The sequence below is a fragment of the Enhydra lutris genome, unplaced genomic scaffold (assembly GCF_002288905.1).
Source record: "Enhydra lutris kenyoni isolate GAN:26980312 unplaced genomic scaffold, ASM228890v2 scaffoldscaffold26, whole genome shotgun sequence".
Taxonomy (NCBI): domain Eukaryota; kingdom Metazoa; phylum Chordata; class Mammalia; order Carnivora; family Mustelidae; genus Enhydra; species Enhydra lutris.
Genome location: NW_019154110.1, coordinates 14,595,250 through 14,717,504, shown reverse-complemented (window position 1 = coordinate 14,717,504; position 122,255 = coordinate 14,595,250). Strand labels below are relative to the sequence as shown.

The window sequence follows — 122,255 nt, the reverse complement described above, 5'->3', positions numbered from 1 at the left end:
TTTCTTTCTTTCTTTCTTTCTTTCTTTCTTTCTTTCTTTCTTTCTTTCTTTCTTTCTTTCTGTCTTTCTTTCTTGATTTTATTTATTTATTAGACAGAGATCACAAGTAGGCAGAGAGGCAGGCAGAGAGAGAGGAGGAAGCCGGCTCCCCGCTGAGCAGAGAGCCCGATGTGGGGCTCCATCCCAGGACACTGGGATCACGACCTGAGCTGAAGACAGAGGCTTTAACCCACTGAGCCACCCAGGCGCCCCAAGGCGGTCCCTTTCTATCTGCTTGCCTCTCGTCACCATCTCCAGCAGTCAATGGGTCAACTGCCCCAGAGACCAGCCAACGGGGCTGGGTCTAGAGTCCAGGTTCTGTCCCGAGCTTCTCCCGGGAACCCACGGCAGCCCGTAGCTATGGCAGACCCCAGAACTCATGACTGCTGGAGAGCTAAAGTCCTCTCTGGGGGGACAGCGGAACTCACTCCTAGCCCTCTTTAGGGGGATCCTAGAGAGAGGGCAACCTGGGTGACCTCCAGCCCACCCTGGTTGCCAGTCTCCCATGGCCGCTGGCTTCAGTCTCCTGTGGCCGCTGGCTCCCTGCGTGCAGGGAGGTGAGGTGCGTTTGAGGAGCACTCTATGACTTTGCGATTTACCCCAGGCTGTGCAGGGGCTCAGCACCAGGAACGCCGTGTGCTTTTAGCCACTACACTGTGACTTTCCTTCTAGGCTGCCTTGTCACAGGAGAGGGGCAGCTGCTGAAGAAAGGGAGATAAGATCAGTAGGGCCCAGGCCTTCAATGGGAGCTTGTGAAAGACATTGCTGAAGGGGTGTCTCAAGGGCAACGGCCGCTGCGGCCTGGGGCGCTGGGGTGGGACGGGGGGCCATGGAGGGCGGGTGACATGGGGCCTCGGAGCAGGTGAGGAAGGGGCTGCTCTGGAGCAGGAGCAAGGACAGGCAGGCTGTGGGGCGTAGGGGGCGGGATGGGATGGGCTGGGGTGAGGATTCTGGAGCTCAGCAGCCTCGGGTGGACTGGGATGTGGTGGAGCCAAGGCCCAGAGGGGAGGCCGCCCAGGGAGCAAAGGCAAGGGTATGAGAATGCGCCGCCCTTGAGGGTCTTCTACCCTTCCCATGTGGAAATGGAGGCCCAGCCAGAGTCACGCAGGTAGTGCTTGAGCCAGTCCAGACCCAGGCCCACAGCTCGGGTACAAGCCTGTCAGGGAGGCTCACTGAGGAAACCTGGGCAGCAGCGTGGAGCCCTGGACCGCCCTCTGCCTGCATGGAGTCCCGCTACCATCGTTCTGCTGGCACTTTCCCTGTGACAGCTCACCGTGTCCCACGGGGGGCCCCTGATGCAGTACCTTAGTTTTCATGGCTCAGCCCTGCCTCCACCATTGCCTGGTCCTCTCCTGCATCTTAGAGAGACCTGGCAGGGAAGGGGAGTAAGGGGGAGGGCTAGAATCACTGATCGGACACCATTCGTGCATTCAATAAACATTTATTGAGCACTTACTGAACACCTGGCCTAGTGCTGAGGCCTCTGGGGAGATACAAGAGCAAGGCAGACCCATTTTTGCCTAGTTAGGGGGATGAGAGAAGCCTTTCTAACCATCAGGTCCAAGTATCATTTAAGGATGTGGGCTGGAGAGGGGAAGTGACTTGCCCAAGTCCATACGACTAGTTCGTAGCAGGTCCAGGCCCAGGCTCCTGAGGCACACTGCTCCTCAATCTTCCAGCAAATTCTCACTGAGTAACACCTGTGTTCCAGGCCCTGCCCTGAGCCTCGGAGAAATACATCTGTGAGCTCAATAGTAAGGAGGGTGGGGGTGGGGTGCTTCAGTCTCACGCTTCCCCTGAAAATGAGAGGGAAGTTCCAGAGCCCCGCCTCAGGAGGCTGGACTTCCCCTCTCTCACCCTCAGACAGGATATAAAAGACCCTTCCTAGCTACTTCCAGAAACGAGGAGGTGAGAGGTGTCGGCTTGCAGATCTCCAGGTGAGAGGCGCGCAGGGGACCTGCCTGTGGCAGGATGCAGGTGTCGATCCCTTGCCCCGCTGTTGCCAGGGGCCTCACTGCAGAGAAGAAGCTGTTCCTTGCACTGGCAGGGGTCCTGGCCGCACTCATCTTGGCCCTGCCCTGTGAGAGCACTGGCTCAGGTAACAGCCCTTTGGACAGCCAAGGAGGAGGGCAACAGAGGGGGGAGGTGTCCAGGTCTGGGAGGAGCCCATGGGTCCCCTGGACCCTGAGTCCCCTTCCCTCTGAACAGCCTCCCCTGCGACCGTGGAGACCTCGGTCCTTCGGGACTGCATAACAGAGGCCAAGCTGCTGGTGGATGCTGCCTACAATCAGACTCAGAGGAGGTGGGTCTGGGAGGGTCAGTGCAGTGGGTGAGCTCCAGCCATGGTCATGTCAGCCATCACCCTGCCCCTGGGCACTTGGGACAGTGCCATGTCGGTAGAGAGTCTCCCTTCTGTCCATCCTGTCGGTTACACTGCCTGGGCTGGGGCTCTGCTGGGGGCTCTGCTTCCTTTCTCCAGCCCTTGCTCTTCCCCCGCAGCATCACAGAGCGCCTCCGCAGTGGCCTGGCCAGCCCCATGGACCTCCTGTCCTATTTCAAACAACCGTTAGCAACCACCAGGACAGTGGTCCGGGCTGCCGACTACATGCACGTGGCCTTGGAGCTGCTGGAGGGGAAGTTACAACTCCAGGGATCCAGTTCCCTCAACGTCACTGGTACTGTGCTCCCCACTGAGCCCCAGGGCCTGCCCTGGCCTGGGAAAGGAGGGTACACAGCCTGGACTGTTGGGAGGGAAGAGGCTCCGGGGATGGGAGGTATGGAACAGGCCAGCTCAGGAAGGAGCCAGGACCCTGCCCCCTTGTCCCACCCCAGATGTACTGACAGAACCCCAGCTTCGGCTGCTGTCCCAGGCCAGTGGCTGTGCTCTCCAGGACCAGGAGGAGAAGTGCAGCAACAAGTATCGAACCATCACCGGGAGATGCAACAACAGGTGGGTGTGGGGGCCGCACCTGACCGAGGAGGCCTCCCTCCCCTCTGCCACCCCTCACCCCACGGTGAGTGCTCTCCAGGCCCAGAACTCCTGCCGACTAGAGCCAACTCTCTGCTGCAGGAGAAGACCCTTGCTGGGGTCCTCCAACCAGGCCCTGGCCCGCTGGCTGCCAGCTGAGTATGAGGACAGGCTGTCCCTCCCCTTCGGCTGGACACCCAACAGGAGGCGCAATGGTTTCCTCCTCCCTCTTGTGAGTAGGGGCTGCGGGTCCGGGTCCGGAGGGCACTCCGCTGCTTCGAAACAATAAGAGCACAGCCCCCAGCCGGCTGGAATCCTGGCTCTGCCACTGGCCAGCTCTGACTCTGAGCAACTCATACAGCTGAGTCTCAGTCTCCCCATCTGTAAAATGGCAGTAGAATCCACTTCGTGTCTCTGGTGTGTGAATTATAAGGTCCCTAGTATGATCATCTACATAGGACGTGATCTAGTAATGCCAGCCGGTATAGTGCCAAAAGAATTAGTATCAAAGTATCTATCCAAGTAAAAGAGCAGCATGTCTTACTCTATGTCTATTGATTGAAATGATTTCACATTTATCAGTTTATCAATTTTCTATTCATATATCAATATTACTCCTCCATCAACATCTGTGTATTAATTCTTCCATCTGTCTGTCCAATTCCTTCTATATTTGTTATCCATCACCTACCAACTGGTCCATGCATCTCTCAGTCACTACTGTCGTCTCATTGGTCTATAAACTGATCTATCCATTCGATCTGTTTACCTCTTTGGAAGAGCTGGTCAGGTCTCAGCCAGCCAACCTGGCCTCTGCCTTTCTCTACTCTTGGAATCCTCAGGAGCCACACCTGAGGCCATGAGCACCCCACAGTGGGTGGGACAAAGTGCAGCTGGGGAGGGAAGGGCAAGAGAGGAGGAGAGACCGTGTTCATGCCAGCAGGGGCAATCTGCAGAGCTGGCCTGGGATGCCTCACGCTGACCTCTCTTCCTACCAGGTCCGAGCCGTCTCCAACCAGATTGTGCGCTTTCCCAGTGAGAGGCTGACCTCCGACCGGGGCAGGGCCCTTATGTTCATGCAGTGGGGCCAATTCATTGACCACGACTTGGACTTCGCCCCTGAGTCCCCAGCCAGAGTGGCCTTCACTGCGGGTGTGGACTGTGAGAAGAGCTGTGCCCAGCTGCCCCCCTGCTTCCCCATCAAGGTACCTCCGGTGGGCCCCAGGCCAAGAGCTGGGGGGTGGGGGTGCGTAAGGTGAAGCTCCCGGTTGAAGGAGCTGTCTGTGGTGCTGAAGGGTCAGACAAAGGTACATAACCCCGGGGTTCTGTGTGTGTTTGGAGGGTGAGGATGGGGGTGGGGCAAACTGCCAGCAGCTTTAGTGCAGGTTTCACAGAGGAGGAAACACTGGAGACTAGCCCTGACCCATGGGTCTGATTCCGACAGGGGAAGCCTCCGGACTGCTGCTTTTGAGAGCCTTTAGGGACTCTTAGCTCTTGCCCTTCTCTCCTTCCTGAAGAGGTCCAAGGGCCCTGCAGCTCTCACCAGTTCCTGGGGTGCTGTTGTGAGCAGGGTGCTATCATTCAGGCTGAGAGGCAAGGAACACTGGGGAAGGAAAGCCGGACTCCAGGGAGCAGAGCCTCTCTGGGGATATGGGCCCAGGGAGGCGGGGGACACACGTGCATACACTCCCACATTCATTCACCCCTAACAGGTAGGGTGACATTCATGGGGCAACCTTACCCATTCCTCAAGCTCTGGTTCAAGAGCAGCTCCTTGAGGGAATCTTCCTATATCTTCCAAGCACACCTTTTGTTTTTGGCTTTTAGATCAAGCATAGCAAGTAGCGCCTCAATTTAGAGTCACATTCCCTACTTGTGCAGCTGTTTTCACTGAACACCAGCTTCCTGCAACCTGTGCTGGGTTGTGCTGACCTTTGTTGGTTTCCAAAGCGCCCAGCATAGAAGGGTGCTTAGGAAATGTCTGTAGAATTAAATGGAATGAGAGCAGCACAATCCCAAATGTCAGGAGAACTAGGTCATAATCCTTCCTCTCCTGCTAACGAGTTGTCACTTCCTTTCTCTGAGCCTCAGTTTCCCCATTTGTGAAATGAGGATCCTTTCATGACTCTCTGATACAAAGCACTAAGGATGCTCAGATTGACCTGCTGAGCAGCATGAGTCTGGGTGAGTCAAGGAGGGCTTAGAGGAGGAGAGTTTCAAGAAAGGTTTTGAAGCAGGTGAGGAATGATCCAGAGGAGTGAGCTTGCTCTTGAGGGCCTCCCTTGTCACTGGCTCCTTTTCCACCTCAGATCCCACCCAATGACCCCCGCATCAGGAACCAGCGTGACTGCATCCCCTTCTTCCGCTCGGCACCCGCATGCCCCCAAAACAGGAACAAAGTCCGAAACCAGCTCAACTCGCTCACCTCCTTCTTGGATGCCAGCATGGTGTACGGCAGCGAGGTCTCCCTCGCCCTGCGTCTTCGCAACCAGACCAATTTCCTGGGGCTGCTGGCTGTCAACACCCGCTTCAGCGACAACGGCCGGGCCCTGCTGCCCTTTGACAACCTTCGTGATGACCCCTGCCTCCTCACCAACCGCGAAGCACGCATCCCCTGCTTCCTAGCAGGTCAGCCCCTGGTGGTCGCCTGAAGAAGAGGTTAAATAAGACCTGGTACAAAAGGTTTTGTTCAAAGACAGCAAGTGACTGTAAAGCCCAGGAGTTTGCTTTCCTTCCGGGCCTCCAGAAGAAGCTCTGTCTATAGGAATGGGCTCTGCCCAACCCTCTTTCTCTTTCCCCTGGGCTCCTGGGGAAAGCAGTCTGCTCCCAAGTCCACAGCTGGGGAAAGGTCTAGCTCTTGGTGGAGAGTGTGCTGATGGCTGCAGTTCACCAGACAGGTGGGCTCGCAGTCCCAAAGTCGAGGTTCCTAGGGTCATCCGGGTCCCTCCACCAGCTGTAGGCCTGGTCACTGGTAGAACAGAATCATGCCCAAGCCCAGCAGCTGCTCTGTGCTTTCCCACTTGCGTGAACCTGTTTCAGTAAATTTGGGACCTGAGACCCCACTGTCTCCCCCGTCCTGACCTTTTGTGTGGGGTGGCGGGTGGCAGTCAGTGAGGAGCCCCATTGCCCAGCTGAGGAGATGGAGGTCCAGTGAGGACCGGGAACTTGGCCCGGCTCATAACATGCTACCACCTCCTTCTGGTCCCCAGAGCTCTGTCTGCCTTAGCAGAAAGACATTTCTCTGGGGAGAGTTGTGTTGACTCTGAACTTGGGGTTTTCAAGGTGACTCCCGATCATCGGAAACCCCCAAACTGGCGGCTATGCACACCCTCTTTATGCGGGAGCACAACCGGCTGGCTACGGAGCTAAAGCGTCTGAATCCTCAGTGGACGGGAGACAAGCTGTACCAGGAGGCCCGGAAGATCGTGGGTGCCATGGTACAGGTAGGGAGTCCTGGGCCCAGCACCCTCAGAAGACAATCTGGCATGAGACACCATTTGGTAGAGTGGCTCCCACTTCCCTTAATACATCCTTTGGGGCTGTGCCTCAAATCAGCTGGGTCTGGGTAATGGGGAGTGTACCTGAGATCTGACCTGTGTGGCAAGCTCTGCCACTAACTTGCTGTGTGACACTGTCCTTGTCACCCCGCTCTCTGTGCTTTGGGACCTTCATCGGCCAATGGGAAATGCATATTTCCACATTTGACACGATGGCAATAAAGAATTGGTATGTCTGAGGGGCCCTTCAGAAAGAAAAAGTTTTGTCCAAAGGCAAAGGAATGGGGTGGGCGGCTGCTAAGGTAATGTTCCTCCTGCCTTCTCTTGTAGATCATCACCTACCGAGACTTTCTGCCCCTGGTTTTAGGCAAGGCCCGGGCCAGGAGAACGCTAGGACCCTACCGTGGGTATTGCTCCAAAGTGGACCCTCGTGTGGCCAATGTCTTCACCCTGGCCTTCCGCTTCGGCCACACCATGCTCCAGCCCTTCATGTTCCGCTTGGACAGCCAGTACCGGGCCTCAGCTCCCAACTCGCGCGTCCCACTTAGCACGAGCTTCTTTGCCAGCTGGCGAGTCGTGCATGAAGGTGACCAGGTCTTAAAAGCAGATGGAAATGGGGGTGGGGCCAAGCTTAGTGCCAGGAGGCCGGGCTGCTGCTCAGGCCACTGCTAACCATCTCCCCAGGGCAGTACAAGGCAGGTACACCAAGACCCTCAGGCCTGGGCCTCCTACCCCCTCAGGGATCAGAGAGTTTCCAAAGGGAAGGAGACTCATGTCAGATGGGCTTGTGGGCCGGGTAGGAGGTTGTCTTCTGCTCCTTCTTCAAGAAGTAAGGGTGACTTCTTTTCCTGCCAACCTCAGCTCCCTTCAAGTCTACCCAGGCCTTTGTTTCCTGATACAAACATTACCGAATGTAAGCCACTGACTTGTCCCCCTCTGAGCTAGCTTGGCCTCCTAATGACCCAGGGTCTCCCCAGAGTCCCATCCGGTCCTTGCTGCTCACATTTCCCGCCACTAGGTGGCATCGACCCCATCATCCGAGGCCTCATGGCCACCCCTGCCAAGCTGAACCGTCAGGATTCCATATTGGTGGACGAGCTTCGGGACCGGCTGTTTCAGCAGGTGCGAAGGATCGGACTGGACTTGGCGGCTCTCAACATGCAGCGCAGCCGGGACCATGGCCTCCCAGGTGAGGGCTCTGCTTGGCCTGGGGCTGCCGCTGGGGGCGGGGGCATGTTTCAGAGGAGACCCTTGGGGCATCCTTTCTGGCTGCAACCATGTACCCCGTGCGCTGTGGTTCAGAAGCACATAAGGCCGAGCTCGGAAAAGGAAAGGAAAGCATCCCTGGGACCACCCTTTGCCATCCTGCCACATCTTCGCCCCCTGCTGTAGGTCCTCTAGCTGTAGGTTCACAACATGGCCACGACCTAAACACGATCTGCTTGTGGACAAAGCAGATTAGGACATCCTAGGTGGAGAAAACAGTAGGGTCAAAGGGCAGGGAAGAAGTGCCCCGTTCCCTGCTACCCTGGCGAGTTCCAAGGAGGAAGATTCTAGTTCTGGGGACATAGGAACTGGCTCCTTGCTCTAAGTGCAGAAAGGCAAAGAGCCCAAGAGGCAGGAACCCAGGTGGAGTAAACTTAAGACAGCCTTGGCTGTTTCCTGAGGACACAAAAATCGCAGGAAAGAAGAAAAGTGTATCCCAGGAAAGAAGAAAACTTAAGCACTTTGCCAGGAATTTTCATGGCTATTAATCATTTTGTTCTGCCAATGACCCTGAGAAGCAATTATTACGGCCGTTTTTATGGATGAGGAAATAAGTTCAGAGACAGCTAGTCATCCTCTCGAAGCCACATAACTAGGAAGTAGTAAAATCTGAATCAGGTTCAGGATGTCTCCTTCCTTCCTTCTGTGCAAGCCATAATGTTAGGGGAAGGCTTTGTTCACCATCTTGTCCCCTCTCCCCCTCCCCTACTTTCCTGTCTACTACCTGAATCCCCATCTGCCTCCGCTCATCTGTGGCTCTGTGTAATGGGATGGGGGCAGTCTCCACTTCACCTACCAGAGCACCTGGTAGGCTCACAGCTGGTGCTCAAGAACCTGTTCTTGCCTCCTTACATGGTGGGGGGGGGGGGGGGGTTCCCACCACTAAAGAGCCGTGGGCGCCCCCTGCTGGAGAACTGAGATTGCCAGTTACCCAGGTGCCACACCTTGCCCTCCAAGCTGTCCCAGAAATACTGTCCAGACACTAGCTCCCACAGTCTCCTCCAATCCCTTCCCAAGTTCAACACCAAATTTAGAATTGGAAGAGTTTGTATGAAATTCACTTACTGATGGGGTGACCTGAAGAAAGTCACAGTTGCTCAAGCTGGGCAAATACCCATTGATACAATGGAGATTACAAAGTGCCTCACAGAGGTGCTGTGAGGACCCTAAGATATGATCATGACCAGTGCTTAGTGAGGTCAAGCATTATATCATCTTCCTTTGCTCACCCTGAGGATGGTGTTTGTGAGTTGTAGTTCAATGGACAATATTGGGCAGGTGTTTCTTCAAGGTTAGGGCAAATCTGTCTCCTATTCTTCATGGTCCCCGCCCCATCCTCTGGCTTGGTCCTGGGTGGGATCCTAATAGCAGAGAAATCAGAAGACCGGCCTTGGTAGTGAAAAAAAATGTTCAAATGGCTTTGTTGAGATATAATTAGCATATCGTAAAATTCCCCCATATGAAGTATACGATTCTATGACTTCAGTATATCTAGAGTTGTGCATTGATCGCTCTTTTTGCGGGGTGGGCATCTGTTAAGGTCTTCGGCCCACTGATCACCATTGCTAATGTCAGCACATTTTCCTCACTCACAAAAGAAACCTTACAATAACGGTCACTGCCTGTCCCCACCCCAGCCCTTGACAATCACTGATCTTTCTATGTCTACATGGTTGCCCGTTCTGGACCTTTCATGTAGATGGAATCATACAGCATGTGGTCCTTTTCTGAGTAAACTTTAACCAGGCTCTTCATTTCTTCGTTTGTTCACCTATGTATTTGTTCATTCTTTCCTTCTCCAGATCTGAGTAAGAGTCTTTTATGTTCTGCGTCTGTCTCATTTGCACCTAAGTGATGAACTTGAGCCCAATAGCCCTGGGGTATTAGGTGTTGTATTAGGACACACTCCTCAGTTTGGTGCACACAGAGCATGGTTGTCTACTCACTTTGGAAACTAGAGGGCAGTGGTTTGATCTCTGGAAGGTTCAGTCTCTTCTGTCAGCAGGGATCTTGCTCTGCCTGACATTTCCTGAACCCAGAGCTCTCTCAGGAGAAACTGTGGAGAAGCAGAAGCTAAGGGGAAGTCAGCAGGGTGAGACTGACCTTCCTCCACCCCCTTTCCCTACAGGGTACAATGCCTGGAGGCACTTCTGTGGGCTCTCCCAGCCCCGGAACCTGGCACAGCTCAGCCGGGTGCTGCAAAACCAGGGTTTGGCGAGGAAGTTCCTGAATCTGTACGGGACACCTGACAACATTGACATCTGGATTGGGGCCATCGCCGAGCCTCTTTTGCCAGGGGCCCGAGTGGGGCCTCTTCTGGCTTGTCTTTTTGAAAACCAGTTCAGGAGAGCCCGAGATGGGGACAGGTAAGGGACCCTCCCCTGAAGAGACCAGCCCCAGAGACAGGGCAGAAAAGCACTAGCATGTCAAGACTCAGCAAGGGGGAAAGCGCCCTTTCTGGATTTGTTTCTTCTGAGCTCACAGGGTCTGAGGCCAAGAGGCTCCTCTGCGGAGAGCCTGGTCAGAGTGAGAGAGACCATGGGCTGGGCAAGGCTGATGGTGCCTGAGCTGTTTGGCCAGTAGGTCCCAGAAAACATAGGCAGAAAGGACTAAATCTGGTTTCCTTCCAATAAAGCTCATCATTTACAACCTGAGTCCAGGTTCAAATCCAGCCCTGGCCGCTTAAATTACTACGCCCTTAATACTGAGCAATTTCCTTGACCGCTGTACCAGTTTCTTCATCTATAAATTCATTTGTGAATTTCTTCATTTATAAATTTTTGCGGGAATTCTGGAGAAATGAGTGAAATAATGTGACGTTCGGGGCATTCCGCAGGTACTTGTTATGTTCATTCCTCCCTGACCTTCACCTACATCTCTTGACTTGTCTTGGTAGGTTCTGGTGGGAAAAACGGGGTGTTTTCACCAAGAGACAGCGCAAGGCATTGCGCAAGATTTCCTTGTCTCGAATAGTGTGTGACAATACCGGTATCACCACCGTTTCGAGGGACATCTTCAGGGCCAACACCTACCCGCGGGGCTTTGTGAGCTGCACCTCCATCCCGAAGCTGAACCTGTCAGCCTGGCGGGGCACATGAGGCCTCTACAGGTAAGGGGCGGCCCTCCTCCAACATCCTTCCCTGACCAGATGGCTGAGTCCTTTTAGACTTCCAAGCAGAGACAACCAAACCTGTCACCAGAGGCAGGGTGGTCTTCCCTGCTGGCTTCCGGCATGCTAGCTTCTGGACAGAGAGTTAATCCAAGGCCTAGGACGTTGGGGGGCAATCGGGAAGCCTTAGCTTAGTCGTCAGCACCCTAAAACAGCCCCGTGTCTAGACCTCCAGCAAGTTCCTCACTTGCTCATGTCTGCTGTTCCACAGGACCCCACCCCAAGCCTCCGGCCACAGGCACAAGGGAACCTGGGGGAGACCACGAGGAGGCCTCCTCCCCTGGAGCAACTGCACCTGCTGACGCTTTTGCTGGCTCTGGCTCATGGCTGGCTCTGTGGCTGGGAGCGACAGCCAGGGCAACAGCCAGGGCTCCTGGCAGCAGTGAACTCGCCCACCTTGGGAGCCTCGTAGGTCTTAGGTCTATTGGCTCTGGGTGCAAGAAGGTCTTGAGGCCCCGGCAAGAAGAGTCATCTGGTTGGTCTCTGACCTTTTTGCTATTTCCCAGCCTGTCCCCATCCCCCGGCCATGACTGCAGCCCACAGCACACCCGGACCCAGCCGCCCCACCAGCCTCTGCTGAGCCTGCAGGCCGGGCAGTGAGCTCCGCTTGTACCAATAAAAGACTGCTTAGGGCAAGAGGTGGTTTCTGCGTTAGGCTGGGGAGGGCACAGCCTCAGCCTCGTGCTTTGCTCCAAACATTTGAGAGGAGCCCTGCCAGGGCCCCACTGGGACTAACCCCTAAGTCTCTCTTGTGGCTGACTCCAGACACTCTTGAATGGGGAAGGACAGAAAAGGGAAGGTTCAGGAAAATATCCTGGCCACGCCAGCAACCTGAGCAGAAAAACAGCCAACATGTTAGTCAGCACAAAAAATTTTTATGTACAAAAAACACAATAAAAGATAGTACCCGGCTAGCAGAAAGGACTGGGCACTGCCTTCAGCCTTCATTTCCTTGTATCTCAAATCCAACAAGCCCCGAGTGGCAGAAGGAGGCTACCCTGGAAAGAGGAGGCCGAGTCTCCCGGGCCAGGCATTCAGGATCTTCTCCTCTTCCTTTCTTTTTTTTTTTTTTTTTTTGGAGAGAGTTCATATTACAGAAGTTTTATTTTTTATAAACATATATTTTTATCCCCAGGGGTACAGGTCTGTGAATCGCCAGGTTTACACACTTCACAGCACTCACCATAGCACATACCCTCCCCAATGTTCCTCTTCCTTTCTTGAGCCTCCACTTGTAACGCAGGCTCTGAGGCAGGAGGCACCTGCAGCTCTCTGCTCCCAAGACAGCGAGACAAGCCAGAAAAGAGGCTGTGTGAGGACAGGACTAATGGTGGGGTCCCCGCACCCTGGGCTAACCCAGCAAGCCTGCCCTGGCGTGACAGCCGCTTGCAGGAACTGAAATATGCAGAGAGGGATTGCAGGTCTCCAGTGGTACCGCTGCCCGGCAGAGGGAGGCCCTGCCGAAGAGTAGGCAGAGGCACCGGCCTGGGACTCTCTGCTCTTCTGGGTCTCAGCAGGCTGGTGGGGTCGCTGGGGAGAAAGATGAAGAGGCAGGACGACACCAGCCTCAAACATCACCCATCTTCTCCTGTTGCACGGGGGGAAGGGGGACAGGGCCACTGCGAGCTAGGAAACCGTGGTCCCCGAGGGGCTCACGAGGTCCTGGGGAAGGCTTTCTCGGGCCTCCTGCATGCGGCGCCGGGCGCGACGGAAGGCCTCTGTGAGGGGAGCAAGTGCAGTGGTCAGCCACCGTGGTGTGGGGAGAGGTGGGGCTCGTGTCGATGCGGGATGGCCAGCTAAGGGGTGGAGGGAAACCTACCCAGCACATTGTGAACGGAACTCTGCTGGCTGAACCCTTCCAGACGGTCCAGCACGCTCCGCATCCTTTTCCGGAGGGAACTTGACTCCATGAAGGCCCTGCACAGAAGCCCAGCACATGGTCAGGGCTGCTGCCCAGCCATGGGGTAAGGCTCCCCGAGGTGGAGGGCCGGGGTCACTCACCTGGACTGCTGTAGGCAGTGCAAGCGGAAGGTGACGCTGCCAGTGGTCTCGGTGCGGAAACCAAAGCGGCTCAGACGCTCCCCCTGAGGCATGCAGTTAAGACAGCGTCAGGTTTCTGGGGGTTCTAGACCCCAAGCACTGTGCAGACCCATTCTTACTCCCACTCTTGGAAAAGAGATCCACTGGGGGGAACTTCCTCCCAGCACCCAGACTCCATCACCTCAAGGCTAACGTGGGACTCCCAACCGTACATCAGGGGATGCCCCAACCTCAGCTGAGAATAAGCAGTCTGAGAAGAGGCCTGCCAATCCTCACCGCCTTTGGTGACTGAAGCCTCAGTGATGGTCTGGAAGGAGAGGCCAGTCACTCTGACAGGACTTTAAATCTACTCATTTCCCGAGATCTCCCAGGATAGCAGTGTAGATGTCTGTACCTGGTTTAAGATGTGGCCATGACCTCCAGCTGAAGCCACGGGAAAGAAGGGACTAAGTAATAATGAAGCAACAAAGGGGCCTTAACCCTGATCCCACCTTCTGCAGAAGAGATAGGAATCTAAGCTCCCAACATGAAGTCTGCCCTGAGACAAAAGGTACCTTGAAGGTTCCTGGTATCCGCACGTAGGAGAGGTCCTCCAGTTCCAGAGAGCCGCCGATGAAAAACCTCCTCAGCTCAGCCAGCGTGCCAAGCTCCATGGGCCTCCACGTGGGGACTGTCAGGGTGTGCGAGCCTGTGTCGGGAGAGTGGGGCCTCAGCCAGAGAGGGCATGCGGTCCCTCACTAGACTCCCAGCAGTGACACAAGCCTAGCCACCACTGGAACACCTTGTCTGGGGACGACCTGACTTCTGATGAGGGGATCCTGGTGGTCTGGGGTACCTGTTTGGAGGTCAGTCAGCTAGAAATTCACACGTCAGCTCTGCCAATTATTACCTGTGTATCCAGCAGAAGTTTCTTCACTCCTCCGAGCCCCATGCCCCTCACTAGTAAAAGGGCAATGGTAATACCTCCACTTCGTGGAGTGGCTGGTGGGATTACCCGGGAAGTACGTAGCACAATGCCGAGCACCAGACAGGACACAGCGGCTCTTATTTCAGAATGAGTGCCAATCCATTCAATACACGGATGCCAAGAGCCCACCCTGCCTGAGCGCCTCCCTCTAGGCTGCTAGTCAAAACAGAGGTGCTCGGAGCAGATGCCACAGACGCCCGGGCTGCTCGGCTTCCGAGTCAGCTGCAGGCTCGCTCGGCTGTCTCTCAGGGAGCAGGGAGAAGGCCTCAAAGGAGCAAGGAATCCAGCAAATTCAATGCTTCTAATTCCTAATTGTGCCTCCTCCTCCCTGGGAGAGGCCAAATGTTTGAGAAGTATTAGTCTCAGTCCTTGGAGCTGGGGCACGTGGGCCACGTGGAGGGCGAGGACGAGACGTCACCTGGGGTGGCAGGCAGCACCACAGCGCCATAGCCTTCCACACGATACCTCTGCCAGAAGTCCAGTGAGAGGACCTCACAGTAGAGCACAGGCCACTCCGGGAGGGCATCTGGGAAAAGTGAGAGAAGCAGCCAGGTCACAGGAGGCCTTCCCCCCACCAGTGGACAGCCTGGGCCCAGGATCTACTGAGCTACTCACCAGCAGATTCGTCTTCATGGAGGAAGGAGGCCTCAAATGTGAACGGGTAGGAGAAGTAAGCCACCTTATCCTAAACAAGAGAAGTGTTATTTTATACTCAGGGTCATGGGGTAGGCAAGGCCTCACTGAGAATCTGTTCTCTCTGAGGCCAGTGACACCTTCACAAGGGAGAAAGAAAAACTATCCCCCCCCAACAGGGGAAATAAGAGGCTGAGAGGGGACGGGGCACCCACATATAAGCTGCTACCATCCTCAGAAAGACAGAGAGGGAAGCCCTGCACCAGGCGGCAGCCTGAGAGCCTGCAGAGAAGGGCCGGACGCAACTCTGACTGCTCCCCCCGGCTGGCGGCCTGATAATCTCCAGAGTCCCGCTCCTGGCCAGAGAGCCCTCCTGTCTTCCGTACCATCCCCAGGGATTTGGTGGCACAGGTCTGTGTTATTCCTGAGAGCTGCTGGAATGTTGGGCTTGACCAATCTGAAAGCCAAAGACCATATATGGTAAACTGACCTGGGAAGGAGGTAGGGAGTTGAGAAAAGAACAAAGTTCCTTCACCTCTTCATGCGTTCACACACACCATCGTTCATCTAACATTTGCTGAGTGTCTCCTATGTGCCACGACCAGTCACTGGGGATATAGTGGTGGGCAAACAGAAGTGATCCCTGTCTCTCAAGGAGCTACCATGCCAGCTTGCGGGGAACACAGACAACAAACCAACAAGAGGCTATCAGGTAGTGACAGAGGCCATACTAAATACAGAGCAGGCTCTTAGATCAGGTGGTGAGGGAGGACCTCTCAGAGGGGACACTTAGGCTGAGACCTGAACTCAGTCGTGCAAAGATATGACAGAAAGGGTTTTAGACAAAGGAAATGACCTCCAAAAGGCCCTAAGGAGGAAATGAACTTGGCATGTTCAAAAACAGAAAGTATGACTGGAATATTGTAAGGGAGAGATGGGCAGGGGCCAGCTTGCTCCGGCTTTGGAGCTGGGATTTTACTCTAAGTGGGAGGGAAAGCTGTTGGGGTTTAAAGTTCAAGAAAGATACAACTAATTTACATTTTTCAAAGGTTCCATTTGGTTGTGGTGTCTGTGGCAAATGAACTGTAAAGGAAGCAAAGGGGTAAGTCAGAAAGTTAATTCATGGGCCTGGGCAGGAGGTGGAGGAGGCTTGGTATAAGGCGCTTGATGGAGGAGCCGGGGGCGTCTTTGGAAGATAGAGCCGACCGAGACTGTTGAGGGAATGACTAGCTGTGGGGGGCTAGAGAAAGTGAGGAATCGAGGATGTCTCGATTGTTGGTTGGCAGCAGCAACTAAGTAAATGACAACATCATGTCCCTTAGGGAAGACCATGAAGGCCGGTTTGACACAGGAGGGAGAATCAAGAGTTCTTTGGATCATGTTAGGCAGGAATGACAAGCGGATATGAGCCTGAAGCTCGGGGGAAAGGCCAAGGCTAGAGAGAATACTAGGGGCCTGAGACATACGTAGTAGACAAGCCATGAGAAGGATGGAACCACCTAGAAAGACTACAGAGAGGGAGTAATAGAAGGCCCAGGCCCAGCCCTGGACACTCTACAGCTCTGAGACCAACAGATGAGCCAAGAGCCAAGGGGACTCATGAGCCACCAATGAGAACAAAGAGAGGAGCGTGGAGCCAGAAGCCAAGAGGAGAGTTCGAGTGAGGAAACGTGAGCTGTGCCACTTGCTTCTCAGAGGTCATGTAGCAGGAATGCAAAGATGTCACCACAGGATTTGACCACTTGAAAGTGATCTATGACCTTGAAAAGAACAGTCACAGTTTCTTTGAAAAAAGTGGGGAAGCCTGGGGCGCCTGGGTGGCTCAGTGGGTTAAGCCTCTGCCTTCGGCTCAGGTCATGATCCCAGGGTCCTGGGATCGAGCCCCACATCGGGCTCTCTGCTCAAACGGGGAGCCTGCTTCCCCCTCTCTCTCTGCCTGCCTCTCTGCCTACTTGTGATCTCTGTCTGTCAAATAAATAAATAAAATCTTAAAAAAAAAACAAAAAAAACAAAGTGGGGAAGCCTGACTTAATGCCTCTACAAAACTGTCAGAATGGGTATAAAAGAAACTTGGGAATATTACTTACTAGTAGATGGCAATTCCACAAAGAAGTGAACGTAGAGATTGTCATACTCATAGCCTTGTGCTGAAACTAAGAAAACAAGAAACGATTTTAGCTTATTCTCCTGTAGCCCTTAGCACTCAACCCTGTCCTAAAGGGCCTATGCACTTCGGGAAGCAAGGCCCTTGAGGGCGAGGAACTCCCTGCGCTTCCAGGAAAGGCTCACGACTGAGTTTCCCAAGTAGGGCAGACAAGCCAGCACCTCCACCAGGGTGGGGCGGATTACCTCACAGCTGTCCAGGCCTTGCCCAAGCATCAGGGGATCCCTGTCTGGCAAGGCACTTACCCACCTCTCCATTTACAAAGAGCCGGAGGGCACCTGGTACAGTCTAAAGAAGAGAGAAGTGGGACAGGATCAGGAGCCAGGGAGTCCAGGGGAGTCAGCACTCGTCCTCCAGCCCGTTCACCAATCCCTGGAAGACCTGACACTGGCAGCGGCCATATGCACTGCCGTTGCTTCCTCCCCGCGCCCCCCTCACACGAGCGAGGCTGGGGGGTGGGCGGGAGGTGTAGAGGGAGAGGATCTCAAGCAGACTCTGCGCTGAGCATGGAGCCCAACGCGGGGCTTATCTCATGACCCTTATCTCATGAGATCACAGCCTGAGCTGAAATCAAGAGTCAGAGGCTTAACCAACTGAGCCACCCATGCACCTCTGCTATATTTTAAAACACATAACAAGAACTGTGTTCTATATGCTAGTCTCTGATTTCCTTCTGGCATGAAGCATATGTCCTTTAAGAGACACGCTGTTACTCAGCCACAGTCCGAATGCTCTGGCTAAAGCCGGCTCGTGGTGGGGCAGGAAGCCAAGCCACTCACCATCTCAAAGTCTGTGCCCACGAGGCTGCTGAGATACTCCTTGTGCCGGCCATAAAGCTGAAGAAACAAACCATAAGCAAACTCAAGATGCAAACCCAGCCAGACCAGGGTCAGTTCTGAATGGGAGGGACAAAAGACACTGTAACAGGAAATGCCACAGAGAGCCCAGGCTGAACCATCCACACCGCCAACTTTTTCAAGTAAAGCACAGAGGCTCCAGAGTCTGCTGGTCTGGGGCCCAGTCCTGTCCCTGGCACTTATAAGCCCTATGACCTTGGGCAGACTTCTTAGCTTTTCAATCTCAGTTTCCTCGTTTATAAAATGGTAATAATAAAAGCATTCACCTTAAAGTGAGGAAATAAAGTATGTGACAGGCCTCACAGAGCATGGTACATGCTCAAATAAATGGTCATTGTTATTATTATGATGTTATGGTAGGATCAAAAGCTCAGGTCTGATATGTCAGCAATGCTTCCTATGTCAGGAGAGGGCCAGTAAGAAAGACCCTGCAACTGTGGGCATGAACCTCAGACATGCTCTCAGCTCCCAGGCACCCAGGCTCATCCCTGCACTTGGAAGGAGGTCACTCTTACATCCTTGAACACACGCTGTTCCCTCTCCTCCTCCTCTGGCTGCGCGAGGGAGGACACATTGTCCACTGTATACTTCCACAGCTCCTGCTTCTCCCCCTCGGTCTCAATTCTGTAAAGTCAAAGCCACAGAAAGACCAGCTCTGATGAGATCTCTCCAGACCTAGCCCAGGAATGAGCCATCATTGGCCACACACCTTGCTCGAAGCAAATGAGGACGAAAGTGGCCAGAGAGATGAGCAGGTGAGGGAAACAAAATGGAAAAGCAGAAAGAGCATTAGAGTGGACATGGAGCGTGGGTTGGGGGCCCATTTCTGCCTCAAAGTCATGTGGAAACCCTAAAGCATGACATTCCTGGCAACCAGTTCTCTCGCCTGAAAAACAAACAGGTAGCCTTAGGTCATTTCTAATTTATAGCTCTTTTACTGTAAGACAGGGAGGTAGCAAGAGTCAGACCAGAGGAAGAGACCTGGCTGAGCTCGTCCCACCCTGCTCTGGCTGGTCCCTGCAGGCAGCAGCACAGAGAATTATTTTCACTTAACTACGCCAATGAAGTTACTTAGCCCTTTCAAACTGGTACAGCTGCCCACTTTCCGAGAACAGGGTCCCCAGGATGCTAAAGGTCTCTTATAAAACAGAATATGAACCATTACCTGGGAATTTAGAAACCAGGACAAATGAAGGACTTTCTCAGAATCTCCTCAATTTGGGGCAAGAAGTGAAGCCAAGAAAAGGAATGCCAGTCCCCATGCCCCCTCTCTTCCTCTCCTCACCTGTAGGGTCCTTTGAGGCCAGTGAAGTCAGGTTTTACTGTGATCACACCATTGCTGTCCACTTTCAGAGTACAGAGGACATGTTCATACTTCTTATAGCCAAGCCTAGAAACCAGGAAATCAACACCCGGTTCAACACTGCTGGTCCCACTAACCGGAGAGAGGAAGAGGTAGTCAGCCCACGTCAGGGGAGAGGACAGAGGCTGGAGTGAGAATTGTCATGGTCAAATGCCTTCTTCTGAGTACGACTAAGAAAAAGAAGAAACAGTCCCTCCCTTCTGCATTCCCCAGGGGGACTATAACAGGGTACGTGATGGGTGATGAGGAGGAGGATCTGAGCTGGGCAGTGAGGGCTTCACTCACTTCCCGTAGGGTCCCAGGTCTGCCATGATGTACATTGTCTGAAGAGGGGTGTTGATGACATGGTTGTTCCTGATAAACTCTTCTGAGGGTTCCCAGGTGACAATCCGTGACTTGAGGATGCCGCCCTCCCTGGAAGACACCACAGGAAGGCAGCACCCCCTGAAGAGCCCAAAGGAAGCACCTGGGGGAGCACACCCGGAGGAGGCCTCCTGCAGAACAGGAAGCTCGAGGTGGCAGACATACCCAGACACTGGCCTGGAAGGACTACAAAGCCCCCCGCCCCAACCCCCTACTTATTTGTACTCACATCCCTCGCCTGTCCTGCCGTCGCCGCCTGACATTGGCCATCCGTTCAACCAAGAATGATGGTGCCTCCTGGGCTGCGGTGGTCATTTTCTGACAGTGCTAGGGAAGGAGAACAGCCCTGTGTGACCCATCTGGTCAGGGCCACGTGGGATGAAGTGCTGAAGGCAGCCCTCCTTTTGAAACCTCATCTGGAACCTGTATCTAAGGGGTACACCCACCTCACAGTTATAAACGTTAGGGGAGGGGAGCAGTGGCACAAAGAAGCCAAAGAAGATTCCTACCATGCCTTGGTTTGTTCCAAGATTTTAGCAGCATATCATCCTTCAGAAATGAGTTTATTTATGCTAATATTAAAATGAGTCTGTCTGCAGGGGCGCCTGGGTGGCACAGTCGGTTGAATGTTTGATTCGTGGTTTTGCCTCAGGTCATGATCTTTGGGGTCCTGGGATCGAGCCCCTCATCGGGCTCTACGCTCAGCACCGGAATCTGCTGGAGATTCTCTCTTTCTCTCCCTCTGCCCCTACCCCACCATGCACGTGCTCTCTCTCTCAAATAAATAAATCTTTTAAAAAAAATAAACGAGTCTGCAATCTCTAAGTACATACCAACAAAAAGTTGGGTGAGTGTGCCTGGTAGATGCTGATGTTACCAGGTACTTGGAAGATGCCAAATGGGATATAAAGTATCCTGTGAAAAGTCCTCCCATGGGTAATTCAGCACTAACTAATTTCATTTACTTTTCTAAAACAGAAAACCCAACTTTTGTATGCTACCTAATATAAGCATCAGTCTTTCAAAAACATTCATTTAATACCTGCTCCTTACAGAGCTACAAAGGTCATAGGCAAAAATCAGAAAATACAGGCTTTTCTCTCAAGGAATTTTAAAAATCTCCTGAGAAGAAAGAATATGTCATACAGGGACTGAGGCAAACGTAAGGGTTTGTGAGCACTGGGGAACGGAGCACTAAGCCACCCCCCACAGCTGTACTGAATCCTTCTTGAAACCTATAGATTCAGAGTTGTGGCTGCATTATTTAGATGGTTCAAGGCTCCACCCACCTGCCTCATCTCATGATGCAGGGAGGAAGTCTTCCCCGGGTCTCTAGCCTGCTTATCATGAGAGACACTGCCCGTTCCCCCAGGCCCTCCAGCAGGTGAAGGAGCAGCAGCCAACCACCTGAAGACTGGGCCCGGACTCCAGCTTGGCTACCAGCAGCACAAGGCAGTTTCTGGAGAGGCTGCCTGTCTGAACAGGCTTCTGGTTTAACACACAGAACCCAATGAGGCCAGAAAGCTAGGGGAGGGAAAGAAGGAAGCTATGGGAGCCCAGGAAAAACAATACCTCCTCCACATTGGTGTATCTATCAGAGTCTGTGTAGGTAAAAATTCGTCGGTTCTTCCTGCCACCCGAATCCTCCAGTTTCAGGATCTCTTGTCGGTACTGATGATCCAAAGGGCTCTGACAAGCTGCTTCGTTTTGGTACAGATCTACTTCAAACTGAGGTCACAAGGACACAGAGATCTACTGAGAATATGTCAAACTTTTGTTTCTGTAACTGTTTCGTCAAATCAGTCCTATAGAGCCAATGCAATTCGATATGTTCCCATAGCCAACTTCCACTTATCTGAACTAACTGAGGGCAGGGGATCCAAAGAATGTTAGAGCTAAATGGAACCAGAGTGAGGGTCTAGTCCAATTAGACCCTGGTCTAGGTCTGGGTCCAGACCCTGTTACAGACAGCAGATTTCACCCAGAAGTGACAAGTGTTTTACCCAGGATCACAGAACTGGGTAGTGTCATTCACTATGTTATATTGCCCTTTAAACACAATGGGGGCTTAGGGGGGCGGCACCTGTGTGGCTCAGTCGGTTAAGCAGGTCTGCCTTTGGCTCAGTTCATGATCTCCAGATCCTGGGATCGAGCCCCATGTCAGGCTCCATGCTCCATGGAGAGTCTGTTTCTCCCTCTCCCTCTGCCACTCCCCCCACTCATGCTCTCTCTCCCTCCCTCCACCCAAACAAAAGGATAAAATCTTAAAAAAAAAAAAAAAAACAGGGAAAAGTATAAACTGCTATAATTTTCTGGAAATCAGTTAGGCGATATGTATCAGGAAGGCTTCCCTGCTACCAGCCAGGTGAAGGCGAAGTAGGTGGATGTAAACTGAGTGGAGAGGTGGCATGGGCTCACCTGGCTGAAGAGCTTCTCCTGCCACCCAATCACGACCTCTTCCTCTTCCTCTTCCTCTGAGCGGTGTCCACCTCCAAAGACCACAGAGTGAGTCAAACGTTTGAGTCAAATCAGCCCCACCTTTCGCTCTGTGACTGGTTATAACCCAAGTCCCTGCTCTAATATTTGCCACAAAACCAGCTGGAGTTTGGGGATTTATTAAGCGCTCACCCTAAACAAAGGTTGGAGAGGCTGAGGATGTATATAGAAGCCAAGACTAGGACCTAAGCAGTCTTAATTATCACTGTAATTTGAATAAAAGGAAAGCATGGCTCCCAGGAATTATTTAATCTAATTCAATGTCAGGAGTCAAATTCAGAATATAGTCTGGATAGCTCTTCCTCAATCCCAACTGTCCACATTTGCTAGAAAGGAGCCCTGGCGTCCTTGTCTTTACTGTTCCTGAAGCCATACGTCTAGAACCACAGGCACTGTAACCTTAGGAGGCAAAGCACCAGAAGAGAAGAGGAAAAGCAAATAAGTTATTATTTAAAGAAACAAACCGAATACACTCTTGGCTGAGTATGCCTTTTTGAGACATGTGCTTCAAAACACACCAGCCCACACTCATGCCTGGGAATATATCTGAACAGATACAACAAATGCAGAGAGACTAGTGATTTAACACAAACACACTGTCCTCTCTTTCTCATTCTTCTGGCTTCTGAGATAAGGAAACTGCAGAAGCACAGTTGATGTTAATATGTACGTTTTTCAAGCAGACCCCAATTTTAAAATTGTTTTAGGTAGTGGGCATAAATATACATATAAATATATATGTATTTAAAGTATACATTTATACACTATATACATGTATGTAGTACACACACACTATGTATATATGTAGGCATAGTACAGACATTTATGTATAGTATACACATACATTAGGAGTTTGGAGCATATTTTCTCTTAGCAAAAAATGCCACAATCAGTATCTAGTTTGCCAGCAGATGTTTAACATATCAAAAGTGTAGTCTTCTGTTATTTTACAACATCTGGCCATAGTTCAGTTCAGCTCTTGATGGCAAGAATCATGTCTTACTCAATTTTCTTAACACAACATAACGGAATAGTTAAAATTGCTTGAGATAAAATCCTTGCTTCAACATTTACCAACCACGTGACCCTGGGCAAGGAACACAACCTCTCTATGCCTTTTCTCAGTCTACAGATCTGGGCCTACTCTGTCTTAAAAGGCAACTACCGCTCCAGGCCCTTCCCCAGGTCCCCAAGGGGTCGCATCACCACCATACACCCACTGGCAGTTGGGTGAGGCCTAAAAGTGGCCAAGTCTATGAGGTCCTTCCCAGGCTGGGCAGCAGGCTGGTAACGGAGGAAGTTGCTGGATGTGATTCTTTGCAGGTGGACTCTGTCAGGAAAAGAAAAGCCCAGAACACTCATTACAAGACACACAACCTGAAGATGAACACAGAGCAAAGATGGGAGGAACAAAATAAAGAAGAGGGTGGGGCTCCAAGGTGTGTTGTGTGCGCGTGAGCACGGCCGGGGGTCTTAAGGGGAAGAGTGCGGATAAGTGCATTGGGTACAGAGCTCTGAGGAATTTGAGAAGGGCAGAGGCTTGAAAGGGTTTGGGTAGGTCTGGAAGCCGTAAGTGGAGCGGGTTGAGGGTAGTGTGGGAGACGCCGGGAGACCAGGAGGCAGAGTCGGGATTGAAAGCGCAAGTGGGGACTCAGCAAACAAGAAGTGAGGTTCAGGCTCGAATTATCTGAGAGCATAAAAGCACAGGGCTCTGGGACGATGCGACTACCGGAGGCGCAAGTTGCGCACGGGGTCCCGGGAGCGATACACAGCCTCCCCGGTGTCAGTGCTCCAGACCGTCTCCGCCATGACAGCTGTGACTCGCCGCGACAGCGCCGGAAAGCGCACCGCCCCCAGTTCCCCTGGCAACAGGGACGCGGGGCTCGGGAGGCGGAAGAGATGCTGCGCGCGCAACCTAAGGTTCCCGGCGCTGCGCCATAGGCGCGCGCCCGAAGCGGGTTGGACCCTGTTGGAGGCTGTGAGCGCGGTCCGTTTGGGGTACTGCGGGGTCACCGCTTACCACGTGTGCGACAAAGCTCGCTCACACCTAAGACTGCACTTGATGCACTTTACAAATGAGGAGACCAAGGCATTGCCATCGGCCCCTTTCAGGTAGATTCAGAAATGGTGATGGGGGACCAGACCCAGGTGACCTGAGTCCCGGATTCGACTTTTCTCACCACGCCGCACTGCCTTCCACAGAATGCTCGGAAACTGTCCTGAAAATCGGTGGACGTGACTCACAGAATGCACCCATTCTTCCCAAAGGAGTCAGGGAAGGCGTTGGCACTTACTCAGACAAGAAAATATATTCTTGGAAGAAAACCCAAAAAAGTGTCAGAAGAGTTAGTAGTCCTTGTGTTGGTATTCACTGAGCCGGAGAAGGAAGAAACAAGGAAGCTGACAGTAAGGAAGGAAAATTTGTTATTATTGAACTGGGTTTTCCCCTGTATGTGTTATTTCCGGATTTTTAAGCCACCTTAAGATATTCTACTGGCCTCCTGAAAAGTCAGCAAAGTGCTATCCAGAAGTTATGCTTCATTGGACGATCAAAGCAGGGACACATCTTAACCAGGAGTCTGGCTCCCTGGCACCTTGGGTTAGGTCAACAGTTAATCAACCTTTGACATTTGCCACTCCCCCAAAAGAGTAAGCAGTTGTCCCCTGAACTCAGTAATCTCATGCCAGTTTGATTATATGGCACTGGGAGTCCTGGACAGCATAGCTGCTGTTGTGTAACACCAAGGACTCACCATAATAATAGTGCCACTTATTTAGTATCTAATACAACCTGGGCACTCTGTTTGCATTGTCCCTAATCCTCATAGAAAACCCTTAAGTAGGCATTGCTACTTCCATGTAATGGATGAAGTCAGGGAAGGCCAGGGCTTCATGGGCTTACTAAGGTTGAACTCTCGTTAAGTGGTGAAGGAGCTGGGATCCAGGTCCTTCTTTCGAAGCCTAAACACCTTCCATTCTGCCTTGCAGCCTCTCACCAACCACTGAGCTCATTAGTCCATAAAGGCACACAATCTCCAACGTGGAAAACAATTATTTCAACAGATGGAACTATGGAGGCTTCAGAATACTTGCTCTTAAGAAATAGTCTCATTTCTCCTTTTAAAATTGTAAGTAGACAACACTATGCCTCACGAACAACAAATGACAAAGGCGGAGCATGCAGCAAGAGTTTAGTGTAGGGGCACCTGGAGGGCTCAGTGGGTTAAGCCTCTGCCTTCAGCTCAGGTCATGATCTCAGGGTCCCGGCATCCAGCCCCGCATCTGGCTCCCTGCTCAGCGGGGAGCCTGCTTCTGCCTCTGCCTGCTGCTCCCCCTGCTTGTGTTTTCTCTCTCTCTCTCGCTCTCTCTGACAAATAAATAAGCTAAAAAAAAAAAAAGGCAGAAATTAATCTGGAAAACTCCGAATAGTTGGTATTTAACATCTAAATAATCAATTTTTCAAGAAAGAAGTCATAATGGAAATTAGGAAATATCTTGAACTGAATGAAAAGGAAAATACAATGTATCAAAATGTTGGGTATGCTTAGAGAGAACTTTATAGTATAAATGCTTCTATAAGAAAAGAACTCTCAAACCAATAATCTAAATTTCAGTTTTAATAATCTAGGAAGAAAATAAAACCAAAGTAAGAAGCAGGGAAAGAACAATAAACCTAAGAGCAGAAATCGATTAAATAGGAAACATAAAGACAATTTTTTTTTAAAAGCCACATCTAGAATGGTGGAGGAAGAATCTCAAAAACTGCCTTGTTCATAAAAGCAGTGAGAACGCTGGCAACACTTATCATCAACTTTTTCAGAAATTTAGAAGTTAACCAAAGGCATGCGATAATCCAAGGAGCATTTATTCAAGCAAAACAGCCATATTTCAGTAGGAACCGAGAGATATGCGGCATTTTAATTGTCCTCTTTCCTCTCCCCAGCTCAAGCTTACTGTGAATAGCCATTTCCCCTTGGGGGAATGTCAAAAGCAATGACATTGCTTTTGTTTATCATTGCAGTTTCTTAATACTGCAGCTGCTTGAGATGTTGATAATATGTGAAACAACCAAGAAACTAACCAAAGCCTCGAAAGGAAAAACTGGGAACTGATATGCCCATTGGAGTTTTCCAAAGCTCTGATATTATCCTGGAAATCTAGAAGACCACATACATGTGCAGGGTGGTGTGTATATCCAGGAAAGACATGAGTTGCTTGACTCTATCATATCTATATCCATATATGAGAAATAGAGACCTTATAAATGTATAATGTTTATATGAAAAGAATTTTTATATAAATATGTTCAAAGAACTAAAGGAAACTATGTCTGAAGAATGAAAGGCATGTAAGAGAGTGATGTCTCACCAAACAGAGAATATCAGTAAAGAAATATAACTTATTTTTGAAAAGAAACAATAGAAATTCTGGAATTGGAGAGAACAATAAATGAAATGAAAATTCACTAGAGAACCTCCGTAGCACATTAGCACTGGCAGAAGAATGAATCAGCAAACTTGAATACAGGCCAATTAGTTAATCCCATACCCAGACCTTGGTTTCTTACTACCATACCATTCTACATTACAAAGCCATCAGGGCTCATTGGAGAAATGATTGATTCCTTGAAAGAAGCAGAATGGAACCTCTTAGGCACCTCTGGGCTAGGGAGCACCCATTAGAGCAATCCTGAGGTAGGTCATTGTATGAGCTGTTGACAGCGTGCTTAGCAGCTGGTCAGGGGGACCTGGGCAGGGCACCAACAGCATCTGTTACAAGTACGTTTGAGGGAGGTGATCCTAGGAAACACCGGCATGTGAGTGGGGCTAAACCCAGGCCAACTCATTCAGGGCATTCCTTTCCCTTGCTTTTTCCAGGCAGTGTATGAACAGGTGGAATAGGTGGGACAACATGGGTGTTTGCACACTGACATCACCAGAGTTGGTAGGAGAATAAAATAGGTCCGCAGTACCCAGAAGCTCAGCTTCTGAAGATGTTCCTTCATATGCCCTAGTCAGATCTCAAGTGCCTTTGCCCAAGAAGTATACCCTGTTTCTGATAATTAACTGCTTTTATCTTGGGCAGCCCCATTTTCCCTACAGTGTATCCCAACAGGTTACCCCAGGTCTTCAGGGACATGTCAAGACTTGGAGCAATAGGAGTGTTCTAAATAGTAGAACTCTGATGACATTGGCTTCTACGGCCCCTCCCCCCTCCAAGAAGTTTCAATTTTTAGAAATACAAGGACTTGGGGCACCTGGGTGGCTCAGTGGGTTAGGCCGCTGCCTTCGGCTCGGATCGTGATCTCAGAGTCCTGGGATCGAGCCCCATATCAGGCTTTCTGCTCAGCGGGGAGCCTGCTTCCTCCTCTCTCTCTGCCTGCCTCTCTGCCTGTTTGTGATCTCTCTCTGTCAAATAAATAAATAAAATCTTTAAAAAAAAAAAAAAAAAGAAATACAAGGACTTTAAAATTCACCTTCCGTGCTCCTCTCTCCCTTGGTATCCTCATAGTTCTTTTAATTTCCTCTGGGGGCACCTGGGTGGCTCCTTTGGTTAAGCATCTGCCTTTGGCTCAGGTCATGATCCCAGGGTCCTAGAATCAAGGCCCACATCGGGAGTCCCAGCTCAGTGGGAAGCCTGCTTCTCCCTGTCCCTCTGCTGTTCCCCCTGCTTGTGCTCTCTCACTCCCTCTGTCAAATAAATAAAAAATTTTAGGGGTGCCTGGGTGGCTCAGTGGGTTAAGCCTCTGCCTTCAGCTCAGGTCATGATCTCGGGGTTCTGGGATTGAGCCCCGCATCGGGCTCTCTGCTCAGAAGGGAGCCTGCTTCCCGCTCTCTCTCTGCCTCTCTGCCTTCTTGTGATCTCTGTCTGTCAAATAAATAAATAAAATCTTTTAATAAATAAATAAAAATTTTTTAAAAAGAAGAGGAAAAAAAAAAAGCACCGAGCAAATAAGCAGGTTGCTACCGAAAGCAATGAGCTCCCCAACCTGGAGGTTGTAAGCAGTGACTTGGTGGCCATCTGTCAAGGATGAGGACGAGCAGTGCCTCTTCGGCTTTGATGTAAATGATCTTATGAAAGATGCAGATTCTGAATGGGCAGTCCGGGATAAGGCTTGGGATTCTATACTTTTTTTTTTTTTTTAAGATTTTATTTATTTATTTGCGACAGAGATCACAAGTAGGCAGAGAGGCAGACAGAGAGAGAGGAGGAAGCAGGCTCCCTGCTGAGCAGAGAGCCCGACGCGGGGCTGGATCCTAGGACTCTGGGATCATGACCCAACCTGAAGGCAGAGGCTCAACCCACTGAGCCACCCAGGTGCCCCCAGATTCTATATTTCTAAACAGCTCCTGGGAGATTACAACGCTGCTGTCCTTGAACCTCACTTTGAGTATACAGGATGCAGTGGGAAATCCTATGATAGGTAGAAAGTTCAACTAGATTAATAGTTTTCAAACTTGCCTGCATGTCAGACTCACCCAGAAGATTTATTAGAAATAAGGCTTCTTTAGCTCAATGGTAGAGATTTGAATTTCTTGGATGAGGAGCAAGGCCTAGACATGTGTATTTTTAACAAGCTTCCCACTAATTCAGACAGTGTTTCGAAACCACTGAACCAGAAGTTTCCTAAATGTATTTCAAACTCTAAGCTTCCTTTTCTCAACAATCTGACAAATATCAATCAGGATGGGACAAAGGGAGGCCGACAGTGATACATGGTAGCCAGTACAAGGTCAAAACATTTCCCTGTTATAGGAATCTACATTTACACTCACTCCCTTTCCTAGGAACTTGGCATTTTCCATCCTTTTGCAGAGTGACTTCCATTGTGCTCCCAAAATAGCTACGTTATTGATTTCTTGAGCTCCATCAACCCGTGGTGCTATAACATAAGTATGTTAAAAAAAAAAAAAAAAAAGGAACTTCCACCATGAGTTTCTTGGAGAATTTTTCCAAAGACAAAAATAGCAAGGAAATCTCGGCCCTGTATGACACATTCAAAATATCCCATAAACATGAATAACCCAAATGGAGCTTGTTAAAGCCATGATCTCTTGCTCCAGAAGCAGCTGTGAGCCAAGAGTTGCAGAACCCTAATCTAAGGCTATAGATGTTTATTTTGTAGATTTAATAAATTCCAAGAAGACAGAATCACAGACAGTGATTCCTGTTTTTCTTACCTGGTCATCATCACTATCCTTTCTTGTGACAGAGTCACATACGGAAGGGTTCGTGGAGATGGCAAAGACCTGGTCCTAGAGCTTGGGGCTGGAGAGAGAGGCTGGACATTCCCCGCACAGCAGGGGATCAGAGAAGGGCCAGTGAATTGGTAGGATGCAAAATCCATGGGCTACAGGGGAGAGCCTGGAAAGAAGTGGCCTGTAAGGTTGGCCCTGACAAGTGCCTTGGCAAACGGGCACAGGCCCAGAGGAAGAAAACAGGCATATAGGGGCCTGTTTCTGGGTGATCTGCCCACAGTCCCATCAGTCAGGATCATGTGTCAATCCAGTGTCCCCACAACACACAAGGGTGTTCTCACTGTGGGCCCCCTCTGTCTGACGTTTCCTTCTACTCCTCTACTTCCCTACGTGAGCCCACTTCCCTATACCTCCCTCCAACGTCGTCTTGCTCAGGGTAGCCTCCATTACTCTCCTCTGTGTTAGAGGAGTGAAAGCATGTCCTGCCACATGCTTTCAGAGCACATGTTCCCTTATTTTCTGCCATTCTCACAGTTGTAGTTACACAGTTAGAAGTGTAATTAAAAAAAAAAAAATTACTCCCAACTCTAAGTTCCATGAAGGCTGAAATCACATTGATTTTGAGTCCCAAGGCATCCCCAGAACTTAAGAGCCCAGCACAGGGTAGGCACTTGTTCAATGAATGAACAATTATCTTTTTATAACTCTTTCTGCTTCACTAACCAATGAGCTTCCTAAGAGGAAGAACCCAGACTTAATTTATCTTTGTATCCTCAAGTAACCCAAACAATTGCTCAATGCATGCTTACTTGGATTGTACTGAACAGAGTTAAATGATCAGGAGTTGCAATGCCCCAGGGAATGAGCTAGAGTTCGGGGTAGGGGGGTGGGGTGGGCGGGTTGAATTCCAGGGTTTGGACAGGAGAGGGCAACAGTGAGGCCATCAACTCAGAAGCCCAGGTATTTAGATGAAGGGAGGCCTCCTAAGGTCTGCAGTCAGAAGAGAAAAAAGAAAACACAGATTACTGTTAACACTGAAGGCTGGTTTTAAGACGTAATGCTAGGAAAGCCTGCGAGGCTGCTTTCTGGTGGACAGACATCCCCACCTGTGTAGTAGCCAGACCCACAGGGACTTCTGAGAGCGGGAAGCAGCTAGCTCCAAACCAAGAGCCGACACCTCAGGAGACAGGGTGGTCCTCATGGCTCCCATTACCTCTCTCTCATCAGACAGCAAGCAGGCCACGGGGGTGCGGGGTGGGGTTCCCCACAGTCACCGAGACAGACGGGAAGTCCAACAGCAGATGCCAAACAATTTTTATTTCCCTCTCTCCCACTGGTGACACACCACCCGGCAATGAGGACATGGGATTTAAGCAGGTTCCTTTCTTAGTTTCAGCTTTGGACCCTGCTTGGGACTATAGCTGGAGGTTCCAGAGACACTGAGGGAGCACGAAATGTGAAGTCTTAAGAACAAGCTCACGCTGCTGTGGCTGCTGGCCCCCGTGGCTCAGAACGCCTCCTGCTAACCATCTGGCACATGTGAGTCACGCCTCATATGTCTGCACGAGGAATCACGGGTGGCCCCAGCAGCACCCCAGGAGGCAGGCTGGTGTTGTCACTCCCTTTGCCAGCGGAGGAATCCGAGGCTCAGAGACCGGTTGACCAAGTGACAGCTACTGAGCAGGGTTGTAGGACCCAGTGAGACCTTCCAAGCTCACTGACTATGACCCCTGCCGCCCAGGCTAGCCAGATGCTTCTCCAGGGGAGCGGTAGTGGCCCAGAGAACACAGAGCACAGGTGAACGCGGCTCATACCGGGGTGTCTGTTTTAGCTGGATGTGAAGAAAATTTAAAATTTTTGTGTAAAAATAAACCCAGATAACTTCTGGAGCAGGACATGAAAGCATAATTCTTGAAAGTGAAAATGCAAGATATCAAACTTCTAGTTAATAATAATGTAACAGTGTCAATTGATTAATTGTGACAAACGTACCACAGTGACATGTTCACCATACTGGAAGCAGGATGTGGGTATGTGGAGCTTTGTGCCCTCTTTGAAGTAATACTGTAAATCCAGAAGTGTTCCAAAGTAAAAGTTCTATTTAAAAAGGTGAGGCATTAAAGGAATTGTAAGATCTCAGATTCTGCCAGGATTACCTGCTCACAGTCCCATTTTGTTAGAGGTGCACAGAGGTGATGATTGAAAAGCATCGCCCATGCCCTATTGTTTGCAGAATAGAAGGACATTCTATAGCCTCCTAAAAAGTCTGAATTTCTTTTTTTTTTTAAAGATTTTATTTATTTATTTGACAGAGATTACAAGTAGGCAGAGAGGTGGGCAGAGAGAGAGGAGGAAGCAGGCTCTCCGCGGAGCAGAGAGACCAGTGCGGGGCTCCATCCCAGGACACTGGGATCATGATCTGAGCCAAAGGCAGAGGCCTTAACCCACTGAACCACCCAGGCGCCCCAAGTCTGGATTTCTTAAGAAAAGAACAAAAAGGCAGAACTGTAAAGATTCTTCCCTCCCGGGGCCTCTGCCCCTTCTTTGCACGGCGAGAAGAACGACAGGCAAAGAAGCACTGAGCCCACCCCACGTTCCCACCAGAGTGGAAGGGATTCTATTATAGAGTTGGTTTAGGCACCTCACCCTATTCTAGCCTCTCCAACACTTTTCCAGAGCATGTGATCGTTGCACACCCCCAGATCACCTGGGTGGAGCCCCAGCAAGAAGTAGTGAGAACTCATCCACTTACAGGAAGTGTGGAAAGTGCACCCCGTGGCACCCAGCAGGCACCACCCTCGAGGGGTGGGCTAGTCAGAAGGGAAGCAGGCTGCCTTCTCAGGGAGGTCCATTCAGGACTCCGGCCTCCATCCAGCACAGGGACCTCCGGAGGCAACTTTACAAGACTAGGGCACATGGGTCCTGCTGCTTCTGCAAGAGTCTTCAACCACCTGAGAAATAGGCATTGGAGTTTCACCTTCAGGTTGAGAAAGAGCTTCAAGCCGATGTTTTCTCCCAACTATAAAAGGACCAAGACTCAGATGTCCCTCATGATCACTCGGCTCTATCTCTGTGCATCTTAGGATGGGTGGTGGGACTCTAAGTGGGGGAAAATGAAGGAGAGAAGAGAAAAATCCAGAAATGATTTCCTCCAGCTACACCTGAAAGACTCAGAGTATTTTAATCAGGCCAGGAAATGGTTTCCAGAAACAGCTTTAGAACTGATAGTCATGAACTTGAACTTGAATGACTAACTTAAGTCAAGGGTTACACCATTATGATCATCTTTATAATCAAAACAAGTATCATTGATGACTCAATATAATTTAGAGCTCTTAAGATATCTATAATCTAATTTTGACAACAGAAAAATGTATAAAGAGATAATAAATAGGAAAAGCAAAGGGGAGAGAAAGATCCAATGGGCAGTGCCCTCTGGAGCTTGGCAGATAGGGAAGGCTTCTTGGAGAAGATAGGGCTTGAGATAAACATTGGGCTTGGACAAGGAGGGAAAGAACAAGCTAGGCATGGAGGATGGCAGAAGGAAAGACACAGGAGCAGGAACGTGCACAGCATGTTAGAGAAAAGGAGTAGGTGAGTTTGGCTGGAATGGAGCGCTTGGGTTGGGGGGTGATGTGTGATGGGCTAGGAGAGGTAGGATGCGAGGCAGGATAGAAACTTGGCTTAAACTCAAGACTTTGTCCTTTGGGTAGTGGGAGTTCTGTGGTGAAAAGTCTATTGTACGGGAGTGCTGGGGTGGAGAGAAGTGGTGCCAGGGAGACCAGTGAGAAGGCGTGACACTGCAGCAAAGCTGAGGTAATCCAGAGCAGAACCAGAATGTGAGGAAGGCAAGGAAGTGAGAGATCCAAGAGATTTATGAATGACAAATGGATAGGAGCTGGTGACTGGGATGTGAGACAGAAGGAAGAAAAAGAGAAAGAAAGGGAGGAGGAGGAGAAGGAGGAGGAGGAAGGGGAGGAGAAGGAAGAGGAGAAAAATAAAGGCATCCAGGAGGACTTAGTGGTTTCCAGCTTGGGTGACTGAGAGAATGATCACATCCCCAGCAGAATTTTACTTCCCTTTTGTCAGCAAGAATCTTCTCATTCTTTTATTTAGATTGTCCCCCCAAACTAAAGAAGACCCCATCCCAGCTGGTCCTGAAAGTGAATAACATGGGATTCTGGTCCCCTCTTTGTGCAAAGAGAACCCGGGGAGATGGGACTGGTACAGAATTGTTCCAGGGGGCAAAGCAGACGAGTACTAGGGCCTATGGATCTGATGACAGGATCCTCAGTGGTGGAGGCTCAGGGAAGCACCTTGGTTATTTAGTGGATCTGTTTCTCTTTTCAGACAAGGAAACTGAGGCCTGCAGATGAAGAGTGACTTCCCCAAGGTCACACAGCCAGCGAGAAGCGAGCTAAGACTGGAAGCTGCTTGCTGTGTCTTGCTCCAGCACTCCTTGCTTTTCCACTTGTTGCTTAGTGTTCTTAGTGTTTCATGTGTGCGCGCGTGTGTACGTGTGTGCATGTGCGCCTGTATGTGCACGCATGTGTGTGTGTGCGACGCATGCTTGCTTGAGCCCCAGGGGGCGTTTATTGCAGTGGTGTTTTGTCTGTGGATTTACCATAAAGCATACCTCACCAAACTCCTCACATAATAACAGTAATAATTCAAGGTTGCTTTCGTTGAAAATCTAGAGTTTATGTGTGATTATATGATAATTAGCTTGTCTCCCTATCTCTACACTCAGCATGTCTGGATTTATTTGGGGTCATGTTGTCTTGGCAGAACTCAGATCTGTTGCTTCTCGCAGCCCTATCCCTACATTACCCTGCCAAGGCAGGGAACAGATCTGATGCCTTTTTCATTTTAAAACAAACTTACCAGTTCATCATTTGTAAGCTTAGAAGAGAGAGGGTTGAGAGTAAGAAAAGAAAAAAAATGGGACAGACGTAAGGCCAGGTGCTCAGCGAATATCCAAAAGGACAGAGAATGAGAGGAAGGAAGGAGAGACAGAACTCTGGTGGGAAATGGGAGAAAGGCCTTGACCGAAAAAAAGGATTTTCATTTAATGAAGGGAAAGGAGGGGACAGCATTCTTCCCACTCCATCAAGGTTCCTGGGGACCTTAAGCCAGAGCACTTGGGTTCCTCCTTCTCGAGGTAGAACAAATGGACGAGGCATAGACAGTGTAACATGGCCTATGGAGGGACGCCTGGGTGATTCAGTTGGTTAGGAGTCCAACTCTTGATTTTGACTCAGGTCATAATCTCGGGATCGTGAAATAGGGCCCTGTGTGCCAGGTTCCATGCTCACTGGGGAGTCAGCTTGAGATTCTCTCTCTTCCTCTCCCTCTGCCCCTCCCTACGGCATACACTATCTCTCCCTCTCTCTAAAATGAATAAATAAATCTTTTTAAAAAAACAAAAAAAAATTGGCATATGGAGCCATGCTGGGGACAAGAAGTCTATTTGTTTGGTGTTCTGGGAAACAAGAAAAGGAAATGCATTTTAGCCAGGAAAGAAAAAAATAACCCATCCAGCTCTGACTGATAGCCAAGCCACTGGGAGATGGGTGCAAACAGACAGCTGAGGAAAGGACTAGCTAAGCTTCCAAGGAAGATGGCACCTGAAATGGTGGGGCTATGGCGGGGGGGCATGATCCTTGGGGAGTTTGAGAGCCATGATCACCTCATAGAAAGAGAGGGGCCACTATATCACTAACCATGAGTGTCGCTTTGATCAGCCAAAGGTTTTGTATGCAGCATTCAGAATTCTAATTCTGGAAGGTGGTAAAGGAGACCCAACCATGTTTGAGGTCAGTTCGACTCTATCTTCATTGGTACTCCCAGCCGCTGCTGCTCTATTATTAAAATATCTTGGAATCTCTGTGCTTATAAACGAGAATGTGTTGGCCTTTTTTAGCTTTCTACTGGACTTTCTTTTTTTTTTCAGGATTTTATTTATTTATTTGACAGAGAGAGACACAGCAAGAGAGAGAGCGCAAGTAGGGGGAGTGGGAGAGGGAGAAGCAGGCTCCCTGCCCAGCAGGGAGCCCAACGTGGGGCTCGATCCCAGGACCTGGGATCATGACCTGAGCTGAAGGCAGACGCTTAACGACTGAACACCCAGGTGCCCCTCTACTCGACATTCTGTCCTCCTGTCTCCATTTCTCAGGTCACTTTGCCATTCCCTAGTAGGGAGACATCTAGCTGTGCTGAACAGATTTAACTAGATTGAGATAAGTCCGTGAAAACATGTCATCATATGACAGCAAAGTTCTGAAGACACAAATTAACCACAGGACAGTTACACGTCCCTGTGACTGGCTCCAGGTATGCTTCATACATAGAACAAAGGAAGGATCATAGAGGTCTGGAGTTGACACTGCCCCATCCTTGCCCATTACAAAAATGGTCAGGTCTAGAAAATATCACATCTTGTTATAAGATGATCAAGAGCCAGGGACAGTCAGACCTGCCTTTTGCTGTTACCTTGACTCCAGCAGTTCACTATATTATCGCACCTAGGAAAGTGGTGTTATCCCATAGGTCTTCTAGAACAAAGTTCCATCTCGAAATCAGTCAAAACCAATGAGGTCAAGATTCATATAAAGACACAGCTTTGTTAACCCATAAAGCATGAAACTCGGAAGCGAGAGCCTTGAGAAATAAGCCCCAAAGTTCAGGGAATGGTCAGACAGAGAAAAACAATGCTTGGCTGAGGAACAGAAATGTCTTTCAAAGAAAACAAGAAGAGCCTGACGTCCCTCACTCATGCTTCCTGGACAGCTGCCTTTTTCTGAGATGCCCAGCTCATTTGCCTGGGCAAATCACAAGAGAAGCAGGTTTTAACTACATCCCATCAGCCGGAGAAAAGGGATATCACTTTTTGGAAGGTAAACCCAGGGGTTTCACGTTTGGTTGTTGAATTTCTGACAGTCTCCCAGAGTATTTTCGACCCAAGATATAATTTTATAAAGAACTTATGTTTTAAATCGTCTGTCTGTAAAATACATCTAGATGAAATTTCATTTTCTCTGAACCTTTCTTTTTCCTTCCTGTGTGGATCTAATGAACTTGAAGTTTCAAACTTGTAGAAGTAGGGATGGTATGTAATATTATACTTAGGCTTTAAATCAATACGTTTCCAGATTCTGGTGTTTTTTAATGGGCTACCTTAATAATTATCTGAATCAGCTATCAATTTTGTAACTAGAGAATGTGACATACCAGAGGGTAAAACGACTGACCCGGAGCCATAGAATGACAGAAGCAAGGACTTAATCTACCACGCTGAGAACAAGTCCAGAGTTCTCAACCCCTCTGGTGGCCAAAACAGGGGCAGTATTTTGAAATTTAAACCAGAAAGAAAAAAAAAAAAAGTCAGCATTTTTTAATTGTTTTAAATCCAAAAGACAAATCTACCTGCTTCTACAAAGAATAGGGAAAAGTAAGGAAGGGATCAAAGGACAGTGAATAAGTGAATGGGAAAGAGAGCAATTCAGTTGTTCTTGAATTCTGTTCTCTTAAGAGCTGTTCGGATCCCACGGAGAGCTCAGAGTTTGGAGTTTTACCTTCCATGACTGCAGGAGGAGGATGTATTTAACCTCAAAATTGGGAAGAAGAGGTTCTGCTTTACTGGGCCAGTGATACTGCATCGACCAATCACCACAGTTTCCTTGTGCATCCGCCTGGAGCCGCAGGGTGTTTCCCGCTGAACCTGAGTGTCTCCTCCTAGTCACATCAGCCCCTCAAAACCTTTCCTTCTGGGCCTTTCCCAGTAAGAAGTTCTTGGTGGAAGCTATAAAACATCAGCTCGTCCAAGCAGAACAACTCCGTGGCTGCCACCAGAGGCCAAGGCGTTTGGCAGGTAAGACTCATTAACTTTAATCTTTCCTGATTTCTACAAAGTTGATGATGAAATTTCCTAAAGCCTTCTCAGAAAGCTTGGTACTGCACTGGGACTTGTCCTCCTTGGGTGTTATCTGGCACCAGATTTGGCTGCCGCCATAGCGGTTCATCCCTATTTGGTATAAGGGAGAATGTGACTAAATCCATGGTAGAGCAAGGCAGCTTTTCTGAGTCCAAAAACAGTCACAGAATCATAAACTTTTAGGTCTGTAAGATACCAGAGACCTCTCATCCATCCTCTTTAGAAACTGAAGCCTAAGAGATAACACAGAGAGTTGGGGATGAAGAGTAACAGAATGGTGCTCTGTATGGTGTTCTTGAGACTAATGTGATATCCTGTGACATTCTAGAGGGAAAATTTTGCAGTGTTTTAAGGGTTCCCTAAGTCGGGGCTCTCAGATCTTTATCTTGTTTCTAGCATCGCAGGCCTGCTATTTCTAGCATATCTGAACACCTAGTTATCCCTGAATGTCTAGTCCCAGGTGTCTTCAATGCCCTTGTATACACCTGAATCTCAATCAGACATATGAGTTGCAGTCATATTAAATGGGGTTCACTTTGGGAGAATGGAGTGGTTGGATTTTACTGTGTTTTATGTCATCAGACGTCCCAAACCCTGTGGCTGAGGTGTGGGATTGTTTCTTCTAAAGAGATCTTGAGAATAACCTTCTCCTCACTCTTTCCCTCTTGATCCTGGAGCTGCTCAAGGAGTGATGGTGTGTTTGTTGGTTTTCCTATTGGCTCAACCCATCACCCTCAACAGAGCTCTTGTCACTCATGGAAAAGAATCCTGCTAATTCCTTCCCGTCTCATGCTTTCCTACAGCCCCTCTCAGTGACTTCTCAGCAAATCCGAAAGCCTGTCTCTGGAAGGCTTTGGTACTCAGTGTGTGGTCTGCAGACCGGCAGCATCAGCATCACCTGGGATCCTGTGGGAAGTACAGACTCCCAGGCCCCTTCTGTGACCTTCTGAGTTAGAATTTGCATTTAACAAGGTCCCCAGGTGATTAGTAGGCACATTAAGGTGTAGGCTAAGGGACCATCACCAGCCTCACCCTCTGCACCCTCCAGGTCCTAGGAGTTTCATTCATTCAGCATATGTACCTACACCTATTATGTACCAACAGTATGCTTGGGTGTGGAAAAAAATAAAAGTAAATAAGACATAGCCCTTGAGGAGCTCATGGTCTGATGGGGAAACAGACATGAAAATAGAGATACATGATATGAGTAGAGTACAGGAGGACAGGAAGGTGAATGACCTAACTTTGCCTGGAGAAGTCTGCTCACTTCACAGAGAAAGTGGCATTTGGCCTGACTGCTGAAGAATGAATAGTTCATCAGCCAGCCTGCCATTAGAGAGGCAGAGGCTATGACTCTGTCTCCAGATAATGCTTCATGTCACAGGGAAGGCTCCAGGCTTCCAAAGGACTAGGAAATAAGCATGCTTCTTCACAGAGCATGATGATAAGAATGTGGACAAATATCCAAACATCACAGAAGCCTCTGGTTGACCTCTTACACTCTGAAGCCCCAAGTCCTCCTGCCTCTGCCATGCTTGGCTCTGGCTGTAGACGGTGTCCCTCCAGGTGTTCAAAGATCCTTCAGGATCTTCTAGCACAGCTTTTTTCCCATGCAGTGGCATGAACTTGCGTTTGCTTGGGTCTGCTTTCTGCCCTATGTCCTTCCTTCACACGTACCAGGGAAGTTGGCCAAGACATGGAAAATAATTTGACTTTGGCCTCAAGGTCCCTTCCTTGCTTCCCAGTGAGGGGAGCATAAAGGGGGTCCCAAGGAAAGGAAAAGAGAAAAGAGCCCCGAGGTTGTTTCTCCCTGTTCAGATTTCTCAACTGTCATGTCTTCAGCTATGATATTTTTCTTCCTCAGTCTATCTCAGATGATGCCCTTTTTCATAGACGGACCTTCTCCTTTTTGTTTTTAATTTATTACGAGTCACTGAAAGAGTAGTGTAATGAATACTTGTGTGGCCATCAGCCGTTTTAAAAAATCAATGATATGGCTGTTGCCAGGGGCAAGGGGAAGAGGGAAAAGCAGTTGGTTTCTAGTAGGTATAGAGTTTCAGTTTTGCAAGATGACATAGTTCCAGAGATTGTTGTACAACAGCGTGAATATACTAGTCACCACTGTACTGAATGGTTGAAAATGGTTAAGATACTAAATTTTATACTATGTGTTTTTACCAGAATTAAAAAATATATATAGTACTGTTTTTTTGTTTTGTTTTGTTTTGTTTTACTCCCAAACCATCATCTTTGTGTGCCTTAAAGGACAGATTTCTGCTGGCTCAGTGGTCCCCTCAAGTCACAAAGAGAAGGACTGTGGTTCTACTTGGGGTCGTAGAAGTGTAAGACAGGATCCCAAGCCATTTGGGAACTCCTTTTGGAAAAAAATAAAAGTGCCAAGGAGAATCTTGGCCAGAAAGGTGTTTACTCATACCTTTTTTTTCTAGAGTTAGCTTACAAAAAATATACTCAACAAGATAAAAGTTGGTAGGGGAATTATAGAAGGACAGAGGGAAATATTGGGGGAGTGTTAGACCAAAATTACCTTGTCTAAATACACAGTTCTCTTCTGGGCTGGTCTAATTCAAGGGGGGTGTATCAGTGGGTGTCCAGGAGACCAGCGGGGTGGCCCCTCAGGCAAGTTTCCCTTAGGGAAGCCACAGTTTCCCTTAGGGAGCTTCAAGCAACTATGGAGGGGGCAGCCAATCTGAGATGCTCTCCCTGGTATGTTTCTGGAGTCCAACCAGGGAATGCACACGGAGGGGAGAACCCATGCTCACCTGTGAAACTGAAGAGGCCTGCCAGTATGGTCTAAACACGGCATCATTCCATTTGCATGCCGTGGACTCTTCCCCGGGCTGGAGCTAGAATCTCCTCGAAAGATATTTTGGTTCTATTCCACCAAACCTCATGAACACTCTGCGTAAGCCCCAGAGCCCCTCATCAGCAAACAAGGCTGCGTGAATTTTAGTCTGATGACTCAGGTTCAGGGTTAAAGCTTATAATGGAGGGGTTAATCTAAGAGCTGGAGTCTCTCCAGGCAGCCTGGGACAAGCTATGAGCTTGGGTAAGCCCTGAGCTTTGTTATGACTTCCATTCCTGTGCTCCCAATTTAATAATTGGCTCTTCAAGGAAAGGGGCAGCCCCTGCTGATTTCAGAAGGGAGGAGCTGAGTGCCTGCTTCTCAGTCACACTTCCCTGATGCAATACATCCTCGAGGGAGGGAGGGAGGGGAACTCCAAAGCCCTGCTCCAGGTTTGGTAACAGCATGTCTCACACCTGTGATGGACAGGCACAGGATCTCGGATCACAGGCTGTTAGGGCAGAATCAGACATCCTGGGTCACTTGGTCTCGCTCCCTCACTTGGCAGGCCAGGGGCCCAGAGATGTCAGGTAGCCTGCCCGATGTCACAGAGCTAGTCATAGCAAATGCAGAAGTACAACTCAGGATGTCCTGACCCCGAAGCCCGAGTTCTTTCCCTTCCAGTACTGCCTCTTCCCACGTGTGCCAGTACCTGGCATGGATCTCACAGACGGTAGATGCTGAGTTAGTCTCCCCTTCTCTACTCCAGTGTGAGGGCATCTGCTGGTCCCTGGGCCTTCTCTGCTTTACCATCCCCTTTCTGTGACTCAATCCCTCCTGTGAGAGCACAGCAAGCTCACATATGATCCTGGGTCTCATTTCAGCAATGCGGGTCCTTCTCCATCTCCCAGCCCTTCTAGCCTCCCTGACGTTGCTCCAGACTGCAGCGCCAGCTGCAAATGGTAAGTGTCTCCCTGTATGGGTTTCTTGGGGCTGCTGAAACGAAGGACCACAAACTGGGTGGCATAAGACAACAGAAATTTAGGGGCACCTGGGTGGCTCAGTTGGTTAAGTGGCTGACTCTTGATTTTGGCTCAGGTCACGATCTCGGGGTACTGGTATTGAGCCCTCCATCAGGATCCACGCTCAATGGGGAGTCTGCTTCAGGATTTTCTCTCCCTCTCTCTTTGCCCGTCCCCCCACCTCTGGAATAAATCAATCAATCTTAAAAAAAAAAAAAAAGACAACAGAAATTTATTTTCCTACAGTCCGTGAGATTAGAAATCCAAAAATCAAGGTGCCAGCAGAGTCCCGTTCCTCTGAAGGATCTAGAGGAGAATCCTTCCTTCCTTCTTCTTAGCTTCTGGTGGCTCCAACAAGTCTTGGTACTCCTTGGCCTAGAGCTGCAGCAGTCCAGTCTCTGTCCCTGTCTTCCCACACCTATGTGAATCCTGTGTGCACTCTCCTCTTACCGTAATACCACCAGTCATTGGATTTAGAGCCTACCCTAATCCTGTATCTTTATGACTTCAACCGAATTCATTACATCTGCAAAGACCTTATTTCCAAATAGGGTCATATTCTGAGGTTCTGGCTGAACTTGTATTTTTGGGGGACACCATTTAACTCACTAGACTTCCCTGTTCAGAGAATGCATCCTGCCTCCCGTGCATTAGATGGCAATACAAGTGAAAACAAGAAGAAATCCTTCCTCTACCCTGTGCCATCCCCTTCTGTACCTCAGGGCCCTGATCAGCCAAGCCCTTTGATGAACTCGCTTAAGCATCTATCTTACCAAGAACCAGAAAAATCCCCACAGCCCAGTAGCCCGAGCCAACCTGAATGGTCACCCACCTTAGTCCCATCTCTGGGTATTCTAGTGGACTCCCGAAGAGCGACTTTGACATCTTAGCGAGGCCCAGAGAATATCCATCCCATTCTGTGTTTTTTCTCTTTAAGGATTCTTGTGAATGTTTCCTAATCTTGGTCTTCTGCATGCTCAGATTTGAGGGGTGGGGGTAATGGCTGAGAAAGAGGGAGACAGAAGCAGAGGGTATCTCAAAGGAATGGTGTCAGATACTTGGCTCTTTGCCCCTCCCTCTCCAAGCACGGACCACCACGACTGCTGCCATCTCTGATGCCGTGAGTCAGGTCAAGGTCCAAGTCAACAAGGCCTTTCTGGAATCCCGGACCAGGTATGTGAGATGCACACACAGCCTACCTCCCTTTCCTGGCTTCCGACTAATGACCAGCGCCTCAGGGCCAGCCCTGACAAGCCTGAGCAAAGCCTTTTACAAGCTGTGCTACCCTCACCCCACCTCCTTGGCCTGTAGTGTGTGCCAAGTGGGAGTAATAGCCCACTAGAGTCTTAAAATTCTCAGCCCATAAACCACCTTGAAGAGGATGTCTAATCTCACCCCGTAAGGACTTTCTTCCGGGTGGCCCAGTGTTTCCTTGGGTCCTGCATTCCAGAGTCTCAGCAAGCTTGTAGGTAGCATTTCTCCGTTCATTCAACTAACATTGACTAACTTAAGTCCGGTTCCCTGGGAGCAGAATTTGACACGTGGGTTCCTACGCAGGCAGTCTTACTAAGGCATGCTCTCAGGAAAGCTGTGAATGGAGTGAGGGGGCGAGCTGGGGAGGTCAAAGGAGGAAGTTAAGCAAGGACTGGCTCAGTAATCACACCAGACGGGTTCAGGTGTGAGCCTTCAGCAGCTGCACCGGGGGTGGCTAGGGTCACATCACCCCAACCCCATAAGAAGACCCGAGGGTGCCTGGGGACCCCACGGGGTACCAGCAGAGTGAGCCACCCTCCAACCACACGTGGGGCTGGGATCTCCGAAACAAGCTGTGCGGGCTGGGTCCCTGCCCTCACCAAGCCCAGCCAGCTAAAGGCGGACCAACAATAACCATTGTGTTGAGCAGAAGGCAACCTTATTCCTTCCTCTTGCTGTCCCTTTGCACTGGAATTGGGGCTTCCTTCCTTCTTGGCCTTTGAATGAACTCTTAAGCAGTCCCATAAATGTTCTGACTTTTATTTGACCCAGAGAGAGAGAGAGATCACAAGTAGGCAGAGAGGCAGGCAGAGAGAGGGGGCAGCAGGCTCCCTGCTGAACAGAGAGCCCAATTCGGGGCTCGATCCCAGGACCCCGACATCATGACCTGAGCTGAAGGCAGAGGCTTAACCCACTGAGCCACCCAGGCACCCACTGTTCTGCTGACTTTTAGATGACAATACGTGCTGTCGTCACTTCTAGTCCCAAGAACAGTGTCCCTTCAGGAGTTCCTACATCAGCATAAGGAGAAAAAATCCAGAGCATCTCACCTCCCTCAGCTCGGGGCTGCATTAGGCTTAGAGTGAGAAAGGGAGCACAGTCTGTGGATCCCTCTCTTTCCTGGGCTCCTCCCTCTCCCCCAGCACAAGTTTCTGACTCCTTAGGGTTACGCTGGGGAAGGGGGAGAGACACCAGAGGTCAAGGTCTAAGTCACCTCACAGCGTAGTGCCTTGAGGAAGTCAGAGGCTCTTCCCCACCTGGGGCACTTGTCAGCTCTCTGGGAGATTCTGCTGCCAGCTCCTTGACCCAGAGAAGTCTCTGGCCAGTAGCCTACAGCTCCAACCCTCAAGCCAGAAGCATCTGGCTCAGCTCTCACCTCCCTGCCCCCTCATGAGCCAGGTCCCTTTTAAGCAGGCTCTAGAAGACAAAAGGCTTTGCCCCGTGGCCAGAGGCTGTGTGGCCCAGGGCTTCCCTGTCTGGCTCACGCTCTCTCTCTCTCAGGTGCATAGTGACAGCCACCACCCCGTCGGGCTCTTTGGGCAGGTGCCAACCACTGGCCATGACTCTAGGACACACCATCAGGCCCTCCTCCTGAGGTCCTTGTCACCAGAATTAAAGCACAGGGGGAAGCCCCAGGTTGGCAGCAGGGAAGTGCCTGGGACTTCAGCAGCCACCTCCAAAGGAACATTCTCTCCCTGCTTAGCTTCAACCCTTCTATCGCCCCAAGGTGGGGCTAGAGTAAAACCCACAACATCAGAGTTCCTCCCTTCCTTTGCAAGTTGTGCACAGGACTACTGGCCCGGCTTTGGGACTCATCCCCACTGGTTAGTTCTTGGACTCAGGGGCCTCATGGAGACATAAAGGATCATACAGAAACCTCTCCTGACACGAACACAAACAATCCGAGTCATGATTTGTGAAAAGGACCAGGGAAATACACAGAGCAAAGGTTGCTGCTGGAGGTCAGGGACCAGGGAAGCCTGACAAGGATGAGAAGCAGCTAGCCATGTAGAGAGCTGGGCGGGGGAGAGCATCCCAGGTCTGGGAGGGACAAAGGCAAAGGTGCTAAGGCAGGAAAGAGTTTTCAGGGGCTAAGAGGGCCAGTGCTGGTGGAGGTGGTAATCTACCGGTGAGAGAGAGAGGTGGGTCCTGAGGGCCAGGGAGTCAGAAAGCAGATTAGTGGTTGCTGGGGGAGGGGGCGGTGAGGAAGGGGGAGCAGGGGAGGAACGGGAAGTGACTGCTTAATGGGTACAGCGTCTCTTTTGGGGATGATGAAGATGTTCTGCAACGTTAGGAGCACTGTGCAGTGAGCAAATGGATTCATCCATGTCCCAGGATAAGCCGATGAAGGACTTTGCCATGCAGAGTGACATGGTCTATTTTCCTTCTAAAAAGTTCCCTGCTGCAGCTGTGTGGGGAATGGACAGGAGACAAGGAGAGGGATGGGAGCAGGGGCAGCGGTACGGTCAGGAGGCTGCTGCAGCCGTCTAGATGGGAGGGGATGGTGGCTAGGGTGAGGGTGCAGGCCTGGAGATGGATAGAATTCTCCCCACACCCTGACTGCTCCCTCGGAGCCCAGGCCAGAGCCAAGTAGGAGGTAAGTGCCCTGGGGTTCAGCCTTCAGGCAGGAGAGCCACACACAGCTCAGGGCAGAGGAAGCGCGAAGGAGCACGGAGAACCTTGCGTGGGACCCTCCAGGCAGAACCCTACAAGGCTCAGCAGCCCACCTTGTTTCTGGGGTGGGGGGGTCCCTTTGGGTCCTGGCTCATGAGGATGGTAGCACTGATGCTAACATACATGAGGGTTTCTTCTATGCCAGCTTTACGCTCCCTCCTCCCCACAACCCTATGCAGTGCTAACTCAACCGATGTCAAGTAGCTTGTTGTTGAGGGCAAAATGATCAAATAGCACGGTTCAACCTAAGGTTACTGTCATTATCCTCATTTAGGGATAAGGAAGCTGGGTACAGAGAGGTTGAGTAACTTACCCAGAGGCACACAGCTAGAAAGTGACAGGCATCAAAACAGAGTCAAAACAGCCAAACATTCAAATCTTGTTTCCTAAGCTCAAACTCTAGGCCAGGGCTGGTCGCTAGAACTTTCTGTGATGATGCAATGTTCTATATCTGGGACATCCAGTATACGAGCCACTAACCACACATGGCTACTAAGCACTTAAAATGTGGCTAGTGGGGGCACCTGGGTGGCTCAGTGGGTTAAAGCCTCTGCCTTCGGCTGGGGTCATGATCCCAGGGTCCTGGGATCGGGCCCCGCATCGGGCTCTCTGCTCAGCAGGGAGCCTGCTTCCTCCTCTCTCTCTGCCTGCCTCTCTGCCTCCTTGTGATCTCTGTCTGTCAAATAAATAAATAAATATTTTTTTTTAAATGTGGCTAGTGCCAGGGAGGAGCTGAATTCAACTTGATTTTGATGAAGTTCCATTTAAATAGCCACACATGGCTGGCAGTTACCATGTCGGACAGGGCAGCACTCTGGGCTACTGGGCCATGCTGTCTCTGCGACAGCAGCCACAAGACAGCCTCATTTCTTTTCCTGGGTCCTATTTTATTGAGGTTGGGGGAAGCTGGTCAGGGGTAGGCCTGCTGATGAGAGCCCAGTTATCACAGCTGTCCTTGTGCCTGTCCCGCTAGCCCAGGAAGTCCCTCAGCGGAGACACCATGCCCCTCACTCTTGAAATAGCTAAGAACCTGATGAGTGACAGCCCAGGTATTGGAGCTAGTGAGCCATCCCCCAAAAGCAGAGCTGTCTTTTGGAGAATGTGAGCCACTTCCAAGATTTCAGTCTCAGAGCCACAGACATCCTCTCATAGAACCCTTCCTCTCCCACCTGAGGAGACTGAGGCACAGGGAAGGGGTGGTGGATTCTCACGGAGGGACTTTTCTGACCCCCACCTTGCGCTCAGTCATCTCTGTGTTGTCATGAATTTCTTAGGAGCAGGGATGTGGGCTTCTCATTTTACACATGGGAAATTAAGAATAAAAGACTGAACATCTTGCCCCAAAAATGGTCCACAAAAAGCAGGGTGCTACAGCCCACATCTAAACAAACTCCACTCGTACTCTAGGGCCACATGGAACTGGGGGTGTTTCCACGGGAAGAACTACAGGCCCACAGGTTTGCTCGTTCTAGAATTCTCCGTCCGCACAGCTACATGGCAGGAGTTCCTCAGTCTGAACCCGTACATCGTGGGTTTGGGTGTTTTTAAGTTTCCCTCAATTGATTCTGACCCGGCCAGTACAGCTACAGCCCTCTGATTCTCATTCAGGAAGCGCTCAGCTCCAGCTCTCTGCCCTTTCTCAGAACCAGACACACTGTAGCTTCCTCCTCCCAGAAGAGATTTTCCAGAGGCATCCAAAGGAAAATGAGAAAAGAACTCAGGGAGTGCTTGTCTCCTGCATGCTGCCCACACCCCCACACGTCCCCTCACGCCCCTTCTACAGGATCTGACTCGAGCAGTCCGGTCATGACTCTCCCATTGCTCTCTGCTGTAGGCTGAAGATGGCCATGAGCTCCGAGGCACCCACCACTCGACAGCTCTCCGAGTACTTCAAGCATGCCAAAGGCCGGGCACGCACAGCCATCCGCATTGGGCAGGTGTGGGAGGAGTCCTTAAAGAAACTGAGGCAGAGAGCGGCCTTGACCAATGCCACAGGTACAGAAAACCCACTAACCCTCTAATGGCAGTAAGGGGCCATCCCTCTGTAGGAGAGAACAGAAGCCACCAAAACCTGCATTCTCTCTTAGGAGCACCTCCAAGGAGGGTCCCTCCCAGCTCTCCCTTCTCAGAGTCATGGACCTGCAGAGCAAGGAGGGACAGAGAAGACAGCTATGTCAGTGTGGGGTGTGTTTTGCAGAGAAAGGAGCCCAGGCCCAGCACGGTCACATTGCCAACTCCAAATGAGGGGACATTCACGCACTTTGTATAATGCCATCTGTAAGCCTCCGTCCAGAGGAAGTTCTAAAGTCAATAAACATGGGCTCCCTGTCCCAAACCACAGTGCCACCACTACGGCCTGTGAAGGAGACATTTAAGCCACCTGATCAGGGGGATTTACTGGGATTATGTCACAGGAGATGAGATTTCCCTCTTGTTTGGGGTAAGGTGTAGCTGAAACAATGAGGTAATGGATTGATCGTGACCTCCTCCAACCCTTCACCCCGCCTCCCCCCACCCCACCCCACCAAATGTCACAGTTCCTGGAGGGTCATGGAGGAAGGGGTTTGGTCCCAACCGGAGGAAGAGGCTGTAGGTTCTCCCTGAGAAAACATCAAGTGCGGGAAGATAACTGGCCTAGGACTTAGGCAAATTCCAAAGTTCCAAAAGAAGGAAATTGGGACAACATGGGGAGAAGTAACAATCACTTTGAAACTCTGAGACTCCAAAGGAGGGGCAGGTTGAACCCCAGCCCTTGCCACCCTTCACAGATGGTCCCCTGATGAAGCCCCCACAGAACCAGGTTCCCTTGCCTCCCTTCCACCCAGGCACCCGGGTGCCTCTCAGGCTGCATTAGGTTAGCAGTTCCCTCCGATCTGCACCTTGGATGCCTGAAGCCCCCCCACCATGTTACTCCTTCCAAGACCACCGTGCTTCTTACTTGAAAATTCCCTGTCCCTTCCCAACATCTTCCTCATCTAGATTCCTGCTTGCTTGGTACTTCAGATGTCAGTGAAGCTCTAGAAGAAAAGCAGTCTTTTTTTGTTTTTGTTTTTAGGTATTGCAGTTATTTATTTATTTATTTATTTATTAACATATAATGTATTATTAGCCCCAGGGGTACAGGTCTGTGAATCGCCAGGTTTACACAATTCACAGCACTCTCCATAGCACATACCCTCCCCAATGTCCATAACCCAACCCCCCTCTCCCTACCTCCCTCCCCCCAGCAACCCTCAGTTTGTTTTGTGAGATTGAGTCTCTTATGGTTTGTCTCCCTCCTGATCCCATCTTGTTTCATTTATTCCTTTCCTACCCCCCAAACCCCCCACGTTGCCTCTCAACTTCCTCCAATCAGGGAGATTGTATGATAATTGTCTTTCTCTGATTGACTTATTTTGCTCAGCATGATACCCTGTAGTTCCATCCACTGTCTTCGCAAATGGCAAGTTTTCATTTCCTTTGATGGCTGCATAGTATTCCATTGTGTATATATACCACATCTTCTTTATCCATTCATCTGTTGATGGACATCTTGGTTCTTTCATAGTCTGGCTATTGTGGACATTGCTGCTATAAACATTCCAGTGCACATGCCCTTTCGGATCACTGCATTTGTATCTTTAGGGTAAATATCCAGTAGTGCGATTGCTGGGTCATAGGGTAGCTCTATTTTCAACTTTTTGAGGAACCTCCATGCTGTTTTCCAGAGTGGCTGCACCCGCTTGCGTTCGCACCAACAGTGTAGGAGGGATCCCCTTTAGAAGAAAAGCAGTCTTACCAAACTAATTCAGACTAATGGTGCTCTACCTCTCAGGGGCATTTTCATTCTAAAAGAAAGGTCTGTTGATTCAAAGGACCTGATAAAAACAAAGAATCATTAACAATTCTGGGAACTTTCACAATTACGATCTGTTTGGCCTCGGGAAAGACTCTTCAGCACTGTGATCTCAGTTTCTTATCTGCAAAATGGGAATTAAAATTCTACTTTAGCGAGTTGTCAGGACTGAACCAGAAACCACCCAAGAATTACTTCCCTAGAACACAGACTGTATTCCAAGAAATGTGAGTTGACCTCTGGTTTCAGTGTCCTGCCTTCCCCCAGTGCCCCAGAATGGACAAAGAACTCAGCAGCTTTGGCGCCCCTTCTGTTTCAGACCCCAGTCTGGACTTGACTGCACTGTCTTGGGAGGTGGGCTGTGACGTCCCTGTTCCGGTGGTGCAATGTGACGAGGACAGTCCTTACCGAACCATTACAGGAGACTGTAATAACAGGTGAGCGGGCATGGGCCGGGGTGGGGGGCGGCCCCTCCCAATGGCCATGCCCAGAGCACCCGCTCCACCCCGCCCGCCTGCCCTGCCCAACCCAGCCGGGGCCTTGGCGGCTGGGGCGTTCCGGGCAGAACCCCCTCTACCTTACCCTCCTGGGCTTGCGGCCCACCGGAAACAGTTCTGTTGGAACCCTCCCGACCTTCCCGTCTTCTAAAAGGAGACAGCTGCATCCCACCGGCAGCGCAGCCCCGCGCCCTCAGGGTGGACTAGCTTCTCAAACCCCACATGTCAGAGGCGTCTCCTCCGCGCCCCCTTTCCCGCGGGCGGAGGCTCCCGCCGCTCCCCCACAGGTCCCCACGGGCTGAGCGCAGGTCTTGGTCGCTTTCAGGAGGAACCCCAAGCTGGGCGCCGCCAACAGGGCGCTGGCGCGCTGGCTGCCGGCCGAGTACGAGGACGGGCTCTCCCAGCCCTTCGGGTGGACGCCGGGCAGGACGCGGAACGGCTTCCCCGTCCCGCTGGTGAGGGCGGGCCCGGGGTGGGCGCGAGCCCCGAGCGGGAGGGGGCGGGAGGGCAGTCAGAGGGGAGGGGATGCGCCCCCAAACACACGCGGGATGCCAGAAGAAAGAGGTGGGAGGGTAGAGGGTGCGAGGCGGAGCCGCGGCGGCGGAGATGAATGTTTGGACGGGCTCCCCGGCGGTGTTCCCCAAAGTGCCACGAGAGGGCAGCAGAGCCCGGGGCCCAGCCACGCGGTGGTCGCGGCCCGTCGGCCCCACAGGCCAGATGCCCTGGGGTGTCCCAGGCAGATGGCCTCCCAGCCCCATCCTGCCTGCGCTTACCCCGCCCCCGCCCCTAGGGTGCATCAGCTGTTGTTTGCCTGGAAGTCCTATCTGTTGGCCTCATCTGAGTTGGCAGTCCCTCCCCAGAGCCCCTCTCCTATTGCCAGACACCTGGCACCTCAGTGACACTGACGGCAGGAGCCTTTGTTTTCCCCTTCCCTCGTGGAAAGGGCATTGGCCTTGCAAGCCATCAAGTCACACAGACCCGTGCACAGTCCTGTCCCCACCCCTTCGTAGCTGCAGGACTGCTGGGGATTGGCCTGGCCTTTCCAGGACTGGGTGCCGTCCCCTATAGGACAAGTATAATGCCACCCACTTTGCAAACTTGCTGTGGGGATGGAAGGTACACAGTACACAGGTACACACTGTTGCACCCGAGGTACACAATAAACCGCAGCTGAGTTGGACCCCTCAAAGCTCTTCCTCCTCCAATCCTTCCTGCCCTTCTCTCTCCGTCCGCAGGCCCGAGACGTATCCAACCAGATTGTAGACTACCTGAATGAGGAGGGTGTTCTGGACCAAAACAGATCCTTGCTCTTCATGCAGTGGGGTCAAATCGTGGACCATGACCTGGACTTTGCCCCCGACACCGAGCTGGGGAGCAGCGAGTACTCCAAAGCCCAGTGTGACAAGTACTGTATCCAGAGAGACAACTGCTTCCCCATCATGGTAGGCCCCTACAGCTGTCAATGACAAGTCTCTCGCCTCCCTGACCACAGGGCAGACGTTCCCAGCTGGTCAGCCAGGGGCTCAGGATAGATCCCAAATGCTGATCTGATGGCTTCCCAAACCTCACACGTCCGTTCATTCACCCTTCCATTTATTCCATGAATAGACATTATATTACCGACTCCATGCCAGGCAGTGCACTAAGCGCTGGGGAATCAAACACTGCTCCTTTCCTCAAAGACTGAGACCTGTGTGGGAAATGGGCAAGTAACCGCTAGTGGCAGAATTGGGGGAGCTCTGGGGAGGGTCGTCTCCATGCCTGGCCTGGAAGCAGTGGCATCACTTAGGGACTTACTAGGGATATTAAAGCTCAAGCTTCCTCCCAGACGGGGAGAAACAAAGTCTACATTATACCAGGATCCCCGGGAGATGCTTTTGATACACAGTTCATTTGGTAGAACATCGCTGTAAGTCACCGTGGGGTTTGGGAGGGCTGCTCCCAGAAAGAGCTGCGATCGGATGGGTGAATCCGAGCCAGGGCCGGGATTCGTGGGGCTTTCCAGCAGGAAGAGAGAGGAACTTGCCATGGTGCCCCATTTTCTTCTTATTTGTGATTTTACAGTTGAAGAGTGATTTATTCACTCAAACAAATCAAGGCTATATGCTGTGATATAAAGAACATGAGCTGTGGACTGAGGTCAATCTGGATCTGAATCCCATATATCCCTTCCGGTTTCTAAGTTCCTAGGCAAATTACTTAACATTTCTGAGCCTCAATTTTCTCACCTGTAAAATGGGACTGAATTATCTACCTTACCTTTTTTGAGGACCGAAGTGAGAAAAGGTATGCATTATGCATAGCACATGTTAGATCCAAAATAAATAAATGGTAGCTGTTGTTGGTAATAATTAGTAACAGAGCCTTTCCTGGGCCATGTCTTGCTTCCCTGTCCAGGGATCTCAAGACTCCCTCCCCACCAAAAATGTGGAACCTTTGCTATGAAAGATTGAATGATCCCTCTCAGCCTATCTTACATGGTGGGAATGTAAAGAACTTCAGGGCATTGTGGCCTAGGAGGTACAATGTCAGTAGGAGGTTTCTGGAGCCAGTGTCCGGTCCCACGGTCCCAGGAGGGCTCCGTCAGCATCTTTGCCAGCCGCATCCAGACCTGCCCTGAGGGGAGGTTATCAGTTCCCAGCTGTGCCAGCTCTGCCCAGTCACCTATCCCAATCTCTCCACAGTTCCCTCCCAATGACCCCAAGCTGAAGACTCAAGGCAAATGCATGCCTTTCTTCCGAGCTGGGTTCGTCTGCCCGACTCCACCTTACCAGTCCCTGGCTCGAGATCAGATCAACGCTCTGACCTCCTTCCTGGACGCCAGCTTGGTATACGGCCCCGAACCCAGCCTGGCCAGGCGCCTTCGCAACCTCAGCAGCCCACTGGGCCTCATGGCTGTGAACCAGGAGTTCTGTGACCACGGGCTGGCTTACCTGCCGTTCGACGTCAAGAAGCCAAGCCCCTGCGAGTTCATCAATACCACCGCCCGAGTGCCTTGCTTCCTGGCAGGTGAGTCTAGGCTGGGAACAGAGGGACCCAAGGACTGGGAGCAGAGAGAGACCAAAAGAAGCTTCAGGAGGCTGCTAGGCGCTTCCAAAGAGGCTTTGCCACTGCCTGGCAAATACTGCAATTTTATTAACTGTAAAGAAATTTCTTTATTAGAAGCTGTTGTTTTATAGTAAATGCTTTGTGGAACTAGTTTTAGAGCTCTGTTGTTCTGATGTCTTATTACCTGTGCTCTTATTACCTGTTCTGATGTCTTATTACCTGTGCCTTCTGGAAAAAAATGCACACCAAGTCCCCACCGCCTCTGGCTCTGGTTCAGGCCCAGATGAAAACAAATCTAAGAACATGTGTTCACTATGAAAAAAAAAAAAATCAGTTCAGAGAAGCACAAATAAGAAAATCCACAAAACCCCAGCACCCACCAATAATGATTGTTAACATTTTTAGTGCCCATCTTTCCAGAGTTTTTTTAAAAAATCATAGGTAGAGTTCTATACTGTTTTTATATAGTTGGGGTTATACAATCAGTTATGTTCTATAACCTGATATCTTCATGTAATATATCACATTATTAGTCATTCTTCTACAACTTGATTTTTACTGGCTGCCTGGTATTCCGTGACATATAATTTATTTTATCAATCCTACTTGGAAGCATTTAAATAATTCTAGATTTTCTGTGATTTATTGCTGTTTTTTAGGTCATGAACATCCTTGTTGATGAGTCTTTGTACTCATTTTTAAAATTTTTTTATTTTTGGGGCACCTGGGTGGCTCAGTGGGTTAAACCTCTGCCTTCAGCTCAGGTCATGATCTCAGGGTCCTGGGATCGAGCCCCGCATCGGGCTCTCTGCTCAGCAGGGAGCCTGCTTCCTCCTCTCTCTCTGCCTGCCTCTCTGCCTGCTTGTGATCTCTCTCTGTCAAATAAATAAATAAAATCCTAAAAAAAAATTTTTTTAATTTTTTTATTTTTACTTTTTTGAAGATTTTATTTATTTATTAGAGAGAGACAGAGCACAAGTGGAGGAAAGGGACAAAGGGAGAAGCAGACTCCCTGCTGAGCAGGAAGCCCCATGTGGGGCTCGATCCCAGGACCCTGGGATCATGATCTGAGCTGAAGGCAGATGCTTAACCGACTGAGCCACCCAGGTGCCCCTCGTTTTTAATAATTTTACTAAGATAACTTGCTAGAGGAGGAGTTTCTAGATTAAGAGGAATGCCTGTTTTTTTAAAAATATTTTATTTATTTGACAGAGAGACACAGTGAGAGAGGGAACACAAGCAGGGGGAGTGGGAGAGGAAGAAGCAGGCTTCCTGCTGAGCAGGGAGCGTGATGCGGGGTTCAATCCCAGGACCCTGGGATCATGACCTGAGCCGAAGGCAGACACTTAACGACTGAGCCACCCAGGCGCCCCAGGAATGCCTATTTTTAAGGCTTTTTATAAACTCAACACAAAGTCCCCACTCTATACAACCTGCGCACAACCAAAGCCCTCCAATTCTGTTCATTCTGGGGGCTCATGCCCTCCTGATATGCCCTCAGACCCTCTGCCTTGGGCTTCTAGAGACCTTTCCTCTTCCAAAAATCCACTCTGCAGGACAAACCCCCTGCCCACCCAGACAGACATGGCAGAAAGCCAGTCCATAGGCCCAGATCTCTTGGGTAGACCTCTTGGATTCCATGTTCACACATATCTCACATCAATGCAGATACAAAACCGAACCCTTTGCTGTTTTCCATAAAAATACCCGTGCAGACCAGGCATTTGTGAGTTTAGTAGACTTTTCCTGAAGATTAGAGGACACAAAATGTCCCCTTGTGAAACCCCTGCTCTTCTGCCAGTTAACTAAGTCCCCGCCCCCATTCCTCCCTTCTTTCCTTTCTCCCAAAGGCTCCCACCTCTAGATTCTTCTCCCGTTATTGCATGGAGAAATTCGACCCTACCCATGCTCCTGGCCTCAAACTGGCATTCCTAAAACTTCTGAAGTTGCTCCACCAAAAAGCCTCTGTTAATTTGTACTGCCCAATTTTAGAGGGCAGTTGGGATTGTAATCAGCAAAATTTTCCTTTTTAATGTCATCTGTAGTTTTTAGCACACTCTTGTGCGGTCAGCGTTATCCCCATTCTCCAAGAGACTGAGCCTTGGAAGTGCTCAGTAACTTGTCCAAAGTGACTAGCTAAGAATTGTGAGTGTGAAGCTGAGATTCAAACCTGTGACTCCCTGCCCTGATCCCTTTCCACTTGACTTCCCTTAGGTTAACTAGAAGGAGGGGCTTAGGAGAAGGGCCCTTGGGGGCACTATCATCTATTTCTTTGCGCAGATTACTGGGTTCTGGGGCTGCTCTGGGGAAACTAACTTTCCTGCCTTCTGGGCTTTCAGGAGATTCCCGAGCCTCCGAGCAGATCTTGCTGGCCACTTCCCACACCCTCTTTCTCCGAGAGCACAACCGGCTGGCAATTGAGCTAAAGAGACTCAACCCTCACTGGGATGGAGAGAAGGTCTACCAGGAAGCCCGGAAGATACTGGGAGCCTTCGTGCAGGTACAGAAGTCCAGGAGCCCTGCCTCCCACGCCCACCTGGCTTCCACCCCTGGCTCTGCCACCTTCTCTGTTTCCCCCACCTCCGCTTCCCCTTCTCCCCCTCTGTTTCTTCTTTCCCACTGTCTCATGCTTCTCACCCTCCCTTTCATTTCTTTAGCATCTTTGCCCCAAAATAAATTCTGGATTCAGAGTGTCCGAGAGTCATTTGTATGTTGGTCACTCTGGTGTCACCCCTGGGACCAAAATCTCTGTCACGCCTGGGACTGTTGAACAGCAGCTAGGCAGGCTGTTTCAGCTGGATGCCCTTCTTCTAAATTCTCCACATCCAAGCCAGAGGTCACAGGCATCGTCCAATGCTATAGGCTATTGGCTGATTGACTAGCTAGAATTAACTGGGCACATATTTAAGCATTTTTTTTAAAGATTTTATTTATTTATTTCACAGAGAGAGATCACAAGTAGGCAGAGAGGCAGGCAGAGAGAGAGAGAGAGGAGGAAGCAGGTTCTCTGCTGAGCAGAGAGCCTGACGTGGGACTCGATCCCAGGACCCTGAGATCATGACCTGAGCCGAAGGCAGAGACTTAACCCACCGAGCCACCCAGGTGCCCCTTTAAGCATTTTTTAAAAATAAGTACAGATTCTTAGGAAGTTGTAAACAAGCAGCACATGCACGCAGCCTCCCCCAGTGCTAATGTTTTGCATGACCGTGGTACAACATCAAAAGCAGGACATTGGGGCACCTGGGTGGCTCAGTGGGTTAAGCCTCTGCCTTCGGCTCAGGTCATGATTCCGGGGTCCTGGGATCGAGCCCTGCATCGGGCTCTCTGCTCAGCAAGGAGCCTGCTCCCCCCTCTTTCTCTGCCTGCCTCTCTGCCTACTTGGGATCTCTCTGTCAAATAAATAAATAAAAAGGAAAAAAAAAAAACCCAGGACATTAACATTGACAAAAACCAAAGGTCTTATTCTGATTTCACCAGTTAGAAATGCAGTCGTGTGTGTACGTGTGTGTGTGTGTGTGTGTGTGTGTGTGTGTGTCTGCAACTTTATCACATGGGTAGTCTCAGGGAATCACCCCCACAATAAAGAAACTTCACTCTGCCATCACCACAAGACTCCCGCCTGCTACCCTCTGAGACCCGCACCCACCCACCCCCTTCCAGGTCCCTATCCGCAGGTGATCACCAGTCTGCCCTCTGTACAGTTACGTTGTCTCGAGAACAGTCTGTATCCTTTTGAGATCAGCTCTTTCCATTCAGCGTAATGCCTCTGAGGTCCACTGGGATTGTTGCAGGTATAAAGTCCCTTCCTTTCTGCTGCTGAGTAGTGTTCCATGGTTGACTTAACCATCTACCCACTGAAGGACATTAGAATGGTTTCCAGTTTGGGGCTATCATGAATGATGCCGCTGTGAACCGTCCAGGACAGCGGCACCCAAAACTCTAAATTTCTGAGAGCGAGAATCTGACTAACCAGTTTGGTCTGACGCCACAGCTGGACCAGTCCTCTACGGACAGAGGAAAGTTTCTGTCCCTCACTACCTCGCAGAGTCTGAGAAGCAGCTGCCTGCTCCAAGGATGAAATCCCTACAACTTTTGCTGATGAACAAATTGGAAGCAACCTAAAATTAAAACGAAAAGAAAAGGATCCGTGAATGCAAGAGAATTTTATGCAGGTTGAATTACATAATGGTGAGCTAGGTAGAAACATGAGAAGCTTGAAATGAAAAAGCAGAAAGTAAAAGTATGTATTCTCTAGGAGCACAAGTGTGTAAAAATATGCATCGTATAGACAAAGATTAGAAAAAAGAAAAAATAGAATTATTGCATTATGTGGTGTCATGATTTTCTCTTTTTTCTCTGTTTGTGTTAGCTCATTGCTTTGAGTAAAACAAGCCCCCAAATTGCTTCTCCACAGCGCACCATTTGTCTCAGAATTGGAGATGAGGTGAACTCATTGTGAACCATTCCTGTGGTTCATCATTCCTTTCGCTCTGGCCCTACGGGGAAAAGTTGGATGATGTGGCATCATTATGTTCAAGTGACACACGAGGACTGTCACTTTAGCTTCAAGGCCGTAGACCTGGAGCAGAGGTGACAAAGAGAGTACATGTCTAGTGCTAACTCAAAGGACTGATCAGTAGGGCCCATGTTTCGAGGCAGACGATGAGCGACCAGCAGAAAGAATGTCATGATCAGTTAGCAACTGTCTACCACGGTCACAGGAAGGGAAATGGGCACTTTTGCTTTCCATTTGCCCTCCTAGATTTTTGGCCACTTGTCCCTCTTGATGCAGCTTCCTCCAACCTCACTCTGCAGAGGTCTCCGCATTCTCCCACCCTTGGCTCATGATGTTTCTCCCCCTGCAGATTATCACCTTTAGGGACTACCTACCCATTGTGCTCGGTGAGGAGATGCAGAAGTGGATCCCCCCATACCAAGGCTATAACAAATGTGCCGACCCCCGAATTTCCAACGTCTTCACGTTTGCCTTCCGCTTTGGCCACTTGGAGGTCCCCTCGACTGTGTCCCGTCTGGATGAGAACTATCAGCCGTGGGGTCCAGAGGCAGAGCTCCCCCTGCACACCCTCTTCTTCAACACCTGGAGGATAGTCAAAGATGGTATGTCTGGGGCGCCTGGGTGGCTCAGTGGGTTAAATAAAGCCTCTGCCTTCAGCTCCGGTCCTAATCTCAGGGTCCTGGGATTGAGCCCTGCATCGGGCTCTCTGCTCAGCAGGGAGCCTGCTTCCCCCTCTCTCTCTGCCTGCCTCTCTGCCTTCTTGTGATCTCTCTCTCTCTCTCTCTCTCTCTCTGTTAAATAAATAAATAAAGTCTTTAAAAAAAAAAAAAAGACAGTATGTCCTTTTAGGGAGGCACTGTGACCCGGTGGTCTCACGCTGCATCCTGCTTCTAGGGAAGCCTGGCTTAGAAGTCAGATTCCAGGAACTTCCTTCCTGTGTGACCTTGGGCAAGTGAATTCACCTCAATGAGCCTCAGTTTCCTCATCTGTAAAACGGGGACCATAATGGTACCCACAGCAGTAGGATATACAAAAAATCATGTGGCATAGATGTGGAGAGCACTACAATGGTTTCTGAGACACAGGAGGTGGTCGATAAATGAGTTATAATACTTTCTCTCCTCCTCTGGCCTCCAAGGTGTCTGATCTTTCCCTGCCACAGGCTTCCCTACAGAAAGAATTCATGGGTTTGGTAAATAAATTGCTCTTTTCTGCTGTCCTCTAGGACTCTCCACCTCCATCAAGTGCCAAAGATTGGGCCAGTTCCTCTTTATGCTGGGCCGGGCTGCGCTGAACCTGGCTTTGCTTAAGTCCTGACAAGTCAGGGCCTTTCTTTGTAGCCTCCTGCTACCTCTCCCCATGCTTCAGAGTTCCCCGGGGGGAACACATGGAAGGAAAACGAACCGACTCTCTGAGCCAAAGCTCAGAAAACTCCTGAAGCTTATATTCCTGCCATCATCCCAGGAACGTCCGTTCCCCAGCCCCTCCTCACCCCCAGCAGGCAGTCTAGATGCCCTCCGCCCAGCACACCCTGAAGGCTGCACCTCGCTCTTCTCTCCCGGCTGCCAGCCTGAGATGTTCAGTTGGCCTCACTTTTTACCTGATAGGAAACGTCTGGTGGAGGGAGGGGCTCCCAGTGGAAGACGGCCTCACCCTACCCCCGCCCCCAGGATGGCCTCTGGGTCTCCCTTACAGGTGGAATTGACCCTCTGGTCAGGGGCCTGCTGGCCAAGAAGTCCAAGCTCCTGGATCAGAACAAAATGATGACAAGAGAGCTGCGCAACAAGCTTTTCCAGCCCACCCACAAGATCCACGGCTTTGACCTGGCCGCCATCAACATACAGCGGGGCCGAGACCATGGGATGCCTGGTGAGTGGGCCTGGGGTCCTGCCTGGCCCAGGGAACTTCTCGTTACTTTCTGAGGGTCTTAGGGACTCTCTTCTATAACCCAGGGGATCTGGCCAATTCTAAAACTTTAGCAGAGATGCCAGTTTTTATTTTTTTATTTTATTTTATTTTTTTTTTAAGATTTTATTTATACATTTGACAGACCACAAGTAGGCAGAGAGGCAGGCAGAGAGAGAGAGGGAAGCAGACTTCCTGCTGAGCAGAGAGCCCGATGGGGGGCTCGATCCCTGGACCCTGAGACCATGACCTGAGACGAAGGCAGAGGCTTAACCCGCTGGGTCACCCAGGCACCCCCCCAGATGCCAGTTTTTTAAAAATGTATTTTGTTCATCTGTGAAATGGAGCCTTCCATTCTCCCTAATGCAGAGATAAGAGAACATACCTAGTACCGTCCCAGAGCTCCTCAGATGAACAAGAGGCCAACAACCGACTTGTCAAGCTGGTCTAAAAATCCCAGAAGAACATTAAGAAAGGAGAATAGAGACAAACCAATGACTTTCGGACCTTTCTTTTGTGCCCACAAAAGGCAATTTAATGTAGTAATTAAGAGCCGGACAGCCTGGGTTTCAAATCCCAGCTGTGCCATTTCTAGGGACATGTTGGGCAAGTTCCTTAGCATCTCTGCTCTTCAGCTGACATATTTGTACAGGGCTTAGCATAGTGCCTGGGCCCACAGCAAGCCCCGTGTAACCTGCTAGCCTTCTCAAGCCTCAAGGACCACAAGTGTAAAACAACGGAGCCCTGCCCACCCCGCCCCGGAGGCTATGAGGCCAGGCTTTCTGGGGCCGACGGAGCTGGAACCGGTATGTCCCCAAGGAGAGTTGTGGGGGAGAAGCCCCTGGGATGAGACAGCCTCGGCCCCTCTGCCCTAGGGTACAACTCCTGGAGAGGCTTCTGTGACCTCCCGCAGCCCAAGACCCTGAAGGAGCTGAACGCTGTGCTGAAGAACAGGAGGCTGGCTAAGAAGTTACTGGATCTCTACGGAACCCCTGACAACATTGACATCTGGGTTGGGGGCGTTGCTGAGCCCCTGGTAGAGAGGGGCCGAGTGGGGTCTCTCCTGGCCTGCCTCCTGGGGAAGCAGTTCCAGCAAATCCGTGACGGAGACAGGCAAGTGAGATCTTGTAAGGAGGGCAGGGGAGAGCTGACCCTTTTCTGTGGGGGTCCCAAAGTCCTGTGTGAGGACTGGCCCAGACCTCTACGTGTTCCCAGCCACCTCCTTCCTTCCCCTTCACCACAGGGGGGTGGCGGGAGGGGCCGCCAGCGGGGCTGTGTGGACAGACCCTGTTTCTGTCTCTGCAGATTCTGGTGGGAGAACCCTGGGGTCTTCACTGAGAAGCAACGGGACTCTCTCCAGAAAATGTCCTTCTCACGCCTGGTCTGTGACAACACCCACATCACCAAGGTCCCACGCGACCCATTCCAGGCCAACAGCTACCCCCAGGGCTTTGTGGATTGCTCAGCCATTGACAAGCTGGACCTGTCACCCTGGGCCTCTGTGGAGAATTAGGAGCCCAGGCTTCCCCGCCTCCTGCACTGTGCAGTAGCGCTCCCTTTGGTCCTTGATTCCATTTCAATCAAGTTTGGTGACCCAGTCCCTTAGAGCTCCACACCCCATCCCGGCCCTTCTTTTCAGCCGGGTTTCTCTCTACTCGCCAGATGCACACCGCGCTCTAGCCCAAGACCAGCACCTCAGCCTTCCCAGCTCTTCCACCTGAATCCCGCTGCTCCCATGTCATCCCCTCTGTCCATGAGATGTCACCCATCCTCTCCCTGCAACATGTCTCATCTGAGGCCACAGCCGTTGGGCTCTTATCTTTCCACCTCTCCTTTCAAACTAGATTGTAAGCTCCTTGAGCCAGAGACCAGTCTGCTTCCGTGTGTCCCCCGTGGCACCCAGCATGACGCTCAGCACACAGCACAGGCTCATTAAACATCTGATGGCTGACTGAAGGTAGTGGCAGTGATGCTATTCCCTTCCAGAAGGCAGACCTTGGAACCACGGCCAAATAAGTAACTGGAGGTTTACAGCGCAGACATGTCTTACCACTAAGACGCTGTGTGCATGGGTCTGGGGGGTGAGAAGTTATGGTGTGGTGAGATTTCAGTTCTCAGAGAAAAAAAGGAAGCAAGGGCTCCTGGGGAAAGAAACAATGGCCACAGATAGAGCCAAGGGAGAGGGTTTGGGGTGCTGTCCAGGGATCAAACAGGGAGGACTTCCAAGCCTGGATTCCCCTACAGCTAAAGTTGATTTCCCTTCCAGAAACCCTTCTGGGAACTACCCTCTTCTTTGAGGGCAGTCTTTGGATCCTATAAGACCTTTGAAGGGGCATCTCCAGAATATTCCTTGCACTGCTACCCAATACATACTCATGTCTTCTTTTAAAATGACCCTCCTTGGGGTGCCTGGGTGGCTCAGTGGCTTGAGCCTCTGCCTTCAGCTCAGGTCATGATCTCAGAGTCCTGGGATCGAGCCACGTGTCGGGCTCTCTGCTCAGCAGGGAGCCTGCTTCCTCCTCTCTCTCTGCCTGCCTCTGCCTACTTGTGATCTCTCTCTGTCAAATAAATAAATAAATAAAATCTTTTAAAAAAAATTTTTTTAAATAAATAAATAAAATGACCCTCCAGGTAAGGTCAACCTAGCTGGCACCTCCGGGTCCCCTGAGCGGTGGAGTGGGGGTGGGAGGCTCTTAGCCATCCTCTGGGAAGAGTCCAGGAGCCCGAAGACCTGGGCTGTTGTCCTGGATCTCACACCTATGTCTTTGAGCTTAAGATAAGCCCTATCACCTCTCTGGCATCAGTGAAATGTGGAGTATTTGTCCTGTTACGGGAGGTCTTAATGTGGCCTGCGGCTCCTATGGGTACACGAGCCTCAGTATCCTGCACACCTTCAGGCTTCCAGTTGGGAGGGGGCAGGAGGGAGCCCACCAGTCTCAGATAGAGGGGGTCAAGCTCCAGGCAAGATTATCTGGGAAATACCTCCTTCCCTTCCCTCAGCTCTGGCCCTGTCCTCCTGGGCCCAGCCAGCCATCTGCTGTCCCTGCTCTCGGAAACTGGCTGCATGAAGCCAGGACTGAGGAGTCTGCTGTCTCGAGGGCCTCCGAGCCACCATGCCAGGCTGCAGGGATGCCTGAGCCAGAGGCACCCCGTCACCTGGGAAGGGCCTACCTTCCTATCACACCTCTGTCATTTCTCTCCTGCAGGACAGCGTTGTGTCCCCTCCATCTCCCAGCCCCTGACACAGGCCTGACACAGAGTGAGGACACAGCAGACGTTGGCTAGAGCAGTGAAGATGCGTGAGGCCTTGGTGACCACAGTGTCTGTTCTCTGGGATGGTGTGGGTGGAAGGTGAGTCAGGATGGTCTGCTCAGCTTGTCCGGGCCCGGAGGCTTCTAAGAACTGCCTGCTGTGTGTGCATCAGAGGATGACTCCCAGATACCCTTTCCCCCACCCCCATTTCAGAGGCACGGACCACCCTGGTTCAAAATCAGAAGCCAGAGCAAGCCTCATGCCGAGGGCCCAGCCCCATAGCAGACAAGGACAGAGCGAAGATCCCCACCAGTGGCACTTTATTGTCACATCAGATACAAAAACATGGCACAGAAGGGCCAATGGGCCCCACTTCCTCTCCAGGGGGGCTCCTGGGAACAAGCAAGAGAACAGTGTAAGGAAGCAAAAGGGGAGCCACCGGCTGAGCCCTGCACCCCTGAGCCCACAGCTCAACCAGCACACCCAGCCTAACTGCTCGTGGTCATTTCCCCAGAGGTCACTGAGTCACCTCCGCTAGCCTGGACACTGTCAGGTATACACTCCCTGGGGGCAGACATGGTGTAAACAGAGCCTCTAAGGAACCACGACAGCTTTGATTTGCAAAGAAGAAAACTCAAGGTTTTCTCAAGAAAAGTGAAGTTGAGTCATTTGTTCAAGGTCACACAGTGGGAGAGCTGCAGAGTCGGGATTTGAACCCAGCAGGCTGGCTCCGAGCCAGCCTCCACACGCTACTCTCCTCCGTATTCTTAACACTCCCATGAACAGCAAACACACGCTCATATAAACGACTCGTATACACAGCACACAAAACACTACCCACGGTCTCAGAAAACTCACACACAGTAAATACAACTTATACATACTGTGCACGTGCGCGCACACACACACACACACACACACACTCATCTTCTGGGGCGGAACAGGGAAGAGCTCACCTCAGGAAGGGGCCCCCATGGGACCAGCCCGGGGACTGCCCAGGCGACCCCTCACCAGCACACCCCCTTACCCAGCTTCTAGTCACTGTCCTTCCAGGAAGTCAGGTCCAGTTTGGGGAGTGTGCTACAGTTGACAAAGTCCCGAGGGAACATGTTGGACATGAAGATGTTGTTCTTGGACACGGTGGTGATGCCCGTGTTGTCACAGATGATACGGGGCAGGGAGACCCTGGTCAGCGCCTGCCGCTGCTGCCTGCTGAACACGCCCGTGTTCTCCCACCAAAACCTGCATGGGGACACCCACGGACACTGTGCCCAGGCTGCATTGGCCGGGAGCACCTCTGCTGGCTTGAGCAGCTCCCTGGATGTAAGAGCACCACCGCAGACACTGGAGGGCTCCGGGAACCCCAGCATTACAGGGGCTTTCGCACGAGTGGGGCCCTCCTCACAGTGCGGTGGAGGGGAGCACCCTCGACGCCCCACTCGCGCTGCACGGAGAGCTGGGCCCGTGCTCCCTCATGACTCCCTGCGCTCTGGCCCGAGGCCATGTCCAGGGTGGCGCAGAGAACCCTGCTGTCCGTTTACAATGGGTCCACCCAGAGAGGGACACTTTTCTCTAGTTTTCCCAAGGGTGTAATACGGGCTAGGTAAGAACTGAGCATGGCAGGTGACGTGACACTAGCAGAGCCTTAGGGACTGTTCAACAGCGAGCACCCCGAAACCGGAGGAGTAAGTAAGAGCTGTGTTTTCTATCTTCCCTCCTTCACAACGGGGGGTCCAGGCCCCTCCTGGCTGCATAGTAGGTTCAGAGTATATGAGGGATGACCTCGAGGCCCTGGAACACCCTGGAAAATCACGGATCCCTTCCCGCCCTTCCCTTCACAGGTAGAAGTGCCCCCACCCCCAAAGGTTTGAGAACAGGTCTGCAACCACATGGCCAGCCTGAGAGGCTCACCGCCCCTCACCGGTCACCGTCGCGGAGCTTTCTGAACTGGGTCCCAATGAGGCAGGCGAGGAGTGGGCCCACGCGGCCGAAGGGCTCCAGGGGCTCGGCCACGCCACCCATCCAGATGTCAATGTTGTTGGGCGAACCGTACTGCTGCATCAGCTTCTCCGCCAGCTGCAGATTCTTCAGCACCGTGCCCAGCTCGCCCACCGTGTTGGGCTCGGGGAGCCCGCAGAAGCGCCTCCAGGCATTGTACCCTGTAGGGCGGGGGAGGGGGGAACGGCAGGTGGGGGAGGGTCCCACAAAACCCACTTCCCCAACACCCCATGACCATGACCATGATTGCGGCCACGACCCTCTACTGAGGGACATGAGGGAGGACACAGAGCACCTTCTCCCAGGCTCTAAGCCCCCGGGGAACCCCAAACTGAGGGGCCAAGACCCTCTCTCTTTCCTTTGCCCCACCCCACTGTGAGGCAGATCCTAAACTGCCGTAAGTCCTACAGCCTCCAAGTATAGGTACATCTCATTGTCCCCCTCTGAAGATCTCAGACCTATGAGAGGGGGAGGTGTGTCTAGAAGGTTCAGCCAAACCAGCTGTCCCATCATTTAGGCACAGGCTTTGGGGTTAGGCTAAGCTGGGTTGAAATTCAAGCTTGATCACTGACTTGGCTGGAGAAGAACCTGGGCAAGCCTCAGTTTTCTCATCTGTAAAATGAAAGTGATAATAATCTCTTCCCCCTCAAAGTTCCTGTAAAACAAAGCAACATGATATGTGATGGAGCCAGGTTTCCAGCCCACCTGGGCAGCTGGGGGCACTGCAGAGGGCAGGACCCTAGAGTGGGACGTGGGGGACCTGGGGGGCTCCTGCAGCCCCTCACCTGGGAGGCCATGGTCCCGGCTGCGCTGCATGTTCAGGGCAGGCAGGTCCAGCCCGATCCTCATGATCTGCTCAAACAACCGCTCCCGGATCTCGTCCACGACGATTTGGTTCTGGCGATTCAGCTTGGCAGGGGTGGCCATGAGGCCCCGCAGGATGGGGTCAATGCCACCTGGGACAAGAGGAATAAGCTTGGGGAAGGATCTGGCTTAGCAGCCAGAGTTCAGATTGGAGTTAGGAAAAAGTCCCAGGTGCCGTCAGGGCATGGGAGAAGAGGGCTGGGCACACGCAGCTCCTGGTGCCAAAGTGGCCTCAGTGGGCAGGTCTTGGCTGGGGAATCAAGGTCTCAGGGGATAATGCCACTCAGATTTGCAAGTTGGGGTGCACCCATCCCCTGGGCTCCTGGGTTACTAAGAATCATAATACACAGGAAGGACACAGCTCCCTACGAGCCTCTGCTCCCCCTGGGTTTAGTATTATATACAGAAGCAGTCAGGTGAACTGAGCCTGGCCGAGGTCCCTCTCACCTTCCAGCACTACCCTCCAGGTAGCAAAGAAGACCTTGCTGAGTGGAACACGGGGGTTGGGCCCCATGGGCCGGTACTGGTTATCCAGGCGGAACATGAAAGGCTGGATGAGGGTGTGGCCATAGCGGAAGGCATTGGTGAAGACGTTGGCGATGCGGGGGTCCACCGAGTCATTGTAGCTGCGGTAGGATGGCAAGTACTTCCTCATGGCCTGAGGTCCCAGCACCAGGGGCAGGTAGTCCCGGTAAGTGATGATCTGAGGAAGAGTCCCCACTCATCCTCTGTGCAGACTGTCAGCTGCTCCCGGTTTGGGTGGTGGGGGGGGTGTCCCTCCACTGTCCAGGGTCAGGGAGTTGTCTCTCACAGCACTGGGTCTGGGTCTAAAAGGGTGGCACCGAGGGGCAGACCCAGAGCTCCACCACTCCGTGCGACCCTGGACCAGTCCTGAACCTCTGTGAGCCCCAGTTACTCAAATGTAAATTAAGGATAATTACCCTGCCCTCTACCTTAAAGGATTAACTAACAAAGAGCTTTGTTAATCAACAGCTCCTCTGCCCTCAAGTTACTCCAGTCTTTTTTTCTCATAAGTTTATAAACTCCTGAGGGCCAGGCTTGTGTCTCATTTCCCTTGAAATTACTCGGGGCCCAGCAAGCACTTGGCTCACCGTAGGGTTCAACAGGCCTTTGCGGAGAAGGGGAAGCAAAAAGGAAAAGGGCCACCCTAGATGATTTCCCCCAGGGCAAACAGGAGTCATAGATTCTAGAGTCTGGAATCTTCTGCGAGGCTTAAGTGAATCTCACTTACATTCTTAGTGCAAAGCAAAAACTTACCCTCCACACCTGCAACTCTCTCCCCACTCTAAGAGTATAAAAAAGGTGCACATGCGTGTGCCTGCATGCTGTGTGTGTGTGTGTGTGTGTGTGTGTGTGTGTGTGTGTGTGTCTGGGAGAGGATGGGAATGCTGAAGCATCAGAAGCTGGGAGAGAGAACCAGAAGCACTTCCCAGGGTTAACCAAGGGTGAGAAGACTGGGTGAGCTATGATAGAGCTGAGTGGGTAAAGGAGCCAGGAGTCACAAGGAGAGGAGGAAAGGAAAGCATTTACTGACCAGCTACTGTGCACCAGGCACTGCAGACCCACCCGTTTAACCCTCCCAAAACCATTCCCGATGGACAGGACAGCAGAAAGGGGAGTCAGCCTAGGAAGGAGTGGATGGAAGCCAAGTGACCTTTGTCAGGTGCTTAGTATCTACTAGGTGTTTTCACATTTATCATTCAATCTTTACAGCATCATGGTTGCACACGCTGAGGCTCACGGGAGGCAGGGGTTAACTTGCCCCAGGTCACACAGCTAGGATATGGTGGAGGCATGTTTGGATCCCAAGCCTGCCTGACCCCTGGCACTGCCAGTACTCAGGCCTGCTACCTGGATCATGGCTCCCACAATCTTGCGGGCTTCCTGGTAGAGCCTCTCTCCATCCCAGCAGGGGTTTAGGCGTTTGAGCTCTGTGGCCAGCCGGTTGTGCTCCCGCAGAAAGAGCGTGTGCATGGAGGTGAGCTCGGGCATCTCGCTTGAACGCATATCACCTTGGGGAAGCAAAAGCTGCTGTCATTCCTAAGATCCCATCAGGAAGGACTTGCTCCCCCGAAACTCCCTCCCCCAGCCAAGGTCTGAGAACCAGACTTCCTCTCCGTCCATCTTCCCACACCATGCTCAGTTTTCACCTCCTCTAGGAGGTCCTCCCTTGATGCCCAAGTCCACCAGGATAACTTCCTCCTCTGTGTAGGGGCCCTGCTGGGCGGAGATGCTCATTCAGTAGGCAACAGAGCTGATACATGACTGGCCACATTCTGGTAGCCAAGACTGGGGGCTCCTGGAGGACGAGGACCAAGGCTTGGGCCTTTTTGTATCTGACCCTCCATCCAGCTCGCAAAGAGACATGTGGAATTTAACACTGTGCCGGCTACAAAGTAGGTGATCCGTGAACTGCCTGGTTGACTTATTCCCTTGATGCACGGAGGGCCAAGACGTAGCATGCTCGTTGACCCTCCCTATTTCCATGCCTGTGCATGACAGCTAATGATCACAGCACTCTCTCCTGCTCAAACTGCATGCAACCTCCACACAGGACTCTAGAAAGCCACTACCATCTGATCAGAGTTGCCATCCCCATCCTTACTACATGCTAATTTGAAGCCTGCTCAGGCTCCCAGGAGTGCGGGGGGGAAGAGGGCCTAGGGCCTAGGGTGCTTACAGTCCACTGAAACTGTTCAAAAAAACAAAAACCAAGTAAGAACTCTAATCCCTCTAGCCCTCCCCACCTCTTCTCTGGAAGGCCAGAGAATTGGGGCCAGACCCTTTGAGCAGGACGCTGGGTCCAGTCTTTATCAGCTCCAGATGCTGGTGGGAAAGAAATTCTTTGAGAGCAGGTTTTACTATCCCATGAGCAGCCAGGGGTCATGACGATCCAGGCCTAGGACATGGAGCTTGATTCCAGGATGGGGGCGGCCATAGCTGGAGGAGGAGCCCTTCTTTTCCCTCACTAGCCCAGAAAAGTATGGGCTTCCGTATGGACCAGAGCTGACCTTGACTCTCCTCCCCAGTGTCGTGGCAGAGGAGAGGCCACTGGAAGCCAACAGGAGGAGAGGCTGGGAGGCCAGATGTGAACAGAAGGGCCTCAGGACCACTACCGGATTTCCGTTAAAAAATACTGGACGGGTGCCTGGACGCTCAGTTGGTGGAACATGCGACTCTTGATTTGGGGGTTATAAGTTCGAGCCCCGGGTTGGGTGTAGAGATTACTTAAAAATAACATCTTGGGGCTCCTGGGTAGCTCAGTCAGTTGAATATGCAACTCTCGATTTCGGCTCAGGTCATGATCTCTGGGTTCTGAGATCAAGCCCAATATCATGTTCCAGAGTGCTCCTCCCTCTCCCTCTGCCCCTCCCCAACCCAAATAAATAAATAAATAACTCTTTTTTAAAAATTAAATAAAATCTTAAAAAAAAACCACATTGGAAAATTGCTGGGCTTGGGCACCATTACTGCTCCAACCACTTCCCTAGAGCTGCCACATGTTTAAATTTAAATTTAAATTTCACCCTCTCGTATTACAGGGACTGGAGACAGCAGGAGGTGACAGTCTGCAGCTGCACCATCCCACAGAACTTTCCGAATTGATGAAAACGTTCTACATCTGTGCCGCCCGATGTGGGAACCACTAACCTAGGAGGCTGCTGAAATGTGGCTAGAGCGGCAGAGGAACTGAATTTTATTTAATTTAAGTTAATTTGAATTAATTTAAATTTAAATGAAAATTGCCACGTTTGGCGCGTGGCTACCACCGGCAGATGATGCCGCCCATCTGCCGTAGAGAGTGAGGACGCCGCGTTCCTCTCCGTCCCCACAGTTCACTGCTCCTGGGGAACCCAACTCTCTGCCAGAGTCCAGAGGGAAAAGGAGAGATAGAGAAAGGGATGGACCGAAGGACAGAGGCTCCTCCTCACCCATCCCTGAGTTTCCTTCTTAGGTTTGGCTTTTTGGTTTTTTGGTTTGTTTGCCTTCCTGGCTCCACCCAACTTGTCACCAAGGCAACTGGATTAATGTGAAGTTGGTGAGGGCATGGACGGGAGTCCGTCTAAGTGCAAACCCACAGGCTGCTCACAAACAGGCCCCTGCGGCGCCAGTGCTGCGCCTCGCCTCCACCCCCCACCCCAGGTTGCCACTCCGGGCTGACCTGCCAGGAAGCAGGGGATGTTCACCGAGCGGTTGGTGAGGAGGCAGGGGTCATCATGCAGGGTGTCGAAGGGCAGCAGGGCCCGGCCGTTGTCGCTGAAGCGGGTGTTGACAGCCATCAGCCCCAGCTCATTGGACGTGTTCCGAAGCTTGGCGGCCAGAGGCTCCTCGCTGCCGTACACCATGCTGGCGTCCACGAAAGAGGTGAGCGCGTTGATCTGATTGCGGATGGTGATGTTGCTGTCTGTGCAGGCCGGCGAGGAGCGGAAGAAGGGGATGCAGTCACGTTGGTTTTTGATGCGGGGGTCATCTGGTGGGATCTGTGACACACAGACAGGGCCGGTTGGCTCTCCGCCTGTCCACCCCCTACTCCCAAGGCCTCGATCCCACGTCCAAAGCAGACTGGAACCCAGGACCAGAGGGGGAGACCCAGACACTGAAAGGAGGGCTTTTCAGGACTTCTGGCCTCCTCGGCCTGCAGGGGGGGCTTCTCGAGGCCCACAGAGGCTCACAGCCTGGGGCTGCACCTGCGGTGTTCCTCCCAGCTACCAGCTTTGGGGGTGTGACCAGAACTCTGGAATGGGGAATGTGCGGGCTCCCTGGAGGAGGGCCAGCCAGTCCTCCCTTAAACGTCCTTTCTCTCCCTCCTTTTCTCCAGGGTCTCCGCCCCTCACTCCCCTGTTCTCTGGATGTGGTCTCAAACTCTCAGTTAGCTTCCTCTTTCTTTCTTCCTTTTTTTTTTTTTTTAAGCCTCCTCTTTCTTTTCATTTCCTGCTCCCCCCACCTCACCTCCCCGTCCCTTTCCTGTCTTTCACTCTGGCCCGTGCCTTTGTCTCCTCTCACTCTCTCCTTCTCAGCCATTCTCTTTCCTTTCTCTACTCCTCTCCCTACTGTGCCTCAACCATCCAGTCTCCTCCAGCCCTCCTGCAACCGACAGCCCAGGCTCTGTGCAATGTGCGCCAAGAGCGGGGGTGAGGAGGTGGCCCTCAGTGAGGAGGAAAGGGACTGAGAACCTGGCACCGGCACCCCGAAGTTGGAGGGAGACGGGAAGGTCCTCCGCACGGAGGCAGAGGCAAGTTGGTGGCAGGGCCAGCCCTAGTTGCTGGGGCGGGAACTCTAGGCACAGAGAGAGGTGGCCGTTTCCAGGAAGGATACCCCCTCTCTCCACTGGACAGGCAGCGGCGGGGCAGGAAGAAGGGAGCACCTTGAGCGGGAAGCAGGGCGGCTGCTGCAGGCAGCTGGTCTCGCAGTCTACACCAGCGACGAAGGAGACCCGGGCGCCCGGGTCCGGGCTCAGGTCGAGGTCGTGGTCGATCAGCTGGCCCCACTGCATGAACAGGAGCGAGCGCTCCTGGTCCGGGGTCAGCTGCTCGGTGGGGAAGCGCACGATGGCGTTGGAGACTGCGCGCGCCTGCGGGACACGGAGCGTCAGAGGACACCTGGGACCCCGTGCGCCTCGGGGCCAGACCTCGCCCCCCACCTCCCACCCGCCACCGCCGGCCGGCGCTCACCAGGGGCACCGGGAAGCCGCCGCGCTTGACCCCGGGCGTCCAGCCGTAGGGCAGCGAGGAGCCGTCCTCGTACTCGGCCGGCAGCCAGCGCGCAAAGGCGCGATTGGAGGCCCCCAGCGTGGGGCTGCGTCTGCAGAGGGAGGACCGGGCGCTGACGTGAGGTGGCCCCGGGGGGAGTCGCCCTCCTGCCAGGGGCCACCCGCAACCGACCACACCTGTTGTTGCAGTGACCGGTGATGGTACGGTACTTGTCGTTCTCCGGGCATGTCACCCTCACGTCCTGGTAGGCGCAGCCGCTAGACTTGGACAGCAGATTCAGCTGGGCCGGTGTCAGCATGTCTGGGGCCGGGGAAAGAGGGGCGTGGTTGGCGAGTCCCCCCACCTCCTAAGCTGGGGAGTCTTGGTTGGGGGCCCAGTCTGAGGACACAGAAAGCAGATCCCGGAGCACCTGAGACTCCCCAGAAGAAGAATGGGGGGTGGGGGTCACTGGGAGATGGCCAAGGTCACTAGCAGAGCAGGAGACCAAGGTTGCAGGGGCGGCAGTACCAGTGATGTTGAAGGGCCCCCGCCGCAGAGGCCGCAGCTTCCCCTCCAGCAGGCTTAGGGCCACGTGCAGGTAGTCGGCAGCCCGCACAGCTGTCCTGGTGGCTGCCACCGGCTGCTTGAAGTAGGCCAGCAGTTCCATGGGGCTGGCCAAGCCACTGTGAAGGCGCCTCTTGATGCTGCTTAGAGAAGGGAGGAGTGAGGCCAGAGACAGTGGGGCGGGGGATACTCCACAGAGCCCTAGCCCCAGGCCAGCATGCAGGACAGTGTAGACAGAACCACAGACCGGAAGAAGGTTTCTCTTTATAAACAGAGTGTGGATCTGGGTGTCCAGACAGAGGCAAAGCCATGTGGAAGGATGGTTTTGAAGGTATTCTCAAACCCAAAGACACTAAGACCGACAGGCAAACAGGGGGCTCTATTCCCACCCACGAAGTCCCCGTGTCAAGTTGCTTCTCTGAAAGACCTGGGGCAGCCGTGCCCAGAGCTGGGATGTGCCCGGCACCCCACCTCTCCCGCCGCTCCTTGTAGGCCGTGTCCACTAGTCGCTTGGCTTCCTCCATGCAGGTCAGTACCACTGAGGTCTCTACCTCCTCCAGGACAGCTGCCCAGAACAGGGGTCACAAAGTCAGGAATGGGCCCCAGAGCCAGGGTGGCCTGTGCCAAGTCCTGGAGACTCAGAACCACCCCGAACACACCACCTTTTCCCTTCTTTCTGCACCATTACCTGGACTGGCACCCTCAGAGCGCCAGGGCACAGCCAGAATGGCCAGGAGCCCGGCAAGGACTGGCAGCAGCTTCATCTCTGCAACAAGACCCCAAGCCCAGTAAGTCCAGAGGGCCCAGTGCATTTGGGAGAAGAAAGCCCCACCAGCCCTCTCCCCCTGACCCCTCATTCCCACCTTCATACTCCAGTACAACCTCAGTGGGTCCTACCTACCTCCTCAGGGAAGGGGTCCACAGCGCCCCTCTTTTGCTAGCTTCAGTCTCTCAACCCCCAGGACCTCACCTCCGAAGTTCACCTGGTACTGGCCAGGAGGCTAACCTGAATCAAGGCCTTTATGTCTTCTGTACTGAGGGAGGGGGCGGGGCAGAAGAAACCCCGCCCCAGGAGACTAAATGCTCTCTCTTCCCCCCACTGGGGTTGGGGTGCCCAAATGATGGCCCCTCATATGGGAGAGAGGGACAAGAAAGGAGAGACCAGAGCTGTGCCCAGCCTTTGAACTTAGCATCCCACCCCAGAGCTTCTTAGCTCCCATCGTGTGCCTAGACCAGTGCTATCCCTACGGGGGATAATTAATGCCCCTCCAAAATTCTGGTTAAACTATCTGGGGGTCCTTTGAAAGGTACAAAAGTCAGGAACCAACAGCCTAAGAAACTATAGGACATGGAATGACCCCAGAGGAGGAGGGAAGGTGTAGGGGACACCTGGAGTAATGATCAATCAGCCTTGGGGGGCTGCCACCCACCCCCAACAGTATGCTGGCCCCTGGCAGCAACCCCATTCTTGACAAAGGCTGAAGGGACAGGAAACCTGGCAGGAGACCGTTGGGTTTCATAGGAAAGCCTGGGGGCTACAGGCTGGGGACCACGGTAACTTCCTCCCTCCCTCTTCTCCTCCCCTTTCTTCTGGGCTCCGGGTAGCAGGCTGTCTTCAGCACTCCTGCCATCTGCTCCTGGATTTTAGGAACCAGGAAAGAGCAGAGCTGGATGTGGTTAGTGGTCAGTTGGGTGACAAAGCCCAGGGCCTCTCTGGGATAAGATCAGTGCAGTTAAGAGGACAGGGGTTAACTCTTAGGATGGGTCTGAAAGGGGTGCCTGGGTGGCTCAGTGGGTTAAAACCTCTGCCTTCGGCTTGGGTTATTATCTCAGGGTCCTGGGATCGAGCCCCACATCGGGCTCTCTGCTCAGCGGGGAGCCTGCTTCCCCTTCTCTCTCTACCTGCCTCTCTGCCTGCCTCTCTGCCTACTTGTGATCTCTCTGTCAAATAAATAAATAAAGTCTTAAAAAAAAAAAAAAAGGATGGATCTGAATGGGCCTGAAATAGAAGAGGGGGAGGTGTCTCCCCTTAAGAACGCTGGCAAGGCAGGACAGGTATCCTCTGACTAATGGCTGTGCTTGTTCACCTCCCTGGGCCCTTATCGGGCTTGTATGATGTGTGGTCTAGCCCCATCTCCCACTCCAGCCACTTTCCTGCCCTCCCTCTTGTCTTTTATGCCCACACCACATCTTGGCTGAGGAACAAGGGACAAAACACACCAAGAACACCTTCCGGGTGTGCCCGCAGATCCCGTCACCAGTGGAGCCCATGAGAAAGGAGGCCATTCTTCCAGGCTTGCTCTCTCAGTGCCTTGCTCTGTGTGAACTTGGACAAGTGGATCCTTGTGAATCAGATCTAGAATTTTATACTTTTGAAATACTTTTTTTTTATTAGACATTTTTTTTAAAGATTTATTTATTTATTTATTGGACAGAGATCACAAGTAGGCAGAGAGACAGGCAGAGAGAGAGGAAGGGAAGCAGGCTCCTCTCTAAGCAGAGAGCCCAATGCAGGGCTTGATCCCAGGACCCTGAGATCATGACCTGAGCCGAAGGCAGAGGCTTTAACCCATTGAGCCACCCAGGTGCCCCTGAAATACTTTTTTAGGGGCACCTGGGTGGTTCAGTTGGTTAAGTGTCTGCCTTCAGCTCAGGTCATGATCTTGGGGTCCTGGGATCCAGACCGGCATCTGGCTCCCTGCTCAGCAAGGGGTCTGCCTCTCCCTCTAACCCTGCCCCCTGTTTGTGCTCTCTCTCTCCCTCAAATAAATAAATAAATAAATTTTTTTATTAAAGATTTTATTTATTTATTTGACAGAGAGAGAGACCACAAGTAGGCAGAGAGGCAGGCAGAGAGAGAGAGAGGAAGAAGCAGGCTCCCCGCTGAGCAGAGAACCCGATGCGGGGCTCGATCCCAGGACCCTGGGATCATGACCTGAGCTGAAGGCAGAGGCTTTAACCCACTGAGCCCCCCAGGAGCCCCTAAATAAATAAAATTTTTTAAAAAAGAAAATACTTTTTTAATCCCACAGGTAATATATTTCTATTCATGAAAAGTCAGAGAACACAAGAAAAAACAAAAATAAACCAAAATTACTTCTAATCAAGTGAGGTTAAAAGCAAAATTTTTATCTTTCCAGGCTTGTAATTTTTCATACAAATAAGAAGCAGGAAGAAAATTTCTCATAACACCACTATGCATAAACAACCCCATTTAATCATTTGACACCCTATATGTAGATATAATATGTATTTTAAATGGTGATAAAAATATACTTTAAATATTGCTTTACGACCTAGTTTTAGTACTTAAAGTACTTTAGTACTTTAGCCTGGATTCTCTCTATGTCGATAAATAGACTTAGTTCATTCATGTATCTGCATAATATTTTGCATTAAGTACTAGGATTACTCACTAATCCCTTCTTGTTAGATCCTTGGGTTGTTTCCTATTTTCAGTGTTATAAGCAGTACTAAGTCCAACATCTGTTGGGTAAAATCTCTTGTCACATCTTCAATTATTTCCTTAGGCCTCGAAGTAAAATTGTTGCATATTTAGGTATCAATATTTTTAAGGCTTTAAAAAAATTGTCAACTATCCCACTTTAATGTTTCTCTTTTAATATTTAAGTTAAACATATGTGAAGTATTTATAAAATATTTGGAGAACTATATCTTTTGTAATCCATACAGCATCTACTGTTTTCCTAACACCTTAATTTTACTTTATGTTTTAATTTCAGTATAATTAATTCAGTGTTTTAGTAGTTTCAGAGGTACAATAGAGTGATTCAGCAATTCTATAAATTACTCAGTGCCCGTCACCATATGTGGACTTTTAATCCTCTTCACCTATCTAAGCCATCCTTCCATCCCCTCTGGTAACTATCAATTTATTCTCTGTATTTAAGAGTTTGGGGTTTTGTTCATCTCTTTTTTTCTTTGTTATTTGTTTTGTTTCTTCAAGTCCACATATGAGTGGAATCATTTGTTTTCCTCTGATTTAATCACTTGGGATTTTACCCTCTGGGCCCATCAGTGTCGTGGCAAATGGCAAGATCTTATTTTGGGGGGCTGCTTAATGTTCCATTGTATATGTATCTTAATTCATCCATTGCATATCTTCTTTGTCCATTCATTTATTGATGGACACTAAGATTGCTTCCATAGTTTGGCTATTATAAGTAATGCTGCCGTAAAACATAGGGGTACATTAAAAAAATCGTCAAATGGCCTCATGAAGATTGCATTTCACCCTCCCTTTAGCCATGCATGGAACACCTGTTCCCCGTTGCCCTCGTCAACTCTGACAATTAGTGTCCTTTTACTCTTTTAGGGGGAAAGAGACATTTAACACAAGCCCCTTGCAGCACAGATGAGAAAGACAGAGACAGGAAAGGAAGTGCCTGTGCCAAAGGTGACCGTGTGGCACAGTTCAGGATAATCTGGCTGTTAGGTCTCCTGACTTACACACCAGAGATCTTGAAAAAAAAAAAATTCTTTATTTAAATTCAATGTAGTGAACAGATAGTGTATAATTAGTTTCAGGGGTAGAATTTAGTGGTTCCTCAGTTGCATCTTAACTGTATCACATCACGTGCTCTCCTTAATGCCCATCACCCAGTGACCCCATTCCCCACCCCCACCCTCCAGTAACCCTCTTTGTTTCCTAGAGTTTACCATCTCTTATGGTTTGCCTGCCTCCCACACCAGCACTCTTCACCCAGTGGCCTCCGCGTACTTATTTGTGACCTTTCTTTCGGGCACTTATCCAACAAGTATCCACAGGGCACTTATCCTGCCCTGTGCTGACCACTGGGCCTACCCTGCCGAGTGAAGGCCTTGTCCTCAAGAAGCGCACAGGAGAAAACAGATGACACAGTAACAGAACGTCAGAGCCTCGTGCAGGGTTCTTTGGGAGCACTGAAGAGCAGCACTTGGACCAATCGGTACCGAGGAAGGGTTTCTTGAGGAGCTGGTGCTTGAGACTATCTTTAGGAATGTTTAGAAGTGAACCAAGTAGGGAGTACCTGGGTGGCTCAGTTGGTTAAGCGTCTGCTTCAGTTGGTTAAGCATCTGCTTTCGGCTTGGGTTATGACCTCAGAGTCCTGGGGACTGCGTCCCGTTTTGAGCTCCGTGCTTAGCGGGAAGCCTGCTTCTCCCTCTACCTCTGTCTGCCGCTCCTTCTGCTTGTTTCTCTCTCATTTCTCTCTCTCTCTGTGTCAAATAGATAAATAAAATCTTTTTTTTTTAAGATTTTATTTATTTATTTGACAGACAGAGATCCCAAGTAGGCAGAGAGGCAGGCAGAGAGAAAGAGGAGGAAGCAGGCTCCCCGCTGAGCAGAGAGCCCCTGCAGGGCTCCATCCCAGGACCCCGGGATCATGACCTGAGCCGAAGGCAGAGGCTTTAACCCACTGAGCCACCCAGGCGCCCCTAGATAAATAAAATCTTTAAAAAAGAAAGAGGTTGACGAAGTAGACACAGGGAGGAAGAGCATTATGGGCCCAGAGAACAACATAGCAAAGGCCTTGACACCAGTGGTCTTCACTTAGTTCCAACTGGGGGCAAGGATGAGGCCTGATGAGGTTGGTAAGGCAGGAACCTAACAGTCTCGATGGCCTGTTGAGAAGTTCTTGTCCTGAAGGCTCCAGGGAGCCGTAAAGGCCATGAAGGTCACAGAGGTACATTTTAGAAAGCTGACTCAGCAGAGTGGAGGGTGCCCTGGGCTCCAGGCCCAGAGGCTAAACGCTGGGCAGGAGGCACCGCCGGGATTCAGGGGCGGGGGTGAGAGGCCAGCCCTGTTTTCTCACAGGGGGCAATGATGCAATGAATGTTTGGAAAGCTAAAGCCTCTTCAAAGAATGATGTTAAAATGCCCTTCGCTCTACCCATGTGGAGATGGGAGGATTCTCAGGAATTCTCAACCATCCCCAAACCACCTGCCTTTGGCTCAGGCCTGGGGCTGTGGGCTTGCGTTTGCGGGTGGAGGCTTGGGAGGCTTCGTGACTTTACGAGGTTTCCAACCAATCAGTGATGACACAGCCGGGTCTGCTGAAGGCTGCCCATGGGGGATCCCTCGTGTGGGCCTTGTTTGTGTGGCCCAGGGGTCTGTGAGGCTCAGAGGGCTTCTCAGCATTCCAAGTAACCAGAAGAACATGTCTGCCCGAGGAGATATTCCAGACCAGTCTTGCCCTATTAGTTACCCCTGGTCGCCATCCTGGGGGTGGCCTCTGGAGGGCACTGCTGCCACTCCTACATCCCCAGACTATAGTCCTTTGAGGGAGCCCCCCCTTCTCCCCACTTACCTTCCCCAAACATCCCCACCCCTAGGGTGAAGTCCAACGGCCTGTGGGATAACGGGCTCTCTGCCACTGCTTGCAAAACAGCGTGTTCTTTCTTCATGCTGTTTGGGAAAGAGTTCAGTTGGGATTGCCTCCGGATTTCCTGTGTGTCTGTGGCTGGAGGGAAGGAGGCTTTGGGAGCTTGGGGTGGCGGCAGCAGGGCCAAGCACTCCTCAGGAGCAGCAAAGGCACCTGGCCCAGAGGCCTTCATTCCTTGCTCTTTACATTTTAAAGAATTGGTTTTGAATGACACGGGTAATGCTTGGATATATTTTGAATACAATTAAAATATCGCCAGTCCTGCAGATGGTCCGTGGATTAGGTTACGGAGCCCATGCCTGACTGCAGTCTCTTTCCTCTGTTCCTCGCACAGGCACACCACTGTCATGCTTGTGTTGGCCCTTCCAGACCTTTTACTTTTTTTTTTTTTTTTAAGATTTTATTTATTTATTTGGCACACAGAGAGAGATTACAAGCAGGCAGAGGGGCAGGCAGAGAGAGAGGGGGAAGCAGGCTCCCTGCTGAGCAGAGAGCCCGATGCGGGGCTTGATCCCAGGACCCTGAGATCATGACCCGAGCCGAAGGCAGAGGCCTTAACCCACTAAGCTACCCAGATGCCCCAGACCTTTTACTTTCTATTCATTCCTATGTATGGATCTGTGGGGGAACATTCTTCTGCCTTTATTTTTCCATAAATGATATCACATCGCATATTTTGCGGGGCAATGTGCTTTTCCAACTCAGTGACATCTTGCAGACCTATCATGTGCCATCTAGAAAACAGCCGACTTTTTTTAACTTTTACACATATTCTTTAGTTGAGCTCTACCTCCATTACATGACCATTCCTCTCTTGATGGAAGCTGACATTTTCCCATTTTTTCACTATTAAAAACAATGCAGCAAGAGGCCTCTGTACACACTGCACACACACACACACACACACACACACACACACACACACACCTTATTCTCCAGCGTAAAGACTGAGAAGTGAGCCACAGGTGTTGTGCATTCAGAATTTTTAATAAATAGCTATTATCAAACTGTCCTCCAAACTTAACAAAATTCTCAAGGGCAAAATTGGACTCATACTACTGGTTCAATTTTTATTTCTTTAGTTAATAGCCAGCATCTTTTTATTTGTATTAGCTCTTTTGAAAATTTCCTGTGTTTAGTGGTGTCTGTTTTTCTATCTGATTGTCATTCTTTTTATTGATTTGTAAAAGTTACCATATATTCTGAATAATACTAATCTGTCAGCTATTATGCACATTGTTAATATTTTTCCAGTCTGTCATTTCTTATTTATGGTTTTTATAGGGTTTTAATTTTTTTTTTTCTGTAGAGGGAGAGAGGGAGGCAAGAGGGGCTGAGGAAGAGAAAGAGTGTTAAACAGGCTCCATGCCCAATAAAGAGCCCGACACTTGGGGCTGGATCTCACAACCCTGAGATCATGACCTGAGCCAAAATCAAGAGTTGGATGCTTAACTGACTGAGCCACCCAGGTGCCCCCACTATAGGTTCTTAATTTTGCAGTGGTCAAATGTATCGGTCTTTTACTTTATGGATTTTCCTTTTCAGACTTGTTTAAAATGATCTTTCCTTTTTAAAGATCATAAACATATTCTCCTGTATATTCTTCTAATAGCTTAATATTTTGACTTTTCACATTGAGATCACTAAAGCACCTGGAGTTTTTGTGTGTGAATAGTGTAAGTGTACAGTGTAATAGTGAACTACTTCCATTCATTTCCAAATGGATAACCAACTGTCCCAGTGCCTTTAGTTGAATAATCTGTTGTTTCTCCACTGAAACGATATACTACCTTTACTCAATTACCATAAATGTGTGTTTTTTCTAGAGTATTCTATTCTCCTGATCTACTAGTCTATCAATTCCTGTGTCAATGCCTTATCATTGCAACTACCATAACTTTTTTTTTAAGATTTTATTTATTTATTTGGCAGACAGAGATCACAAGTAGACAGAGAGGCAGGCAGAGAGAGAGGGAGAGGCGGGCTCCCTGCTGAGCAGAGAGCCTGATGTGGGGCTTGATCCCAGGACCCTGAGATCATGACCTGAGCCAAAGGCAGAGGCTTTAACCCACTGAGCCACCCAGGCAACCTACCATAACTTTTTAATATGTTTTGATTTCCATTAAGGTAAATTATCCTTCCCCATTCTTCTTTTTCAAAAGAATCTTCAACATTCAACGTATTTACTCTTTCTTATGAATTTTTGAGTGTCTAATTCCATGAGAAATCCTATTGAGATTTTTATTGATATTGTATTTAATTTATACATAAATTGGGTGACAATTGTCATCTTTAAGATATTGTCATCCTGGGGCACCTGGGTGGCTCAGTCAGTTAAGTGTTAGACTCTTGGCTCCAGCTCAGGTCATGATCTCGGGGTTGTGAGATCGAGCCTCAAGTAGGGCTCTGAGCTCAGCAAAGAGTCAGCTTGAGATTCTCTCTCTCTCCCTCTGCCCCTCCCCCACCTGTGCTCACACTTGCTTGTGCACACACACTGTCTCTCTCTTAAAATAAATAAATAAATAAATCCCAAATCTTTTAAAAAAATATCTTGTCTTCCTATTCATTACATTCATTTATTCAACATTATTTCCTGAGCACCTATGTCCCAGCACTGTCCTGGGTACTGGGGGATACAGCAATTACCAAATTACTCTCAGAGAATTTATGTTCTTGAGTAACACAGTATATCATTTTATTTAAGTCTACTTCTATATTCTTCATTGAAATGTTGTTGTTTTACCTTCTTGTCTGGCTTGTTCCTAAGTACCTCCTTTTGGAAATAGGTATGTAAATTTTATCATTAAGTTTCTCCACAGAACTTGTAATATCTTGTAAATATTCTCTTTCCTTAAGATAACAATTTCAGGGGGCACCTGGATGGCTCAGTGGGTTAAAGCCTCTGCCTTTGGCTCAGGTCAAGATCTCAGGTCCTGGGATGGAGCCCCACATCGGGCTCTCTGCTCGGCGGGGAGCCTGCTTCCACTTTCTCTCTGCCTGCCTCTCTGCCTACTTGTGATCTCTGTCTGTCAAATAGATAAATAAAATCTTAAAAAAAAAAAAAGATAACAATTTCAGTATGCTCCTTTTAGTTCTCTTTACAAGTCAGATTCATGGATCTGAAAAACATTGGATATTTTTAACCCACCATTCTAGAAAGGTTCCACTCTCTAGTGAAAAAGATTTTTTTTTTTTTAATTTAAGTGGATATTCAAGTTTTTGTTCGTTTCAAATAATAGTTCTGAAATTTGTTTTGGGTAATATTGTAAAGGTAAAGAAAAGTCAAATTATACAATAATACAAATGTCTGATGGTTATTTAATTAACCCCCTTTATACCTGTGGTTATTGGTGGTGGGAATGGGGTAAGTGTCCAGGAGACAAAGTTCTACAAAAAAAACACTAAAATTATGAAGCACTAAACTCGAAGTAAAAGAATTCAACAGCATCTTTACCAATCAGATTAGTTAAAATGTAAAAAGTCTGATAAAGCCAGAACCAGTTAGCATGGGAAAAAATAAGGGCAGATTGGCCCCATGTCATGGAATGGCAATTTGGCAATGTCAGTCAAAATCCAAAATGTACATTTGCTCTGACTCAGCAATTCTACATCCAAGAAGAAATGTATCCTTCAGATGCATTCTTAGGAAAGCATAAAGATACCTGCCCAAGAATGTTCATTTCAGCTTCATTAGCAACAACCAAAAGACTAGAAACAAGCCTGATGTCCATCAAAAAAAATTTGCGGTACTAGCACATAACGGTGTTTTCTGCAGCCTTTAAAACTAATGAGGGAGGTGTATATATGTAGCCATAGAGAAAGATATGTTGCCAAAAGAAAAGAGCTGGTTCTAAAACATATACTATATGATACAATTTATGCAGACACACATACACGTCACAGGCATGTACATACACATTTAAAGGCACATTGAAATCCTGGAAGCAGGCACAGAAGAAGCCTGTTAATAGTGGTTACCTTTGGGGAATGGAACTGAAGGGGGGGCCTGGCAGTTTCTTTAAAGCCAATGGTCCTCGGGGTGCCTGGGTGGCTCAGTGGGTTAAAGCCTCTGCCATCAGCTCAGGTCATGATCCCAGAGTCCTGGGATCAAGCCCCATATTGGGCTCTCTGCTCAGCAGGGAGCCTGCTTCCTCCTCTTTCTCTCTCTCTCTCTCTCTCTCTCTCTCTGTCTGCCTGCCTCTCTGCCTAACTGTGATCTCTGTCAAATAAATAAATAAAATCTTTTAAAAATAAAGTAAAATAAAAAACCAGTGGTCCTCTGATGGTTTCACAAAGAAAAGATGACTCAGTTACAAAAGAGCTAATCATCTCTCCTTCCACCTTAACTTCCCAAAGTAGCAAATTTTGATTTGTTGTACATAATCAGTGGTTTTGAATTACTTTTGCTTTGGTTTCTTAGTATGAAGTCAAACACTACCAAAGATTGACACGATAGCATTGACACAGGAGGCATTCGGGGGTAAGCGTTTCCCCCGTGGGAGGCTTCATGACGGGTAATTTGGTTCAATATAGAATTCAAGTTCCAATTCCTTTCTCTTCAGCACTGGGAAGATATTGCTGCATTATCTTATGCATCTAGGACTGCAGTTAATTTCTCTGTTACAAGTAGACCCAGTTCTTGAAATACATATATATATCAACCCCTATTTCAGTCAAAGCAGAATTCACATGAACTGCAGGATCCATCAGCCCCAACTGACTGTGGAGATGTCGCAGAAATGAGACACAAAAGTGAAATTGTTGGAGAGCAAAAAATGCTAAGAGTTGGGGCACCTGGGTGGCTCAGTGGGTTAAGCCTCTGCCTTCAGCTCAGGTCATGATCTCAGGGTCCTGGGATCGAGCCCCGCATCGGGCTCTCTGCTCAGCAGGGAGCCTGCTTCCTCCTCTCCCTCTCTGCCTGCCTCTCTGCCTGCTTGTGATCTCTGTCTGTCAAATAAATAAATAAAATCTTAAAAAAAAAAAAAAAAGCTAAGAGCTGATGAGGGGAGCACATGCTGAGAGGGGAGAGGGGCGGGGCCAGGAGTCTCCAGCAGAAGATGGGGCGGCGGGGGGTGGAGGGGGGGAGGGCTTTCTAGTCTGCCTCCTCCACCCTCCTAGCCCTCATCAGCTCCGTGCCCACCCTGTAGTGACGGTAAGTCAGGAGAACATACCCTCAAGTCCAGCAAAAGCTTGTGAAAGGGAACATTACATGGTGATGCTGGACCATAGTGATGCTGGACCCTGGCCAGGTTGGGGAGTGGAAACGACAGCTCCTTTCCTCTGCCCTGAGGACTAGACTATTAATGACCTAAGGAGAAGTTCTTGCTTTGGCAGAAGAATATGGAGATTCCCTAAGGATTAAGGTCCTTGGGTGAGGACAGGGAGGAAACAGAGTGGATGAGCCCAAATTAGAACCCCAGAGTCTCTCTGCTTTAGGCTGTGGGTCTCCCATCTTACCCCCAACCCCAACGCCTTTATCTGTGCCTTGTACCCACTCCTCAAACTCAACAAGAGGGGCACATGCTAGTGGGTAGGCTCCATCCTCTTCCCAGGTCAGGACCAAGTGGAATTTATCCCAGGAAATTAATGTTGGCTTAACACTGAGCCAACCTTACTTGGTTGGCTCAAGTAAGAGTTGAGCCAACTCTTAGTTAAATGGCAAATTTTATCATAACTAAGAAATTTGCCGTAACTAAGAAAGAAAAACCATATGATCTCCCATCAGATGCACAAAGATTGTTTGACCAAATCCAATATCTATTACTGATTATTTTAAAACAAAACAAAACAAAAAACAAAAACCCTAACTCTCTGCAAACTAGCAGAGAACTTCCTCAAGCTTGATAAAGGGGTTCTACCAAAATAATAATAATAATAATAATAATAATAATAATAGGTCACTAACATCATTATTCATGGTGAAAGACTGAATGTTTTTCCCTAAGACCAGGAGCAAGGCAAGTGTGTCCACTCCTGCAAATTCTATTTAGCACTGTCCTGGAGGGTCTGTCCAATGCAGTGGGGCAAGAGGGAAAAAAAAAAAAAGGAAAGAAATTAAAGGCATTGGGGCACCTGGGTGGCTCAGTGAGTTAAAGCCTCTGTCTTCAGCTCGGGTCATGATCCCAGGGTCCTGGAATCGAGCCCTGCATCGGGCTCTCTGCTCAGCCGGGAGCCTGCTTCCCTTCCTCTCTCTCTCTGTCTGCCTCTCTGCCTACTTGTGTTCTCGGTCAAAAAAATAAAATCTTAAAAAAAAATAAATTAAAGGCATTGAAATTTGAAAGGACAAAGTAAAACTGTCTTTCTTTATATATGGTATGATCACATATGTAGAAAATTCTAAAGAACCTACAAAAATGCTACTATATGAGTTCGGTGAGGTTGCAGCAGACAAGGCCAAAATATAAAAATGAGTTGTGTTCCAATACACTAACGACAAAGAATCCAAAATTAAAATGGTAAATAACAATGCCATTTATAATAGCATCAAAAATATGAAATCATTAGGGATAAATCAGAAGATTTATGAAATAAATATGAAATAATTAGGGATAAATCGGAAGATGTGCAAGACCTACGAACAAAACATTCCTGAGAAAACTCGAAGATCTAAAGAATGGAGAGATGCACTTTGTTCATAGGTCAGAAGACTCAACGTTGTTCACATGGTCCCAATTGTTTGTTGTGTCTCAGTGGTGTCCCGGCTTTCGGAGTTGAGAGTCCCTCCCAGGCAGGGTAGGTGAGGCTGCTGGTGATGGGGAGGGCTTTGGGGAAGAGGGATGGGGCCCAAGGTGTCACACTTGGGGAGCTCCTCACCTGGGCAGTGATGCTTCTTGCTGTCAAGGCCCAGAGCACCACGTGGTCTCTGACCCACACCACCCCTCCCACCCTTCTAGCTAAGGGCAGACACCCTCACCTTTGCCCCTGCGCCCCTGGGGAGGAAGAACGTGCAACAGCCCATCAAACCTAGTTGCTCCCCACCTGGAATGTGGACTCCTCAAGCTGTCAGCAGCACCAGCGTGGGATGGGGGGTTCTGGGCTGGGTCTGCATCTCCTCTAGGCATGGAGCGATGTGCAGGTCTCCCACACACACCCTGCTTTGCAGATCTCCCACACATATCCTGTCCTCTCTGGACTCCTGATGTTCTGGTCTATTAAAAGCGCCCCCCTCCGACTTTCAGGCGGAACTCTATGGTTGGCTTGCTTATTGGGTTGGTTTTTCTTCCATCTATCGTGGCTATGCATTTGGCACAGGAAAGTCAGCATGATGGGGTTTGATCAGTGGACTGCCCTGGGACCTGAGCCTTCTCTTGGGTTTCACCGTCCCCTGGCTGGATCTCTGCCTCCTGCCAGGACCCTGCCCCAACTCCAAACACCTGGCCCTGCCACCAGGGACTCGGGAGGCTGCCAAACCTGTCTTCTTCAGAAAAGAAACCCAAGCACGTCTTGGTCATCTTGGTGTTGGTTGGTTTTGCCCCAGTCGTCCTCAGAAGTAACTTCCGGGTTCTAAGGTCAAGTCCAAAGCTCAGCATGACCCACCTCTCCAGGTGTCCTTTGCCCCAGGTAGAGCCCAGCATGGGTTTTGTGAAAATAGACTTTATTATAATAAAATGTCTTTTTAAACAAATGCCCCCACCATTCCACACCCCTGGAGACGGAGGCAGGGGGTGGGGGTTCAGTCGAACGATCTCCCACCACAGTGAAGGAAACATGCAGAGACACTCACCCGGCCGCAGGGTTAGAGGGGTTGGTGAGGGTCAGGGTGGAGAGCTGTCTACCCCACTCTGAACAGGGGATGTATGAAAACACCTGCATAAATCTGTCCTCTTCCCTAGCCCCCAGACTCTGACAGGGACCAGAGGAAAATGATGCAAAAGAGAAATTGAATCCGATGAGCAAAATAAGGCAAACCCAACTCCTGCTTTCCGTCCCGCTGGCCCCCAGGTCTTTGAGGGGTGGGGCACACAGGGGCCAGGAGGTCAGGTGGCAGGGAGGAGGGGTGGAGCACTATGGAGCGGGGGAAGGCCCGCTTTGGCATGGCCTTTCTCCTTCCTGGGCCTGTGCTGTAGAAGCGACGTGGACGAGGCTGGACCGAGGCACTGAATATGTACATATATACAGGGTTCTGCCCCGCCGGCCCCCTGGGAGGAGGGGCTCCGGGGAATCCAGTGCAAACTTGCCTTCAGGGGGAGGAAGACTTAACGGGATAGCCAGAGCCATCAAGAGGAGGGAGGACCAAAGAAGGGACTAGCAGAATGTGGTGGGAAACTAGGCTGAGGTGGGCAGACTGGGAGTCACAGGTCCTGGTTGTGACTGAGGTGCTCGGCCACCTTGACCAAGTTTCTTCCTCATTCCGTGGCTCAGTTTCCCCTCCTGCATCCTTGAGAACCAGCTCTGACCTTCAGCAAGTCTCTGATTGCCGTCCAAGTGCCACAGTGTCAACTCAGAAGAATGGGCTTCCAGGGCCTTCCCTGCCCAGTGATCTGGGGGCCCCAGGTGCTGCTTCTGCCTGCAGGCTGGGCCACAGCATCACTCCTTCTTCCCAGAGCCCAGTTTCCTCAGGAGCTGCTTTCCCTTGGAGAGGAGACCCCACACCTTCTCGCTTGTGCCCTGTGCACCCCCCAGTTGAACCATGGGGAAGCTGCCAGGGCCAGGGGCCCAGGGCCAGCCTCTGGGCACCGGGGGCCCTTGAGTTGAGTGGGCCCAGTCCTGGAAAACGAGAGAAAAGGGGCAAAGTCAGGGCCTGACTCCCTGTCCCAACCGAGTGCTTACAGCCCTCTGCATCACAGACTATGGTCAAGAACCACAGCCCCCACCACCCCACCCCTGCCCCGCAACAGAGCTCAGAGAGGCGAATGCGTGCAATGCTGCTGAGGGAGCGCTGAGCTGGGAGTCAGAAGGGACAAAGTCCAGATCTGCTTCCAGAGCCTGGGCAAGGCCTTCCCCTTCTCTGGGTCATCTCTATAGGGTACTGGGCTGACAGAGCTCCTGAGTCCTTGGACCTGCCCCTTGGGATGGGTGTCCCCAGTTCCCCCACGTCAGCCCCTGGCAGCAAAGGGAGCAAGGACCAGGACCACTTAGGCACAGCCACCCGCCCCGTGGAAGGCAGTTCTTGTGCCGCCTCACAGACATCAGAGGCGGACCCCTGACCCCGTCAGGGAGTGGAGGCAGTGCCCACTCCCTAAGGAGGAGATGAAGACTGTTCTTTAAATGGCCTCTGAGAGGGCTGCAGGGGATCTGGGCCAGAGGGCATCACTCAGGGCCCCTCACGAGCTCCGGAGGCTGCCATGCCGCCTCTGTTAGCATTTCTCCCTTATGAAGCTCCTCCGAACTCCACTGGCAACCACGATGGGCTCCCCTTGGTCCAGGCCCACCCGGACCGTGCCATTAGGGGCCTAAAGGATGGGGTGAGTAAATAGGACGGCCACCAGGATGCCTCCCTATCTCTGCTCCCAATTCCCACATCCCTACTGTGACCTCCTGCATCTTGGCCAGCCCATGTGTTCCCCACCCCTGCCCCCCACTCCCCTTCCTCAAACCGCACCCCCTACTTGCAAGAGCCAGCCACTGGAGCCCAGGCCAGAGGCAGGGGAGCTGGTTGCCCAGCCTGGGGCCACTCCACCCAGGGCTCTGATGATGTGGCAGGGCCTGCCCACAAAGAGGTCTCTTGGCACCTAGAAGTCTAAGCGTCTACTGCTAACCAGCCAGGGCTGGTAGCCAACCAGGGAGCCCCGGGTTCTTCCCACTCCTTCCCAGGGCTCCTTCCGTAACATCCCAGGAGGGAGGGGTTGCTGGGGAAACCACTGAACTGGGTCTCTGAACCCCAGAGATGAATGGTTTGGGGTTATCTATGGATTTTGTTTAAGCACCCCCCGCCCCGCCTTTTATTCCCTCCAACAGAGAAAATTGAGAATTAGAAGTAAAATCATGCATCTGATCCCCCAACAGGACATGATGCAGAGGACAAGGGCAGAGAGACTATTATTACTGGTGACATTGCTGTATCATGCTTCGGTCACCAATAATAATCACAATATTGTAACACCAGAGTCATATGGTGTCATAATATACTGAGGAGTCACGATATGGCTCTGACACAATCTTCTATAGCTGCAGGAGCTATAGAACACGAGCGGTCCACTAACACGGGGCAGGGAATGCTAAAATGACATGTATTCCTGTAACAGCTGGCACTGCCGGGAGTAAAGGCAAGGGGAGGGGACGATGATCCTACACCCAGATCTGGCTCGAGGCAAGATCTCCCTCGCGTGTCCCCTGGGAGAGAGAAGAGCCAGGTTGGCTCCAGAAAGCAAAACAAAGGGGCGCTATCTGATGATGGTGATGTAAGGGACAGGGACTCACAGGAACAGAGGGGGCCAGCCCCCCACTTACACGTTGCTCTCTCTATATATCTATCTCCATCTAGCACTGGACTCGTCTCCTCCTCGTTCTCTGAAGAACAGGGAACAAAGAGAGGAGATGGGTTATGGACTGACTCACATGCTCCCTGCCCAGGCACCAGATCACCCAGCTCTCACAAACTGGAATTCTGCACAGCCTCTGCCTTTGGAAATCCTGGAGATGGGAGTGCAAGGTTTCTGACTGGGGCCTGGCCTCCTCCCCCACTCCCTGCCTTGTGAGACTGGAACGTAACCGTATTCCACCCACTGCAAGGAGAAGGAGGCTCTAGGAACAAGGACCCGGGATGCTGGGCCCTGCTGGGCAATTGTCTTTAAAAGGCACCTGGGAGGGAGACAGACCCGACAGGGCGGGAAGTTCCCTGAAACCCCGGCTATGACTAGCTAGAGGTGTGGGGGCAGGGGGTCCTTTTCCACAAGGTCCCCTCACCTACATCAGCAAGGGGGTGTGGGCAGCTGGGTCAGATCGGCCAGGGGTCAGGGTCACAGCCATCATTCCTCTGCAGAGAGGGGCACATACTGGGAGGGAGCTGGCCCTGGCTGGGCTCTCCATGGCGGTTTTAGCCTGGGCACAGTGCTCATCTGCTCCCCTCCCACGACACTGTCCTGGTCCCCCCACCCCACCACTCTGGCAGGGTACAGCCCCAACTGCTGAGCTGGGAGCCCAGCTCCTCACTGACCTGGCTCTCAGCCTGGGGTGTCCCAGACTCCCTGTCGGAGCTGCCTGCCTCAGGCCCAGGGCCCTCCAGGAAGTTGGATGGAACCAGGCCCCTCTGTCCATTGAGTTCCCCCTGGGGAGGAGATGCTGGTGAGACTTGAGCCCAGGAAAGAGGCCTCAGCCCCACCCCCTTGGCCCCGGAGCCCCTGGGGAAACAACATGAGATCGATATCATTGTCACTGGACAGTGACTCAACCCATTCCTCCGGGCTTCCTTCAGGAACCCTAGTTCATCCCCTTCCCTAGCCCTGGGAAACCCTCCCTGAAAGGGCGGGTGAGGGGCATATGGCACACCCCCCCATCCCAATGTTCTCACATAGTAGAAACCATCATCGTCCATGTCCCCGAACACAGTAATGATGTCCCCAGCCCGGAAGGGCAGCTCTGCCTGTGGAGAGCCCAAGAGGAGGTGTGAGCCCTGGGCAGGCGCTGCCACCACCCCCTTGGCTGGGCTCCCTCTGTGGGTCCTCACCTCCACGTCCATGTTGGGGGAGCTCTCCCGGGGGTTGTAGTCAAATGCAGCCACCATGGCTTGGGGGGATTTCAGGCTGGCAGAGGAGACGTGCTGGATGTGGCCTGCAGAGGGAAAGGGGGAGAGGCCTAGGGACTCTCTCCGGACTGCCCCCTACACCATACTGCCCCCCCATACTGGAGGCCTGCTGACCCCCTATTCACCACCTCTCCACTAGCTGCAGCCTGGCGGGAGCCCAGAAGCACCACCCAGCCCCACATCTTTCCCAGTGTCCCCAGCACAGGACCAGCCCCTCACCTGCACAGGGTTGGGCCCCGCTGTCCGCCTCAGCTGTGGGGAGAACATGCGAGTGAGCCCTGCCCCTTGCTGCCCTCCTCATCCCAGGCTGGGGATGGACCGGGGCAGGCAGTGTGCTCAGTGTCACACAAAATGTTCCAAGAGCGGAGCCAAGCCCTTTGGGTTTGGTAGTGAACTAAGACCCAGGAAAGGTAAGTGACTTGCTCCAGGCCAAGTAGAATTTTCAGTCAGGTGCGGTCTGGAGCAGAGGTCCCAGCAGACCGCTCCCTGCTCCCATTAAAAGGGAGACCCCCAGTGGAGGGAATGGATGTGGCCGAAGGTCTGCCCTAATTCCTTTTACCTGCTCAAAACCCCACCTGTGTCTCCCCAGAGAGCCCGGCAGTGTCCCCCACCCCCCACTCATCCCCACAGGCCCTGAGGGAGAAGGGGGTCTCACCCACCTTTCTTGGAGCGGCGAGGCTTGGGGGGAGGCCCAGCTGTGCGGGCCGTAGCGTAGACAAAGGGACCATTCCCTGATCCAGAAAGGCAAGTATATATAAGAAAGAAACTGAAGCAGGGGAGGGGGAATAGGATAGCGACTCTGGAGTCTCCTCTTTGATCTGTGCCTGGGTTCTTGTGCTCAAGTCTCTGAAGGGCATTCCTCTCCCATTCCCAAGCTCCAGCATCTGAACTACGTGGCCCAGCCCCTCTGCAGCAGACCCCTGCTCCATGCGGCAAGCGCACTGCTGGGGCCACACTGGCCTTGCTCTCTGCTGGATTCTGCATGGATGAGGCTCCCGGCCACCCTGGACATACAAATTGCTCAGGAGGGGCTGGGTTGGAGGTGGGGAGTGTAGGAGAGGTAGGTACGGGACGGCCGCAGGTCATACCTGAGCCTTCAGAGAGAACATCCGGGGACAAATAACCACGCTGGAACAGCTGCTGTCTCTCCACGGGGCTGTCCACAGCCACCTCGGCCACCATGTTGCAGGGGACGTAGCCCACGCGGCCGTCACCCTCACCGCGGTAGAAGCCGTCGGCATCCTTGTCCCCAAACACCTGAAGGAGAGACTAGTTGTCTCAGGAGGCCAGGGCAGCTTTCTCCCTGGGGCCCAGGCCCTGAGCCCTGCAGCACCCCACTCAGGATTGCAGAAGAACGCTCTCCCTTGTGCGGGCTGTGAACCGGGAAACGGGGAAAGAACTAAGAATAAGGATCAGAGGGATGAGAGAAGATGGCCCTTTTCACAGGCTCGTCATTCACTGTCTGCACATCCGTTCCCCCAGCCCACCCCTGACGAGGTCTCTGTAACCTCAGAGCAACAGCAAAAAGCTTTCCACAAATATCTGGAGACCGAGCAGAAACTGTACCGCTAACAGCAGCGGTTATGAGCCTGTGCTGTGTGCCGGGCAGCCGATGTCCTCTGCGTGTACTGAACCTGAACCTGACCCTCGACCGCCTCTGTGAGGCAGACGTCACCATTATCTCCATTTTACCAATGAGGAAACCGAGGCCCAGAGCGGCTGGTTCATCTACCCAAGGTTGCACAGCTACAAGCAGCAGAGTCATCAGTTGGCTCTGGAAGCTGTGTTCTCACCCACACAGGCTAGGACACCTCCAGGACAGGAGAGGAGAGAGGACCGGGGGCCCACAGTAAGTCAGTCACCTTCAGGATCTGGCCCTCCCTGAAGGGGAGCTCCTCTTCCCCAGCATCGGGGTTGGGTGACATTGACACAGGGTCATAGTCAAACAGAGCCACGAAGACCCTGACAGGCAGGTCCCGGTAAACCAGCGCTTTCTCTGGGGGGCTCCTCAAAGGGGCTGTGGAGACAGAAATGACCATAAGCTCTGGCCAAAGGTTTGGGTTAGGAGAGGTCCTCTCAGCCCAGCCCAGCTCCCATCAGGTGCTCACCCAACTCAGTGGTGCATGCCCTGGGGGCCTGGACGCCTCTCTGTGGGGGGCCCCTCCGCCCAGAGCCATCCTGCTCTCTGGGCTCCCCAGTCTCTGTTGCCTGCAAAGAGAGGGCAACAGACAGCAAAAGTGAGCCACCGGCCCACTGATGGGCAGTGCAGCAGGGGCAGGCCCCCGAGGACGCTCCCCAGCTCTGCCCCGTAGCACAAGCAGCACAGCCGAGCAGGGGCACAACATTCCTCTCCTGGAGCCTTGGCCAGTCTTGCGGAGACTTCGGACACCCCGGTGGTGGGAGGAAGGCGGGAGGGGAGACCCTGGCTCCAGCCAGCCCAGCAGATGAGTGCAGTTAGAGGGGACTAAGGTCAGCTCTGAGAGCTGGTGGAGGAGCGTGAGAGAGGCGAGCCCCTTCTCACGGTCAGTGTCCCAAAGACATAAGTAACTAAGCAGAGAAAAGGGCCACCCTGCCCACAGGCGGTGGGGGGCTGGCTGGTGGCAATTGGTGACTAGCGGTCCCAGAATATTGTGCGTCCCAGTTCCGGTCAGCAGAAGCAGCAAAGCAGTGGAATGTGGGTGGGAGGAGGAAGGGGAGGGAGCCCAGAGGCCCAGCCCCACCTCTGCGGATGGAGGCGGCAGCGTGGAATGGGAGCGGCTGGTGGGCAGCGAGCAGAGCCACCAGGCGGCAGCAGGCAGGGGGCTGCCAGGGTGGGGAGTGGCACGGACCCGGGAGGGCGGCTCCTTAGCTCTGCCAGTCGCACTGCGGCCTCTCCGCTCTGGCTCCCCCTTCTCCCAGACCGAAAGGCGTGGGTAGGGGTTGGGGCCCGAATTAGCCTTCAGAGGCCCCCTGGACCTTCCTGTGGGGGCTGTGCCCCAGGCCTCCCCATCTCCGAGGAAGCAGGAGCTGGCGATGCTGACGCCCCCGCTGCCTGCCTCCTGCTCGTCCTCAGAATCATATTCGATGCTGATTTCCAAGCACTTGGGGGAGAGGAAACTGGCCAGGCTAGATTCTGGGGCCCGGCCACGGGAGCACCTCCGGGAAGGGGGCGGCCGGCCTCTCCCACCAGCATCTGGCACACCCTTGGTCCCCTCGCCCACAGGGGGGCTGCCCCTCTCCCGTGTGGGGCCCGGTCGTCCAGAGGCCTGGGGCCCATTGCTGAGAAGTCGGCTGCAGTGTTCACGGAGATCTGGGGACCGCCTGCGGTTTGGGGGCTTCTCGGGGGAGCCGCTTCCTCGCCTCTGGCTGGTTCCACCCACTAGTCCAGGCACGTCTTCCAGGCGGTCCCCAGCCCTGCAGGGCTCTGGTGACGAGGGACACGGGCCGGGTCCTCGAGGCTGACTGCTGTCACAGCTCAGCCCCAGTGCTGCTGGCTCAGGTGGGCCCGGGTTTCGGGAAGAACAGCCTGTCCCTGGCCTTTCCTCGTCTTCCTCGTCCTCCTCCTCGTCTTCTTCGTCCTCTTCTTCCTCCTCCTCGGGGATGCTAAAAAGCTTCTTGCTGCAGAACTGCTGGAGGGGCAGCTCCAGGATCTGCTCCAAGATCTCCTCGTCGCTGTCAGTCTCACAGAAGGGCTCAGGCTGGGACTGGGGCTGGGGTGGGGGAAGGGCAGCAGGGAAGAGAGGTTCGTGGGAAGAGGAGAGAGCTGTGACCTTTGTCCTCCAATGAGGGCAGGGGTTGCAGGGAACCCCATAGCCCTCCCTCAGCTTCCATCAAGGGGAAAGACCAGAGAGGGGGCTGGCCCGAAGCCCCGCAGCACAGCCAGAGCATAGCCAGAGGAGGAACTGGGGAACACGCCCAAGGAACAGGCTGCCTGGATGCTGGGGCCCAGAGGGACAGAGCGACGGGGAGCAGGCTGCTCCTGTAACAGCAGAGAGGCCTCCCCAGCCCTCCCTGGAAGCTCCCAGCAGGGATCTCAGATGGCTGGAGCTCTGCGTGTGGTGGGCTGGAGCCTGAGAAGGGGCAGAAGAGAACTCCTCATCCTCTTTCTTCCCAGGAAGGCAGACGCCAGTCCTGAGCAACTTCCTATCAACTGCGTGGGACAGGGCCCAGGCCACACACCTAGAACGTTGCTGGCACTCAGTGGTGGCTGGAGCAGCTGCTGGCACGGTGGGGTGAGAGGCCCCGGAACCTGAGGTCTAGGGCCCACCAGCCCCTCCTCCCCCCATTACCTTGGGCCCATTCTCCCTGATGCTGTGGCCAACAACCTGCTTCTGGAAAGAACAAGTCGTAGAACCCAGCTCCTCTTCCTCCTCCTCCTCCTCTTCTTCTTGAATGTCTGAGAGATCTGAGTTGCGACCGTGGTCCACACGGGAGTTCACCAGACAGCCCCCGAGATCTGCTGTGTCCTCCCTCTGCGAGAGATGAGACAAAGAAGGGGAGAGGGAAGGGTGTGAGGAGGCACAGGGGGCTCTGGAAGGGTTGGCCCCAGCCAGAATGACAGGGGTCCCTTGGCAGAGGGAGAGAGGGTCATGTCCCAAATGGGAGGTGTGCACAGGGTGGGGCAGGGAGGTGTGGGGAAAAGAAGGATAGTAGCCAAAAGGAAGAGACATCTGGGAAAACGAAGTGAAAAATGCAGCAAACTTGGAGCGTAGACCAGAGCAGAAAATAAATGGAGAGGACCCCCCAGATTTGGGCTGGCAGAGGCAGGGAGGCAGGCTCCAATTCTGAGATGGCCCAGAGTGTCCCCAACCCCGTACCTCAGCCCTGGGCCTTGGCCCAGATCCTGTGTCTCCTCCAAGGCAGGCCTCAGCACAGGTCACCTGCTGGGCCAATGCTCCCTGGCCGGAGCAGGGTGCCTGGAGAGCATCTTCCTCGGCCAGTGACAAAGCTGCAGGGTCAGGAGCTCTCACATCCCCGGTTGGCTCGCTGGCCCTCCCATCCTCTGAGGCACCCAACACAGCTGCTGCAGCCTCCTCCTGGAATGGCAGGCACTGAGAAAGGGCCCAAGCCCTAGGCCTTTCTCCCAACCTCCCCTTGCTCCCACCTCCTGCAGCATAGTACCTGAGAGCAAGATACTATGGGCTCCTCCTCATGGGATCCTTTTGGTGTCTCTCTGGCAGGGAGTTCCCCAGGGGGCTCGCGAGTTCCACACGAGTCAGGGCACCGGAGGGGTGAGCTGGGGTCTCCAGGCCCGGGGGAGGCTGGAGCAAGGGGTAATCTGGCCTCGGAGCCTGGCCGTGGTGAGGGGCAGGAGACAGTGGCTGGCAGGCAGGCTGCCACCAGGGCCGGGGGGACAGGAGCTGGAATGGAGTCAGCGGACTCGCCATGGGGTGACATGGTGCGCACGGTCACCTCCCTGCACACCTGCAGCAGCTGCAGCTGGGACAGCTCCACCAACACGCTGCCCGCCGTGGGTGAGGCCACCTCCATGATCTGCAGGGTAGAGGGGACGTAGCTGGGGAATGGAGGCCGCAGGGGCCACATGTCAGGACACGAGGGCCGCAGTGGCCGTTGGCATCCTGCCAGGCATCGCCCAGCGGCCTTGGTGTGTCTCCTCTCACTTAACACCACCCCTGGCCGCGCGGCCCCGTTGGTGGCATGCTTTTTGAATTGTAATCACCTGCTACCAAAGCCCGTGCCCTCAACCAATCTGCTGGTTCCGTGGCGCCCACCTGGCAGGGGCAGGGCACCTGTGTGCCAGGCTGGGGAGACTCAGCTCCTGAGTGCGGCAAGGAGAGGCCCCCATCCTGTTCCCAGGGCACAGGGAGGCAGAGTCCCCAGGCCGTACCTTCTGTCCATCGGCATAGATGGCATAGCCTGTGACCCGGACGCCGTTGGAGGTGCCGGCAGCGTCGATGGTTACCGGGAGCCAGCTGATGACCATGATGCCAGGGGAGGGTCCCGGCTCAATCTGCACATCCAGGGGGGCATCGGGTGGGCCTGGCAGGAGGAGGGCGCAAGACCCAGGGATGTGGGCACTCGCCTCGAGTTAGCAGCCTAGTTGGCACAGCCCCGCCCCCCCGTTAAGCCCACAGCCCTGCCTTCTGGGTGCTCCAGACAGTCCAAGTCCAAGTCTGAGCCCCAGGCTGCCTACCTGCCGGGAGCGTGGTAAACTGCAGGGTGGCGGCCCGCTGCTCTGGCCTCTCCCAGCCTGGTCCCCGGGACTCTCGAGGTGGGAGCTGAGCCTCTACTCGGGCCTGATAGAGGGTCCCAGGCCGCAGATGGCAGAAGGTGGCCCAGTAGGTGCTGGGGCGCGCAGGGGGGCACTCTTCCCCATTGAGGTAGACGGCATGGGCCAAGTTGCTGTTGCCCGGTACCCAGGTGATCTCAGCAGACGTGGCCGTCAATCGGTGGACCCGCAGCTGGCTAGGTCTCACCCCAGCTTGGGTACCCACCACCAAGCAACAGCGCAGAGGGTCAGAGCTGCCCTGGCTGGTCAGGGCCTGCACAGAAACATGGAGGGGCCCGGCCCGCAGGTCCAGGTTCTCAAGCACAGCCTTGGGGGGCACCCCTGGCCCCAGGGCCTGACGCAGCTCCCCATTCACGCAGATATGGTAGCCCCGTAGCTCCACATGCTCAGGAGGTGGCTCCCAGGCCAGCACCACACTGTGGGCAAGCTGCCTGAGTACCACCAGGCTGCGGGGGTAAGGCACAGCAGGGGGCCCACCCAGGCCCTCAGGCTGGGGGCTCAGACTGAGCTCGTCCCCTGCAGCCTCATCCTCAGGTCTGGGCTGGCTGCGGCCCCCACTGCTCTGGCCCCCGCTACTGCCGCCACCCCCTCCTCCGCTCAGGAAACTGAGTTCGGGGCCTGAGCTGTGGGACAGATCGGCCAGCTCCGGAGGGAGGGAGGTCAGGAGGTCATCGTCGGACACACGCTCTACAAAATTGGAAGGGACCAGGCCCCTTCGGCCATCCATGAGCTCCCCTGGCAGAGGGAGGGCAGGGAAGGGGAAGACAGAGAGGAGGTAGAGAAAAACCAGTCCAATAAATGCATTTTAGCTTTGGTTAGTGCATAATCTTAAGCATTTGACTCAAATCAACATTTATCTGTGAGCACTTTTTTAAAAGACAAGAACAGTCAACAGTATGGAGTTCTTGCTAATATTCCCAGGAGCGATAACAGCCCCGTGATAGAGGACAGCGCTTCTTAAATTTTAATGCACATCGGAATTGCCTAGAGATTTGTTAAAATGCAGATTCTGACTTAGTTAGGTCTGGGTGGGGCTATAAGTCTGCATTTCTAACAAGAGCCTAGGCGGTGCTAAGCTGTCAGAGACTGTCCCTTTTCTGGGACAGACAGTGGCTAGGCAAAAGGTCACCATGTCTGCAACTTGCTTTTACCTATTTCTCTTTTTTAACCTACAGATGGAGAAAGCAAATATGACAAAATGTTAACAACTGTTGAATCTAGGTGGTGAGGATATAGGTGTTCACCATATCATTCTTTCAACTTTCAGTGCGTTCAAAAACGTTTCTACTACAAAGGCCGAAGGAGTGGGGACAGGGCGCCCTTCAACTTCCCTTCGTGGAAAACTGACCTCCTTGAAGCACCACCTGGTCAGGGCAAGGGAAGGAATTCTAGGGACAAAAGACCTAAGTGCTAGAGAAGATTCCCCTGCAGGTTCTAGAAGAGATGAGGACCCACCTCGGGCTGGGGGCCTAGGAGCATGACTGGCGGCCAGTTCCCAAGGCAGTGACCCAAGATAGGTTCTGTTACCTTCTGCACGTTCCCCTGAACACGTGACAACAGAGGGATGCCCAGGAAGGAGGAAACTGGGCACACAGCATGTCATGTCACAGCTAATTCGGGAGAAGGGAGAGGGCTCCCAGGGAACAGACAGGCTGGGGGCTGCTGGGCCTTATTTGGAGGAAGGGGAAGTAGGGGCCTGAGCTTAAGGAAAAGGGTGTGGAAGAGGAAAATGGGTCTGAGCATCAGGAGAGCCAGTGAGTTTCCCCAGCCTCCTCACTCTCTGCTCATGCTAGGAGTGAGAGAACGTAAGGAAACTTGAAGAAACAACAGTGCCTTCCAACGACTTTGATACTGTAAGTGCTTGGAGTGGGTCGACTGGTGACCTCCCCCAGACATGGCCACATCCTAATCCCTAGAGCCTGTGGCTGTGACCTTATTTGGGAAAAGCATCTTTGTAGATGTAATTAAGTTCAGCAGCTTGAGGAGAGATTGTTATAGATTACATGGATGGGTCCTAAATCAAGTAACAAATGTCCTTCTGGGAGACGCACAGAGCAAGACACTGAGTGAAGAGGAGGAGGCAATGGAACTGCAGAGGCAGAGACGGGGTGACGTAGTTACAAGTCAGGGAACCACCAGAAGCTGGGAATGGGGAAGGGAGTCTCCCCAAGGGCCTCCAGAGGGAACGGGGCCCTGCCAACACCTTAATTTCAAATGTCTGGCCTCCAGGAGTGTGAGAGAAAGCATTTCTGTTGTTTTATGCCAGCTAGTGTGTAACATGGTCTGGCAGCCCAAGGACATCAGTGTAAGCACTGACGCTAAGAAACGGGATGGGGAAAGTAGGAGGCTTTGCACCAAGCAGATCCACTGCCCAGAAAGGCTGGTGCTGGAGCCCCAGCCAGAGCCAGGTCCCAGTTCCCAAGGCTCGAACCTCGGGCAGCGGTCCAGGCGGCACCAGGCATAGACAAAGCCATCACTTAGCTAAGTCTCTTGTGGGTGGAGGCAGGGGTAGGGGGTGGGGAGAGGGCATCCTGGGCCCAGCTGTCTCCAGGCCTTTAAGTCTATCCCCGATGGAATAGTTCCAATTCTAACAATTTGTGGTTAGTTACTATTTTGTGTTTTGGCTGCCCCTCTCCAAGAGAAGGTATGGGCTCTGAGTTTTTTCTTTTTTTTTTTTTTTTCTTTTTTACATTTAAGAAGTGTTTTTTTCTGGGAAATATTTAATCCCACTTCTATTATGCACATCTCTGGGGAGTTCAGCTCTTCACCATCATTCACGGCACTACTCAGGGACCAGCCCCAGGGCCCGGGGAAGGCATGCTGAGCAGGCTCGAAGCCCTGGCCTTCCAAACCCCAAGCTTTCAGCCTTGAGGATTCAGATCTGGCCTCTTTCCTAAATCCCCGTCTGTGGTTATGGCCCTCCCCCTGCCCCGCCTACACCACAACCCAGGTTTGGCAGGCATAGCGTCATTCTCCCTGCCAGGCAGCCAGGGCTACCTGGGGAGTGTCCTGAGACCGTTTCTTCGGCAGGCCCTGCCCTGGTGTCCAGTCTCGGTCACGGGGCAGCTGCTCCATTGCCTGAGCTCCCAAAGAGCCCTGGAGAGCTGCCATGAAGGCCCGCCTGGGCCCGGACACCTGTTGACTAGTTCCTAACTCTGTTTCCTGGACTCTGGACCCTCATTCCTCCTCCTGACACCAGCTGCTGAGTCCAGCGTCAGATCTACACCACTCGCCCGACTCTGACATCACTAGAGTTAGGCACCACCCAGCCCTGTCCGGTAGCACAAAAGCAAATTGAGCCTGAATTCCCTGTGACACCATCCATTATGCGGACGGCGGCAGGCCCCGTCCTGCCCTGCTTGGGGCAAATCTGCGCCAGACCAGCTGCCCCCTTGCCTAGGTCCCTTCCCCAAGGGCTGCCTTGTAGCAGAGTCAGAAAAGTTCTGGTGGCCTGAGCAGGCTGGGGAGAGGGTCTGGGGCATGGGGTGAGGGGTCTCTGGGAAGAAGAGCTTGAAAGCAGGGGGACGGACACAACAGCGCTGCTACCGCCCTACCTTCAAAAAAGCCATCCTCGTCCATGTTGCCGTAGACGTAGATGTACTCGCCAGCAGTAAGAGGAAGCTCTGCCTCTGGGTTCTCATTGGGGCCCTCGAACGGGTTGTAGCTGTTGAAGGAGGTGCGGAGAAGGAAGAGAACCTACAATCCGTCTTCGTGTCCCGTCTCCTCTCTCCCATTGTATGAGGTCTTTATGGTCCCTTGGTGGTCCACCATGAGCCAAGGAGAGCGCTCGCTGTGCCCACCCAGTCCAACTAGGCTGAGAGGACACGTCCAACCAGGACCCCCGTACCACTGCCACTACCTCCAGAGGCCTCTGTCTTCTTCACCTGGTCCCTTCTTCCCATGCACCTGAAACCCTAGGGAAATGGGGAGCAGGGGGAGGCACCCACCTGTAGCGTGCTAGGAAGACCTGGATCCTGGCTCCTCCCCGGCCGCCCTCAGGTGCTGCTGGGAGCAGAGAGACACTGTCTGCCTCCAGCTCCTCCACCTCGCTGGCCGTGTCCACCTGTGGGCAAACAGAAGGGGCCAGTCCTCTTCAGGACCCAGGGCCAATGGCAATGCAGGCAGGTTTCCAAGATGAGCCAGAGGACCCACTGCTTCAAGAAGGGATAGAGAGCACCTGCCAGACAAGGCCAGCAGCAATAAACCCTGATGTTTTCTGAATCAGCACCTGGGCTCACAGGTCCTGGCAGAGCCCCACAGCCCTGGCAAAGGGGAGTGAGAATAACCTGGATCCCTCCTGAGTTTTAGCCTCTACTGCATGGGCCCAGTAAGGTTGCTTTCCCCATCTGAGCAGAAGCCAGCCAGCCACACCCGTGTGGGGTGGGCAATCAATGGCAGTTTGTCTCTTTAAGGGAAAAACACAGCAAAGCACTCCAACTGGGGAGAGCTGGAGGCAAGGAGAGAGGGGCTGAAAAGTCCTTGCAAGGAGGGTCCTGAGCAGGGAGCAGGGAGGCCCCTCCAACCACACCGCCAAAGACTGCACTGTCCTCCTTGCCCACAAGGGGGCAGTAGAGGCTGGGCTGGGTTCTACCGGGTTCCACAACCAGACAGCAGGGCCGCTCCTGACCTGCCGCCCTCGCCCCGCACCGCCACCATTTCTGAGGTTTGGGAGGTAGAGAGAGGGACAAGGTGATCCAGCACTTGATAATAAATGTGTGCCCTGCAGTAGACCTCTTCCGTTTATTTTCTCATGTAATCCTCACGACAATACTACAAGGCAGGTTTTATTAGATCCCAAATCCTGACAAGGAAACCAAAGCCGAGAAAAGGTCAGAGACTCGCCTAAAACAGAGCTGGGATGGGACTCCCAGAACCTGTGCTCTTTCCCACACAACCATCTGCTTGTGCCTCAGACACTCGCATGAACAGTCTCGTTATACGGATCCTGGCGCCGAAGTGTCTCTCTCCATCCAGCTCGCACTCTGGGGCCTCTCTGAGCCCCGGAGGGGTGGAGCTGGGCAGCCCCTTAAGTAGGGCCTGCAGGGACCCTGGAGGGCAGGGCAGCCTCCACCTGAGCTCCTTGCCCTTCAAGGAAGCCACAGGCCCTTCTCTCCCAGGGCCTGGCTCTACTTCCCAACTTGCGACCCCCCGTGGCCAGCAGCCACCCCACTCCTGGGGACACCAGAGGAGGATAGGACCCCCACCCCCCTCTCCCCCGGCCCCTCCGCAGCACTGACCTCAGGCGTGGGGCATGACTTGGGGCTGTTGTGGATGGATTCGGAGCGAGAGGAGTTGGAGAGGGACTCTGCCTTCTTGGCCGTCCTTCGGGGGACCCCGGTAACAGTGGTGGGGACAGGCTCAGAAGACTTTGGGGTGCAGTGCCCAGGGGAGCCCGGAGGGAGATCAAGGTCTAAAGAGAAGATGGCACGTGGTCTGTGGCCTGAGGAGGGACTAGGGAGCAAGGGTGGGGCCGCTCGGAGAAGAGGGTCAGGGCCTCCATAGCCATGGTTCTAAGAGGGAAATATTTGGGGGAAACCTACTACATGGAGATGGTGGTGCTTTACATATATTATTTCACATGATCCTCAGAGCAGCTTGATGAGGCGCTCTGAATTTTTCCGTCTTACGGCTTAGGAAACCAGAACCCACAGAGGTCTAGCAGCATGCTCAGAATCATGTGGGCTGACCAGTGAGAGGGGCCTGGGGCCCCTGGGTCAGACTGACTCCCGGCCCAGCTCTTTGCAAGCCCATACTGCCAGCTGCTGATTCCTAGGGTCCAGCTCCAAGCCTTGACTGCAGAGTCTTGCTGGAGGAGAGGAGCAGTGGCCGAAATGCCTGGCCAGACTCCAGAAGAGCGTCTCCTAGGAGCTCATTTCTCCCCCATCAAAGCTTTGTTCTAACCAGGCCTGGCTCTAATTTGCTGTGTGACTCTGGGTGAGTTGTTAGCCTTCTCTGACTCTGAACACTCTGCTCCATACAAAAGCTCCAGGCCTGGGGATTCCAGACTTATATCCCTGGGGTCCACCTTACCTTTGGGGCCAGACCCACGGCAGGGCTGGGGAGTGGAACAGCAGCAGGGGGGTGGGGGGTGGTCCCCAAGGGTACTGTAGCCCAGGGCAGAGGTGAGTAGATCCAAGGGGCCGGGGTGCAGGCGGAAAGCTTGGAGCTCCTGTGCCAGGAGGCTGAAGCGCTCTGTTTGGGTGCGGCACTGCTCCTCCAGCTCTCGAACCCGGACCTGGGCCAAGACCTCCCATAAGCTACCAGGCCCAGCCAAGCGGCCAGTCCCATCCTGTGCCCTGTCCACACGGAAGGAGCCCACACCAGGCCTCAGCTCATATCCACCCAGCCCTAGGCCTGGGCACCAGCCCTCAGCCTCGTGGCCCCACTGCCTTAATAGTGAGGGTGAAATGCCAGACCTGTTGGGGGGCCCGCCTCCCACTCCAGGCAGTGGTACTTCCTGCTTCCAGCTGCTTCTAGGCCAAAAGGAATAGCACCCACTCCCCGCGCCACTGCCAGTCCCTCCTCAGCTCTGCGGCTTGTCACCCTCCCACAGTCAGTGACCCAAATCCCTACCCTCAAGAGAGACCCCCCCCCCCACAGGAGCTAGGGACATCTTTGTGGCAGGAAGGAGCCATTTCTCGAAGAATTTTTCTCAGGTTTCAGGAGCATCCCAACATTTGGGGCCTCTCCCCTGCCCAAGGTCAAGAGGAGCATGGGTTAGACTGGTGATGAACTTCCTCAGGGTCTGAGAGGCTAGGTTTTAGAGGAGGGACGGCCTTGTGTCTGCCAGGCACTGTGGCAGGTCTGGGTTGAGGAGGTGGCCCCCCGCCCGTCTACGCATTCTTGGGTCTCTGCTACCAGTCACACCCTCCTCTGCTGGACATGAGAGCTGGGGCCACTTGGACCTGAGGAAGGAGACGTAGCTCAGCCAGCCTGGAGAGGTGTAGGGGAAGGGACAGCCCAGGGAGGATGGGGGGGAGGTGTACCTGCATGGAATCCAGGGTCGACTGTGGCAGGAAAGGAAAGCACAGAGGACAGGTTAGAATGGCTCACCCTGCGAGTCGCTGCGCAGAGAGGGAGGGAGGGAGGGAGAGAGGGCCCAAGTGGACACTACCTGGTCGGCTCCCTCGACTGACTGGGCAGTTCCTAAACGGAAGGATATTTCAGGGTGAAGGCAGCCTCTGGGGGTGGGTGGCAGTGGGGGAGACTGCTGCCCCCAGACCCAAGAGCCCCTGCCCAGCTGTGCCCTTGCCCAAAGTAGGCCAATGGTGGAGGGGGTTCCCAGGGCTCTGGAGCATTTAAGGGCCCTTCCTGCAACCCCACACCCCCCACACACACACCTCCCAGAGTCCACTCCAGCTCTCCCTGAACTTCCCTGCCTTCCCCCCACACTGGTGCTGCCGCTGGCCGCCTGCAGGGACCCTACCTCCAGCAGCTGCACGGCCCCTTCATGTTCCCTCTTGGCTTCTGCCTGGGCCTGCATGGAGGAGAAGGCAAAATGTGGGAGGGGAAGGATGAGGAACAGGGGACAGGATAACGGGAGAGGGATAGAGAAGGGGCAGCAAGGGCAAAGGGAGGGAAGAAAGAGCAGAAAGGTTGGGGGAGGAAAAGAGGAAAGGGGAGCTGGGAAGGGGAAGGCTGAGGGTTCTTCCCCCGCAACACCAAACTCCCACCCCGGAACCATACCTTAGGTCAGAAGGTAATGGTGTCAAGGAGAGGGAGGCCTGATACTGCTTCTCTCTTTCTGGGACATCCACCCTCTGGGTTTCCCTCCTACCTCTTGGGACGCTCCTTCTCAGTCTCCTTCACCTGCTCCCTGTCGTTTGCCCTTTTGGAATGTTAGGGTGCTGCAGGGCACAGGGCTGGGCCCCCCTTACACTCTTCACTCTCTCCCAAGGGGTCCCATCTAGTCACACGACTGGACACGTCGATGACTCTACAATCTTCATGACCAGCTTCCCCAAGATTCCAGACCCGTAGGTCCAACTGTCTACAGACACGTCCACTTATATGTTTTTAACACACAACCCAAACTTAGCCTAAAGCGAAGTCAGAACTCAGTACTCCCTAACTCTCGCATCTGTGGCCCCTTCATCCTTTGCCTCCTCAGGCCTGTTCCTCAGGGGCTACTCAGCAAATGGCTGAAAAGAGCAGGGGCACTAAAAGAATCCTATGGAGTCTTGTCAGTTCTAGGTCCAAAATATATTTCAAGTCCTCCCCCTTTCCACCTGCCCTGCCTGTGCCTTAGCCCAGGTGGACATCCTTTCCCACCTGCGGCAGCCCTGACACCCGACCGACCACCTGCCTCCTCGCCCACTCCCCCAACCCCTACACTCCATAGAGCTGCTCAAGTGATCTAGCTCTTGCCTATTCCCATGGTTCTATTCTAGCCACACTGCTCTGGCCTCACACTCTTTCCTGCCACAGGACATTTGCACTTTGATTCTCCCACCTGGAACACTCTTTGGCGGGCTCCTTCTCAACCTTAAAGTATTAGAGGCCTTCCCTGCCGCCCTCTCTAAAGTGACCCCTGGCCCCATCCCGGTCATGTCCCCGCTGGGCCCGTCAGTGACGAGGGTCATCTCACTCGAGCATCTGCTTATTTGTTGACTGGTCTGGGACCTGTTCTTTCCCCACCACTGTCGCCCAGTGTCTGGCACAGAACATGGCACTCAGTGGGTGCTCAGTAAATGCTCACTGGATGAGTGGACGACTGAGGGCTCCAGCGGCCTCCCAGCCCTCCTTGCCCCCTGCTCCCACCTGCTGCAGCCTCCGGACCTCCTCTTGCTTCTCCTGCAGGCTGAGCCGGGCCTGCTCATGCTCCACCTCCAGCTGCTGCCTCCGCTGGGCCACCTCCCGCATGTGCTGAAAGACAAGAGGTCAAGGCCAGGGCCCCCCTCCACTGTTCCTGTAGCTCTACGATGAGAGAGCCTCAGACCCTACGGGTTCCAGTACCCTCTGTTAAAAAGGAAACCAGGGCCAGAGAAGGGCAGGGGTTGGCGGCACCAGGACTGGACCTCAGACCCTAGTGCTCCACACGGGGCACATTCGACCATCCCATTTACTCCTTGTGCCAGGGACAGAGACCCTTCCCTGATCTCCGCTGCCTCCTCACCTTCAGCACCTGCTCCAGGCTCTCCAGCTTGCTCTGCAGGCCCTGGCTCTTGCGAAGGGCCGAGTCCCTCTCCTGCGTCACCCCCAGGAGCTGGCCCCTCAGCTCTGCATTCTCCCACTCCACCTGGAGAAGGGGCAGGGGCAGGGAGCCAGGTGTGTCGGCCTTGTCCCAGCAGCTCCCTCGCCCGGGGAACAGTGCCCTTCACACTCGAACCCAGTGTGGTGGGGAGAGGAGATAGCTCCTTGCCCGGGGACCAGGGTTCCAGCAGAAGCCCAAGCCCCATGGTGATGGGCAGAGTGGCTACCTGCTCCTTCTCCGTGGCTCTCCCACTGAGCCGAGAGTTCTCCTCCACCAGGCGGGCATTCTCGTTCTGGGCTTCTCTCAGCTGCAGTTCCTGAGAGACCGGGGGAGCTTTAGGGAGGGGGCTCGGTGCCCGCACACCTCCTCACCCCACACAGAGGACCTGGCCCTCCCAGACAAGGCCTTCCTCCCCCACCTGGACCCTGTGCCAGGCAGGGCAGAAGAGCCCCGAAGCACAGGAGGGGTGAAGGCAGAGCTGAGAGGGAGCCCACCACCTGGCTGGCCTCGGGGAGGCCCCTGGGAGCTTACCAGCTCCTCACATCTCCTCTGCTTTTTCCGGGCTTCCTGTTCCAGACTCTCGCATTTCTTTCGCTTCTTGCTGAGCTCTGACTCCTGCGGGGTCAGAACAAAGGGCTCCTCATGTGGGAAGGCAGACCTGCCCACAACTGGTTGCCTCGAGCCCTTGACCTGGGACTTACCAGCTGCTGCACCCTCTGCTGTCTCGCAGGCTCCCCTAGGACAGCCGGTGGGTTCTCCAAATCCTCCTGGGGCGTGGCCTGGAAATGCCCAGGGATGGGGGCTGGCACCTGAGAACAGGGCCCCAGGGCAGCCCGTCCCCCTGCCCGGCCTATGTGTGGCAGGCTCCCACCCCATCTCACAGTCAGCAAAGCCATCCCTGCTCCAGAAGGGAGGGCGACTGCTGCCTGCACACAGCTCCGGCTCAAGGGGGAGGGCAGAGGCGGCACCCCTGTGTCTTCTAGACATATTGCTTCGAGATCCTGAGACCCGTGTGTGCCCTGGGAGATGGGTCCCTTATCCAGGCCAAAGCTTTCCCTTTTTAGCTTCCAACAGCAGCCCTGCTCTGCACTCAATAACCGTCCCGGGTGTCCTTCAGTGACTGGCAGAGAGCTAGGAGACCGCCCGGCGCCCCCAGGGATGTGGTGCTCCCTGAGCTAGGAATCCTGGACCATCGGCGCCCCGGCTCTGCCTAGAGCACTGCAGGCCGGGCCAGACCCTCTTCCTAGCTTCCCCCAAGCCCGCGGCGCCGCACCTGAGTTTCTCTGTGCCGACTCCAGGGGAGGGCAGCTCCTGGCGGGAGGGGCCTCTCGCTCCCTGGGCCAGGCAGAGGGGCAACACCTGTGCGAGAAGCGCTCCACGCCCTGAGGCCTTGGTCGCTGTGGGGCCCCTTCTCCCACCCCTCTTGGCCAGAACGAGGGGAACCTGGGTGCCGCCCAAGTAGAGAGGATGGAGAGGAGCCAGACCTCTTAAGTTCTGGGGGTCCGGAGTGGGGTCCCAAGCCCTCGCGACAGCAGCTGCCGAAGCCCAGCACCCGGGGAGGGTCGCCCGTACCTGGAGCGGAGGCGGATGCACCGCCGCCCCCGGGGGGCCGAGGCCGGGCCTGGCGGACCAGACCGGTGCTGAAGGGGGCGTCCCCGCGCTAGCGCGGCGGCGGGAGGCGGCGGCGCGGGCTGGGCCCCGGGCGGCTGCCAGGGCAACCGGGGATTTGCGGCCGGGCCATACCACTGGCGGCGCGGCAGGGGCGACGGGGCGCAGGCCTGCGGAGGGCGGACCCCGAATGGCCGGGGTCGGCGCGGCGCAGGTACCGGCGACCCTCCCCTCCGGGGTCCGGAAAGCTCCCCCGGGCCTTCGGAGAGCGCACGCCACTGGCGGGTCCTCGGGGCTCTGCGCGCCGGTGCCGGGGGAGATGCCGGAGCCCCCCCATCTACAGACGCCCCCATACTTGCCCCCGCGCCGGAGCTCACCTCTCCCGGGGCCCCCGGGGCGGGAGCCCCTGCTTTGGCTGGGGCCGCGGGGCCGGGAGGCCGGAGCGTCCGGGTCGGCTCCTGCTGGTTGCGCAGGGCGATCTGCCTCTGCAGCCGCAGCACCTCCCGCTGGGACTCGCGCAGCAGGCGGTCGAAGTCCCGCACGTGGAGCCACTGGGGGCCTTCCTGGGGTTGGTGGGGACAGGGAGGGGAGTCAGGCCTAGCCCTGACCGCCCGGGGCTAGAACCCACCCTCCACCTTGCTGGAGGGGCTCCGACCCGCGGAAACATGCAGACCCTCTCCTGCGTACATGCCTGGTCATAGGTGCATGCGTATCCGGCCACATGCTTCCACGAACCCGTGTGCAGTCACGGTAACTCATTTACTGGGCACTCACGGTGTGCCCGGCACTGTGCTAAATGCCTTGTGAACATCGCTTCACGCAAGTGTGAGGTATGTGTGGATTCATACAGCGAGACCCGCAGGCATACAGCCCAAAGCCTGGAGCACAGAGATTCCCAGGTCTGGGACTCGAGGCTCCACCCCCTTCGGTTCAGGCTCCTTCTCCCCGCTCCCACCTGGGCCGTTGCCAGGGGAACCTACTCCCCAGCAGCTTCCACCTTCCTGCTTCATTTGCATCTCATCAACATCTCGTCCACATCCCACAAGCCGGGCAGGCGGCCCCGTGTAAGGCTGATCCGGAAGGGGTGACCGGGCCTCGCACCTTGCCAACCAGGGTGAGCCTGGCCTGCAGCTCCCTGCACTCCCGCTGCAAGGCAGCGATCTGCTTGTCCTTAGCCAGCAGGGCGCTGGCTGTCTCCCTGAGGTCCCGGGCTCGCTGATGGGCCAGGGCTTTCTGGCACAGCTCCAAGCTGGCCCCAGGTCGGGGCATGGGGGCACTCACCTGGCCAGAGGAGGGGTAAGGCCAACGGTCATCTGAGGATTGGGACACATCTCCCCTCCTCAGCTCTTCTCAACGGAGGGTTAGGATGAAAACCTGGAAGTGTGGCCTCCTGCTCCCCCCCTGTGTTCAGGGCTTTAGGGAAAGGCTAGCCTCACTTGACTCCATCCCAGCAAATCCTCAGACAGGACTGAGAGGGTTAACTCCACGTTCTAGTTGAGGCCCAAAGGATGCTGCTAATTCAGGGCTGCCGCTGTCATGGGTCTTCATCCCTGCCCCCACCAGCTCCGCACCCAGAGATGAGCTCAGCCGAGGCTGCAGCCAGCACCAGCACATGGTAATCCAGAAACCTGCTCCCTGCCTCTTCAGGAACTCCCCGCCCAGCCCTTCCCTTCCTCCCGTAACTCCAGAAACACTCGGCCTCCCAGCCAGCATTTGCTCTTGTACGCCTTGGCCCCCCGGGACTCCTGCTTCCTGGGTGTTAGGAGTCCACGCCTCCTCAGGCCCACTCCCTCAGACCTGGTCGGGCTTTCCTCTCTCCCTGGTCACCCGGCCTCCATCCAGCAGCCTCCCAGCCTCACCGCCTTCAGGTTAGTCTCCTGCAGCTTCCGGGCCCTCTCCTCCAGGCGTTTGGCTATGACCGCCAGCTCGGCATTCTTCCGCTTCAGCCTCCGCACCTTCTCCTCTGTCTCGGGGAAGCTGCTCTTCCTCTGACAGGGGGTCAGCCAGAATTGGGGCATGTTGGGAGCACCCCCACGGACCCAATCCCAACTGTCCAGGACTTGGGTTAGACCCCTGGGCTCACAGTGGGGTACTTGGCAACTCTAGGTTGGGGTTCACCCTCTCTGGATCTTGGGATCATATCCCCTCCAGGTAGCCCTCACTTGGAGGGAGAGTTTATGGGATGGGGAGGCTGCTGAGGCAGAGGGCTGGGGTGTCTGAGTCTGCCTTCCCCCAGCTCCAACCAGGACTCAGGACTTGATTTCCAAGCCTCACCAGCATCTGATTTTCCTCCTTAAGGATGGCACAGCGCTGCTGCAGCTCCCCCAAGGCCCTCAGCAGCTCCAGATCAGGCCTGTCCCCGCAGCCAGTGTTCAACTTGCCCTGGCACAGGGAAGGACAGGGCACGGTACCTCAGGAACACACCCTCCCTAGCCAAAGCCCTCCATATGGAAGCATCCTGCCTGCCAGCAGTCTAGGGAGACATGGAGATGAGAAGATTCTCCCCCTATGTCCCAGGCCTTTCAGAGATGAGCTTAGGAGGCCCAGAGGGGGCCCACACTGGCCTCCTCCATCCCTGGTCCCCTCTCTGCTAGTCCCGAGTTCTTTCCATCTTTGCCCATCTCTTCCTGGGAAATGCCATCTCGAGCTCCCAGCCCCACCCCTCCAGGCTCTTTATGGACCCTGTGTCCCCTTCCTTCCCCCAAAGCCCTGGTCCTTCCATCTTCTATAGGAGGTTGCTCACATCTACCCCAAGCCTTGTCCTACCTGACTCAGACCAGCACTGAGCCCCATCCCCTGAATCTGCTTCCTCTGAACTCTGACTCCACCACGCACCTCCACAACCCCCCCACCCCCAGATCCTCCAGCCCCCAAGGACAGAGACTCTCAGAGGATACATAGACCATCAGAGAGAGAGAGACCCCAGAAGGAAGGGGTAGGGACAGGACCAGATGCAGCAGACAGGCAGAAAGTCAGAAGGACAGACATGGCAAAAAATGGAGCCCCTGAGATTCCTGCCCAGTGAAGGCATGCCACACAGTCACAGAGGGACCCCCCAGACAGACAGGCCGGGAGAGGAGATGCGGGCCGTGGGGTGGTATATAGTGCCCAGGCTGGAGGGCATCATGAGAGGCCCCACCACGTAGACCCCAGCCCTCCCCAGCCCCCGTACCTTATGGAGAGCTTCCACCTCCTCGTCCTCCCGCCTTGGGCAGCTGGGTCTGGAGCTCACTGCTTGGTGCCTCAGGCCGGGCAGCCCAGTTTTGGTTCCTTCGGGGTCAGTGCCCCCCATCGCCCTGGGGCTCTGGGCTCCCTCAGGCTGGGAGCTCTCCTCAGGCTTCAGCTCTCCACCCTGCAGAGCTGCTGGAGTGTCGGCAATGCTTAGGGTCGTGCCTCCGGGGTCACTCCCCTGGCCCAGAGTCCAGCTCTGCCAGGCGGGCAGGGCCCATGGCTCCATGGCTCTGGGGTCCCCCAGCCGTGGGAGGGGTGTCAGTTGCTCCATGATCCTGCCGAGGGGCCCCAGGACCCAAGCCGGGGGACATCACCCAGCCAAGCAGAGGCGCCGGCGAGGGTCATGCCAGGCCAGACCCCCTCTTCTCCGAGCTCCTGGCTTCACCGAGGCTCCATCTGAGATTGGCCGTTCTTCCTCACCCACAAAGGAGGCTGCAGGAGTCGGAGCTGTCAGAGGCGAAGCTAGGGGTAGGCGAGCTATGTTTGCTCGCGGCTGTGTGTGCGTGGGTGTGTGGAGGAGCGAGGGTGTCCCCGTGGGGTCAGGGAGGGTGTGCAGAGGCCACCAGCAGCAGCGCCTGGGGGAAGGTTGGCGTGTGTCTCCAGCTTGGTGTGTCCGGGGAAGCGCTGCCCTGGATGGGTTTGGAGGACGGATGCCCCCGCCCGTGTGTGTCGGGGTAGTGGTTCTGCGTGTCACTGTCTGTGCCTGTTTCAGAGTTACCAGTTGTTTCTCTGTGTGTGTGTGGGTGTCTGTGTTGCAGGGCTGTGGCAGCGTGTGACGCTGTCACTGGTTGTATCTGAGCAGCTCAGTGCTGTGCAGCTGTGTGCATCGGTGTCATTGTGTGTCCGTCAGCGTCTGCGAGTCTGGCCATCCGTCACAACCCTCAGCCTGGCTGGGGTGTGCAGGAGCTGCAGGGGTGATCCTCAGCCGTCCGCTGTGGTCCTTTATCTCCTGCCCCTCTCTGCTGCTGCTCTCCCGCTCGCTGGGCAGTCGGCTGGTCCTAAGGAGGCCTGGGTCGGTGGGCCGCTTGCCTCATAGTCTCTGTCCCTGCTGGCCTCAGCTCCGGGGACTGCAGGGGTCCGCTACAGCCCAGGAGCCCCGAGATGGTGGGTGCAGAGGAGGGCCGAGCCTCAGGATGGGGGGGGTCGAGCAGGGGAGAGACAGCCCTCCCCTCCCCCTGCCTGTTTTCTCCCGCCCACCAATAGGAAGTCGGCTGCTAGTTTCCATGGTGATGGCGCTGGACTGGTGGGCTGGACCAGCAGGCAGGGTCGGGACAGAGGGAAGAGCTTCTTCCTCACGGGATCCCAGCCCAGTACTCCCCCCACCCCCTACATGTAGCCTCCCACCCTTCGTCCCCACATGCCCCCGCACCTTCCTTGTACAGAGGGGAGGGGCAGCAGACGGTCCTCCCCACATCGACCCCAGCCCGAGACCAGTAGAGACAGAGACCAGGTGGTAAGACAGATAGATAGAGCCAGCCATGGAAAAGGGTAGGTATAGAAAAGATGGGATCTGAGATGAAACAAAGGGAGAGAGAGACCGAGAAATCAAAAGAATGAGAAGGAAGACAGAGACAGAGGGAGAAAATGGAATTGCTTCGGCTCCCTCCTGGCAGACTTCATTCTGGGGGCAATCTGGCCATCTTGGGCCAGCCAGGGAGACCACAGACCTGTCGGGATGGCTTTGCCAGAAAGTGTGAGGAAGTTCGTCTTCTATCTAGCCTCGGTCTTTGTGCCATGGGAAGATGGCATTTGGGGACAGGAGCCTAGATGAATTCTTCAGAGACAGGGGTGTTGGGAATGGCCTTGGGGAAGGAGGCCCTGTCCCTTCCGAATGTGGGACTAAGTCCTCCTGCACACAAGCCGGCCTCCACCCAGGTAGGGGGCCCTCGTGTGGTGCCCTGGGGAACAGCAGCTGCAGCAAGGGGCCCCAGAGTCCCCGACTGTGGGATCCACCCAGGCAGGAGCTGATGAGACTGCCTGGGTGGAGGAGGTGGTATCCTCACTTCCTTACAGTAGTGTGTACATCAGTGTGTGCCCACGGTGTGGATCCTGCTGTTGTATGCATGTACAGACCAGGCATGTATTTCTCTCCGTATACACGGGAGGGGGCTGCTGTACACAAACACATATGTGTATGTGTGTGTTATTATGTGTCTCTGTGTGAGTTGCAGCACGTATGTCACAGGCATGTATACGTGTGCCGTTCTCAGACATTTCACAATATATAAGGACACACTTTCGTGCAGTCACGTCAATATGTGTAATGACAACGACATGATTTTATTTACATCCTTGTATTTAGATACGCCACCGAGTAGCTTCTGGGTATGGATTCTCATGTAGGAGTGTGTCGGTCTATATGTGTGTGGCACCGATGCGTTCATTACGTGACTATCACTATCCGTGTGTTTGTATGCTCTTCCGTGTGTAGCACACATCGTGTGTGTTTATGGCATTGCATGTGTGTATACTGTTGTACATGTGTGTGTTCTGAGTGTGCATATGTCCCTGTGTCATTGACTGACATGCCAAGAATGTCACATGCATATGTTACTGCCCGTGTGTGTTGCTAGCATGTGGGGGGGGGCCTTGTGCAGAAATGCACACACATGATGGTGTGTGTATATGTTGGCTACTAGAATCTATGCCCTCGTTTATGCATAAGAGGCTTTGTGTGTGCGCCACAGTGGGTTTATACCAATTTTTAGACAACCAAGGACCCACAGGACTTCCTTAGTTTGGGATTGGAGGTAGGCCACTTTCAGTTTAGGGGTGTGGAAAGTGAATGGAGGTCAGGGCAGGGCCAGAGCAGGGAATAAGGTGGGGGGCCCCTCCTGGCCCTGTCGCTCCCTGTCCTGTCCCCATTCCTGGCTTTGTAGGGAGGTCTCACCACCTCACCCCATGCCATCCCCTCCCCATCCCCTCCTTCTTTCCCAGGCTGGCCTGGCCAGGCCCAGAGCTCTCTTCTGGTCTCACAGACAGGACCAAACCCATTTCTCTCAAGCAAGTGAGTGATTCTCCCTCCTGACCCCTCTGTATGCCCATCCCACCAGTGTGCCGTTAATGCCATTCAGCGCCCCCACCCCAACAACAGAGACTCAGACAAAACAGAAGCAGAGTCCATTCTTTATTGGTCTTGGGACCCCTGGCCCCACCACCCTCCATGGCCCACCATCTACCCTCCTTTTCCGCCCCGGCCTCATCCCAGCGTCTGTTGGCCTGCCGCTGGGCCCCCTTGCTGGGGCCTGTCCGTAGCTGCGGCAAATCCAGATGTGCAGGCCGCCCGGACCTCTGTGTGGCAGACAAGGTCACGTAGGCTTTTCCCAGTTGGCCAGAACTGGAGGGACAATGCCGTGGGGGACAGTGGAGGCCTTTCAGGGGTCTGGGCTGGGTGGAGAGGGGGGTACCTAAAGGACTCACCTGTCACACATGATCCTGAGTGTGGAGGAAGACGGTGGCGGGCGGCGGCGGCGTGGTCTCCGAAGCCCACAGTACACTCATCCATAAAGTAGGAAACACTACACCCTCCAGTGCTGTTAGTAGTGCTTTCTACTTTATGGGTGACTGCACTGTCTGTCTGTCCGTCTGCGAGTACTCTTCAGGCCGCCCGCTCCTCCTCCTGACTCCTGCTTTGAGAGCCCCCAGCCCTCCCTGTGGCTCCCTAAGATGCCCCCACCCTGCCCCATGGCCCCCAAAAGGGCCTGCTCTGGCCTTGTGGGCGGTGACTCAGCATGGCGCCAGTCCTCGCCTCCCCTACCTCCCTCCCCCCACTTCCTCTTTGGTTCCCTCTTCCCTTCCCCCTGCGGCTCCACCCCATCCCCCCACTTTTGGAAACATTCAGGTAGAAACCATAGCTGCCCTGGTTCAGACCCCAGTTCAGACCCCCTGCCCCCCAGCCGTGACGCCTTCCAACCACACTACCTGCCCTCCAGAGTCCAACTGAGGCAGCCACAACTTCCTCCCACCAGGGCCTCTGTCCTTAGTGTCCTCACCAGCCCAAGGCTCTGACTCCCTCACCACCCAGCGGCTGCCCAAGCAGAAGCCCAAGGCTATCACAACACAGACAGTAGCCATGTTGGGTGGAGGGAGACCTTTAGTGCCTCTCGATGACACGGAGTCCCGCTTTTCAGCCTCCACCCACCCCTGCTTTCCCCACCCTACTCTCTGGCCCTTGCCCTCGGAACCCAGTACCCCTCCTTTCTTCATCGGGGGCCAGGAACCACTTTACCTTCCTTGTCTAGAAGGAAGCCAAGGCCCAGCATTTTGAGTAGCTGTCTTGCCACGGAAGCCGAAAGCCGATAGATCGGAGGGCTATTGCACCTCTTTGCCTAGAGCTTTGCCAGAAAGCCTTGACACCCAAGCTCTCAAAGTCCCTCCCTGGAGTGTCTCCACTCAGGGCCTGGAAGGCAAACCCCTCATCCCCCCTTGAAGCTGAGAATTGAGGAGCCCTTGTTGGGGTTGAAGTGAAGGTTCAAATTCTTACCTGATGCCGCAGGGCCCAGAGGAGCAAGCTCTGTGCTCCAGGCTCCCAAGTGGGGTTCCCTTTGGGGCGGGCAGGGCTTATAACCCCGAGGCCACGTGGGCCAGATCTCAGGGCGCCCAACGGTCTTGGAGCCCGCCCCCACACCACTGCGGAGATTAGCGCGCCCCTCCCCTCCCTGGGGAGGACAGACTGACAGGAAACCCGCGCCAAGGCTGGGTATTGGCGGGAGGGGGGCTGAAGAGACCATCTCACACACCCTGGGCAGGTGGCTTCCGGGACCCCGGGGGCCTGCCCTTCCCCCATGGCACCAAGTCCAGGGGATAGTTCAAGAGCCTAAGACTGACTCAGGGTACTGGGGGTGACCCTAGGAGATAAGGTCTCCTTGTCAGGGCCTTCGGTGAGTGCCCAGAACACAGGGTTCAGAATGCAGCACAAGAAAAGGACCTTTTTTCTGAGCCCCACCCCCTGACCCTAGCCCAGAAAAATCCCTGCCCTTTGGGACAGCAGTGATATTCAAACCAAGCCATGGCTCCTCTATGCGTGGTGCCTAGAGAGGCCACAAAGGTACTGAGGCATGAAGGAAGGTCCAGGCCAGCACATCACAACACCCTTCACATAGTCAGAGGCCGAGGTGCCTCACAAGGCCGTCCCTCCCCCAGGCCTAGCCCGTGGAAGGCCGGGCCTGTGCCCTCGGGAGAGTACAGAGGTCCCGCTTGGGCCTGTAGGCCTGTTAGCTCTAGATTGGATATTTCTGCTTCCCTTGGGGACAGGAGGGCAGAGGAGAGCAGTGGTGAGGACCAGCATCTAGGGCAGGGTGTAGGTGCCATTGGACTTGGAGGAGTGGAGGGAAAGAGACTCCAAGGGGAGGTTCTGACAGCAGCCGGATGTGGGCACGGGGCCCGCCCACCTGCATGCCACCCCCGCTTTCCCCATGGGGAAGGCAGGAAGCTGCCCATCCCTGGGCCCCTGGCTGGGGGAGGGGAAGAGGGTGTGGGGCTGAGTGGGGGCTGGGATAGTCTAGGGCTAGGCCACACATTTTCCCCTAAAGTTCTCCATGTCTCTCAGTGGACTTATTTCTGGGATCAAGAAGAATAGTTTGGGGCAGGTGGGAGGGTAGTATGCATGGACAAGAATCACCCAGTGACTCCTTCCCAGAAGGCCGTGGGCCTCTTCTCTGGGTCCCCCATTCAGGGTGAGGCCCACACGTACTTCAGGGAACACTCAGAGTCAAGGGCCAGAAGAGAATTGGCATGGAGTAAGGGTCAGTGGGGAGAGAGATTGCCGTGCTTCTCTCCTTCAGGAAAGGGGATCCTCAACCTGAGAATTATTATCCAGCCCAGGCCCCTAAATGGGATGGAGAAAAGGAGAACTGGGCCCTTCCTCCACTGGGGTCTGAAGAGACAGCGGTGAGGAGGGCGAGCTGGCCAGAAACGGGTTGGTGCTCCTTTAACAGACCACCACTGCTCCAGCCCCTGGGTGGAGGGGAAGTGGCTGCCCTCCACGATAAGAGGATAAGAATATCAAAGTTGTGCAGTAACCTGAGTTCCTGGACCCCCACCCTTCGGGGCCCCTCCTCCTAGAGCATCTTGCCCTCCCACCACCGCCCTCGGCCTAAGAGTGCTCTCCTAGCTATCACTGCAGAGGGATTTTGTCCCAGCAAACAAGAGCCACGGACTGGGAGCCAGGGGCCCGGCTTCAGGGCCCAGCTTGGCTACAAACTCCCTCCACATGTGACCCGAAGCAAGTCAGACCCAGGTTCCTTTCCAGCGACCCACATGTCCCTCAACAGCCTCCAACCCAGCCCCTTTCCGGTCCCTGAGGCCTGCTCCCTGTGACAACAGAGACTGCTTTTCTTTCGTATAGGTCCTCAATGCCCAAGGCCAAAGACGACTCCTGATTTTTGTGTTTGTGGGTTTTGTTTGTTTGTTTTAGGAGAGAAACTAAGGCCCATTGTCTCTACCCCAGAGCCTCTGGAATCAGGAGGTTTCTGTGAGAGGCTGGGGCTTTTGCTGGTTCCCACCCTCGGGCTGGGGTTGAAGAGGATGGAACAGAGGTGGGGCTCAGTGTCCCTGGACCCTGAACTTCTCCCCCGGCCTGACAACGGATCCCAGCTCTGATGGGCCTCAAACCAGGAGAAACAGGACTGGGCCAAAGACAAATCAAGGATGAGGAAAGGGCTTGGTCTGATATAAGGACATAGAGATCACCCAGGTGAATGGAACAGAGACACTGGGCTGGAAGCCTAGCTCCAGGCTGGCACAGCCCATGCGTGTGTCCCATATAACTGACCAACAGGTGCCTGAGGGCAAAGCAGTGGGTGCCTACGCAGACACACATGGAGGGCCCAAAGGGCCCCAACGTTTCCCTGTCTCCTTTCCAGAGAGACACAGCAGACAGGGCCCAGAGCCACACAGACAAGCTATGGGTCACAGCCCAGCTCGGGCCTCCAGACATACCTCAAGAAAGACCCACCGCACATCCCGGACTCCCCTGCCTCCTTTCTGGAAACACCCAGGAAGGTTCACTTGGGAATCTGAGGCCAGCCCTTGGAGGGTGACCAGAGGGAGTAGGGGGTGGCTTCGGAACACAGGCAGGTCTGTGCGAGAGGGGTGAGTCCCACGCCTGCCCGCAAAGCCTCTTGTTGTCTCAGTTCCCCAGGACGAGAAGTGGTGGCCAGTGACTGACAGAGGGTGCCTCTCTTCATGGAGGAGAGAGGAGTTCAAGTTGACTCCACAAACTCCGTCCCTTGGCAACAGGTCAGGGCTCCACCAGACACTCACTGGGCGACCTCACTCATTTGGACTCCGCTAGGAAGTGTCCCCCCATGGTCCTTTCTAGTTCTGACATTCTTAGTCCCAGGATCATAGACCTGCTCAGAGGTAGCAAAAGGGGAGGAGGAGGAGGAACCAGGAAAAGGAGTAGAGGCATGGCAGCTGGCATCAGAACAAAAGTAAGAGCAGCCCTTCACCAGGTAGCAGGGCTGAGGCCGCTGGGGTCTGGGATCCTAGAGGGCTCCAGGCTCTCAATCCCTCATGTCTACCCCAATCTCGCTGACCCGGGGACAGCCATTTTTGTGTGCCAGTCTGAGATTGGGGGTCAGTAAAGGTGGGCCTGAGGAGATAAGGACCCAAGACCTGTCTTCAGGGACTCCCACTTTGATAGACAAGACACAGATAGGTACACAGGGTTTGAGAGTTTCGTGTGTGGGGGTGAGAGCAATTTGTACCAAAGCAGGCATAGAGCTTCAGGTCCAAAGGGGACTCTTGGCTCCTACTCGAGCAAACGCCGAATCTGAGAGGTCAAGTACAGTGCACATATATACCTCCACACGTACCTACATCTTTCTAAATGACGGCGATGAAGGCAAATCAAGTCCTGGGTGGGGTGGAGGGGCCCTCAGGGCTGGACTGACAGATGCCACAGTAGCGACCTCAGAGTCATGGGGGCCCATCAGATAAGGCTTCCTGGAGAAAGCGAGTATGGATGAAAGAGGGTTTGGAAAGGGAGGGAATGGGGTAGAAGCTGGCTGGGCAAGGTGGAGAAACAGGGAGAAAATGGCCCTTCGAAGGCCTAACCCTTGCAAAGGAGAACAGGCCCAGAAGGTGGGAGAAAGGGCAAAGGCTCTGTCTGCACATGGAGGCAGAAGCCCTCCTTGCAGCTGCACGGGTCTGGGGCCTCCACTCGGCAGTCAGGCAGAGATGGCAGCCCAGATAACCTGCCTTGTGAGGAGACAACAGGACCGAAGCCACAGGACCTAACCACTCACAAACAGGAAGTCAGAAGGCAGAGCAGGCCCGCCCTCAGGGGAGCAAGGGCTGGGGGCATGCCTGGCTACAAAGGAGGGAAACTGAGCCCCCAGCATGACAGCATGGGGCCAAAGACAATTGAGGTCCAGAGTCCCAAATGCTAGGACTTTTCACCACCCTTCCTGGAAGGGCCGCTAAAGAAGTGCCCTGAGGGAAAAAAAGGGCCTTGGGAATCTACAACAGCGCATGTCCCTTGAGAGGTCAACTCCGCACCTAAGCAGATCCCCTGACTCCTCTTGGAGCCTTGGGGAGCACCAGGCATGCCAATAGGCCTCCAGACAAGGGGAGTGGGCGTGTTCTCCCCTGCGCCCTCTCTGTACTGCCCTCCTACAGGCCCAGTGTCATGCTCTCCTAGTCTGCTGCGGTCAGAGGCAGCCACAGGGCACCCTGGGAGGCCAGCTCTGCCCTAGGAAAGGGTTCTGGCTCAGCTCTCTGGACCATGATGCTGAAGGCCTTTTAGGCAGCAAGCTCAGGGGGTTATAACCTGGCCTGAGTCAGGAAACTGAGCTGCAAGCCCAGAGAAAGGCAGAAGGCCTTTCTGCCTTTATAATAATGCAAGTTATAATGCAAGTTAAGGCCAAGTTCAGGGTTTTGTCCATAGCCCCTGGGAAGAGGCAGGATGGGCTGGGTAGGAAAAGAAGTGTGGGTGTGAAGAAGAAAGTCACCCAGACAACTGCTGTGGGAGTGGCCACAAAACCAGACGGCTGCTGAGATCTCTCAGGGACACAAGTGGGAAAAGCTCCCTCCTGGCTCTCTCCAGCCGAGGTGCTTGGTTTAACCCAGTTTTAACTGCTGTGAATGAACTCTGTTTATTGTATGTGTGTGTCCCAAGAGCTGGGGTCTGGCTCCTGCCTGGAATCTATGTTGACCTCTCATCAGGACTACCAAACAGAAGGCAAAACCGGGAGGCAGGAGACAAGGGGCCCAGTCCCCACACTGTGGCTGTTTACAGTATGACTTTGGACTATTCACAGAATCTGACCCCCACCCAACCCGCAGCCTTTGTTTCTTCACCTATAAAACAGAGGAAGAGGTTGACCAAGGACCTGGGAAGTTCCCAAGAGCAAGGGGCCCTAGGAACCTTGGAGGAGGAAGCAGCAAGGTCTGGGTTCCAAGACCTGCCCAGCCCCTGGGTAGCTGACGGATTTCCCCAGCTGGCTCAAGGGCAGAGCTGCCCTTCTCAGAGAAGGCAGGTGGCTGGGAAAACTCTAGAGCAGAATCCTCCCCTTATTTTGGCTGGGAACAAGGGACAAAGGGCTGGGGGCATTCCTTGGCCTGTCTCTCCCCGCCTGCCAGCATTCTGCCCCCCACAGGGTCCCTCACACGCCAGGGAGAGCTGGGAAGGCAGAAGGTGAGATCTGCCCCACGAACCACTCTGGGCTCCGTTGCTTCATTCACCTCCCCGTGTTGCACACACCGAGCTGGGGGGGAAGGGCAGCCGCTGAGGCATCTAAAGAACTTTATAGAACACATTCAGCCTGAATCTCATTTGATCAGCACGCTGAGCCCGTGATGTAAAATGATGGTATCCCCGTCTCAGAGATGAAGAACCGGAAACTCCTCAAGGTTAAGTTTCACCTTCCTGAAAACCAGCCAACAGTCTGCCTCCCGGTTCTGCCCCGCTAAGGAACTCAATTCAAAGTGCCCCCGGAAAGAACCAGACCTCAGAGAGGTCACCCAACCGTGAGGGGAGTCGTAGCCTACAGCTGCTCACAGACCCAGCCAGGAAAGGGGATTGGAAAAGGCAGTGGGGAGGAACTGGGGCGGCCCCTGCTCCCCAGGCCTGTGGGGGAGGCAGAGGGCTCTCTGTAGATAACCAAGTGGTCTATGGAATCTCTCCCAGCAGCGAGTGCCACCCCCGCCCCAGCCCCTTCCCTGGGAGCCTATTAGGCAGTCAGATGAGGGAGAGCTGGCCGCGACGTCTGAAGGCCCCCAGCAGCCACAGCAGCGGCTCACAGCCCTGGAGCCGTTAAAAAATGACTCAACCAGAAAGTGCGTTTGAAGCGACGCCTGCCAGGGCCCCAGAGCCAAACCTCAAAAAGACGAAGTGAGAGAGAAGAGCCCGCAGGGGCCGGGCTGTGGGTGGAGGCCCAGCCTAGAGCCGGCCTGGCCAAATAAGGGCAAATGCTCCCAGGCTGACCAATGGGGCGCGGGCAGCCACGTCATGGGGCTGCGGCTGGATGGGCGGGCTGAGAGGCCTAGGGCAAAATGTGAGCTGGGGACTGGGGCAAGGGGCCCAGGCCCCCCAAGAAGGGCCCAAGGTTGAATGAGCGCCATGAGGTGTTGAGGCCCTCTTCCCCAAAGACCTTGGTACCGAGGCCAGTAGACCCGCATCCCCGAAAGCTCCACCTACAGGCTGGGGCCCAAGGGGGCAAAAGGAAGACAAGGAGGACCCCCTCATCCCTGCCCCAGTTATGGGCCCTAGATCCCCGTCCGCCACAGCAGAAATCAACGGTGGCCATAAGGACAGCTGGGCTGACACCCCAGTGCAATTTGGTCTAGCTGCGGACCTTGGGCAAGTGATAGAACTGAAACTCAGTTTTCTCGTCTGTGAAAGGGGAATACTACCTCCCAGATGGCACTGAGGATCGGATTCAATAACGAAAGTGGCCGGTTTGGAACCTGGTAATTGCCATACTGACAGAGTAAAACATTAGGAGCCCTGGGACAGCTTCACACTCATGTTCTTGCGTTCCAATTGCTGTGAAAGATCCCTTTGCAAGGACACCCCTGGTGTTTACAGCAGTGGAGGAGAGACATGGAGGTCAGAGGGGTCGTCCTAATCTGAGCCTAGTCCTTCCTGCTGCGGAAGCAGAATAGACACCCTTTCCTCAGACTCAGTCACCAGAGACGTGATGTGCCCACCTTGAGCGCCACCATCTCACCCTCCCGCCGGGCCCCTCTGAGCTCCTTACCCCGCCCTCACCTCCCGGTTCCCCTGGGGTGCAGGGCTGAAGAAGTGAGTCTGTTCGGCTGCCCAGAGAAAGTGCCAGTGTCCCAGCTGCCAGCTCAGGGTGGGGGCAGCCGCTGGCTTCTCTGGGACCTGTGATCACTCCTTTGCCTCAGGCCTTCCCAGCCTCTGCTAGGACCACAGCCCGGGGGGGGGGGGGGGGGGGGGGGGAGGCGAAGCAATGACTGCCAGCCTCTTCCTCTCAGTGGAGTCCTTCTCTGTTCCAAGTGCCAATTTGCATTTCCCCCTCTGCCCTCCATTCCTCGAGCCCCTAGGGACGAGATGACAGTTAAACCCCTTCCTCCCGCTGGTGGCCCCAGAGCACTCATTTCCCTCCAGGTCTTTTCCGGGATGGGGGGAGGGGTTGAAAGGGTGGCAATGGCTGATGGTGGGCAAGAGCGAGAAATCCATTTTGGAGAGACACTGGGGTCCCTCCACCCTGTCGTCTGAAGCTATTGCTTACCTTCCCTCAAGTTCTCTCTTTAGCACAAGAGCTCAGTGTGGAGGAAGGAGAGTGCACAGGCAGGTAACAGCACATAGGAGCTCTTGAAATGGGCCTGCCAGGCCTCTGATTTCCTACAATCCCAGGCCTTCATCTGTAGGATGGGCCCCCAAGTCCTCTGTCCATGACCCCATAATGCCTGCCCTCCACTCTTGGGGGCGTGTTGAGAATGGGAGATGCCACAGGTCTGCGGGAGAGGGGTTTTCGGTCACATTTCTCAGAAGATTGGGGATCTTGGTGCTATCAGCCCTCAGTTTTCTCTACCCTTGGTTCCTGCTTTCTGGGATCTTAGAGCAGAGAGAAACACAAGCATCTCTGGGCAGAAGGCTCCAGGCCAGGTAGTGTAGGATACATAAAGTAGCAGAGACCCCTTTGGGATCAGGTTGACCACTGCCTCTGGTGCTGTATTCTCACCCAAAAGGAGGGCGGGCCGGTATAAGTCACAACTCTCCCAGCCTTCACATTCTCTGGATGATCTGTCGCTCTCCAGCTCCAACACTCTGGCCAAGGCCCAGGTTGGCAGCCATGTACTTCTTTCCTCAGTCTACACCTTACTGGCTCACCCTAGAGCCATATTTATCAAGCGTGGCTATCTGTTCTCCTAGCTCAAACGAGACTGGAGGGGAGGACAGTGACATATGGGTAGCAGAAGTGACAGGCTGAAATGAATCAAGAGGTAGAAAAATAATCAGTCCCAGAACCATTTCACCACATGATACAAAAATGGAGGTTTCTAACAATGACTTTGAGCCAAGTAGAGGTTAAATCACTTCCAGAATCTTGTATCCAATCAGTAAGGAAGTATGTATTTAAAGAAAACAATAGCATATGTCACTAAAAAAAAAAAAAGAGAGAACAGAGAGATTAAAATTAAAAGCCACGGTGCTTAAAAGGAAAATGTGTCTGCTGTGATATATTTCTGTATGATAGGTGTAGTGGAACATCTATCGTCCCACAATACTACAGGGATGTCATTCTTGCCACACTTATCTGGAACTTATCTAGAGGTGGACAACTTTGGATAAAGTTGTTGTCTTAGATACACATAATAGCATACAGCTCTCAGATGGCTTTTATATAAATTAATGTATTTCTTACACTGATCCTAAGATAGGACCGTCGTGTCCTTAAGTGAACTTTTTGTTTGAAGTTAGCATACAAAGAAAACGCAGCAGATCCTGAGTACATAACTCAATAAATCTTCAGAAGGTGAACTGACCTATGTAACTGGCATCCAGATGAAGAAAAACTATAATTATCCTCAGGATCCCCTTGGGTCTCCTTTTCCACCC

General features: G+C 53.1%; 5 protein-coding genes across 14 annotated transcripts; 2 read left to right on the top strand and 3 right to left on the bottom strand.

The window, feature by feature from the left end:
• The first annotated feature begins 1,937 nt into the window (after positions 1–1,937).
• On the top strand, positions 1,938–11,575 carry LOC111151375 (eosinophil peroxidase). The gene is made up of 13 exons (XM_022509359.1): positions 1,938–2,137; positions 2,248–2,341; positions 2,539–2,714; positions 2,872–2,989; positions 3,110–3,239; positions 4,006–4,212; positions 5,317–5,635; positions 6,290–6,450; positions 6,835–7,090; positions 7,523–7,693; positions 9,899–10,136; positions 10,667–10,879; positions 11,151–11,575. Exons 1-12 carry the CDS (start codon positions 2,011–2,013, stop codon positions 10,866–10,868), a joined length of 2,199 nt encoding a protein of 732 aa, XP_022365067.1. The 5' UTR covers positions 1,938–2,010; the 3' UTR covers positions 10,869–10,879; positions 11,151–11,575.
• A 549-nt stretch (positions 11,576–12,124) lies between these two features.
• On the bottom strand, positions 12,125–23,631 carry LOC111151643 (Meckel syndrome, type 1). Of its 4 annotated transcripts, none has more exons than XM_022509769.1 (18): positions 23,552–23,631; positions 23,037–23,152; positions 21,745–21,815; positions 20,899–21,054; positions 19,556–19,653; positions 19,249–19,377; positions 18,886–18,990; positions 18,116–18,224; positions 17,523–17,579; positions 16,989–17,031; positions 16,667–16,732; positions 14,966–15,036; positions 14,562–14,631; positions 14,365–14,472; positions 13,534–13,667; positions 12,941–13,023; positions 12,759–12,856; positions 12,504–12,657 (listed from the first exon to the last, which is right to left on the bottom strand). In XM_022509769.1, the coding sequence occupies exons 1-18, from the start codon at positions 23,629–23,631 to the stop codon at positions 12,566–12,568; spliced, it is 1,686 nt and encodes a 561-aa protein (XP_022365477.1). In that variant the 3' UTR covers positions 12,504–12,565. The 4 variants fall into 4 exon arrangements, with proteins under 4 accessions (XP_022365478.1, XP_022365477.1, XP_022365476.1 ...); XM_022509768.1 differs by having other exon boundaries at positions 23,043–23,152; XM_022509770.1 differs by lacking the exon at positions 12,941–13,023 and having other exon boundaries at positions 12,125–12,657; positions 23,043–23,152.
• A 17,012-nt stretch (positions 23,632–40,643) lies between these two features.
• On the top strand, positions 40,644–60,954 carry LOC111151504 (lactoperoxidase). 2 transcript variants are annotated; one of them, XM_022509529.1, is made up of 12 exons: positions 40,644–40,719; positions 41,865–41,952; positions 46,541–46,701; positions 48,861–48,978; positions 49,364–49,493; positions 50,274–50,480; positions 51,723–52,047; positions 54,426–54,586; positions 56,952–57,204; positions 58,298–58,471; positions 59,383–59,620; positions 59,813–60,954. In XM_022509529.1, the coding sequence occupies exons 1-12, from the start codon at positions 40,644–40,646 to the stop codon at positions 60,018–60,020; spliced, it is 2,139 nt and encodes a 712-aa protein (XP_022365237.1). In that variant the 3' UTR covers positions 60,021–60,954. The 2 variants fall into 2 exon arrangements, with proteins under 2 accessions (XP_022365237.1, XP_022365238.1); XM_022509530.1 differs by lacking the exons at positions 41,865–41,952; positions 46,541–46,701.
• Positions 60,955–62,062: 1,108 nt separating this feature from the next.
• On the bottom strand, positions 62,063–72,683 carry LOC111151617 (myeloperoxidase). 2 transcript variants are annotated; one of them, XM_022509715.1, is made up of 13 exons: positions 71,794–72,683; positions 71,585–71,662; positions 71,368–71,461; positions 70,861–71,036; positions 70,530–70,653; positions 70,315–70,444; positions 70,008–70,214; positions 68,805–69,123; positions 66,494–66,654; positions 65,069–65,324; positions 64,543–64,713; positions 63,681–63,918; positions 62,063–63,001 (listed from the first exon to the last, which is right to left on the bottom strand). In XM_022509715.1, the coding sequence occupies exons 2-13, from the start codon at positions 71,658–71,660 to the stop codon at positions 62,794–62,796; spliced, it is 2,160 nt and encodes a 719-aa protein (XP_022365423.1). In that variant the 5' UTR covers positions 71,661–71,662; positions 71,794–72,683; the 3' UTR covers positions 62,063–62,793. The 2 variants fall into 2 exon arrangements, with proteins under 2 accessions (XP_022365423.1, XP_022365422.1); XM_022509714.1 differs by having other exon boundaries at positions 71,585–72,683.
• Positions 72,684–84,855: 12,172 nt separating this feature from the next.
• LOC111151245 (TSPO associated protein 1) lies at positions 84,856–110,242 on the bottom strand. 5 transcript variants are annotated; one of them, XM_022509103.1, is made up of 32 exons: positions 109,164–110,242; positions 108,266–108,373; positions 107,851–107,979; positions 107,093–107,272; positions 106,369–106,554; positions 105,085–105,162; positions 104,915–104,998; positions 104,610–104,699; positions 104,306–104,428; positions 103,951–104,055; positions 102,617–102,667; positions 102,177–102,197; positions 101,221–101,425; positions 100,428–100,600; positions 99,138–99,253; positions 98,745–98,854; positions 95,095–95,925; positions 94,789–94,940; positions 94,062–94,433; positions 93,758–93,976; positions 93,230–93,412; positions 91,790–92,650; positions 91,070–91,169; positions 90,824–90,978; positions 90,050–90,218; positions 89,621–89,692; positions 89,181–89,213; positions 88,884–88,987; positions 88,728–88,799; positions 88,374–88,484; positions 87,668–87,727; positions 84,856–85,984 (listed from the first exon to the last, which is right to left on the bottom strand). In XM_022509103.1, the coding sequence occupies exons 1-31, from the start codon at positions 109,491–109,493 to the stop codon at positions 87,698–87,700; spliced, it is 5,553 nt and encodes a 1,850-aa protein (XP_022364811.1). In that variant the 5' UTR covers positions 109,494–110,242; the 3' UTR covers positions 84,856–85,984; positions 87,668–87,697. The 5 variants fall into 5 exon arrangements, with proteins under 5 accessions (XP_022364811.1, XP_022364809.1, XP_022364810.1 ...); XM_022509101.1 differs by lacking the exon at positions 87,668–87,727 and having other exon boundaries at positions 84,862–85,984; positions 109,164–110,241; XM_022509102.1 differs by lacking the exon at positions 87,668–87,727 and having other exon boundaries at positions 84,862–85,984; positions 93,266–93,412; positions 109,164–110,241.
• Between the last annotated feature and the right edge of the window lie 12,013 nt (positions 110,243–122,255).

What these genes read in the sequence shown, in the direction of transcription:
- LOC111151375 (XM_022509359.1), top strand. Translation starts at nt 2,011, where the DNA reads ATGCAGGTGTCGATCCCTTGCCCCGCTGTTGCCAGGGGCCTCACTGCA. An exon ending in CAGTTCCCTCAACGTCACTG is followed by an intron (nt 2,715 to 2,871) that starts GTACTGTGCTCC and finishes GTCCCACCCCAG; the next exon opens with ATGTACTGACAGAACCCCAG. An exon ending in CCGGGACCATGGCCTCCCAG is followed by an intron (nt 7,694 to 9,898) that starts GTGAGGGCTCTG and finishes CTTTCCCTACAG; the next exon opens with GGTACAATGCCTGGAGGCAC.
- LOC111151643 (XM_022509769.1), bottom strand. Translation starts at nt 23,631, where the DNA reads ATGGCGGAGACGGTCTGGAGCACTGACACCGGGGAGGCTGTGTATCGC. An exon ending in GGATACCAGGAACCTTCAAG is followed by an intron (nt 13,024 to 13,533) that starts GTACCTTTTGTC and finishes TGCATGCCTCAG; the next exon opens with GGGGAGCGTCTGAGCCGCTT. An exon ending in CACTGCCTACAGCAGTCCAG is followed by an intron (nt 12,857 to 12,940) that starts GTGAGTGACCCC and finishes GCTTCTGTGCAG; the next exon opens with GGCCTTCATGGAGTCAAGTT.
- LOC111151504 (XM_022509529.1), top strand. Translation starts at nt 40,644, where the DNA reads ATGCGGGTCCTTCTCCATCTCCCAGCCCTTCTAGCCTCCCTGACGTTG. An exon ending in TTTCTGGAATCCCGGACCAG is followed by an intron (nt 41,953 to 46,540) that starts GTATGTGAGATG and finishes TCTCTGCTGTAG; the next exon opens with GCTGAAGATGGCCATGAGCT. An exon ending in TACTGGGAGCCTTCGTGCAG is followed by an intron (nt 54,587 to 56,951) that starts GTACAGAAGTCC and finishes CTCCCCCTGCAG; the next exon opens with ATTATCACCTTTAGGGACTA.
- LOC111151617 (XM_022509714.1), bottom strand. Translation starts at nt 71,765, where the DNA reads ATGAAGGTGGGAATGAGGGGTCAGGGGGAGAGGGCTGGTGGGGCTTTC. An exon ending in TACAAGGAGCGGCGGGAGAG is followed by an intron (nt 71,037 to 71,367) that starts GTGGGGTGCCGG and finishes TTCTCTAAGCAG; the next exon opens with CATCAAGAGGCGCCTTCACA. An exon ending in ACCGGTCACTGCAACAACAG is followed by an intron (nt 70,445 to 70,529) that starts GTGTGGTCGGTT and finishes CTCCCTCTGCAG; the next exon opens with ACGCAGCCCCACGCTGGGGG.
- LOC111151245 (XM_022509101.1), bottom strand. Translation starts at nt 109,493, where the DNA reads ATGGAGCAACTGACACCCCTCCCACGGCTGGGGGACCCCAGAGCCATG. An exon ending in AGGAGGAAAATCAGATGCTG is followed by an intron (nt 107,980 to 108,265) that starts GTGAGGCTTGGA and finishes ACCCCCTGTCAG; the next exon opens with AGGAAGAGCAGCTTCCCCGA. An exon ending in ACGATGATGGTTTCTACTAT is followed by an intron (nt 88,485 to 88,727) that starts GTGAGAACATTG and finishes TCTCCTCCCCAG; the next exon opens with GGGGAACTCAATGGACAGAG.